Here is a 144,179-nt window from a genome sequence, read left to right as displayed (position 1 = left end):
AGCAGGCTTTCGCTTGGTTTCCCTGACACACCAAGGGTCATTTTGAGACAAATGGGTGTTGAGGATGGACAGAGGGTTTACAAACGCTGTATACTTCTCAATGTGGCTGCTGTGTCTGGAGCTAGTTTGCAACTTGGCTTGTGGTCGCTCCTTGGAGTGGTCATAAGCCACACTTTGATGAACCTGACAACAAATTGCCGTGTTTGTCAAGCCCGATGTGAGCCCAAACTATTCCTGAACCAAATGTCCAAGGTGTGGGCTTCTCTTGTGGGCTCAACAAAAAAAAAATGCGGCAGTGTTGCTGATGCGGGGAGTGTAAACTTCAGTGTTGTAATAAAAACCAGTGGTGTCCGTTCATTATATCCAATATTTCTGCCCTGTGAATAGGGAACACCCATATAGTCACAAAGTTTGTGTTTCTTCATGCAAATTATATGTTGGGTTTAAAACTCAATGAAGCTGCTTTGTTTTAGGGTTGACAGCGGGTCATTTTTCACAAGGGCAGTATACAGAACATTGAAGATGTGTAGTACCGTATTTTGGTACAGTGCCTTTGATCTGCATCTCGGTTGTTGAAACTAAAATAGCAGCAGACCGTGTGTTTGTTTACCTCCTGAGATAACAGGATCAGAAGTGCTTGAGGCTAATGCATCGTCATGCCAATTAGCTGCTGTGTTCTTTAGTCACAGGAGGGTGTGCGATGGTACAATGGTGCAGGGGCTGTGTCGGGGTGCGCTTTTAATGTTCACCAGAGCAACGGAGAAGAAACAAGTGCCCTCAGGAGGGAGCGAAGTGTGTTTCAAGGCAGAAGATCCAGATGTACTTTGGAACGACCCTCACCCTCCAACTTTAGGATAAAGGATGATGTGTGAGGGCCATGCCTGTTGGATGTCAGCGAGTGACTTTTTTGTCCTTTTTACAGGGGGAACTCTTATTCCCCAGGCTGTTACATCCATCCCAGAGAGCCAACATTCCAAAAGCAATTAGCCTTGGTTTCCCATAGGACTCTCTCCATAGGGAGAGCATATGGTTGTTATTTGTTAAGTTCTTAACTTTCAATTGACATCAGTGCTAAAATAAATTACACGTTGTCTGTTTTCTCCAGGTCTAGGGAATTTTTAGGGTAAGTTTTTTTATTTTTTTACCTCCTCTATTTACCAAATATCAGACTCTTATTTTTGCCTGACTGCACAGCTTTAGATTGGAGAGAGTTTGTCTTGATTAGCACAGATGTAAGGGAAACATGAACATGAGAGTATGAGCAGAGATAAGTCATCTTAATTGCCTCGATTTAGTGTTTATCCTGTAACTACTTTCACCAAAACAAGTTAGAATTATGCAGTAAATAAATCTGCCTGCATTTCATTTGCAACACCCCACCACACACACACACAAGCGCACACACAAACACACACACACACACACATATGCATTCCATGATGTGGCAATTTCCAGTCATGGTCAGGGCAGCTTCAAGCAGAGAGTTGTATTCTTCTGTGCTGACCAGCACAGGCTAGTCTTCATAGATACATTCTCAACACATGTCTTCCTTCGGTCTCTCTGAGTTAATGTGCAGACTAAATCCTTCTATGCAATGTTCAGCTGCGACTGTCATATCGGAAAATGGAAACGTAATAGCTTGTGCCATCCTGAGGGTTCACGACAGAATCTAATTTCCAGCTTTTCATACGGAGAGGAGCGTTGCGATAGTGTTTGGAATTTCGGTCCACAAAGATCATGGCACTATCCCAAGGACTTTACTATGCTGTCTCTCTCTCTCTCTCTCTCTCTCTCTCTCTCTCCCTCTCTCTCCCTCTCTATCTCTCTCTCTCTCTCTCTCTCTCTCTCTCTCTCTCTCTCCCCCTCCCCCTCTCTCTCTCTCTCTCTCTCTCTCTCTGTCTCTCTCTCTCTCTCTGTCTCTCTCTGTCTCTGTCTCTCTCTCTCTCTCTCTCTCTCTCTCTCTTGCTCACTCTCGGTTAGTCAGGACCTGCTTTTGTTTCTTAACAGAAGTGAAGGTATTCTCTCTATGTAGACAACACAAGGGACGCAGCAGTGCGTCATCTGGTGTCCTATCACACATCCCTGATGCACAGTGACTGTTTTGCTTTCATATCAGTGGCAGTGACTATTAAGCAGGATGAGACTGAGCTGCGTACTGCACGACGACTCACTGGGGTGCAGAGTCATGAGTTCAACACTCCAATCATTCATATGTTATGTTTACATGTGTTGGGAACATATTTATACCCCATTATGAAGACAAAAACACGCTCTCTGCAATATTGTTGTCATCCGCTGCAGTGGTAGAGTAGGTTGATAATGAGGACAAATGATTCTATGTGGTCACCATTGACCCCTCCAAACAACACAAACAAACTGATTTGCTCTTTCAAAACAGTGTTATGATAGTCCTATGATAGTCCTAAACATTTGACATACTGTTTCTATTATTCCTGTTCAAAAAAGCTTTTGATAAAACAAATCGCATTTCTTTTTTTGCACGTTGGCACTCACAATATAGGCCTGTACACCTAAGAAGTGAGGCTTCCATTATTGTTCATCAAAATTATTTAAATGTGCCAGTGATTATATCTGCAATATTCTGAGAGGTGCCTTTTTTCTGTGACTATAAATTACTGTTTTCCATGCATGCTTTGGATTTGATTAACACGTTTATCTTGGGAACATGCAATTATGAAACCTCCATTAGCTTCCTGTATTGTTATCCCTTATTGAAATGGATTCTCTCCAAACCATTTGTGTGGAAGCACAAGCCTAATTTAATGTGAAACAGAGAAAGGTAACGTGGAAACCTCTAAGGTCTAGAAGACAGGCTAGCAGGCAGGCAAGCGTGCAGGCAGGTACAGTAGGCAGACAGGAAAGTGGGCAGACAGGCCGACAGACCGCCAGCCAAGAAAGTAGGCAGACAGGCAAGCAGAGAAACAGGCAGACAGTCACAGACACAGTCAGAAACAGGCAGACAGTCACCGACACAGACAGTCACAGATTGACAGTCACAGACACAGACAGACACCAAGGCTGCTTGGCAGGCAGCTGAGTTGTCAGTCTGAGATAAAGCTGAACTGACGCCATTTCCAAAATAAATGCCCTCTCCAGATAATTGGTGGCTGAGTCTCCAGATCTTCCCTGCTCCATGTTCTCCCCAAAAAACAAAGCCTCCATTCCAGCAGCCACATTACTGCATAGTCACTGCGCCAGAATCCCCATGGCAACAGACATGTGCAACAGCCTTCCTCCCTCCCTCCCTCCCTCCCTCCCTCCCTCCCTCCCTCCCTCCCTCCCTCCCTCCCTCCCTCCCTCCCTCCCTCCCTCCCTCCCTCCCTCCCTCCCTCCCTCCCTCCCTCCCTCCCTCCCTCCCTCCCTCCCTCCCTCCCTCCCTCCCTGCCTCCCTCCTCCCCCAGTTCTTTCCATCACTGAGAAACTCAATGATGTGAATGGCATTTTCTGCTATGATCCATGAAGGGAACTATGCAGTTAAAAGGAGAAAGAGAGAAAAACTGCTTGCCAACAATCTGCCTATTGAACAATCTGCTGTACTTCAGCCGGTTGCTATGGGAGACTATATGAGAGGACAGTGAGCTAACAGCGGTCGGAGCAGCTAGGTTGAATAGATGAAAAAATATCCCTTTTCTCTGCCTTCCGTGGGGCTGTACCCCACTGCTAATCAATACACTAGAACCTGTATCTGGGGTGAACTATTTCATGATAGGGCGTAATCATGCGCCAGTAGCTGTGTGTCGTCTGCATGGCACTCGACGCTAACTCTCCGCACTCCCCCCCCCCCTCTATCTCTCTGCTATTTCTCTCTGCTATTTCTCGGTGTCAGCCTGATTGTGCTTCATTTGGAACAAATTGGTTCAATGTCATCAAAGCGCATCACAATTCTCAGAATAGGGAGGTATAGAATAAAGTATTCATTAATTATTCAATTGTTTCAGAATTCACAAGGAACATTTAAACTATAAACTGATTTCATGAAAGAGAACATTTTTAACAGCACAAAACCAATTTGACACTCGGAATGCTTCTGTATCGGGGAGCTGGTTGTTTACAGGTGCTGCTCCCTTCACTTTTATTTTCTCTAAAGACTCTCATTCTCATTTCATTTATCCGAAACCCTCTTGTTCACTCTCTTTCTCTTTCACTCCCTTACTTCCTCTCTCTATCCCTTTTCCCTCCCCCCTCTGTCTCTCTCCCCTCTCTCACTCTCTCCCCCTTCTCGCTCCCCCTCCCGCCTTTATCCATCTCACTTTCTCTGCCTCCCTCTTCTGTCAGACTGACCCCTGCTGTAATAATGTTGAGAATTGGGGTTACCGCGAGGAGAAGAAGCCAGGAAAGGCAGTAACCCCTATTTCCATCACCCACAGCACATCATCCACAGCACATCAACCACAGCACGTCACCTACAGCACATCACCTACAGCACATCACCTACAGCACACCATCCACAGCACATCATCCACAGTACATCACCCACACACATCACCTACAGCACACCATCCACAGCACATCACCTACAGCACATCACCTACAGCACACCATCCACAGCACATCACCTACAGCACATCACCTACAGAACATCACCTACAGAACATCATCCACAGCACTTCACCTACAGCACATCACCTACGGCACACCATCCACAGCACATCACCCACACACATCACCTACAGCACATCATCCACAGCACATCACCTACAGCACATCATCCACAGCACATCACCTACAGCACATCATCCACAGCACATCACCTACAGCACATCATCCACGGCACATCACCTACAGCTCATCACCTACAGCACATCATCCACGGCACATCACCTACAGCACATCACCTACAGCACATCATTCACAGCACATCACCTACAGAACATCATCCACAGCACATCATCCACAGTACAAGAGACACACTACTTCTTAGTCTTGGAGAGTTATGCAACCAGATATTAAACTTCAGGATTAGATCTCATTAATGGTGATTAGAGCCTGATTGTGCTGTAGTCCATCCAACATACAGAGACAGTGCAGCTCTGTAATGTGCTGATTACATTATGACAGCATAAACTTGATAATCCAAGTTGATGAGACTGATTCAAAGCTCAGCTAATTAAGCTTGGTGATTTATCAGGTACGTGTGTAACACTGACTCACCGCGTGGTTTAGAAATGTACTGTATGTACTGTATGCACTGACACGCACATTCATTTCAATTCAACATGTAACTGTTAACAGTATGGTAATAGAGACAGTACCCTGGTACCATTGCACTTTCTTAACAACTTGACTACAAGCAGGAATGCTGGTTGTATTTCATAGTAGATTACCCACTAAATAGGCCAGTCAATTATCATTTTCTGTGATTATTTGCTATTAACCCGTGCAATTCATTACACCATGACACACACATGGCAGTTTTCTTACACTGTATGTATTACTGGAAGTGCATCTCATTTGGAAAATTAGCTGTTGATGGTTTTTCTGCATCCACAGTATGGTGCATATTTGTGTCGTTGTGTCACCTGTCACCATCACAGATGTCCCTGAGGGAGTTGAGATGGCCCTGTCATAGCAGAGCGATGTCCGTTTTATCGCTTGTTCTGTTTGATTTAGGACCGTGGGGGGCCAAGTGTCAAAATGACATGGAATCCAAGGTGATAGTGGGGCGGTGCCTGTAACCGTGGTGATTAGCAGCGAAGCTAGATTACTTCAATTAGCGTGTAATCATCTCCGACATTAGAGGTGAACGGCCCTGACGCCCGAGCGATTCTCAAATACCATCACCCACGAGCGCCGCCGCGAATATCAATGACCAGACGATGGTTCAAGTCAACCTTTCTTCCCCTTCAACCCCCTCCCCCCACCCCTGCACCACCACACCAACTTCCTACCCCCCCCTCCCCTCCCAACCCCCGTCACCCCACCCACCCAGTGCCCTCCTTCAGGACAGGAATGTCCTTTAGAGTAAGAAGATCAGAATCCCTTACACGTCACTTACATCACTCCTTCACCATGTGTCATTTGCGAAGTTGTGTCAATGCTGCCCTTCTACAGACACTTCTGGTTCATCAGCAGCAAATGTCAAACTCTTTGACAACATAAAGGTCACTAAAGCGAGGTTTGGTCTCTGAGTGAATAGGCCTCTGAGTGGCAGCTCCCTGGCATTATCAATATGTCCTGAGGATGAGGGAGACAGTTCCGCTGGTTCTGCCCTAGGGGGAAAGAATGAGAAAAAAAAAAAACTTTACTTTTCACCAAAGAATGATACATGGAAATGAAGGGAAATTAAAAAAGAAAAGCTCTCCTCATTTTCAACTGCTCAGACTCACTCAGAGGTCACTGACTCTGGGGAGATGGAGGTCCATACTTAATTTTATTTACTAGTTACTATCGCCCATTAAAGTATTTTCTTCTTCATTTATCGAGACGGCGATGTGTGTTCCCTGCGGCTGTTATTCTCACTCTGTGTGACACGCGCAGACAGACACAAACACGCGCAGACACACACATACACACGCAGACAAATGTGAGACGCAAGCCACACATCTAATTCCACATTGAAGTAAACGCTCCTCAGTGAGGGATACTGGTGAGTCAGTGGGTGTGTACAGCAGGACGTCTATGAACATGTCTGAGGCTCGCTTCTCCACATTACTTACAATTTGGAGCCTGGAGGAACCCTGGGTGCCCCACGAAACTGCATTCGGTGTCCCCTGCGCTCTCTCCATCTCACTAATTGGTCATCTATCCTCATTTTACCCCTCTCTCCTTGGCGTTTGCCAGCTCCGACACTCTCCCTCCCCCTGGGCCAAGTTGTCCACTTTAAACCTGAAGAAGATTAGAACAAAAACGTATCTTGATCAATGCCACAACTTGATAATGGAAAGGTTCTTTACCGCTGGATAAACGGATGACAATTGGAAAGGATTACTGTGCACACCCATCTGGTCCCTTGGGCCTTTAATATTTATTTCCGTTGATGGTAGTTTTTTTTTGTTTACTTCTGTCTAGTATATCTGCAAATAGAGCCAATCACACGTTCATAGAAGTCATCTTCCTTTTGCTACCCAACACAGTATCACAAGTGTTTCTGAACAGACTGTATTGCCGAGGTTTACGACTCCATTTACTGACTTGGTGGTGTTGCCAGGTTTGTTGCTGCTGTACTCCCAAACCACAACAAAGATCTCTGCTCCTTCCTCACTCTTTCTCAGCTCTCTCTCTCTCTCTTTTCTGTTTTCTCCAAGGAGCAAAGTGATTGTTTGTGTAGAAGTATGGCAATGTTTATGTTTCACTGCACACACATGCCTTCTGAGTCATTTAACTACTCTCTTGTTTAACGCTCTTCACCTCTCTTTAGCCTCATGACCTCTTTCTCTCTCTTTCTCCCACTCAATCCTCCTCTCGGTTTCTCTTTCGCCCCCTCTCTTGATCGCTCAGAGTTCCCCTATTCTCTTCAAACTCTCCGTCTCATCCTCTCGCTTCCTTAAACGTGTCAGTCGTGTTTCATTTTAACATCTCGTCTTAATTATTGCAGTGCTGCTCTGTCTGGTCCCCTGCCAGACATTTGGACAATTCAGTGTATTCACCATCCCACTGCCAAGCTCCCAGTCCTACCCTGAAGCTGTGCCTCCCAATTAACCCACTCATATGGCCCTCTGCCACAGGTCTCTCTGTGTGTGTATGTGTGCATAGTTGCGTAGGTCTGGACTGCATGTGTGTGTTTGAGTATGCGTCTTTGTGTGTAATCTCACAAGCCACCTTCACATTATGTAAACGTGCAGCTAATGAAGTCATTAGAACAGAAAAATCTAATTGGAAAATTATACCTGAAAATACATGCCACACAGTAAACACGTTTAATAGGTAAACATTACAAACGTCGCAACATTCTGAACAGTGGGTGTTTGTGCTGCTGGGATTATGAAACGGTCATTATGGAGTCGTTATGTAGAGCGAGAGGTTTCATCCCTCTCTTCTTGGGCTGGGCTGTTTGTGCTTCTCCTCCTCTTCTCCTTCCATCTCCATCTCTCTCTCTCTGTCCTTTCTCTGTTTGTCATCTTGATTGTGGGCTGGGGGGATTATTGTTGAATATTTATTGGTCTTTGTCCCTGCACAACTCTACATTAATCTTCTCTTCTCTAATCCCACCTGCCTTTTATCTTCCCACATAAAGGAGAGCTAATCCCACAATCCCTGTTTATGACACACGCGCCCGTCTCTCCAGCTCTCTGAATGAGGTGCCAGGGCCAAGCTTTGTCAGGTAACCACTCAGGCTGCTTTAGGGTGTAGATATCATATCTGAAATGACCAATTCTTTCAGATACAATGGTAGCATAACAAACCAGATTGCAATCAGGGAGAGACCTTGGCCTTTGAATGCAGTTTCAGTTTGGAAACTCCAAGCTGCTTTCTGGTTTTTCCTTCATTTCATCTTTAAAGAAACGCAGCACAGGTTTTGTGCAGCACAGTGGAGTGGCACTTCCACATAGTACTGTAGTGGTTGCCTACTATATAACTCAATTTGATGGTTTTACATTAATAATGTAAAAGAAAAAAATCCATATGAAGACCCCATTAACCATGCCATCCCTTTTTTCACATCTAACATACGTTTTAATGTCTGTAACATGCTGCCAGTTAGCATAATCACTTCAAAGACATGTATATTTATTCTGGTGAGTAAACAGTGATGATAAATATGGAGTATTTGACGCATAAAAACACAACGTGTATTGTTCCAACTGTGCACCAACTGTACGAGCTGATTACATAACTAGATACCGCCACACACCACAGTGAACTACAGGTATTGTATCTTGGTGTCGACTATTCACAGTGGACTTGCGATAATGTAACTTGATTAACTAATATGTGAAGAGAAGCAGCTGTTTGAGATTAACCTCAAGACCTGCCTTCGCCCCTGTACTAGAATGCACTGTGAGAGCTGGGCAGAGCTCCTGTTTTCTAACTACCTCCCTTCCCCTGACACCTCTTACTCAAGCTCACTGGTAAACACACACACACACACACACAAGCACATGTACAAGCGCACACAAACACACACCCATACACGCAAACGAGTAAACACTGTAGGCTAACACATAAACACACGCACAAGCACATGTGCACACACACCCTCACACACAAACACACTCACGCACCACCCTATGACCTGCAGTACTGTAGCAGTTGTTTCACCTTGCTCGCTGTCTTAATGACTACATCTGAACTTTAATGCCCTCACTCTTACTGTAGGCGGAAGTACTAGACCTTCTGCAAGGCTGGACCTTTGGCTCTGTGTACTGTACCTTGAAATAAAGGCCCAGGAAGAATGAGACCTTTTCCAAGGCCAACTTCTGAGCTCATATGAACCTGAACTTGTCTAAGTGGAGGTGATGTTGTCTATCTCCGTCCTGTACATTCCGGTAATGTTGAAACACCTACTGCACAATCAATAGTTGCCTGACAAGTTTCAAACTCATGTTGACATGGCATGTATGGTTCTCCATCCTTCTAAAACAGCCATTTAATGAAAACCATTTCGATAAAATAAAAATATTACCGTAAAATAAAACCATCACTGTGAAATAAGAGCGTTTGGAGAACATTGTGGAAAAGCAAGTCATTGAAACACCATTTCTCAAAATAAGAATGAAGCCCCTCAAATTGTACATTGAAAGAGAGAAAAAAAATGAACTTGGGATTCATTGTTGAGATGTGGCCGGTGCTGATTGACTGGGTCCTTTATTGGTGACGCCTCAAACACCATCCCTAATGAGCATTAGCACAATCAGTGAGGAGTGGAGGAGAAGGCCAAATAAATATGTTCTAATTAACTCAGAAAGATGTAAATAACAATTGTGTCCGTTTTTTTGCACCTTTTCACTTCATTTCCTCTGTTGAAACGTGCTGATGAATATTAAGTGTGTTTACTGCCTCTGCTTTAACTCTGGATATTTACTGCCATCAGGACACAGCCCAGATTGGGCTGTTCTATTAATTTGACAAACAAAAGCTATTTATCAATGTTTCAGTGAATCTATCAGGCTATTTAACATCGGAGTTGAATAGCAAATAGCTGGGAAAAAGGAAAAGCCAAAATTAACTGAGTCCGAGAGGAATTTTGATAAGCTGCTTATCCACCTGTTTTTTTGTTTAGATGTTTTCCTGTGAAGAAGACAGGACACTTAGCTGTCTATTATAGAACAAATTAACCACTACACATTGGCAAATAAACACATACAAACCAAATGGCTAAGAGTAATACCGAGTTAGACTTTTTCAGCACATGAAGGCTTTGTAAATGTCACTCCAAGAGCAGCAGAATATTTAACATGAAAGTGTTAAGTATGTGGAAGCTTGTTAATTTGGGCAGCTCTACTTGATGAGTGACAGTATTTTTGTTGGTGTTATTGAGGCACACTCACCCACGTAGCACCGTAGATGAGGCAAGCTACCTTTCATGATGGAAAAAACAAGCTGTCACTGAAGCACTTCAAACCTGGGTGCAGATATAGTTTGATGATGCTGAAACTCGGAAAAAAAAAGATTTTATTTTCAACAAAAAAATGAATTACCACAAGATAAACAATACTAAAACCAGCAACTGAAAACACTTTGAAAACAAGTGAAATATAAAAAAATGGAAAGTATAAATATACCTGAAATATGAATGAAAAGTAATACAGTTCAATGTGTTGAGAGTACTGAATGCCTGATAGACAACAATGTGTACATTTTATAACTCAGTGAAAAGGATCATAGACAAAGGTGTTGTTGTCTGTGGTCCATGTGAAGAATCAATGTTTGAGTCCTCATTCTTCTACAACTCAAATGTGAAATGATCCAATTCTCTTCATCCTCACAAAAGGAAACCCCAGCTCAGGTCGTCCACACATCAGCCAATACACTTAGACGCACTGTAGGCCCTATGTTGAAGAAATCTCAAGGCAGAACTAACTAGATGGGTTTGTCAACTGCGTTTCTACTCCCTTTGAGGCTTTCCCCACATGATCTGATTCACGGACTGATACGCTACGTTTCTATACATATGTGAGGTTGTCTCTTGCTGTGGTCAAGAGGTCACACAGCGGGCCAGTGACAATACACATATAGATTGGAGAATGTGCACTTTAACCTGCGGAAAGGGCAACATGCATCGTATAAACGATGAGGGATCACCTGTGTGTTGTTATCCTGTGCCTTAAGTTGTGGAATGTGTACTGTTTAGACATGTTTTGGTGGTTACTACATTTGTACGGTCCAGCTCATGTATGTAATGTCCCTCTGAGAGACATGTTTCTCACTCATGCTAGCCACTCTGCCTGTCGTGGTGACCTGATCCGAGCAGCTCAATTTAATAAACAAAGTCAACTCTTTTTCATTGTGGTGCTTTCTTTGGCCCATCCTCCGACAGAAAATCATCTCACACGGACCCACTATTGTTGTGTCTCGACATGAGAATCTGACTTGACAGCTGGATCTTTCTCCTAAATGCACTGGTGTTAAGTAGTTACGCATCAAGGTATTTCCCAGTGGAGCTGCAGGGCATTTAACCAGCATGTTGATAATGAAGTGTGTTCAGTAATAATCCATGCGGTTACCGAGCTGCAATTAAAACAAAACAGTTAAGGAACATCTTCACTAATGTAATCTATTTGTTTCAATAAACACTGGTTTCTGCCCTTACCAAAATACACATGCAGACAGACACGGGGGTCCAACATTAAACATTTAGGTAAGTCCATTTGTTCATGAACAAAGTTCCTAAAGCACAGCCTAATGTCAAGGAGGGTAATTATTCAAAGTGCCTGTAATAGGGGCCAGTGAGGTCAGTCCAAACCATTAATCTAATTGTGTGCCATTTAAATATCATAAATCATACTGTACCATGTTTACATTACACATCTTTTTGCACTTATCAGAGTGGTAATATCTCCAGGCTGGTCCCTATGATCGTGGCGCTATGAATATTGATGGACTATCTCTCCAGGCACTTCATCTAAAATGAATGAAGAGAAGCCGCAGGCTCGGACAGAGCTGCACAAACACGACGTGCTCATTAAAAGCCAATTGTATTCTAATGTGCACCTGTCTGGGCCAGGGAAGGTAGCCTGGCTGAAAGTGCTCCTGCTATGAGACGGGGTATTAAGTGTGTTATGTGCCCTAGTCTTTTATGTCTCCCATGTCACCATTGCAGCAGTTTTGGGAGAGAGGTTTGAATGGAAACAATTGATTAACCGGTAGCACGCGTGTCGTTACCCTCATGAAGATAAATGCATGTGGACATATTTGTTAAGATGCACACCAAACCTATCAATCATTATCATGGAACATTTCAGTATGGACATATTGTATTTTATTCAATAATACGTTCTGTAGTTTGAAACTGCATTTAGAGAGAGAAAAAAAAGTGTCTTCCTCAAAATAACAAATGCAGCAATTGTTTTTTAAGATATAACTGAGCATTTGACATCACAACCCATCATAATAATCTAAGCATTACTTAGTATTCACTTTAATTTATAATGTATTGGTGTGAAAGGGAAAGTTCATGTAATGCATTGTGATGAGTGTTTGCTGTTCAGTTTTAACCACTTTATGACACCAACTTATAGTGCCAGTATTCTGTTACTTAAACTATTTAATGAAAATGCTAATGTTTCAGTAATTCAAACAGTTAACTGGATGTGGGACACAACATCTTGCACTACCTATCAGCTGAGAGCGAACATGACCACACAGCAGCTGCTTGCTCACCCCTGTGGGTGATAATGTGGGCGTGTGACACGTACCTACTGTTAAACTCTGCAGAGACTCTGCATACTATCCAGACCAAGTGTCCAGAAGGCTCCAGCTACATTTGTATATGGACAAACTGCCACCGGTACAGTAAACACAACTAAATCAATAAATATGTATAAATACTCATTGGAAGGAAACATTTTTGTCTTTCTTCTCTTTTCCTCTGGGTTTGTGAGATGCTGGGCCATTGTTTATCGCAGATATTGTGAGGAAAGAGTGTGTATTCACAGTAAGGGTTTGGAAATTCATGAATACGACTTATCACACGGCAGTTCTATCACACTGCAGTTCTTCTGATTGAATGTCTTGTTAGGTGTTTGCTTGTAAGATTTGAATAATGCAAGCCACATTGGATACTGTCTGCACGGTGGATGTCAATAGTCGTGTTATTTTCAAAAGTCATAAATCTTAGCTATTTCCTAGTTACACTCCTGCATGGATAATGACACCATAAAAGAGATATGGAGGAATATCCATTGTTGGCTATTTACCTTCAGAAAAAAATAGCTGTTGAAGATTATTTGGCAGTGGATGAATGGTAGAGAGAGTAAATCTGATGATTGAGAGGACGAGGACATGTTGGTGCTGTAGTGATTTGTGAAGGCAATCTCTCACTCACATTGAGCTCACCCATGGAGAGAGAATTTTTCAGCCAGACTGTGCCATTCGATGGAAAGTACATTATTTTATAAACAACATTGTTTTATAAACTCCTGTGACAATAGGAACAAGCTACCTCCTACTTCATACTTACTTTGGAGGAAATGAGAACTCAGAGCAGAGGCCTCGTTATGGGAGTAACTGAAAAGGCTCAGACCTTTTGCTTCTCCATCCGTGGCTTGAGAGAAAACCCAAGACCCTTCACTCCGTACTGCATAATGTGCCATGTACAAACATCACCGCCAGAGTGTGACGCTATTACTACCCAGGCATGTTGATGATGCTGAACATACTGCGGAAACCTTACCCTTGCGTTCCGACGCGAACACAAACGTGTTGACTCTACACATTGTCAAAGGTGCTACTTAAGAGACTGTCGAGTCAGTAGACGAACTCTGGCAACTCCCCCATGTCACACTGCAGTTCTGGACAAGCTCTGCTGGATTTCCAGATGCTGAGGTTGTAAATACGGCCCCAGCACATACACACACACACAAACACTCATCTACAATGAATCCAGGGTTCACAGATACTTCTCCTTTTCCCTGCTCTGAATGTCTGCTACAGACAAAGTTTAACCTTTTTAATATGGCACCGCTCCTAACAAACTACAGAGGTAAAGTGAGAGAGTCAGAGAGAGAGACAGGAAGAGAGAGAGAGAGAGCCTGTTCTGCTCTCACATAAGTGTGTTCTACAGGCACAGCAGGAAGAACATGAAATGAAAGTTCCACCTCCGAGTGGTGACATCACATGACTCCAAACATGTCATTAACACGGTCTCACACCTCTCCTGCTCCGGTTGGCCCTGGCCATCAGTCCTGTTTTAGCACAACAACACTCTGAACACTGCCGCACGACAGGTCAAAACCACACCACACGCCTCTGAGTCGGTCTCTGACGGTGTGTTGGCAACCTGAAAGGGTTCAAATAGAGGATCCTTCCACAGACGTGAGGGGAAGTGAAGCAAGGAGGCAGCTGTCTCTCAAGGGGGGCTGTGTCCCCCTGCTGGGGCCTGTTGCTCCCAGACCCTGCACAGATCAATTCAAGTCATTGATTGGATGGTGAGCGTGTGTGCCTGCTCTGCTCACGTGTGTGAGGCGGTCTGACAGGCCAGGTGTGGGCTTCAGACCCAGCAGGCGTTGCATACCCGGGGGAAACCAGAGGGGTGGAACCCTGCTCACGAGATTGACAGACTTTCCAGTTTTAAATTTTAAGAGAAATGGAATTGACAGGATCCTATTAGAAATGGATGAGGACTCCACATACTGTGGTGAGAGATGCCCTACCCTAGTCCCACCTTCAATAAGGAACCATGGCCTCTGGGGGGTCAAGCCTTGATGATCCATAAATAATATATAACAAACAATTGCTGAACAAAACATAAGGTTCATGCTTTTTCCCCTTTTTAAATCATCCTTATCCGTATATTACATCAGGCATACTTGTATACTGTACGCATTCAGTATGGAGTGTGAACATGGTGTCTATACTGAGGGGTTTAAGCAATTCACCTTGTGCATTCACATTCACATGCACATAGTCCTATCAGGAACAAAAATAGTCAGTAAAGTGTGGTGCAGTGTGACTCATTATGCGCTTGACGTTCAAAAAACGTTCCACGCGCAGTAAAGTATGTGTCAAGCATGTTAACTCCAAAATCAATTTATTCTAACTTACAGCACATCAAGCTGTCAGTGTCTGAAGAGGTAACCTTCCTCCTGTTCAACACGGGGGGCCGGAGGTGGGGAGGCGAGGGGCAGGAGGGGGTGGAGGAGGGGGTTGGCGAGGTGGGCTCATCAATTACATATGTGGTGATCACTTTCGGCCCCAATTATTGGATACTCAAACATGGTAATTGTTCTCCCAGGATGCACTGGGAGAGGGCGGCTCGCAGCTCATGGCTCAATAACGTCTGCTCTGTGAGGCGCTCCACTCCGGTGAGCCCCCCGCCATGATGAGGTCATTACTCTTCTACGCTAGCAAGGCTGATGGGCAGTGAGAGGGCGGAATTAACTACATCTCGGCCCGCAAATAAATAAACAAATATCTTTGAGGGTTCGGCATATTACGGAGTAAAAGTCATCTAAAAGAATGAACCAAGGCCAGAATGAATCCATTGCAGTCAGCTATTCTCTGTATGTGCCATAGCCTCTTGATGAAGTCTCACCTCAATGAGTAGGACGCCTTCGAATATAAATTGAGTATTTTCCTCTATTGATCATTAGCCTCCGTGTTAGTAAACTAATGAGTGCAAACAAGGCTTCTCACACCTCTGTCGCCACATCGCACTCACGCCCCTCCAATCCAAAAGATCAGAAAAGTGTTTTGCTGGAGCTGGGAGTGGGGAACTGGGAGTGGGGAGCAGGGAGTGGGGAGTGGGGAGCTGGGAGTGGGGAACTGGGAGTGGGGAGCAGGGAGTGGGGAGTGGGGAGCTGGGAGTGGGGAACTGGGAGTGGGGAGCGGGGAGTGGGGAGTGGGGAGTGGGGAGTGGGGAGCTGGGAGCTGGGAGTGGGGAGCTGGGAGTGGGGAACTGGGAGTGGGGAGCAGGGAGCGGGGAGTGGGGAGTGGGGAGTGGGGAACTGGGAGTGGGGAGCAGGGAGTGGGGAGCAGGGAGTGGGGAGTGGGGAGCTGGGAGTGGGGAGCTGGGAGTGGGGAGTGGGGAGTGGGGAGTGGGGAGTGGGGAACTGGGAGTGGGGAGCAGGGAGTGGGGAGTGGGGAGTGGGGAGTGGGGAACTGGGAGCGGGGAACTGGGAGTGGGGAGCTGGGAGCTGGGAGTGGGGAGCAGGGAGTGGGGAGCTGGGAGTGGGGAGTGGGGAACTGGGAGTGGGGAGCAGGGAGTGGGGAGTGGGGAGTGGGGAGTGGGGAGTGGGGAGTGGGGAGTGGGGAGTGGGGAACTGGGAGTGGGGAGCAGGGAGTGGGGAGTGGGGAGTGGGGAACTGGGAGCGGGGAACTGGGAGTGGGGAGCTGGGAGCTGGGAGTGGGGAGCAGGGAGTGGGGAGCTGGGAGTGGGGAACTGGGAGTGGGGAGCAGGGAGTGGGGAGTGGGGAGTGGGGAGTGGGGAGTGGGGAACTGGGAGTGGGGAGTGGGGAGTGGGGAGTGGGGAGTGGGGAGTGGGGAGTGGGGAGTGGGGAGACGGGAGTGGGGAGCTGGGAGTGGGGAGCGGGGAGTGGGGAGCTGGGAGTGGGGAGTGGGGAGTGGGGAGTGGGGAACTGGGAGTGGGGAGTGGGGAGTGGGGAGTGGGGAGTGGGGAGCAGGGAACTGGGAGTGGGGAGTGGGGAGTGGGGAGTGGGGAGTGGGGAGTGGGGAGCGGGGAGTGGGGAGCTGGGAGTGGGGAGTGGGGAGTGGGGAGTGGGGAGTGGGGAGTGAGGAGTGGGGAGCTGGGAGTGGGGAGTGGGGAGTGGGGAGTGGGGAGTGGGGAGTGGGGAGTGGGGAGTGGGGAGTGGGGAGCTGGGAGTGGGGAGTGGGGAGTGGGGAGTGGGGAGCGGGGAGTGGGGAGTGGGGAGTGAGGAGTGGGGAGTGGGGAGCTGGGAGTGGGGAGTGGGGAGTGGGGAGTGGGGAGCGGGGAGTGGGGAGCGGGGAGCGGGGAGCTGGGAGTGGGGAGTGGGGAGTGGGGAGTGGGGAGTGGGGAGTGGGGAGTGGGGAGTGGGGAACTGGGAGTGGGGAGTGGGGAGTGGGGAGTGGGGAGCAGGGAGTGGGGAGCTGGGAGTGGGGAGTGGGGAGTGGGGAGTGGGGAGTGGGGAACTGGGAGTGGGGAGTGGGGAGTGGGGAGTGGGGAGTGGGGAGTGGGGAACTGGGAGTGGGGAGTGGGGAGTGGGGAGTGGGGAGTGGGGAGTGGGGAGCAGGGAGTGGGGAGCTGGGAGTGGGGAGCAGGGAGTGGGGAGCTGGGAGTGGGGAGTGGGGAGTGGGGAGTGGGGAGTGGGGAGTGGGGAGTGGGGAACTGGGAGTGGGGAGTGGGGAGTGGGGAGTGGGGAGTGGGGAGTGGGGAGTGGGGAGCAGGGAACTGGGAGTGGGGAGCAGGGAGTGGGGAGTGGGGAGTGGGGAGTGGGGAGTGGGGAGTGGGGAGCGGGGAGTGGGGAGCGGGGAGTGGGGAGCGGGGAGCGGGGAGCTGGGAGTGGGGAGTGGGGAGTGGGGAGTGGGGAGTGGGGAACTGGGAGTGGGGAGTGGGGAGTGGGGAGCGGGGAGTGGGGAGCTGGGAGTGGGGAGTGGGGAGTGGGGAGTGGGGAGTGGGGAACTGGGAGTGGGGAGTGGGGAGTGGGGAGTGGGGAGTGGGGAGTGGGGAGTGAGGAGTGGGGAGCTGGGAGTGGGGAGTGGGGAGTGGGGAGTGGGGAGCGGGGAGTGGGGAGTGGGGAGTGGGGAGTGGGGAGTGGGGAGTGGGGAGCAGGGAACTGGGAGTGGGGAGCGGGGAGCGGGGAGTGGGGAGTGGGGAGTGGGGAGCAGGGAGCTGGGAGTGGGGAGTGGGGAGTGGGGAGTGGGGAGTGGGGAGCGGGGAGCGGGGAGCTGGGAGTGGGGAGTGGGGAGTGGGGAGTGGGGAGCTGGGAGTGGGGAGTGGGGAGTGGGGAGTGGGGAGTGGGGAGCGGGGAGCGGGGAGCGGGGAGCGGGGAGCGGGGAGCGGGGAGCTGGGAGTGGGGAGTGGGGAGTGGGGAGCTGGGAGTGGGGAGTGGGGAGTGGGGAGTGGGGAGTGGGGAGTGGGGAGTGGGGAGTGGGGAGCTGGGAGTGGGGAGTGGGGAGTGGGGAGCGGGGAGTGGGGAGTGGGGAGTGGGGAGTGAGGAGTGGGGAGTGGGGAGTGGGGAGCTGGGAGTGGGGAGTGGGGAGTGGGGAGTGGGGAGTGGGGAGTGGGGAGCGGGGAGTGGGGAGCGGGGAGCGGGGAGCGGGGAGCTGGGAGTGGGGAGTGGGGAGTGGGGAGTGGGGAGTGGGGAGTGGGGAACTGGGAGTGGGGAGTGGGGAGTGGGGAGTGGGGAGCAGGGAGCGGGGAGCTGGGAGTGGGGAGTGGGGAGTGGGGAGTGGGGAGTGGGGAGTGGGGAGTGGGGAACTGGGAGTGGGGAGTGGGGAGTGGGGAGTGGGGAGTGGGGAGTGGGGAGTGAGGAGTGGGGAGCTGGGAGTGGGGAGTGGGGAGTGGGGAGTGGGGAGCGGGGAGTGGGGAGTGGGGAGTGGGGAGTGGGGAGTGGGGAGTGGGGAGCAGGGAACTGGGAGTGGGGAGCGGGGAGCGGGGAGTGGGGAGTGGGGAGTGGGGAGCGGGGAGCTGGGAGTGGGGAGTGGGGAGTGGGGAGTGGGGAGTGGGGAGTGGGGAGCGGGGAGCGGGGAGCTGGGAGTGGGGAGTGGGGAGTGGGGAGTGGGGAGCTGGGAGTGGGGAGTGGGGAGTGGGGAGTGGGGAGCGGGGAGCGGGGAGCGGGGAGCGGGGAGCGGGGAGCGGGGAGCGGGGAGCGGGGAGCGGGGAGCGGGGAGCTGGGAGTGGGGAGTGGGGAGTGGGGAGTGGGGAGCTGGGAGTGGGGAGTGGGGAGTGGGGAGTGGGGAGTGGGGAGTGGGGAGCTGGGAGTGGGGAGTGGGGAGTGGGGAGTGAGGAGTCAGGAATGGGGAGTGGGGAGTGGGGAGCAGGCGGCTGCCACCTTGCTGTTACAGCCTCACCTTGGGTGCTTAGATTGGACTGTGAAATTGGACAAGAGAAATGGTCCTTCTTATGGATGTTTACAACAACTTGAATGAAGTAATGTATTTCTTATGGTCTAGAGATCTACACACTCAAACGCACACAGTGGACAAGACTTGGAGCATGACACGACACACGCTCACTCAGTGAGAGATACAATCCTGCCCAAACAGCCCAACCAACATGAAGTGCCCCCAGTCAAAAGTAGAAGCAGGTCTTTTCAGGCCCCTGCCCAAGAAACTGATTTGCCGATCTGCCTTACCGCACTGTTTAACAGCCTGAATAGCCTCACTTGGTGATGGATTTGTTGCCTATTTGGTGAAATACAACTGGCCGTCGTGGTAGTAGAGTAAATATTTGTATTGTCATCCCTATTAAACAAACAATGATGATATCTACAGGGTTAATTACATGCTTTGAGGTATTTAATTGGAGTCCTTGAACACTTCAACTAGATCCAGCAACTGAAGTAGCAATTGCCCTACTTTTTGATCACATAGCTAATACAATGTCTTGGTTTCCCACGTAGTCAACAAAATATGTTGTCCCTTTCAACAAAACTAAAGACAGGACTGAATATGCAGTGAGTAAGATAGAACTCAATGTCATTCTAGCAAGGCTGTGTTTACCTTTACAGACACGTGTTAAGGTCAATAACGGACTCATGAATATAGCTCACAGCAATTTATTAATTGGTTTTCTTGACTTTGTCACTGGATGTGGGTCATTCTGTATTAACCTCTTCCACAGGGCAGCTCTAAGGGGTTAAAAAGGGGAGATGGGAATCTTCCTGTAATAGACTGGGGGCGAACCTGACAGCATGTAGAGAAGGTGCTTAGCCTTCCGTGTGTCAACATACGGCAAGTCTCAGTGGACCGTGAGGAAATTGAAGATAGCGATCTCTCTCTCTCACCTACTGTAAATCATGAGTCAATCTGTGTCGGAGACAGGGGAATTGTTTGAGGTTACACAAGGAACATTTCAAATACCAAATGACTATCTTGTGTGCTGGAATGTAATCTACTTGTTTTAGAAGCAAACTATTAATATGGCAAGAAGACTTAATTTGACACAGTATCACACAGGATACATTATACAGTGAATTCAATCACAAAGAACAGTGATGTCTTGGTTCAAATTGGTTCCAGTTGACCTAAATATGAATTAATACTACACCAGTGTGGTTACTTTATTGCAGCTATGCCTCCGATGAAGGTTTTTTATGACTAACTTCTAAAAATGCAACTATGAATCATCCTTTATGTCATCCTAACACAATGCTGCTATTGCTTCTGACTGTCTTAGAGCAGTGTCATGGTCCGTGAAATGTGGATGCAAGAGATGTTCCACATCCTGGGACCATCAGGGTGCTCAGTTCAAAGCAAACTCAAACAAAAGCTGCTCTATTAATAATGTTTACTGGTGACTAGAAAGTTAAAACTCCAATTGTATGATGAGAGACAACTATTATCCGGGTAGAGTAAGAGCATAAATAGAAGTTGTCATCTCCAGTGACAGAAGAAAGTCTTAAAATGGACGTGGAATGACTTGCAGCAGACAGTATAATTTCAGTCAATCAGCTTTCGTCTGAGGAAGTGGCAGGAAAGAGTCAACTGCACAGAGGAAATGAAAAACATAAATGACTCGAGTGAACAATCACAAACCGGAGCTAATGGGGTGGGCGATGTTTAGATTGTTAGATTTGAGAACTTTAGATTGAGGAAGTGGAACTGAGGGCTCATGAGCACAGCAGGAGAATCAAAATTATTTCCTGGTTAATCCAACAATATGAACTTCAACACAACTTTATGTTTGTAGCTTTTTATACATTTTACTGCCACGATATGAACGCTTTGTCAGAAGCATGCTTAAAATGGATGGATTGACTTAAATCAACTTATCTTGGAAACAAGATGAATGCGTCAATGCAGTGGCTTGAAAAGACAATCACAGGAAATACCCAACAGAGTTTTGACGATGTGAAGAAAAAGAGACACAGCGACAGAATCCTGGAGGAAAACACTGCCAGAGAAAACAGGATTCCAACTGACTGAACTGGGTGCATTTGTCCTTTACACCTCTCTGCCTACTGTTGCCTACCTTCCCTTTACCACGGTTAACTGGAGAACTTTCTGTTTGTGACTTGTTCCTTGGCTTGTGTAGAAAACAGTAACAGGGCAATAAAGAGTCCTTGTGTGACACACTGCTGGGGGACATTGATTTTCCGACTTTACTTACCTCTTGACTGCATAAAAGCTTTCTCGTGTATCACATAGAGACAGCAGAGACATAGCTAGCCTAATATTCATAATTTACGGTAGAACGCTGCTGTACAGTGAAAAAAACTTTCTGGACTCACACTAAGGGAAATTGAGATTTTGATGAAAAGTAATGGAACAATATAAGATGCATGGTAGAAGAAGGGGCTCTAAAATGTGACAGGTTCATGTGAGGAGGCCATACATGGGCTCTCGACCACCCACCCTCTAAAAATCAGCATTCTCATTATACAGCACAGTGGAGCTCAGCTTCGTTCAGCCACACTTGGCAGAGTCCTTCTGGTTGCATTTACTGAATCACTTGGCAAAATGGGCTAGCAGATCCCAGTGGTACTGAGGTGCTGGGGGTGACTGGGGGAGGGATGGAAAACCCAATTTACAGTACACTGGAGCTCCTGTAACTTGGTTTCAGTTTGACCATCCGCACACTGATCATGGCTCAGTGACTCAGGATAGAAATACTGGTAGAAATGCTCATCCCATTCTATTTTATTTGAGAAGATTTGGGAAGACAAAACGCTTTTCCAGTCAAGGTTGGCATTCGTGTGAATGCACATTCCTATCCAGCATTATGATGTTACCTTACAGCACAATTGTTTGCATATGAGCTTCAACACAGTTGATTGTGTTCAAACTTAAATGAATAATTTCAACCCTCGCCCCAACTACCGTGTACAACTTATTGGCCATATCAGCTCCTATATTCATTCAGCAAACAGAGAAACGCAGATGACGTGATAACATATTGAAATACAGGTAGAAGTCTCACATTTATATGTTTAGGAAACTCACTAAAAAAACAGCACTGTTTTTCATCTTAACTATAACTAATACGTATCATTGTGGGGTAGTCGTTTCTCTTTGTCCAATCTTCAAGCTGGTACTCGGCACACGTGTACACACATCAGCACTGGAGGTTTGTTGTTGTAGGTGGTACTTCAGACAGCCTAGGGGACAAAGCTACAGAGAGGTTGTTGGTTTGAATCCCACATCTGACGGGGATAAATGGCCGCCTCCTGGAGTTATCTAATAGCTGTGTGGTAGTCCATCTCAAGTGTCAGTCACTACTTGCATTCATAGAATGGTACGCACCCTTCAGCGAGGTGGGGTGACTTATTAACCCTATGACATGACTATGTGGATGACCATGTAATGCGTCAAGTCATCAGATGTGTGCTTCATGCTGTCTGAACACTGTGTGAAAAATAAATGGATCAAATTAAACAATTTCATCGATCACTCCCCGGTGGTTGAACCTACCTCGAGGACAACATTTAGTTTCCTCAAAGTCGTTTCAAGTCGGTAATAAAGAGCCACAGCACAACAAAACAAATCAGAGGAGCAGAGCAGCACAAATTATAGATGCAGATTGAAAATAACAAGCGTTCACAGCTCAGAAATTGTGTCATCATTGCAGGTGTTTGGCATTTGAAAGGGGAATACTATAGGGTGCCAGCAAATAATTGGTTTGAAACATAAGTGTACCGGTACATCTAGAATGTCTGTCTGTCTGTCTGTTTTTCCTGTCTGTCTGTCTGTCTGTCTGTCCTTATCATCTAATACTGTGGAGTGATTTCCCTGGCTCTGCTCTGTATTTACCAGTCCCTGAGTCCCCGGTCTGAGTGCTCTGGGCTTGTCAGACATGCTTTCAAAGTGACGCATATATAAACCATGATGCTTAGCTACAGCACACTGCCGGGATGTCCATCCACCCATGCTCTCATTTATTTCCAGAAAAACGTTTTTCTTCTTTCTCTTCTCCATGCTTTGCATAATCAAAAAGTTGGCCTTCTCTCTCCTGTTAAAAGAACTTCCAGACGCCCCTACCTCCATCTAAAAGGGTTCATGACTGTGAAAGAGAGGCCAAGGGACTAAGGGACCAAATGTCCTGAGCCCAGGCATGCTTTTTTGAGAGGAAGGGAGGTTACTCTTATATTTCTGGGCAATTTAATCAGTAATGGTGCCCTTTTCATCTATTCAAGAATAGAACACTTTGAAACATTGAGGTCAGATCTGTTCAGTGGGGTGCAGCTGGTTTTTACTACCTCACTGTGTTATCGATAACTGTTGATTCAACTGCAGCCCTTCTGTGTTTCAGGCCAGCTGTGTCCCAATCATGTCTTACCACACAACAGCAGCACCTGAGTGGTACAGCACTGTAAAATGACCACAAATACAGTCAATCGTAGCTTCCTACATTGATACATTACCTGTTTCCTTTGGGAGCCCCTGGGAGCCCTTGCTAGCCATCCATCTACCGTCCACTGGAAATACTCATAGTACAGGGCCGACAGCTGCTGTAGTTGTGATGATGTTGCATAAACCATAAAACGTGCGCCATATTTCCTGTACAGCTGATGATATTCATTTCTGGGAACTCTTTAATATTGATAATACATAAACAAACGGGAGACGCTCCGGGATGGGACTCTGGCACAGTGACGAACTGTTACATCACCCAGGACGTCGTCATGATGTGATTCGATGAGAAAGATACGATCAAGAGAAAGGCTCACTGAACCGATGTGATCCCAGTGGCTCGGGGCATCTGTGCTCATCTCCAAACCTTCTGGTGGTACCTCCCCCCCAAAAAATGAAAGGAAGTGTTTAGCTCCCAAATCTTTAATGTAGCAGTGACACTGAGGAGATGTTACAGAACTGATGTCCTGCAGCCTGTAGCCACAACATGTTCACGTGGATTCATATTACTCACCGTTCCTGCATTGGTTTGGCACGGGAAATGCAGACCCTATATTCACACACTTCACAAAAAAGGTTTTTACAGATACAGAAAAGCTATTCATTACCTTTGACAGGAACAACCATGTTTTTAATACTTAATATGCTGTATACATCCTATATTGGTTGCAACAGCTAAAGGTTAATGGGGTTTGAGTTAATAGGTCAGCGATGCATCTCTTAGTGGTTAGGCCTTGGCTAGTGTATCTGACTCCAGGATGAGCAGATTTCATGGTTAGTAGAAGAAAATGATTGAATATTTTTTGACCTGGGTCACATGGATTAGATTTACTGACTTGTTATTGCCAATCTGCTGATGTTTTTTCTGCAGCACAGAATGTAAGTGAAACGGCATGCAAAAAGCATTAAACCTAAAACGCATTGTGCTGTTGTGAAATGGATTCCTGCAGTTAATATATTTCTCAATAGCGAGCAAAGTATGCTACAGGTAGTGTGCTTTATTACTAATAATTGACTGTGAGCCGGCCACCCACCCTCTAAAAATCAGCATTCAGCTTCAAGTGTTTTTCCATCTACCGAACAAGCACTCCAGCTTAATCATCCTGACTCGGCTTGCATGTCATGGAGACGCAATCTCTTTTTTTAGGCACCAGGGTTCCAGAGCGAAGGCCTACCAGTGAGACGTGAGTGCCAGCCAGCATGGGAGGAGGATCACGGCTCTGTCTGTGCATTGCTTAAGCCCGCTGGCAAATTGTTTGATTTAATGAGTTTGGTATTCACTGAGAAGGACTCACCTGTCGTGTGGAGCTGTCGAAGTCTGTTCTAAAAGGGGAGTCTGTGCACGCACCTAGTGCCACCCTCATACCCGGGAAGTCTCACAGGCTCTGAAGGTCTCTCTACCCACTTTGATCTCTCTCTCTCTTTCCTCCCTTCACTTCTCCCCTTCCCAGACTCCTCTCTCAGTCGTCCTCTCCTGTTGATGATTGATGATTTGCGCGCTAACATATTTCTCTTGCATGTCACCAGGATGAAAAGAGAGACCCCTGTGGAGAGACTTCCGTGGCCGACATTCCTGATTGTCAAGAACAAGGTGGTCCAGCTTGCTGTATGAGTGCTTTGGCACTGCTCAAGATGTTGGAGCAGAGCCTGCTGCTCTGTTGCCTTTTAGAACTGGTACTGCTTGACCTTTCATGGGAATCTGTTCTGTTTATTTGCTGCCGGTAGGTAAATATATTGAATAGTTCGCAAGGCCCTCCTCCTCAAGGTTAAAGCAGATCTTGTGGATGTCTTGTTTTTGCCTGGTGGATTTGTTTTTCAAGAAAACTCCTGGGTCTTGAATCTGCCTCATTCTTAGTTTTTCGATATAGGTATATTGATATATATGTTGTAGTCCAAAACCCTGTTGGTTTCTCAACTGAAATAGTCAGTCTCACTGTCATTTTTGACAATTTTTGCACATTCACAAACTCTCAGTGTATAACTGTATTAAACTAATCCTGCTTAGTGTCGTGTGTGCACAGCCTGGAGTGATGAAGTTAGGGTCAATAAGTTTGTCTTTTAGTGCTGATCAACAAAACTGTATTAGCTACATCAAGACTCCGCTGCCTCAGTCAATGAGGCACTTGACTAAATCGGACATTTGTGGCTTTTATTGAGTTAGGTCAACTGGACAAATACAACATGTTGGGGCGAGCCAGCTTGATTTGAACGTGCTCTTGACACCTGCCTGGAGGACTTGACAGATCTCCCTCTGAGTCTGAAGAGACTTCACTCTAACCTGCAGAAGGAGCTCACATCCAACTACATGAGCAACAAACATTCCCTTTTCTCATCAGCTTGGCTGTGCCTCATTCTTAGACTACTACTGTAAAACAAGAAAAAATCCCAGATGCTATTTACCCCAACTTTCTATGAAGAACGTTTTTGTGCTACATTACATTACATTTTATATCATTTATATTTGATGTTTTGTTCATTTAGCAAATGTTTTTTTATTCAAAGTGATGTAGAAAGTGTATAAAGTACAGGATATCAGAGCAGAGGCTAATTCTACTGTGTTTCGGTGGTCAGAGTCAAAGTACGGCCGGTTTTTAGTAACCACATCACAAAGTAACCACAGCTAACAGACAAGGTTAAGAAAAAAAAGAATACTATAGCGCAGAGGTCTTCAACCCTGGTCCTCAGGGACCCCCTGCCCTACATGTTTTAGATGTTTCCCTTCTCCAACACACCTGATTCAAATGAATGGTCATTAACAGGCTTCTGCATAACTAGATAACCACCCATTGATTTGAATCAGGTGTGTTGGAGCAGGGAAACATCTAAAACGTGCAGGACAGGGGGTCCCTGAGGACCAGGGTTGAAGACCTCTGCTATAGCGTATTAACCAGTGGCGGTTCTAGGCTAATTTTACTGGGAGGCCAAATGGGGGGCCAGTGTTTAATCAGATGGGCACAGTAAAAACGGAATCAAATGATATTTAAACATTAAATACTTTAATTTTGCTTTACATTAAAATCATACAAAATGCTCTGGCTCTCCCTCTTCCAGCTCCTCAACTTTCTCAATACCTTGATATGTTTCTCTAACATTTTTATTTACTGGGGCAAAAAAGGCTGCAATGTCCCTTCCTCGGTTCATGATGACTACTAGAAGAAGAAAAACGTGTAAAAAACAAACAAAAAAATTACAAAAAAAATCGACAAAAAAACTTTTTTTGTTTTGTTTTATCAGCTCAGGGGGGCCACAGGGGGGGCCAGGGACATTTTTACAGAGGCACTGACCCCTGTATGCCCCCGTGTAGAAACACCCCTGGTATTCACCTCATAGTGATTCATAAAATATGAACCGTTAAAGTGTTTTCTGAGAGAGCATGTTTACATTTACATTTAATCATTTAGCAGACGCTCTTACCCAGAGCGACTTACAGTAAGTACAGGGACATTCCCCCCGAGACAAGTAGGGTGAAGTGCTTTGCCCAAGGACACAAAGTCATGTGGTACAGCCGGGAATCGAACTGGCGACCTTCTGATTACTAGCTCGACTCCCTCACCGTTCAGCCACCTGACTCCCAACATCACACATCTGCCTCAGTGCATGTTGTGTCTCATCTCAACATTGTATCTTCAGCTATGGAAACCCAACATGGGCTAGGTGATGTGATATTTTGAAATGGATTATGTCTTACATTTAGCCTAACTTCAGAAAATGAAGTGCATTTCCTAATAATGCAAGAGACCTCCACACCGTAAACACCTCATAGTAAATAAAAATGGATCCTCTTCCCCCCCTCCCCCCCTCCCCCACTATCCACGTCAGCATCTCATTTCCTTCCTTTCTCTCGTGGTCAAACTCACCATGTCACTGTAAAGCATGTTTCCTCTGCCTTCAAACAGAATGCTGTATTTGGTTCCTTCTGCAGAGCTGTGTACAGTATACCTTGTTGTGTGCATTCGAACCAGGAGGGTGGGGATCTGGTCCTGGATAAGGAAACTGCACTGAGGCAGATGTGTGATCTGTTGTGAACTGATATGACTCGCATGGTTAGAGGACACGTCTGCTGAATAGTATTCAATTATTTAGTATGAGATGCCGTATTAAACAATTGAAAACTAATATTTAACATTCCTTTTCCCCTCTATTTTAATGGAGAGGGCAGATCTTTGAAATTCTATGAATAAATGATTAATTGGAATGAGGTTGGATTTGACATTACAGGCAAATTACAGCAAAATTGTCTTGTAAACATTTTTCCTGTTACTGTAAGTCTAAGAAAATATTATTTTCCTCCCTGTGGACACAAAGACAAAAACATTGCCTGCTCAATACACAGAGGAATACCAACACCACCTCCCTCTCTTTTCTCTCAACCCCCTGTTCTCTCTCTCTCTCCCTCTCGCTTTATTCCACTCTCTCTCACTGCTCTCCCTCTCTCTCTACCCCAAATATCTCTCTCCCTTTCTCTTTGCCTGTCTCACTCTCTCCATTTCCTCTCTTTCCCCCTTCGTGTCTGGCTCTCGCTCTCTATTTTTCTCTCTCTCTACATCTTGCCCTCCCTCCCTCCCTCCTCTCCTCCATCTTCATCTCCCTCCCTCCCTAGTTCCACGTTGCACCAGCCTCCTCTAACTCACTGCAGCAGTTGTAATTCTTACATCACCCCCTCTCGTCATTTTTGGAGGTCGACAGAAAACATTGAAGAGGCACTTACCCTCACATAAACATGCCGGTATTAGAACCCATAGATATAGTCTGAGGTATTTTCATGTCAGCAAACAACTGTGGCAGCTCACTGGGATACTACATGATCACAGGAAGATAGGAGAGAGCTTTTTTCAACACATCAGTGGGTTTGTAAAGGCTTGAATTCACCTTGAATTTTCTCCCATCCCTCACTTGATGACTGCTCAGTGATCTGGGGTGTGCGCATCAACCATCCTGACGGATGTTTCTGAGATGGAGCTTTGTGTGTATAGAATAAGTAATACCACCATGCCCCCCACACTATTCCTCCCCATATAGATTTTTCCTCAATGCAGTAGACCTACACCGATTTGCAGCAAGCAAGATGGCGGAGTCCATGACATAGGCACATACATTTTGAGGGGTTCATATAAACATAATTTCCCAGAATCCTTAGCACACTGGAAGTGCCATCTGCCAAAAACTGACATTCAATCAGACTGCCTGGTCAAGCCCACAGAGAAACTGAGTGAGATAGATTGTAAAAAAACAGACTTTCAGCCCAGACACTACAGTACATTGTTGTATGCTCAAATAATGTCTTTGAAAAACAGAAAGTCAACCATACTGCATCCATTTCAATCACATCGTGTTAAAACCCAAATTCGCATCAAACCTGAACTCCAACAACCTTGAATAATTACCACACATGCAAAATGGGAGAAACTAGAGTTGGGTTTGGTTGTTTGTCGCAGAGCTTTTTACAGACTTCAGCTGCTAAGCTTTCCTATTTCCTGTCTAATTAGTCTGTCTCCTCTGAGCTAGTGTACTGCTCACAGTCAGTCTCACCTGCACTCCCAGAAACTCCACCCATTAGCGTCCCAAAAACCTGACAGACACACAAAGAATGGACCTTGTGTCATTTGCAACTAAAAAACAGCTACAGGAGATCGTAATGATTTCAGAGACGAGGGACGGAACTTGGTCTTGAACTTACAACTCAGGTAGTTACCAAGGAAACAGGTGAAATCATGACGATATGGGAATCAAGCCTTTAACAGTGTCAAATTAATATCAGATAAGGATTGTCGGACATAAATCACCAAGCAATAAAATAATGAGTTTGCAAAGAAACATACTTTGACTGAGCTACACTGAGCCATTGGCTTTCTACTCGTCGTTTCATCTGGTTTGATGTTGGATAAGACGATGAACTTACGGTACAGCAGAGGAAGGGACAAAAGCAAGTTTGATATCAGAGACAAAATCAAGGAAGAAAGTTGAAAGGACTGTTTTTGCTTGTGTGTTGGGCTTTTCTCTCTGAGTTGTTTTGAAGCTGATCCTTCTGTGGTCTAAGGCCTTTGTTTTGCCAAAGAAGCCCAGTGCTCCTCTGTTCCAGCACTTTCCCTCTGTGATCAGGGTCCCTTGGCTTGAGGCAGCACTTACTGTAAAACCATGCATCTCAATCTATAACTAAGTAATCAAAGGTTTGAATAGTATTTGCAAAAAATAATATAGACCGGAGATAGTGTTCCTTTGTCAATACCTTGTTTAGAAAATGTCCATGAAAAGAAAAAAGGCATTTTTCCTCACACCATGTTATCCCATATGTGTTGACAGTTGACACAATGCAGTGACTTACAGTAAAATGGGTCTTTTTACCCTTTTACAGTAACACTATTAAAACAAATCTTGCAACCAGATTCTTAATATGACAGCCTGTTTTTGTTCATGCAAATAATTAATATCATTTTCTGCTGTGTGTTCACAGTGCCATGCGAGGTCAGACTGTGGTTATTAACAATGCATCTTCTCGGTGATAATGGGGTTACAGTGAGTTAATAGATGCTGAATGACAGGAAACATTATGTTGACAAGACTCTCTTGCTCATATGATCTCACTCACACACTCTCTATCTCATTAGATCCAGGGAAGCGCCAGTTTGGGAAATCCCATAAACGAAGCACTCTCAGAGGACAGAGCAGAGTTCCTATTTTACGAGGGAGTCAGTAATCCTATAAACTCTGCATTTGAATTTCTTTATGGGGCTCAGTATTGTGCTGGATCTTACAGGCTTAGGAGCTGCCAAACAGGGACAAATTACAAATCATTGACAAAACCAAAGGGCTCTGATTATTGATCTGGAAGAAAATCAAAGAGATGCAGCGCCTTCTAAGGGTCCTGCCGGTCCCACTGCACGGGGATGTGCCCACACACACACACACACACACACACACGCACACTTACACACTGACACGCTTACACAGACACACACACACAACCAGCTGCACTACTGTCCTGTATCTCAGGTAATCAATAGATAGTCTTTTCATCAAGGTATTTCAAGGCGAACACCATATTGTTTACTTACCTCCACTCCGTGAAACAGGAACACTTGAAGATACTCTTATATCTGTGTAACTGCATTAGAACAGCACCACGGTCACAAACACTCATTGGTTTTGACAGTGTTGTTTCATTGTGTGGCAGTGCAGTACACAGGTCTGGTGGCTGAATTGTATTGGAATTGAGTGTTTTATGCTACATGGCCCTGTAACTTTCTTGCGCTGAGCTCTGAGGGAAGTGTGTCTCAGTTCAGTATAAGTGTTTCTCCCTGCTTATAACCAATGGCTTGTTTACCCCAGCAAACCAGCCTGGTCCTGGAGCCCTCGCTGAAGAACCCGAGGGTGGCCGTGGCTGTGGACATTGGCCTGTGGCTACTGGTGAAGTGAAGCATGTGAGTTATGGCTTCTGGTGGGGCCAAGTGTCAGTGAAATATTGACACTGATTGGACCAGCATACACGTGCATGCCGGAAGGTCTGAATCTCAGATTGGAGGGGCATTCCTAAGGGATTAGCCCTCACTGATTTAGTGGTGTTTCCTGATTTAGAATTTACAGAGAGAAAAAGAAAGACAGAGAGTGACAGAGAGAGAGAACGAGAGGGAAAGAGAGGGAATTGGACTTCCAAATTCCTATTAAAGTATTGAGTATGAGACTAAAAAGCTAAATGGCTCCATAAAAATGATCTAATTAGAATTTTATATTTGTCTTTGATGGGATTCTGTCTTTTCAAATATGCACACTGAGCGGTGAGCGTATGAATACGTTTCTAACGATGTCTAAATTGATATGCGCCATTGTTTCAGCTGGAGAGGGCTTCCTTTGGGTAGTTCAGTGTGTTCCCATCAGCTCAGAGCACACAATAGGACGGACTACAAGAGCCTGAGAAACCCTCACCATTCCACTCCTGGGCCTGTGGGAAAGTACCTCACGGATCGAAAACCAATCTGCCGATGATTGTGCGCCGCGCTTTGGCACAGTGGTTAAAAAGACGAGCTTATAACCAAGGACTTTTGGCTCTAATGTCTGTCTCACAATGAACTGTAATAGTCAAATATACAAGACGAATAGTTCAATTACAGGCCAGAGTACTGTCTCCCTGCAGTGTGTAGCCAGCTTGCAGGGAGGGGAGGAAGGCTGGGGGCTGTTTGCTGAGCTGCTGTAGAGCGAGGCCGCTCCTTACAACGGTGGAGTTGAGCTCATGTGGGAGGTGAGAGACCCACCATGACAGATTCCATGGAGACAGAGAAACAAAGAGAACTGCTCTGGGCTTCACGCCGCGTACCACAGTATTTTATACTTGGACAGTTGTTTACTGCAGGGGAACCCTGGATCCATCAAGCTACCTTGTAATTGCTCTCCCTCATTAAATATTAAGCCATGTGCCATGTGCCACTCCTATGCAAAAAGCCCGACTCCATACAATGTTGGATACGTCCTAGGACGCGAAATAAAAAATGGCTTGTGCTGTCAGCATGAGTTAAGTTGGGAATGGGTCTCTCTGTCAGTTTTTCTGTGCACGTATGATCATATTCGTATACATGGTTCTTGTGTTGCATAATATGTCTGCATTATGCTTTAAAGTGGAATTCACATTCTGGATCACAGAAGGCTACGTTTTCAGGCAAAGTCAAAGTTTTTCAAGGACAGCCATTGTTCTAAATGGTATTATTACACAGCATTGTTAAATACCAAATTTTGGTCCATTATGGAATTCAAAGGTCTGTTATTTCTAAATAGCAGACTACTGCTATGAATAACAGGCCGTTGCTTTTCAGTTCTGAATCTATTCTAGGCAGAACCATTTTTTATAAACACATTTCAAAGCTTTTTTAATCAATAGAATAATTTTAAAATCAATATTTTTTTGTCAAATTATAGATTTTCATTGAAGTAGCTGTGTAATAAGTAGAATGATGCACAGCAGACCTATCATTATGGCTAAATAAAACCCCTTCAGGTTGATTCAAGAGCTCTTTGGTTTTCGTCAGGGTCCTGCATCACCCTGTCGGGGTTTATTTTACAAGCATGACAGTCTGTCAGTACATTATCCCTTCCACAAACTTGTGGTGAACCAAAGGTAAATATTCACATGCTGCGATTCCAGTTATGAAATAGATGATTTGGCATTTTACCTCCCAGCGTAACAATATTCATGAACCATCTCCAACCCAAATAGGCAGACACATGTATCATTGATAGTTCACCTGTTTAACACTTGGTTAATCAACCCTTTCCTGCCAAGCTCTGTGGTGACCTAGCTTCCTGAGGGACTTGGGGATCACATGACATGTTCTGAGACTTCAAGGCTTCACCTGGTGAGCCCACTCAGCAGGTGGGCAGACAGACACAATGCCAGGGCAGCATCCGCCTGTCATTTCAGCTGTCAGCACTGCTCTTCTCTGATGTCCGTAACCTCTCTGTGCACGTGGCTGTGCGCGTGTCAACGTGTTGGTTTTGTGGTGACCCGAAATGGGCAGAAAGGTTGCGTACCTGCAGCACTGTGGACCAGATCAGACACAGCTGCGTAAATATTGAGCGAGGGGGCAAACCCAACCGGGAGCCATCCGCCAACCTCTGGATCAGAGCTCCACCAGCCAGCCTCGGTTGTTTGTTTGATTGGTATCTCCCAGCCTCGCTGCCTGGGTCTGTCATATCAACATGTTTGACTGGTACACACCTCCGTCTTACATCCAACCTGACTGGCTTTTCATTTTTCTTTCTGTTTTTCTTTCTTCTTCTCTCCCGCCAACCCTTTTTTTTTCTTTTTTTCTCACTCTGCCTCTCATTCCACACACCCGCCCTGATATCTTTCTCTCACTCTCTCTCTCTCTGATATTATTTCCATTTAAGCCTGTGACCTGATATGAGCTGAGGAAATCACAGCCTGTCTGAAGTACGCACGCGTGTGAAACGTCGTGTCTGGAATCCCAACTCAGGCACTTCTGCTGTTCCCAGGCCAAACAGACAACAGCAGCATTTCATGAAGAAACAGCAAAGGGCTGGTGTTTATCCCAATTCAATCCATTTTAGAACCATGACTGCCAGCTTGTGGATTGGCCACAGAGTTTTACTTGACCCTTCAGCGGAGTGGTCTGGGGATGTTCCCAACCCAAAACATTATCACTGTCTCCTTTAAACAAACCCTGTAAATCCAGATTTTAAGCTGTGCTTTTTCATGGATGAATGTTGCGTTTCTTCCAAACCCCATAGCAAAAAATAAATAAATAAAAATATAATAAATATAAATATAATTTTATATATATATATATATATATATATATATTAAAACAAGCTACGTGTTTCTTTTAACCCTCAGCCTGTCAAATGATCATGTCCATCCTCAGAAGACTGTCTATCCTCCAGGGCTGGGTTGTCATAGCAGCATCTGAAGTCATATTTGAAGAGTGGTAGAGAAGAAAGATCTGGAGGCTGATGTAGCCTGATGCTTTGCATAGCAATATTACATAGATAGACAGGTAGCCAGAAAAAATAACAAGCTTGTGTTACAGAGATTTTTGAAGATCCTATCGGGGTTTGTGAAGACCTTGGCTTTAACGTTTGTGCGCCTGATATTCATGAGAAGACTCCCCTGTTGTTAACAAGGTGGTGTTTGCAGCCCACCACTGATGATGTAAGTCAGGGTTTAGATATAACAACACAAAGATAACGCATCCTCTCTCAACACCGGCGTATTTCAGTTCTGCATGACAGGTAAGTAGCTCATCTATAAGAGAAATCAATCATTTCATCAAACGGAGGTTTACTGTACATCTAGCTGGTTTCCAGTATTGTGAGAAGAGTCGAATTCTTGAAGATGAGGGGGTTCTGTCTCTAGTGGGCAGTATAATACCCATGTCCTTGACAGAGATTGAGGCTTGATGGAATATTTATCACTTCTTATTCGTCTTTGCCTGTGGTAAAGTGTGAGGAGAGACACTCCACATTCCTAATAACCCGTGGAGCGACTCTGCAGGTTCAATGCAAACTCAGGAGATGATTCAAAGGCACCGAAGGTCAAAGCTCATTTTGACAGACGGAGATAGGCCGTGAGCTGAGAAGTTATATAGCTCTGCAATATTCTGCAGACTCGGTTTTGACAGACAGCTTCCTTGACTGAGTATAGGATGGGAAAAGAGTTGGTTGCACTGAGGGTTGTGTCGTCGTCACCTATTGCTTTAAATACTGATCAGGGTTAGGGTCACATGATACATGGGCCAGTTTTCACGGCCCTTGATTGTTCAGTGTAAGTGTGCCATTCTTGTATTTGTGTCTCTGTCATTTATATTTCAAAGTACACTCTTTCTGTTCAATCACAACATCAGTTTACATCGTTGCTACATAAAAACAGCAGTAAACTGGAAGAAATCTTGTTATGGAAATACATTTAATTTCCAAACTTTCATTTTCCTTCTGTACATTTCCTGTTTTCAAGCTAACACTGAGAAAGGACTTCCTGTTTATCTGCGGGTATATATGATACGTTGCCAATGCAGTAATTTATGCTACAGATGTTTGCTGCAGAGCCTGCCTTCACCGGGGAGTCGTGATTAATTTATTTGTGTTTGGATAAGAGCACGTATCCCAGCCCTATTAATATTGCTCTTTTGCAGAATAAGATCATATCTTGGCAAATTGAATATTCACCCTTTTAATAAGTCAAAGCTCCTGCCTCTAGATCCACACAGAGAGAGAAGAAAATTCATTAGGATATTAGCCACAGGTTGTAAATCTTTATTGTTAAGCGTACAATTTGTCTTTTTCTTTTTTTGGAGATGCTCAGAGCTTCGACAGTCTGTGGGGTATTATAGGGATATATGGAAAGGGCTATAAAAAGCTGGTTTAGCACATCAATTCACAGCTGACTACAGCAGAGAGTGGAGGAGGGTCAGCATAACCTGGTCACACAGCAGGGGCAGCAAGGTTGACTAAGTACACACTGTAGTGACCACAGCCTTCCAAAGTCTGTTTCTGCACTCAAGCCATGTCAAGTTATCACACAACTCACATTTGCACTACACACCAGATTTAGCGTGGAAACTCCAATAACGCAATCAGTGAGTCCGACAAAATGACTGTGTTCCAGGTGTAAATGTCCCTGTGCCTTCCCATGTGTTGGTCATAACAACACACGAGACAAACCCTGTTGAGCAGCCGGGGAGTAGAAAGGCCGTCGACTCTCCAACAAACAGTTCAATTATTCATATGCAAACAGCCACTGTGAGCAGCAAAGCAAAGGCTCAAATATGGAAGCTGTCACCTTGGTGTCCCGCATTAACTTCAGTGAGTGCGGCTGTCACAGCGAGGCCTGAACTCTGACAGGAAACGGCCTTTCCCGTCTCTTTTCCAGGCACATCAGGCCAGGTTAGGAGCAGCCGTGTCTCCCACTCACCCAGGATGGCCTCTCGTTGGAACATGTCGGCTGTCAGCTCCATTTGGTCGTCTGCTTGCAGAGTATAATCTGTGCTGCTGTCTTGTCTTTGTTTATATGTTTGCTTGTTTGTTTGTTTGTCAGGGTGTGTGTGTGTGTGTGTGTGTGTGTGTGTGTGGAGGGGGGGGTAACACCGGCATTCGACCGTAAAGACCAATTTTCCCATCCTCGGATTCTCCACAGACAACAGACAACAACAGTGTTTGTTTTCGTGAGCTGACCACTCCCCCCTCATCCACAACAAGCCTTTGCATGAGGCTAAGAGCATTGCGCTGCAGATCAGGCGAACGTTTTATAAATCACATGGGAACACTTAGCGTGACGCACTTCAAGAGTTCGGACACGCTAGCCTGACAGTAGCATGCACTGCTGACCAACACGTTTGGCCTACATCCTGGTTCTATACTGAGAGAGATCTTGTGACAAATGGCCCCTCATTGACCAGGTATGCTCTTTCTGTGCTTGGACTGCATGTTGTGAACATAAAAGAGGGCTTCAGTATGAGAAATTGATTTTTGGTTTTATGCGACTTATATTGTGCACAGAGTGCACTCAAGCGCACAGTACATTTGTACACAGAGGTACATTTGCCACTACTAGTCCAGATGGATGCATTTGAAGTAGATGAACTTCCTCCTGGCGCTGTTCTGAGGCCTACAGGTAGTTTCTTCGTGACGTGGAAGTGTGAGCCAGACTCCAGAGTCAGGTGTTCCTGGGTGGGACCTATCAGAGCATAGTAACAAGACGACCACAGGAACTCCTGACAGGAGACTCTCTTGATCTGGAAAATTAAAAGCAAGAGATTCTCTTGATATGGATAAATAAAAGCAAAAGATTATCTTGATACGGACAATTAAAAAGGGCACTCTTGCAGTTTGGACAGTTACAACATCTAAGGTGTCAGGCTGGGCATGTTGCTGTTAAGAGGACATTGGTGATACAGAGATAACAGCCCTCACTAAGGTTTAGACAAATACATTTGGGGGTCCACAATCTCACAAATTAATGTGGATCATAACAGTGAAATTAGAGACAAATCCTTTGTTATATTAGGTAGATGATGCTGTGGGATCAACTGAGAGAACACATTAATTGCTTTAGTCTGGTGAGTGTCTCTGAATAGAAGCAGCTGATGTACAAAACAATCAGTGTCTCTTTTCTTACATTAAAAAAATACACAGAAAATCAAATATATAATACAGACAAAAGTTAATGAGTCAGACTGTTCTTTTTCCATGTTGTTCAACAGAAGATGACCCCTAAACGGGTTTGAAGAGTTTCTCTCAAAGTCAAAGTCTGAGTTTGATTTGAGTTCAATTAAACGCCCCATAAAACACTTTGATTTAGAAATGTTTTTCAATCATTATAATTTCAACCTTGTGCTTTTGCACAACTGCAAACATATAAAACATGAAACTATGGTCCAGGCTCGGTTTGAAAATCCATGCTTACAAATCAATCGAAAGCTATAAAGTATATTTATGGTTTGTATACCCTCCCATCATGAAATACAGTAAGAAATCTCTTTTATCTCGCCTGTGGCCTCTCCACATTGGCCAGGGCTTCAGTACAGTACATATATTTCCATGCCCCTGGAATATATACAATAGGATAAGATTCTTATGTGGGGTTTTTTGTGGCAGTCAATATGGAAATGTTCTATTTGTGACTTTAACCTCCAGGTGAGACTGTGACATCACGGTGGCCTCGCAGGCATCGTCATGACATCACTGTGGCCTAGCAGGCATCGTCATGACATCACTGTAGCCTAGCAGGCATCGTCATGACATCACTGTGGCCTAGCAGGCATCGTCGTCATTGAAAACAGCAGATTCAGGGACAGATTACCCAAATGCTGCTGTGGGATAACAGGTCTCCTTCATTTGTAAACCGTGTCAGTATGAATAATGCAAGACATGATTCACACTTTACAGTAGAGTGTGACTAACTGTATCTGCCTGACCCAGTCAGAAACTCCCAAGTGTGTATCACAAACCAGAACACAAACCAACTCAATATTTGAACAAACTTGCAGAAATTTGAAAAGCTCCCAAAAATCTATTTCAGGGCACCTTTTTTTATAGGCGGATCCAGTAGAAGCACACCTGGATTATACAGTAATCCTAACATTTACCAAAATAATCATTTAGGTTGTTTCTGAGAATTGAAGAACAACAGGTTATGCAGTACATTGTGTTTTCTAACTTGTCTCCAGGTATACGCCAGCAGCGATGAGGAGCAGTGTTGCGAAGACAAGGTCAGAGGTCACAATCATTGTGTACATCACTACACAAACCCTCTTGGCTCTCTCACACGCAAAGTTTTTCACAGTAACACAATGGCAAGGAAAAATAAAAAGGTAAAACAGAAGTAGAAGAAAGAAAAACTGGACTTTATTCACCTTGATTAAATCTGCAAATAGATTAATCTAATTCAGAAATGTCCTGAATCTCATTAGCATAACAACAAAAAAGTTTCTCTTTTTAGTCCTTTTAAAATCATATAAAACTTCTAATTACATTAGCACCTGTAATAAATGTCAGCCAAGTGGATGTATCTATAATTGCTGTACCTAAAATGCCTTGACCATACACATGGCTGAAATGTAATAAAGGTGCAAATGTAATTAGATTACCATCACCACTTGCTTTATTTCTCCACCACAAGCTTGTTACTCTACTGTTAAATCAGTCCGACCAGTCAGTTCCATCATACCTCTGGTATTGAGGCACTTTGGAGATGTGATGAGTTGTATGTCATGTGTTCCATTTCTTACTAAGTCTTTGTGACAGAATCCTGATGACAAAGACTTGAACAAAACATATTTTAGAGAAATGACCCAACAGAAAAAAGAAATGTTTCTGAAATGCTGCGTTCGATCGCTGAAATGCAGCCTGGTTTATATGCCCTTCTGATAAGCCGTCTCTGTGTTATTCCGTCTAACAGCATGACAGTCTGTCAAAATACAAAATGCAGATCATTCTGCCATGTACCCATATAAGCTCATAAACTTGACACAAAGCGACGGAGAAAATATGGATGCAGTTCAAGGACGTATCCAGGTTCATCTAACTATATTGCCCTCTGTCCTGCATATAATCTGTCCCATTAGTGTGGTAATATGGTTGAAGAGTGTACAGTCATGGGTTTTTAACTCTGTCTCGCTCTGTGCCTGCCCCCCCCTTCTCTCTCCAACACCCTCTCCCCCTCCACACATTGAGCTGCCATCACTGCATGACCATGCCCTTGAGCTCAATATGTTGAAGCGTTTTCACAACAAGGTCTTCAAACTGCAGTAGTCCGTGCTAGGCAGAACACAGTAGAAAGAGTTTGTCAGTTGGCATGACCTGGTCGGATCTAGCCAGATGCTTGGGTCTTCAGCCTAAACATACACACTTCATCGCCATCCGCAACATTATATCTCCTGAAACTAAACAGATGTTTCATGTACAGTGTAAGAAAAATAATTTATCCTTGGCCACAGAACTTGCCCCAACGCAGGCCTGATAATAACTGACCCTTCGTCATTAGGATTGATGGCCCCAATTTATTATTAATGATTCGTAAAATGAGATCCAGTAGGCTCCCATTTCAAATACATTTTGTGGGGGGTGACAGCCAGTTCTGCTGATTCCTTCTGAAAGCCTTTCACTCTTCCTTAATCTCAAACACAGCCCAAACACCCCTGGTTCAACTTCCTGGTTTAACTTCCTGGTTGTGGCTTCTGGTTTAGTTTCCTGGTTGTAAAAAAGAATAGATCAGCTACAGGGTGAAGAGTACTGCTGTAAGGATGCAGTAGATCTCAAGGTTCTAGAAGGTACAGGTACCGGCTCAGACAGTGTAGATGTATAATCCTGACAGCTTTTTTGGGTGATCCACTTTCTACACTGTTAGATTTAGTGTGTGCTCTCTTTGGGATTTAGACAATAACATTTTATTTATTTTTTAACTGGAGAATGCTGTGAAGTGATTGTGATGTTGATGGAGAAGGCAGGTCACTCTCTCTTGGCTGAGTGTATTGAATTGTTCAAGTACGTGGACAAACTGGAATATTGTACATGCTTGGCAGTATACCTAAATGTCTGACTGGCCTGCAGCTCCCTCTGATTAAACAAGCACAGTTCTACTCGCCTATTGTAATTCTAAGAGACAATCAAATTGATTTAAACGGACAGCATATAAATTGCCTGGAGAGCTTATAATAAATTATTTCATGAACTCCAAAAGTAGCATACAAAATACGTACCAGCATTTTTCTTTTCTTTCTTTTCATGCCCCTTCTCTTCTGAAGAAATGAGCGCCTCTTTCATATGAATCTGATTGTATCTGATGTATCTGAACACGCAGCTCATAAGAATCCCAAAGGACACATGAGCAAATGTACATCGACCCCCAGAAAGATTCACCCACACGCGACTCGGCAGGTTGCACGTCTACATCCTGTTCCGGGGGCCAGCTGGTCAGAGGTCTGACTGAAGACACTGTCAGAAACAAGGCAGACGTGTGTCAGGGTCCTCTCTTCCAACGACACAACTGGAACAACCTGATGGGTAAAGAACTGAAACCTGTAACTCAGTGGCCCACTATCCACAATCCCTCTGGGTGGTCGCAATGATTTGCATGAGATATGAATACAGAACATGCTCTCGGTACAGCTTCTAAAAGAGACTTGAAACACATACTGTACGCTGTCATTTAATTATCTCCTATTATCCACTTGTTCCAAAAATTTGAATAATATGCAATGCAAATTACCGTTTGAGAAAGATTTCTTTTGAAGGGATACCTTTTATGCCGTTTTTTCATCCGTTGAGAGAGGTGCAACTGATTAACTTTGTGGAGATGTTCATTGTGATGCAAAACAGTGATACGTTCTCTGTTTGAAGCAGTTTATAATTAACAGGAGAGCTAGTGACCTCGCTTTGCCTCCCCTGTCAACATGCTGCACACTGACATATCATTTTGTGGTTTTGAATCCCATTGTTTGTATTTTTTTATGGTTCCATCATGGTCACAAGGGCCAAATATGTTGATATAATTAAGGTATTTGAAGTTTGTTAGAGAACTACTTCCTTAATTATACTGAAGAGTGTCAGTTTGCAGTAAGCATCAGAATTATTTTAGACTTGAATAACACAGAATGTGTTAATGTCTTCAGTATTCAAGGCTCATAAGACCTAAATTGAATCTCTGAGAAGCATTCCTGTTGATATAATTCATTTTTATTGAGTTACATTTCTGCATTTGAGATTTATTATTTGTTCATGGGGTCATTAATCTATCAAGCTTGTTTTATTTTATGTAGTATCTCAAAGTGCTACCAAGGCAGAGGAATTACAAAGGGGACCTGTAAAAGTACAATGGCATACTAACATGGTCTATATAAAGTACTGTCAAGTTCTCAACAAGTACCAGAAGTAGCTGATGGATTAAGACCCTGTGTACAGCGGATCTTCTAATAAGAAGTCGGTTGGAACTTCAGAGAGTTGTAGTATTGGCTATACAAGTCTCCGCAGCCATCTTGTTTTTTATACGGCTTGGAGTGAAATTGATTGCTATATAAACATGTTTTAATGAGCTTGATGATCACTAAAATTCAAAGAGTGTAATTGATTGAACACCACAACAAAATCACACTCTTGAAGACGTACTGCCGATAAACTGAAGAGGGAAAAAAATGGTTTCAACTGAAGCCAAGAATTTACCCAATTGGTGTGTGTCACTTATTAATTATGGATGGGGTCGTTTTTCAACTGGAGATGAATAGAAACCAGATAAAAAGGCAGATAGGATGATCAATCTACCTCTGTCTGTGGTGCCAGTCTGATGTTATGGAGACCTATAGCCAGATTTATTGGTGAAGGGATTTTTCCAACCCACATTAGAGCAGAACTAGGTCATCAGCACTTAGACAGGCTGGTTCTCCTCTCTGCCAGCTTCATTACCCATCACTCCTCAGTGGCCGCATGGCCCCCTAAAAATGTTGAGAAATAAAAAAGGTTAGCTGCTGCATATTCATGTCCCCAGCTCAGCTCACCTGTAATGATGGTCTTGGAAGTTAGAGCACGTCCAGGCTGGGGGCCAGAGCTGGATCGATTTGCCTCTCCAGCTATCTCCACACTACAGAAATCACATTCCAAATTTTAGGGAATGGGTCGTGCCTGACTGGAATTTACGATGGTCTAGAGACACTGGCTGAGGAGATCGTGAGAGCAGGAAAGCAAAAACAGAAATATATATACATTTTTTTAATTGGGGAGGGGGGTTGGCTGGGGTTTTTGAAAAAAGAAAAAAAAATAGATTAAATTGAACACGAGCCAGAGCGATTTCTTGTCAATGGAATACAGAGCGCTGTATTTATGCTCTCCTATATTCACAAGCCTAAAGACAGGGGGCCCATGGGGAATTGGATTGTGTGGTAATGGTGACATATTGTAAAGCATAGTGCTTCCTTTTAGAGGACAAAACCACTGGATGGAACTGATATAGGGTGATGGATCAGGTACTGTACAGAGACTATTTTCCTTCCTCCATTACCATTGTCTGTACACTCGCACACACATACACACACATGCAAGCAAACACGCAAACACACATGTTGACACAAACACTCCCATTTACAATACAGACATTACCCCCAAGCAGGCATGTACACACAGTCACACACAGCCTACTGTACACATGTGGGCACACACGTGCAGGCATGCACAAATTCACACCCACCCACTCACACACAGACACACACAGCAACAGAACTGATGGTGCAATCCTGGGACTGTGATTGAAGGATAAGGATGGAATAAACAACAAGCTAAACATTATGTATGTATCTTCTGCAATCTCCCAAGAACCCCTTTCGAGCAAGCTTTCTAGTAATGACCACTCCATGGGTCCGCAGTACAGTACTTCAAAGGTGTTTTGAATCTTGGCTTTGATTTTCCATGTACTGCTTCCCTTGTTGGGCCTGTTCATGTGCATTCTAAATCAGCACCTAACCCACATTTGATGTTTGAACTTTTGGACCGAGCACTACTGATGCACATTCTCATGCACTGGGGAGACTTGCATAATGAAGATGTCGCTTTTTCAGTACAGGCAATGATCAGGGGACTCTGAGATGGCAAGGTGAAGACTATGTTATGTGGACGACATGTTCTCAGGATGACGAGTGCCCCGAAATAAATACAAAACATTGCTGGCTCATCAAAATCAAATGTCCCTGCGATGGAATGGAATTGCCTCCTTCTGAAAGTTTCGACATGATCATTTCCTTGCAATGTACTGTGAACCTGACCGCCATAGCAGCAATGCTGATGAGTGTTGGAAGGTGGAGAACACACCAACAAACCAACTATATGGAAATGCTTTCTCTCTGGCGAGAAGGTGTCAAGTTGCCCAACTACTGCAGGTGTCTCCCTTCTGGCATGTCTGAAACAAATCACAACATGCTTTGCATATCAACAAAGACGAGAGACTTAGAGTCAAAATAGTTGGTAGCTCAGAGGCATACTCAACATAACAAGTTCCAGCTGACAGCTTGCATTCCTAATAAATTTTTCCCAAACTTTTTTTTTTTTTTTACCTTCATTTCTATGCCAGAAGTTGTACTGTCTTTTATTATCTTTTGTTGTTCTGGAAAGTGAATGAGAACACAATGTCAATCTTGTGTTGGTTAAAAAAGAAAATAAACAAAAACTATTTAAACTTTCAAATGAACATTGTTGAGACGTGAGACATCTAGGATGCATCTTGACAGATTGGCTGCTCTTCCGGAGGATCTGTGAAGCTGTGGGCGATTCCCCCTCTTCGACAGCAACATTAGGTCAGACTGGAGCTTCACTCCTGACAGAGGATAATGATAACTGGAGATACAGGACAACAAGTCACCAAGCAGGTCAATTGACCAGATAGATGGTGGCGATTGAAGATACAGGAGGAGATGGGCCAAATTGGTTTGTGACGGGCCAGCTGAAAGCTGCAGTGAAAGACTGCATTTGAAATGCACTGATTCCGACTGTAAAATAGAACTAGATAAGAGTTGAGATAGCAGCTTTCCATTACTGCTGGAGGAGCTTATGTTTTGGCTCCTTGCGTGACAAAAAAAACAAAAAAAAACAATGTGTGTTTGTCATCGACTGTAATCATAGATATCGACCCCCACCAACACTGGGAACCTAGATGTACAGTACAGTGCACGCTGCACTCTGGCTTGATAACATGACATGATAGAGCTTCTTATTAAAACCCTTCAAGCAACAAAGGCTTGAGTCTTTTTTTTCTTCTTCTACTTCAGTCTGGTAGCCATCGCAAGTTAATAACATGTTGGGGATTACTTCTAAACGGTGTAGTGATTTATAATACACTCCCGTCCTGGCGCTCACCGAGGAGCGGCCCTTGTCTGACCTGGGAAGCTCAGAGGGAGCTTTGGATGACGAACGGGACATGAGAGAACATAGTAATTAGCGGCTCAAATGTCACCGCCATGGTGAAGCTACCGATTTTGGCATTCAGCAATCTCCTCCTCCAACTGTGCCCGTAACTAGGCCACTGCAGGAGCGGCTGGGACTTCGGTAGCTCCTGTATCGCCGTGGCTCTGTTTCGTGTTGTGGGAAAAGGATGGACACAAATGTGAGTGGAGCATCTGCAAGTCCATGGGGTCCATGCGAGGCCCGAGGATCTTCCCTAGAGGCCGGCAGCCTCCCTTCGCCCCCCCTCCGCTCCAGCCTCTCGAGGGGCTCCTGTCCTCCCGCTGGCTCGTCTGGGCCTCCAGGGACGCCCCGTCTGCTGCTGTGGGAAAACTTCCGCCTCGACAACGAATCTGTAATGAAATCGGTGTTCTGCTCCCACCGCCCATCCGCAATCAGGGCTAGGGAGAGGCCACCATGTGCCTATTACCAAAGATTAGATGGCATTAAGTAATCACTCCGCATCCGTGAAGCGGTCAGGCCACGCTTTGCGCTCCAGTGTAACCCCCCCCAACCCTCTTTCCCTCTCTCTCTTCTCTCTCTTTGGTAGCATCGGTTTGAACAAGAGATCAAACAGTGAGATGCTGGCTGGCAACTCAGAGCAAAGCTCCACTGGACAGACTCTACTCAGGTTCCCGCAAACAACTCTCCTGATTAGAGTCTCTGGAGCTCTAGTGAGATAACGCTTGTGTGGATGAGCTATGGTAACTGACACTGCAGAGGTGGAACTGGGAGTGGGGAGTCGAGGGGTGTGGGGTGGTTGAGAAGGGGGGGTGAGGGGGGGGGGAACACTATGCCCGGTGAGCATGTAATGTTGTTGTCAAGGCCATAGACACTCACCGCTGAGCGCAGGGGAGATGAAGGTTGATGCATTTCCTCACTACCCCACCCCCCCACCCCCCGCCCCTCCACCCCCACCCTGCTCAACCAGATTCCAAACCCTTTTTAAGGAGATTACGTCTCCATATCCCATCCCCGCCGCCGCTCTCACCGCGCCCCATGCTACCTTCATCTCGCATCCACTCCCGCCCTAAAGCAGTGTTTATCTGGAAAATGTGTCACAAAGGTTGCGATGTCACAGTCAATATGTCACAGCAAGCTATTCAGGTCTGGTTATTGAATCCTGGAGAGCTGTCTCTCTCCACCTCGGGCAGGCGGGCTGACCAGGTTATAGAGACGCTACATTGCCAGGAACTGCAGAAGAAAAAGAAAGAAAACACAAACCTTTTTGTGCCCCCGGTATATTGCGAGGGATGTAAGTGGACTCTTGCATGCTCGGCTGGTTCTGGTGCGGGCAGGACTGGTGCGTGTCAGGACCCGGACATGGCCCAACGTATCTGCTACATTCACCAAGCAACTAGATGTGACGGGAGAAGTCATCAAATCACATTCTGTAAGATCAGTTGGGGTTTTTTTTCCTTCCACCAACCCCCCCCCCCCCCCCCCCCCACACCCTCTTTCTTCTCGGTCTGCACAACACAATCAGATCTGCGCTACATTTAAACTGATATGATTTCTCTGCAGCCTAATCCTTGTTATGGGCTCGTTGAGCTGAGATGGAGGAACGTGAGCTGGAGTAAAGAACTCAAGCAGACACGGGGGGTTGTCTGATGGAGCCCTCAGAGGGCCCCGCAACGTTTACTGATGGAGCTCCACAACATAACATCGTTATGGGTTGTGGATGAGGACTAACCATTTCATTCATTTGTCCACAGTAAATACAGCCGTTGTGAGAACCAAATTGCTGTCGTTTATCTGCCAGGTCCGCTGCTAGGATCTCCTCATCCTTGTTGTTGGCTGTCATTTCATCTCGATTTCAAAAGACTTATCCACGTGTGCGTGTGCAGTACATTCCCGCTCTTTGAATCCACTTGTTCAGCCATCTCAATCACAGTCAAACACAGTGTCACCTTCTTGCTTCACTCGTAAGTTTTGAAAAGGTAGAAGTGAGGGCTGCCACACAGCAGAATCAGAGTGATTCCTTCCTCAGGACAGTGGCTGTCCGCTGGCAAGCATCACCAGAACCAGGAGCTCCATGCCACCCTGGAGTGAGTGAGGCTTGTCAGAGCTGATGAAAGACCTGGAAGACCTTCTGGGACTGCATACAGTCATTTATCTTGTTGAGACCCTTCGAGTTCACAAAGGACTTTTTCTCTCTCAAATGCCGCAGGAGTCCGCTCTCTGAGCTGAGATGAACCGTATCAATAGAGCCCCCCCCCCCACACACACACACACACATCGAGTGCCCCTCCTTTCCCCACCACCCCCTTAATTTCATGAGCACCGCGGGACTAGATTGCAGAGAGACTCTTTGAAGCATGAAGCGCAGGCTGAATAGTGGGTCAGCAAACAATCCCAGACCAGTCTGACACAGTGGTTTAGTTTCATATTGGTCCACACCCACTGCCCACCTATTTGAAACCAGAGATAATCGAAAACATTGGAGTGAAGCTATGTTTGTGCTGCTCCCAGCCAATCCTGTCACCACCACTGCCCTCACAACTACTCTCTGGAAGCTTCCTTGGCCCAACCTCTCTCCCAGCCTTCCACTCCCAGTTGAAATCGAATTCCTGTATATCTCTATAGAGACAGACCTTTAAATCGAAAAGCCACGTCGCTTGAAGAAATAAACAAGGTCTGTGGCGAACGTGCCTCCGCATGCTATGCCCCAACTTGTGAGGTCAAAGGGCGCCAGGTGCTTTTATGGGTCTGGAAGGATGCAGATGTGGTAAATGACCCATGCTGTATGCTCATACACGGATGTTTAATTGACCCTTGTGATTGTCATCATGGCAGTTGGTATTCAAATGCGCCCTCCAAAAGAATATGATTATGCTTAATCTTGACCTATAACCCTAATACAATAAAAGACCAGACAGAGAGATAGAGAGATAGAGAGAGAGAGAGAGAGAGAGAGAGAGAGAGAGAGAGAGAGAGAGAGAGAGAGAGAGAGAGAGAGAGAGAGAGAGAGAGAGAGAGAGAGAGAGAGAGAGAGAGAGAGAGAGAGAGAGAGAGAGAGAGAGAGAGAGAGAGAGAGAAAGACAGGGAGCCTCTCTCTAAGTTTCATATAATGCTCACTGATAGAGTCATTGTGTTGTGATTGCAGGGTCCAATACTCTACCTGCCCCTAGCTCTGAGACAGAAGAAAAGGCCGTTCAACATTCTCGGCAGGATTTCTGCAGAGAAGTGAGCATGCATGAGCAGACATGCAATAGTAACATTTGGCTGCTCAATTAATTTTAAAGGTTTTTACACTATTAAGCACAATTTATCCAGCGGCTATTACAACCCCCCCCCTGCTCTCCAGTGCATTTCTCTTTTTGTTGCCCTTGCAGAATTGCTCCTGTTTAATCACATGCATTACTGTACGGATGGAAAATGTCAAGTTGTTTGTTTAGTTTTCTTGCTTGCAACACTAACTTTCCTCTCCTGAGGTGAAGGAAGACGCTGACTGAACCTCATCTGATGGGACTTTGATAACTATGAACAGGTGTTCTTCCTGCCACATAAAATTCAAAAAATATATTTTTACCTCAATTTAGCTGCGACGAGCAGCAATAGCTCACTCTGTCGGTTGGTTGGTTGGTCGGTCCACAAAAACTGCAGGCACACATATACACTTGGTCAAAGCTACTGCAAATCCGCTATTCTTTTTTGAAACGCACATGTCTAAACTGAAGAATCTTAACTTCAGCAGAGTAGATTCAATTTCAAGTGATTCTATACGAGAACGTGTGATTAACGAGGCAGCCTGGTCAGGGATCGTCTCTGAGGTTATTTACAGAAAGCAGTGGATGACGACAAACAAATAGCCTGTAGTGTCCCAAGAGAGCAGAAGAACAGTATGAACTTTTCCACTTGCACAGAGAAGAAGTCAACAAATCTGAAATTTCATCTTGGACTTAATCTGTTCACTCTGCCTGGGGGCTTGGTGTCCATCCCCCGGGGAGCCCGGCACTCCACTTCCCCTCCCAGTAGACCAGCAGAGAAGAAATGTGCAGCAGAATGGAAATCTCAACATTCCACCCTCCCAGATTGCTGCATTTACAGTACAGTGGATATGAAGTGCATCCAAGCATTTATAATGAGAGAAAGAAAGCCAGGCGGGCAGCATTTGCAGGAGAAACCACAAAGGAAACTAATGCTCTTACAATGGTCAGGAAGCAGCTTTTTCTTGTCATTTATGCTTGCTTGTGTAGGTAATCACTAGGAGATATGAAGGCTTGATCTTGTGACTTTTTGCTGGAGAGCTGCAGGTGGCTAGTGGGGAGAGACAGACGGCCGAGAGACAGAATACTGTTCTGGGCTTGTTGTGTTCCAATACGTCCCCCAGATGCAGGGAGACTGGCACTAATAACCCTGCAGAACTCCCAGGTACTTGAGGAACCCCAATTCACTGACAACATTTACAGCCTGCCAGACAGAGAGAGAGAGACAGAGAGAGAGAGAGAGAGAGAGAGAGAGAGAGAGAGAAGAGAGGAGATGAAAGAGAGAGATGGTAAAAGAGCGAGAGAGGAAAGAGAATGTGGGAGAGTGAGCATTTCGTTTCATAAAACAATTATCAAAGACAGCCGTGGTGACACGCCTGGTAGGGCTGATTGCTTCCCCAGTGCTAGCAACAGAGACTTTTTCAGAAAGAGTTCGCTCTGCAGATGAATCCATGATTTATAGATGAAAGAGGTTCCAAAACCGTGCGAACGGTGAACAGATGAGACCAGCTAGCTACTGACTCTGAGGTCAGAGGCAAGCACACAACAAAACCTCTGCAAGACCACAACCGAGGGGGCCAGGTGTAGCTCTAGTTACACAGACACATCCCCGCACCCATTCTCTCTCCACTTCTTTCCTCTTAAATAACTGGCTATTACATGGACCATGCCCGCTGACACTTGGGACACTCAAAACGTTTTAAACTGTCCAATGCCTCGTCTTTATTTGAGAGAGCCAATAAAGAGCTTTGTTCTTTGAGGACCACTGAGCTCTGTTTTACTGGCTCAACGGGAACTGCTCACGGTCAGCTCGCCGCTTCCAACACATTCTTGCTCGCAAAATCCATTGTTCTTTTTCAAGAGGATGCTGTGAAACTACCCTGGCCTATGTGAGACTGGTGTTCATGCTAGCCAGCGTTGTATGTGGGAGCTGGCCTGGGAGAGTGCATTAACCTCTGACGGTCTGCCAAATACAGCAGCAATTTCACACCTGGGCACACAAAAACATGACCATTCATTCTTGCTGGTGACAGGAAAACCTCCGTTTAAATCTACCATCTTGTATGAGGCCAATGTTTCTCATCACTCACTCTTGCGTTTACCATTTACAGAGTGACGGAATCTTCAGCACAACTTTAACTCAATTATTTTCCCAGAAATGACTTCTAACAAGAAAGAGGCATACAGACAGTAATTAAGCGCAAATTGCCTAGCAACCATGTTTTTACAAGCTGTGGTCTTTATGTGATTCTTTTGAACTACATTGAATTGCATTTCTATTTATCCAACATCATGAATTGAGACACGCTCACATTCCCATTGTGGAGGTGTTAAACGTGTATCTAGGCATCTGCGACAGAGTGCAAGCCTTTTTTCTGTAAACCTGAGTTGAAGTGAGACTTCAACAACCTTCTGTTGTTTGCATGAAGTTCCTCGAAGAACTCTGGTAACAAAAAGCTCAATCTGTTGTTTTTGTCACGGATCTCCACCCTGGAGTAATATCATCCAACCACATATTCCAGATTAAAGGGCACGCGTCAAGTCATTTTGGAATAAAAAGACTAAAGACACGTCATCATCTGTTTAGCGTCTGGAAGCTCTGTGGCTGCTGCTCCTGATTCTGCCGTCACCCTGGAGGTCAGAGGTCACATGATTCCTGTGTGGACACACAAGTACTGCACAGACATATCAAGAATCCCAACAGTGTGCAGTGTGTCTGATCATAAGGAAAGGACAGTTAAACCTGCATGTCTTTCCACTGTATCCAATGAAAGGACTAACAAATATACATACTAACGTAACAGGTAACTAACTTATTTGCTAACTAACACAATGACTTATGAACATTACAGGACGTGAGTTTCAGGGGCATGAGCCAACATGAGTCAGTTATAGGAACAATGTGGATGGGGTTATTAACAGTCAACCACAGTGATCATTATACCGTGGTAGGTTGAAAAACGATTTAGTTAATGTACAGTCAAATATTTGTAGATATATATATATTTTTTTTGGGGGGGGGGGGTACCTAAAATAAGGTCACAGGAAAGGAAGATAAGATAAAATAAATGCCTGTGAAGTAGCTAAGACATCAGTGACCTCAGTGCACAGTGAGTGTGTCAGGACTGAAGATTTCAGGTCCATTGATGTGTGCTCCCAAGTGAGCAGAGCCGAAGTGACGTTTGTGAGCGAAAAAGCGCCAATTAAGGAAGACGCCACACTCAGCGGGAAGTCGTGCCGTTATTTCTTTGAAACTCGCCGAAACTCTGACAAAGGGTGTGATCCAAACCTTGCCTTAGGCTAGGACAAAAAATACGTGTGTATATGTGTGTGTGTGGCCTACTTTTGCCTCAAGTCAATGTGGCCGTCTTAGGTGTCAACAGCTAGTTCAACCAAGAAACTCAAACACAAGCCTTTTTCTCTCAGTATCAATCAGCAAACCATAAACAACGAATCTCTTATAATAAGAAAAGGTTGGGTTTTGATGACACATTTTTTGCTCAAAGCAGAGTTCCTTAAACCAGAGTTCACTGATGAAGTCAGCATTTACTTTCACCAGAAGTTTCTGTTGCTGAAAGTTCCCTGTGTTTAAGCCTTAAATTAGCATTACACAGAGGAGAATTTCAAGGCACAGCTCTAGAAAAGGAGGTGACTGCAGGATTTAACTGAACCGTGAGGTAGGTACAGACTGCATTATTTCTTCACACAGTGAGTTTGAAAGGATAAATAAAACCGGAAAAAAGCCCAGTTATTTTTGTTAGTGCTCTTACAAAAAAAGAGGTCTAAGCCATCGCTAAGACACGGTTGCCATGGTGCCGAACATTTTGAGAGTCCACGCATGTGAGTGTGACTCAGCACTATCAATGTACAAATGAGCTCCAGTGAATAAACGCTAAGAGGATGTGAAAATAAAGCATTGTTTATGCAGCTGCTGCTTCAGAGGAGTAGGTAGCCTGCATCTCTACGCCGTTTCTGTATCCCAACATTGTTCAGTCAGGGGGCGGGTGGGTGGGGGGGCGGTGTACAGAGCAAGGGGTGGGGGGCAGCTTTCATGCTTGCTTATAAATACAGATGAGAGAACGAGTGCTTAAATCTGCAGAGGAGTGGAAGACACCTTCCAGATAATACGCAGACAGGTCTGTGTTCTGAGCTCTGAATATGCAGTGATTTTGTTCGCGGCCCCTCTGTATATTTAGAGTCGATTAAACAGTGGCTCTGTGACGCAATGTCTCCAGAAACAGTTGAAAGACCAGACCCTGCTCGACTCTTCTGACGTCGCCGGGTTGAGTCAAGTATTTCTCACCGTCAGTGACTAGTCTGGCCTGATAACAATGACGGATGACTTGCACAAAGACAATCGGACGCACCACATTCACTTTTTCACATTGTCTTTGATATTTCGATGATTTTTCTCTTTCTTGAAGATCCCATGTCACTCCCGTACAGGATGAAGATGGATGTTCTAGTTGGTTCTTCTCGGTGACTGCCTGTTTCATCCCAGAGAACGACACCCACACTGAACACAGGGTTCCTGACATGAAGCAGAGTCTGGTCTCTCCTCAGTGATACCCGAGCAGCTAATTGCTTCACCTGCAGATCGTGTGATGTGACACTTCTTCAACCCTGGTGTTTGCGAGTGTTCCACCTAACAGCTAGCCTGTGATGGTGACATATGGAACATGCATGAACTCGTTGAGCTAAAGCCTAGGGGTTTGCTCATAGACACAGCTGAGGTTGTGTGGTCACAAGTAGTCAGGGTTCTCTCCACACCATCCCACCAGAGCGAACGCTGAACCACCTCTTGTCTCCCATTTCTCCAGAGCATCACATGGCTAGCTGACCAGTCCATCCAGTGACACTTTTGCCGGGCAAACCTAACTATTACAAGTCACACTCGTAGCGCGGTGGTATCCACAGAAGGTTTCTCCCATGTTCTCTCCATGCAGGAAAAAACATCTCAATCGATGGGTTGAGTAATGCTGCCTCTGCGCTGTTGCAGATGTCTCCCATCACTTCCTGCCAGCAGCACGCCCAGCATCTCTGTCTGCAGACTCCTGGGAGGGCCCAGCCGTGAGGGGCCCGGGGCCGCTGGCATGGAGCGCAGCTGCCCCCCTGAGCAACCGGAGAGGGCAGAGCCGGAGGCATGACGGAGCATAGCTAGGGACAACACAGAGCCAAGCTGCTAATTGGCCAGTTGTGGTCTTACATCCAGTCAACTCATGGTCTAACTCCCTAATTAAATGTAGGTTGCTACTATCCACCGCGGGCATCAGAAAACTGAATGAAAGTGGATATGGAAATGATGAGTTTATCCACAGAGGGACTCATTTACAAAGTGCTTGTGGAGCCACCGAACACCAGTGTGTTTTACTAACGTCCATACAGAGAAGTTACAGCTAGTGTCCTATAGAACCAGTACATTGAGAGGAAAGTTCCAGTCGAATTCCAGGCGGCTAGGATGTTGAGTCCTTGCATACAGCACAGCTGTGTAGTCAGGGTTCAAATTACGGGGGGGATTGGGGGATTTTTACCCCCATAATTAACACTTTGACACCCCCCCCCCCCCCCCCGAAGTTGACAACCCGGTTGTCATTTTATACTTGCATTTTATGCTCTCTGTGTGTAACATTTATATTCTCAAGCACAACACAGTTTTCACTACAATTTACCCAAACGGTTTCCACAGGACAATGTTATTTCCCTAGGAGCGTGGAACAGGTTTTTTTTGTTTTGTTGCAAAGGCATAGAGATTGGTGCCACTGTTAAACATAAAAACACTATCATTGCCATCCATGGTCTGCAGAGAGTTGAAAATGTGCTGATGCTTCAAATGTGCAGGTTGTTTGTGATGATGAAAAAGAAAATGTGGTAAGACATTCTAACAAGGAGCTGTGGAGGACCAATTATTTGCTGAACAGATGCTGTGTTCTTATTTTGGGGTACAGTTGTCATGTCAACCAACAAAATTCAAAAGCTCTCATCCATTCTCCCCTTCAGACAGGCACTAGCCAAGGTAGCTGTCTACAAGCTATTAACAAGCTTCAAGTATGTATGAGAGTATCCTTGCAACTATTATGCACTGTTCCCTCTCTGTCTACCCCTTTATTGGCCTGCCCCTCTCTGTGAGACAGGACCAGAGCTGACAACAGGAACAATAACGAGGACAAAGGGGCCTTGCATGTCTCGATTTATAAAACTGATCTGATGCTAGTCCGAGTGAGGAAGTTGGAAAAATGTTTGACCGTGCAGTGCAGAAAGTGGAGCCGTTGGCCACAATTTCTTGCAGGTCAATTAGCCAATCATTCCCACTGGCTGTGGGGCGGCCAGTCCAGACCCACATCCATTAGGATCTGTGTGGTCGGATGGCCCGTGGGGCTGGCGAGGGAGCACACTCAGTTCAAGCGGTCAAACTGTATGACCATGACTGACCGCAATGGGAAGGACCTGGTTTCACCACCAAAAGAAAACCCACATCCACCAGGAGTCAATACAATCCAAGAGAATCTAAGGCATGTACACTGTAATGCAAACCCCCCTGCTGCTGTAAGTACACTATGGACTGTAGCTCACGTGGAAAAAAAGGGCTTTCATCCGCTACTGTGTTCCTTCTTGGTATTCAGGAGGTCTGAATGCATTTAACAATGCTTTCACATGCAGGGTCTACAACGACAGCGTGTTTACCTTTAACACCATGTGCATAGGGCCTCAGCTGGCCATGCAGCATTCTTATTCAAGCGTTTATGTAAAACAGGAGATGTATATCGAGCCTCTTTTGAGATGCGGTGCCTGAGGCCCTAACTCCTTCACTTTGACGGGAGGAGACAGTGCCACAGTACGCTTAGCCACCAGCTCCTTGCTTGCTACAAAGTCAAAAAGAAGAAGAAAAAAACAAAAATCCCTACTGCCACTAGCATGGATACTTCATTTTGTTACACATGTATTACTCTGCACTAGGTGCCAGTCTGGACAGATTTCATAGGGCCATCAAACATTATCCACACAGATGTTTGAATGTTCCTCCGAAGTGTTTAAGGGTTGATATATGCTATTGTAAAAGCTGGCTGACAGAGAGTGCATTGTCAGCATTCTGGGGGGCTGTGGGTGTAGGAGACGGGGGGCGGCTGGGATAAAGTCAAGCCATGACAAGATAAGGAATATTGAATTACACACTTCCACCAATAATTGCATCTGGAATTATTAATTGTCGTCTGCATTTCTAGGGATAATAATGCAGTCTTGATTGATGAATTAATCGCTTCTCAAACACTTCTTCGACTTCCGTTTTTTTGCTCTCAGATTTTTCATTTAATGAGAATAGTTGGATGTTCAAGCATTAAATGACAATTTCCCTGCCTAAATCTCCTGAAAGTTGATCATGTTTGACTGTGGTTGAATCCCTACAGCAATTTCACACTGAGCGAAATTTAATATTTGCTCAAAACGCAAGATCACTCACAGGACACATAATTATGTGTCCTAATTTCATGTTGACAAAACGTTACATTGATTGATTTCATCTGCAGAGACATCTGCACTGTCAGAAAAGGGAAGGTAGGACAAACAAGGTTGAATCCAAGCCAGTCTCGGACCCGCTTCTGTGTGAAGGTACTCTGCTGGAGAGGGGTGTGTGCGCGCATGCACGTCACTGCTGAGCGTTTGCGCTGAGACGGCGCGACAAGTGCACTCAGCCCTGTGAAGAATTAAAGGGTACCCTTTCCCTCTAGATCCCTATTGAACTGTCGTCCACATTATAAACCCTTCAAGGAGCCCGTAGCCAGCGTGATGAGGAGGACTCACACGGTCCGGAGGCTGGGAACACACCTCTTTCTGACACGCCGCCCACGCCCTCCATCAAACACACCCTATCAAACACACCCTTATTCACAGCCCTGGGGAAGGAAGGGTCGTATTAATGAAGGGGATCAATACTGACATTTCCCGTTAGGGGTTTTTCCCCCAGCAAGGTAAAGCCTTAATAAGCTGACATTCCAGACATTCCTGGATTTGTCCAGATGTAGGAGAATGGGGGGTGGGGGGGGTCACACGCCAAGCACAGCTGTGACGCAACGTTGGGCTCAAGGTACCATGACCACGGAGGAATTATTTAACATCCCTTTTAATTAAGTCGGCCTACACAACAGCTCATTACAACTAAAGGTTGATTAACTCAGCGTATTTCCTGCTCCGTATAGTTCATCTGATTTTATGCTTCTGTTGTGTGTGTCCATTTAATCTCCACCCCACACCCCGACACGCACATAAACACCCCGACACACATACCCAACACACACACACACACACCCCAACACACACACACACATTTCCCACAACAGCTTTCACTGGTGTACATACATTAACACAGAGATGACAGCCATAATATGGAAACTGACACCAGAATAACAATGTCACTTGTCATTGGAACGCAGCAGCCTAAATCATCTCGGTGAGCGAGACCAAATAAAAGGAGTCTTGGCCTTTTGGATGTAGCCATTCTTCCTCTGAAGGGCAATCCTGTCCTCCACTGTATTACGTAATTAACTTCTTACACGCTTGGCATTCTACTCATTAAAAATGGAAATATACACAACTTGTAAAATTCCCCACCTGAGAATTGCTTGGGACACCTTGGGGTGAATAACGGCTGCTAGGTATTGCATTCAGATGCGTGCTGCCAGACTGACACTTTTACAGGTGATGGAGAACGACCCCTCTGTAAGCGAGAAACACAGAGTAAACAATCTGACAGTCAGACAGGCAGTTGTGGAGTGGAGTTTTCTGAGCTCTGGCAGACTGTAGAGGCCAAGTCCTCTCAATATTCTCAAAGTTCACTTTGACTCCGAAATATTCTCAGGAAGCTTCTCACGGGTTTGGCAGAATTAAAAATCGTGAAAATGGGTGTATCAAGCAGATGTTGAGGAACAATGAATAAATCAACAAAAGATTAATCATTTGTTTCGGGGACACTTTAAACTCTCCCCTTCGGTCTCTATCCAAAATGATTCCCTTTTAAGATGAAAAAATCGCTTGGCATGCAGGCATGATCCTGGCAGAACCTCCCTGATCTCGCAGGTTGCCTTGACAGAGAGAGGGAGCGGCCTAATTGGCATGCAGAAGAGGAGGTTTGGCCGGCTGTATGCCCTCTGTCCCCCCGCCTGGCGCAGCATCCCAGGGCCTGGGAGGTGCTGCCTGCTGCTCTGGCCCCGCCCCCACAACACAGCATCCCCCACATGAACACGCCTCACCACCCCTGGGGGGTTCCATGGCGTCTTCTTCTCCCAAGCGGATGTGGCCTACTTGCTGTTTCCTGTTTCTGATCTTCCCTTTCCTGTGACCTAACTCCTTCCTCCTGTGTCCAGATGTTTCCTTACTGGGACTGTACTTCCTGAAGCCTACTGTACCTCCTGCTGTTTTCTGTCTCCTACTTCCGGCCCTCTTGTCTCTTACCTCCTACATCATAACCCCCCCCCCCGAACAAACACATGCTCTCCTGTGGAGCTGACTCTCGCCCTAATGAGCCACAAATCACTGAGTGCATTTGAAAATCATCACCAGCCTTACCTATAAAGAACACCAATAAAAATGAGCAGGTCTTCGATTAAAGTGTTTAAAGCCCATATGTAGAGTGGGACTGTAGAGTACATTAAGTGATTGTAGTGCGTTTCCATTGACATTATGCTATGAAGAGAGAGAGGGGAGAAATGCACACACTCCCACACACACTGCTAATGTACGCTGAACTAAGGAAGCCCTGGTTTCTCAGCTAAATAACTGTGTATTATTTTGTTGGGTCCAGTGTTTGTCTGGAAACCATTCTTTTGTTCAAACTCACACAGCAATTATATGTCTGAGGTCCAAAAGGCCATTTCCAATTTGTAGTCTGGACAGCGCACCACTTTAATGTTTTTTTTTTCTTCTACTTCAGGCCACGGGTAGTCCCTGATGTGCTCTGTTCAAAGCTTTTGCTGTAATACTGTAATTGTTCAATAAAAAACTGAATTTATTTAAAACATTTATTCGATAATAAATAATTTGTGTAAAAAACACAAATTGACAGTGGCATCCTCATAACACCTAAGCTCAAGTAGTGAAGCATGCAATACTAACCCCCCCCCCCCCCCCCCGCATCCCCCAATCCTTTCCAACCATGCCAATGTCAACCCCCTACACTTTGAAACCACTTCTTCAGTGGCTGTGTCGTCTTCTCATCTTCCCAGGATCTCCTGTGCAGTGTCCTGGAGTGGACCTGCCATACCTGGGGGAAACTCAACATCAATGAATAATGAACAAGTGTCATGTGGAATGTCTACAAGGCGTGCGCTGTGTAGGCCAGCCTGCTAACACAGACTCAGACATGGAGAAGACATTCCCGCAGTCTCCAAACGCACCAGAAAACAAATATGTCTGCCCTCTTGATGAATTCGGCATCTGGCAGAGTGATCTAATTGTAAAAGCAGGATGAACACTTGGAGTCATCCTGCCCTAAAAGAGGAAGCCGTGTGAATCAGACAGTCCCCCAGGATCTTTGGGAAGGAAATTGGTTTAAAGATGAGACACAGTCATGGGTACCAATAGGCTGCCCATCCCAAACCTTTCTATTTCCCTTGAATTTTCGTCCATTTTCGACACTATCTTTCCCACTCCCCATCCGTCTGTATCCTTCGCCGCACCCTGACTCTCTCCAACGTTCTCTGTATCTCTCTCGTCAACTCTCCACTCGTCAATGTCCACCAACATCTTTCACAAGACTTAATTATAAAGTATTTTTGTTCAGCAATATTCTTCCCTTTTCCCTCCTGTAGGTTATTAGCTATGCTAGTCCTCTGAGCAGGAAGCCAGATCCTTGAATCCGATGGTAACTGATGACTTGAGAAGATATAAATCACACTTGAAATGCAGCCCTGAGATGTAGGGCATTAAAATACAGTACCAGCTAAAGTGGCGACCCAGAATACATATGAGATGATTGGTAGTCAGCAGTCCTGCGTGACACTGCAAGATTACCTTACTCAAAAGGTGTCTGACTGAATGTTTAATATCTGGGGCTGTTTAAATAGCTGTCAAGATGTATTTCAAGTCAAACACGTGCGAGTGGCTCTAAAGGACTCTTAACAAAGTGGGTAAAGAATACTTAATATGCATTAACGGCGCCTCTCCTTAGCAGTCGGAGCTGATGGAAGAAGAGGGCTGGCGGGTTATACAGAGCATGTCCACAGACAGACAGCTGACGAGCTGATCGAACACGGCCCGGTCAGGAAACTGGATTTAAGCGCTCGCAAATAATCCCCAGTCCTTGACCGAAGACAATGACATGCCACGATGAGGAACTTGATAGTTGCAAATCACTCCTGGGGGAAAGTCAATTAAAGAGGCAGCTAAAAAGCATTTTAGATGTAATTACATCACACAAATCGTCCGGGACAAGCACACATGTTCGCTGCGGCTATTTATTTGCCGTACAACGGCAACAGCCTAAGCCTGACAGAATTGTCTGAGCGTCTATTGTTAAAAGAGGTTAACATAATTACCAGAGTATGTGGCACTCTGCTGATTCCATTATGTTGTACTGCCTTTTTTGTGATTCCTTGAGAGCTGATTATAAAAAGTGACTTTAAATAGGCCTATAGAGCTGGTGCTTTTTTGTTGTTGAAGCAAGCAGCGTTTCAATGGATTACACCATCCTCAACTGTTTTCATGCTTGCTCCACCACAGGGGAGGCCGGTCAGGCTGACATCATTCACATTAGTTAAGGCTGGTTTTAGGTTATAGATTTGATGTAGGCTAACTGGTCTTGCAAGCCTCAGCATCCAAAATTTAAGTTAGGAAATGGTCTTGAGAGAGGGGGTCTAACGTGTGTGGGAGATGGGGTGATGCATTGGGTAGATTGCTTGGTCGACCGTTTACACACGCTCTGCTCTGGTTGAAAGAGAATGAATTAGAGAGAATGTAGCTGATGACTCAAATACCCTGACATATTTATCTTAAAAACTCGCGATTTTCCTTCAGCGGGTTGTTTTTACTGAATATTACTATTTCATTTCCATGATGTCACAACAAAAGGCTTGTGGGGAGGGAAAACATTTCAAACCAGGTCGTTAAAACCCTTCATTTCATTTCACATGGAGTTTAATCAGAAAGCTGGGCTACAATCGATGCTGAGAGGTTTTGCTGGTGTGGGTTGGGCTGACTGGTTGGATGGCTGGCTGAACCTGGGTCTACGAGTAGGACTGTAGCTGACTGGATCATTTTCCCAACGTCCCTGGCCAGTGCTAAAGGAAGGCTTGGGATAACACGCCTAGCCTGGCGAGTGACAGGCTCTCGGCAGTAAAGGATTGGCCGTGAGAGTCAGCAGTCACTATAAAAGGCTCTGTTCGACAGGGCCTCCTGATCTGGGGCAACAGGGGGGGGGGGGGAAGTTTAAGTTTACGAGATAACCGTTGGGAAGATTGAAAGCTCAATACCACATCACGAATTACAGTTCGACGAAAAAAAGCAAAGTGAAGTTTCCCGAGGGAAAATACTTCCATTAAACATGATATGTGGTTTACCGTGATACTATAAACCTGACACCGCAAGCACAATATACAATTCCGTAACTTACAACTGCTCCACTTGAGCTGATGGCCTTCAGGTAGTTAAAATGTTGCTCCAAAAGGTCCATGTTTCTCCAATGCTGTAGTCTTAGTGGCTTTATGTTGAGCATAACTGCACAGTTTATCTGTGCTCGAAGAGTTTGTTGTTATTCAGGAGTAGTTCAGTGATCATGTGTTCATGATTTGACAAGTAGGCTACTGGGAAATATTCATTCCGTTTGAATTTTGCCGTTTCTATATCGACCCCTGGTGATTACGCTGAATGAATATTGATACGACTGACGGAAGAGAGATGACATTTTATTGTGTAAATACTGGCTGTTTCTGTAAATAAAGAATCTGAACAGACAGACATTTACAGACTTAGCAATCTCACCTCTTTTGGTTCAATCTTTGTACATCTAAAAACATCATTTCATCCCCTATCAATCGCCCCCTTTAAACTAGCTTGGCGATGCAAATAAGACAGCTTCACTGGCGTCATTGCATGGAGTGATGGATATTAAAACCCCAGACACATGACAAACCCGTTCCCTCGCTTCACTATCTATTCATGCATCCCTCAGTCGAAACCCCGGAGTCTTCAGATGCTGTATAATGCTATGGACATTGTGTTAAGAACTGCCCTATTTGGCATGACTGCACTCACTCATTCATTCACTCACTCCATCTTTCCCCCCCTTTAAAGAGAAAACAGATTGGTGGGGTCCCTCTTATGTCTGTGTGGTCTCATTCAATGGGCCTTTCAACCTGTCATCATATTTAGCATATTTATACTCCTACCACTGAGCCAAAGCTATCAGTCAGAGATGTCACCTTCTACACCAGTCAGCTTGTCACTCCGGAAACCTGCTTTTATTGCCAATCCTTTCACACCTGGTTGAAGACCAATACTTCAGAATCCGTTCTATCCTTCCCTCTATGCCCCCCTCTCTCTATCTCTCTCTCTCTCTGCTTATATGTTTGGCCGGACAGCCGGGACTGCCCCAACACCTTCCAGCACGGAAAAACATAATGGGAATCTTCAGGGGGAAACAAAACTTCCCTTATTGATTAAAGTGTCATACACAACCACTTTGATTGATCACAATTCATTCAATCATGTCGTGCCAACCCAATATGGGGTGAGACACAGACATGGAAGACTGAAATAGCAGCAGGGGGCGTTGGCTGTGAAGTTCAGCTACTATAACGGGATGAAGTCCGGTGTGGCCATTGCATCATAACTTCCAACATTTCTCGGAAGATGTCTCTTTCTCTTCCGCTGTAAAGAGATCTAGATAACGATGAACACTCCTTGGTTTGGGGGTTTCAGAGAACAGCCCATACTGTACCCGCAGTCTGAGTCACGGAGCACAGGTCCCAACAGGGCTCTTGTGCTATCAAGTCTGCCTCCATCTCCAGCTCCCACATGGGGCAGACGCAGGTTCGGAAGGGAGGCCAGCAGGAGACGGAGCCACATGTCTGAGCACGAGGGACAGAGTAGAAGAAAGTGTGTGAGAGTTCAACAACTCATGGGGGGAACAAGTGAGAAGTAATACCCTAGTGGCCATTCACACAGAACAAAGACACAGGCACATTCTACTGCATACTGCATGGAGGTGGAGACGAGGAACTCAAGCCTTATTTCTTAGGGAGAACTAGTTAATCGCACGAAACCTATTGATGAATAAGTGTTGTCTGGGACATTGGTAGACAGCGGACACATTTCCCACCGTGCAGAACCGCACTAAAGTAACACCTATGAGATTGACTGAGATGATACTGAGAGCCTTGAGGCTTGTTAAATTCATACCTCTTACTTTGGTGACAATGTAGTGCTGGAAAGACTCAAATCACATTATCCTGAAGGTGAGGGTTGCAGGAACAAGACTGAAATGGAGAAAACTTATTATACTTATGCTTACAATATTCTCAGAGATGGTACAAGAAAATGACAAGAGGCAATTCAGTATCCATCTCATTTATTTAACATGAAATAAAGCAGGTACATGAATATGTAAAATAGTGTGCAGTACAGTTTCCAATAACAGAGTTAAAGAACGTCCACAGCAATATCGTGTTAACACTTTGGATGCAAACTCATCCTCACAGCAAAGGAGATTTAAATCATGAGAAATGTCTCTTTCCCACTCCACCCACTCCAACTTGAGCCTAAAACACAAAAAGAAAAGAGCTTGAAAAAAAAAAAAGAAAAAGAAGAAAATATATTTTGAGGAGAAAACCTTACATGACCCACTTTTGTTATTCTGTTTAGATGTCAATCTAGCAGGGAGAGACGGTCATTCAGTCTACAGTGGCTGTGCTTCAAAGGACCAATGCATCCCTATGAGGGGAAGGCTATGGCTAGACCATTTGCTGCCCTTTCCAAGCTCAGACGCCCTGAGAACACTTTCTTCTACGACTAAAAGAAAGTAATCCTAGTGCTTCACCAACAGCGTTTTTTTTGGTGTGTGCATGACGTGAGATCACGATGGCTGTTTGTGTGTCTGGAGCTGGAGGTTTAGCCCGTCGGTTCAGGGAGGAGTTGTACACGCTCTGGTCCAAGCTAGAGGAGAATGCTTTTCTCCATCCCAACAATCCCTAAGCTGCAGAGATACAAGCAAAATTGATTAAACAATTTGGATGCCTGCTTAGAGGGTGGGGTTGATTACCCCCGCTGACAGTCAGTGCCGCCTCCAAACGGCTGTGGAGAGATGTGGCCTGGCTTGGTCGACTCTATTCACCTTTCCTCCACTCTCACTAGGAGCCAACAGGGACCAGGAGCGAGGAAGGGGTTAACGGCTCATTTAAGAGTCTCGTTGACTGTGTGTGAGGCAGAGTGTGACCGTGTGTGTGTGCGTGTGTGTGTAGTAGGAGTGAGTGTATGTGTGTAGGATGGCACCCCCCAGGCCAGTCATGTGTATTGAAACAGAAGGCAGGGAACTCTTTTCCATTAGGTCTGGTTTGCTGAACTCCGAGCACACAAAACAGAGGATCTGGACTAAAACCTGGCTCGTGTTTTTAATATCGCTGGGGATTAATCGTAACATTTACATTCTCCAAATGTCAGGGAGATACTACAATAATAGTTACTGTACTGAAAGCAGTGGTGCAAGGAAAAAAATATTCGGTGACATTAGCACAAAGTGGTATAACAAACTAAAACTGAACTGGTTTAGGCGCAGGGAGTACACACATGGAAAAAATATTTACTTTGGTTTCACAGAGCTAGACTGAAACCCCTCCAGGGAAAGCGCAACACTTCCCAAATGAACTAGAATGATTGCTCGAGGAAAAGTTAGGCAGTTGAGAGTTTGCATAGTCAACATCAGCACAACTACAAATTACTAGTTTTGGCCGTATTATATACGACACAGTGAGATACCACGGAAACCCTCCCATGCAATTATAAAATATGTTAGAAAGAATATAAAACACAGGAAATCAAATCAACATGGAAGGTTCTGAGGATTAGATCTTGCGGCATATCTATGAAAGCTTTCCTCTCCTCGCATGAACATTCTGGAAACCCCCCAAAAAGAGAGATGAAGAAATATAATAAATGCCCTTTGTCCAGTTGCTTTCCTCTAATTGCGTTTTTCCGCCCCCAAGAGAAAAACCTTGGGTTTGAGACGGAGGCATATCAGAACGCATTTGTTTGAATTAAAATGAGATTCCCAGCAAGGGCCAAAGTGTCGATACATTAAAAAGCCCTGAAAAAAAGCAACTGCACATCAAACACACAGGTCGACCGGGCAACGTGGGAGGAATGCTTTAAAACAACCTTCCTTTCGCATCCATAACCCCTTCCCCGTTGTTTCTGACAGGACGAAAAAGCTCAATCTACAAATTCACAGAGTTAGCTACAGAGTACACCAGCTCCTAAACCGTTCCCCTTCCGACGCCTGGCGTCTCTCTAGATGCTATCCATGGCCTTGAACTCGCTCAGGGCCTGCACGGGGTTCACGTGCTTCTTCTGGGACGACCTCTTGACCTTGTTGGCCTGGTCGTCCTGCTTCTCCCGCTTGACCAGCGGCTTCTTCTCAGGGGCCTTCATCCTCCAGGAGATGGCGGGCATGTTGAGGGACTGCATCCCCAGGGACTTCTGGTACTTGGTGGAGGCCACGTAGGAGGCCTTGACGGTGGACACCACCGTGTTCATCAGGTTCTTGGCCGCCTGGATCAGGGACATGGCGCTGTCCACCTGAGGAAGGGGGGGGGCACACGGGACGAGTTACACGCCAGCTCACGCACCCACGCCACATCGCCAGGACCTTCCCGTGACTCCAGCTACAGCAGCGTGTGTGTGTGTGTCCTCGTCATGTCTCCAGCTGTGGGCAGTGTGTGTGTGTGTGTCATCACGTTGAAGGCCAGCCCAGTGTGTGAAACTCCCGTCTCTCCTCCAAGCTAAAGTGATCCGTCAAGCCCCCCCACCCCCCTCCCCCTATAGTTGATTCTATGAAGAAGGGCAGAGAGACACCGTGTTTGGAGAGGAGAGAATTAATGACCTCCGCACGAGGTGAGGTATGAGAAATAGCGGGGGTGATATTTGAGGATGTGGAAAAGGTCGGCCTTAATTTCATTTCTGAAGCTTAATAGCCTTTGTACTGGCCTGTCTTAACACTCGCTGGTGGTGTTAGCACCTCACACTTCTATTTTGGGCAGACAGGTAGTGGAAGACCCATTACCCGGGTCCACACCAAAGACACCAATTTGAAACTGAAACAGTTGGTTGTTACCAAAAGCTACCAAAAGGAAGTGTCAGTAAATTGTCTTATTACCAGCAGTCAGAACTATATTTAGCCAATATTAGTCCTTTCTAGAACAGGGTTATTACCTGTGTTTCGACCTGGTTTACCAGACATCTAAAAACAAATTAGTCTCTACATTTATAAATTAACTGAAAATACATTTACATAAATTAGGAAAATCTGTTAATGTGGGGTGGATACCCCCCCCTGCAATATCCAATAGACTAAAACAGGGGAAATTAAAGTAGGGCTGCCTTTAAAAGGGGATATATAAAACTTAAGTGCAGTACAAATTCAATGGAGCTGCTTTTATTTTGTGGAGGAGTATGTGAATGAAACAAGGAGGACATGGATTTTCTCTCATGACTCACCCGGAACATTTGTTCATTCTAGTTTGAACCGGATTCTCACATCCTGAAGACATCTTGGGGGCAGTTTCACACAGTGTAAAATCTTCCCCTACTTCTAGTCCGTCTATGTCATGTAATGGCTCTTTGTTAAAGGTTGTCCGCAGACACTCATTAGCGTGGCTGCTAAATTCATCTGTCAACTGAGGGAAGGCAGCTGACACCTGTGTGTGTGTGTGTGTGTGTGTGTGTGTGTGTGTGTGCGCGCGCGCATGTGTGTCAGGGCGGTGGGACAGGCTTACCCCAGAGACGACCAGCTCTCCCCCCAGGTTCTGCACCTCGGCCTTCACCTTGCTGCAGATGTTGAGCTGGTGGCAGTAGAGGGCGATACGCTGCAGGTAGGCCAGCAGGTCCTGCTTACAGGCCGAGTCTGGGCACTGGGGAGGGAAAGAGGGAGAGGGAGAGAGGGGAGGGAGAGAAAGAGGGGGATGGAGAGAGGGGGAGGTTAGCACTTCTGGATAGGAACTTTAAACTATCAATTTAAAATAGCTGGGTATTAACTTGGGGATTGGATAGTGACTAGACTCAGTAGGCATACAGATTTGATGCAGTCTTTGTCTTGCTTCACATTACAAAATAACTGTTCTATATATATATACACGGCACCAGGCATTATTCAGCGTTCCTCATCTACATTTTCAATCCATAGACGCACAACAGAGCTACTCTTCACCTTGGTCACATCACATCCAACTGAATATGAATTCCCCAGCAGCACTGGGGTGTTGTAAGCACTCCTGTGCTAAGTCCTGCTGAGTCAGAGACCCAGTGCCAGGTGAGCACGGGACGCCCACGGCAGGAACCCCTCAGACGCTGCGTGCGTAAGCCACACCCACGCCGACCCCGGATGGAGAGCAACCAATCGCAGCGCAGCGACCACGCAGGACTCGAACGCAGAGGCCGAGCGCTGCCACAGCCGCTGCCGCCGTGGACGCCTCCAGCCTCTGAGGGCCTCCCACAGTCCACGACACCCCCTCACATCAACAAGTCAACACTTAGAGTGACAACATGACCCTGTTCAGAAAACAGGCTGAGATCACAAGGTTTTTTAAATGTACGTTTGTATTTTCTTTTTGAATATATGATTAAATGAACGCTTTCTCTTTGGACAGACAGCATTCTGCTAGAGTTGTTCACGTTAAAACATAAGAAACACTTATCTTTCCGCCGCTTTAAACAATAAGCAAAGTGCAAAAGCGAACATAAACTGCTCAGGGCTGGAAAAACACAGTAGAATGTTTCCATATACATAATTAACTCTGGAAGGCAGCAAACGGTAGATAGGATTTTCATTTTAGAAGTCCGTTTCATTTTCTCCAACGCATTTGCATAACTTCCGTTTCAGACGAAAGTGCTAAATAGAACGCAGGACTCATTTGGAAGCAAGCCACTCGACGGTATCGATATAGAAAACGTACCCGGGTCAGCGAGACGGTGGCACTTGGAGAGGAGCGCCATCGACACTCTCTAAACTTCCTGCATACTTGATTACGGCAAAGAGCAAACTTGAAAGGGATGCGCTCTGCCGATCCCTCGGACACGGGCGCGACTCAAGGAGCAGAGCCGCCCTCTCCCAGCTCCTTACGCTGGCTGTAATTAGGGCCTGCGGAGGAACAGCGCTTCCACTAACTCAGCTGGTTTGCTAAACAAGCCCCCTGCCAGTGAAGTAATTACATGTGCTGGTTCTACTGCTGATCAGGTAAGGGAGAAGGATGTCAACACATTGACGGACCTCGGGAGTCTCGGGTTAGACTCTAATCAGGCTCTAATGGTCTGGTCTGACGGCCTGGACACACCCTCTGAGCCAGGCCTCATTACAACACCAGAGACCCTTACAGTCAGCGGGCCACATGGAACAAACAGCACTAATAATGCCTGCCAGCTTCTCTCCTCACCTCAGCAGAGCACGTGCTGCCTGTATTGTAAAGACAATGGCTGAAACACGTCTTGATGTTAACAGTCATTCCTATAGAGACAATTGAAAGTCTTTGAAATATGTAGTACTTGAAACTGTTCAAACGTTCACGTTACTCTTTCAAGGTGTCTTTTCAGGAACGGCACACTCGGACGCGTGAACTTCCAAGTTCAATTTGCTATTTGGAAAAGCACAAATAACTGATGCTGGTGCTGTGTGTTTCGTTGTGTGTGTACGAAGACCGTGGTATTTGCAGGCGAGGGACTCTGACCGTCTGGTTCCTATGGAGATAGTTAGTTATACATGCGGGTGAGAGGTGAGAGGAGGCTAATGGCACCCAATCATTTAATTGCAGAGATATCTGGGCTGTGTGCTGAGAACCCGCACTTCAACTGTGAGGATCAGGCCAGGTCAGGCCAGAGAAACTACAGGCTGATAGAGGAAGGAAGGAGAAGAGAGACAGACGGGGGGGGGGGGGGGGGGGGCACATGTGTATTAGAGACAAAGAGAGAGAGACGGGGGGCGGGGTATCTGTGAATGTGCTTGTGTGTGTGTGTGTGTCAGAGAGAAAGTGAGACAGAGAAGAATAGAGAGAGGTTGATAAAGCAATGAAGAAGTATCCGTAGCCTGACAATGAGGATAAACAAGTAGGATACAAGTGAGCCACTGGAGAGCTAATCATTCTGGAACAATGATAGGGCAATTATTTATTGTTTTGAACAACAAAAGATTTTGCCTCTTTTTGAATTCCCCAGAGGGAAGCTGAGCTTAACTTGGTCCTGTTCTGTGGTGCATGCACGTTGGTGTGACTGCAGGGTAATATGAAGTCCTCCCTGCACAGAGGGATGAGGGAGGGGGGGGGGGGGGGAGGAGGGGTATGTGGACACTTGAAACAGGGCTTGAAGTTATGATGCTTCTAATCCTGCTGGCACATCAATGTTCCCCTGGTGTTTTGTCTGGGCCGCTTGGCCAAACACACACACACACACACACAAATACTCTCTCCCACCCTCTCTGCGCTCAATCATACCAGGCAAACAGACAGGACTGTGGAGACACTCCAGTTGAATGCAGATACTGGCAGACACTAACCTACTACACACACACACACACACACACACATAGACTAATGTCAACTAGAACACAAACACACAGCATCTACCAGGCTGTCCCTTCCTACTGTACATAGTGTTGGTTTAGGACTTTCACTTGAGGTGATTAATAAAAACAAACTAAATGATAGGAATGACTGGCTTCCTCTCCTGTTCCATGCAGAGGGTGCAGAAAGGGCAGTGACGACATGGGACTCAGAGGACTGGGAAGGAGGGCGGGCACCTGGGGCTGTGTGTGGGGGGCAGGGGTGCGGACGAGCAGGGGATCAGGTTAAACTAGGGAGATGATAGACAGACCAAGGCCAATCAGAGAGAAGAGAGGCATGGAAAATGAAAGAGGCGGAGGACAGCACAGCAGAGAGGGGGGGAGTAAGGAGGAGGGGAGGGAGAGAGAGAGAGGGGGAGGGAGGGGAGGAGAGTGTGGGAGAGAGAGGGTGGGAGTGGAGGAGAATCTTGAACAGAGAGAAGGGGAGAGAGAGAGAGGGCGGGAGGGAGTGGAGGAGTCTTGAAAGGAGAGAAGGGGATAGGAGAGGCTTTGGCTGACGGAGGCGAGGGGAGGGGGGAGGAGAGACGGGAGGGGGGGAGGGAGATAGGAGAGGGCGTGAGCTTGTGCAGCAGTAGCTGTGCCGAGGCTGGATGCAGCAGGCATGCTAATGAGGGCTCCGGGAGGGCTGGAGACGGGCGAGGACAGGCTGTGAAAGCATCACTTGTGCTCGCGCTGGGCTCTGCTGGCTTCACCCTGCAGGAAACCCTGCACGCCTGCCCGGCTCCCCTTCTGACATGTGAAGACTTGCGCTGCCGAGGTATTCGACGAGACCTCGGCGGCTCTCGCAGAGGTTTGCATTCCCGAGCCGCGCGCAAACCAAGGGGAGACACTGCCAATGTTAATGTAATCCACTGGCGTCGGACACAGTTTCAGCAGCTCTGTGGGGTTCTGCATCTGTCTAGAAGTTAAGCCTTAGTGAGTTACTTGTTAAGGCCACAGGCTTCTGTATTTCTCGACACTGATGGGGTTCGTTGGCGAGGTCAGAGCCAGAGAGCAATCTGGACGTGGCCGACTACCTCAGCGTGACATGATGTCAGATCAGTCTGGTGACTGATCCATCTCTGAGCCTTGAAACCAAACCATTAAGTCAACCAAAACACATTAGGACCTTTCAACGATTCCTCTCACCCTGGCGCTCGGAGCGTAAAATGATCCGACAATTTCGCACAGAAAGGAAGTTTCTTTATCTCAATAGTAATTTTGCCCAGACCCTGAGACCCCTCTAATGGGGACTCGTGTCATTAGGGTCCATCATCGACCTGTCTCTTTCCCTGAGAGGTAGCACTTCTGGTGTCCCTCAGACCTGGCAGTATAGCCCAGGAGTCTGAGCACCTGCCTGCATGGCTGGTTATTAAATGGGGCTGGATGTTCACCTTGCATGGTCAGCTACTGCTGGGATATGACAGGAGGCTATAAAGGAGAAGTCGTTTGGAGTGAGGAAGACAGAAGGAGGAAGATGGAGGGGAGCGAGTGAGAGGGACGTACCGCAGAGAGAAAGAGAGATGGACAGGAGAAGACAGACGAGGAAGAAAAAAAAAAGAGAACGAAAAGAGTACTCTCGCACTTATCTTCCAGATCATTCCATGTCAAATGGATAAAGGGTGAACACTTCAGTCGCGAAAAAGGCAGCGGGCGATGAAATGGAAGGTGGGATGAGACGAGAGGGCCGGGGTGGTGTCTCATTACCTCACCGTCATCAGGTGAGGGGAGCCGCGACGCGCGGCCGACTCCTAAAGCCCTCACAAAGTCTCCGCCACGACGGCTCACTGGGCCTCGTGGATTTGTTGAGATGTTAACTTTTCAGCTAGACAGCGGGGGAGCCCACGCGGGAGCTGCTCCTATGAAGAATCTCAAAGGTCACACCGCAGCGAAACATATACTGTATACTAGCATCTGTGAGCTGCTAGCACAGGGGGAAGGGGTGGGGGGGGGGGGGGAACAAGGAAACGGGAGAGCAGAATTGTTGGGAGTGACGCACACTGAAGGCAGAGGCCGGACCAAAGGTACATTTCATATAGCGGCGGCATAATGATGTAGATGATCTTGTGAATGATGAGAGGTCAGGTCACGCTAGTGGAAATGCCATGTTGCTCCTCTGAATCCCATTTCACACGGCGGTGGACAGCACAGCGGAGGACGGTATTGTCCAGGCTCGCCGGGCAGGTGAGGTGAGGGGAAGGGAGGGTTAGAGGACGCTGAGGGGGTGTGCTACTGCCGTGGAGGAAACCACACCTCCCAGCCGTGACCTTTGAGGACACACCGCCCAGAGGAAATGACCATTCCGAATATGTACTGAAACGGCAGCCTCCTAATGCACAGTGGCTGCCTGGTGCTGCTGCTGGGGCTGGTGTGTGGGCCGGGCGGCTGATGGAAGGGATCTTTTCTGTGTGTGTTTTGCTGTGTACCGCCCACCGCCTGTGAGGAGAGAGAGAGCTGATCCTCCATCTTCAGATCTGAGGGGGACTGGAGTGGGTCTGAATGCCTCCCAGAACCCCCCCCCCCGCCCCGCCCCCGCTAGCGGGAGAGACACAGATTAGGCTGATGTATGGAAAGTGGTGGTCGCTGCTTTTTGATGTAAAAGGCCAGCCAGCTGTGAAGTTTGGAGCCACTGAACCAAGGCCTAATGCTCCATTACGGCAAATTGATATAACATCCTAATTGGGCCCCAATATGACACACTTCGAAATATTCTGCCGAGCAACAGGAGGTAGAAAAAAAAAGAGAAACAAGCTGTAGCTTTATCCAACACCGACAATGGCGGCCGTTCCCTGTAGAACCCAATCATCATTAACGCAGCCACAACAGGGGAGGGGAAATATGTCTTTCTCTTCCAAAGTGAATTGGCTGTAAGAGACTGGTAGTATATGCCGTGGCCTCATGAATCATTCCGTATCTTAATTTACTAACACACCGGTCTGCACCTCTCCCGTCGTTAAAAAGACATGCTCGTATCACTGCCCAAACGCGCTTCCTTCAGACCACCTGGAAGCCTTCCAGCGCAGGGCGGTGCGGGGGTTTCACGGGGAGACGGCGCAACCCTGAAAAGCAGAGGCCAGTCAGCAAGTTTGGCCCTGTGACTTTACGGCTCTGACATAAAACACATCTGCTGGGAACAGACTCTCAGGCAGTGCCGTGTGAGTGTCAGGGAGCAGGGGGGAGATGATGAACTGGGTGTGCCCTGAGAGACAGAGGGAGAGGGGAGGGAGAGAGACAGACAGAGCGAGAGGAGGGAGAGACAGAGAGAGAGAGAGAGAGACAGAGACGGGAGGGAGAGAGACAGAGATGGGAGGGAGAGAGACAGAGATGGGAGGGAGAGAGACAGAGATGGGAGGGAGAGAGACAGACAGACAGAGAGGAGGGAGAGAGAGACATCGAGAGAGAGAGAGACAGAGACGGGAGGGAGAGAGACAGACAGAGCGAGAGGAGGGAGAGAGACAGACAGAGAGATCCTGAACACACAATCTACCAGGCAGCTTTATCTGCCCATCGCACCTCTGAACCGGGGCGGGGTGGGTGGGGGGGGGGGGGGGTGTCATGAGGCACAAGGAGAGGCGTGACTGAGACGCATGGCAAGGTTAAGGTCGACCCCGATAACGACACCCTTGATGGATGATCTGGGCTGTTGGGCTGGGCAGGAGGGAGGGAGGGGGGGCACCTGCCCTGGGCTGTGATCTGCATGTCTTCCGACCAGGGTCGAACATGCAGACTGAACCAAGAGCTGAGATCAGTTTTTAATTTAAATTCTTTAAGGGCCCCTGCATTCTGAATGAGCATGGTTTTTACGGTTAGGATGAGAGCCAAGTCACAGGAGATTCCCTGATGGGAGATACTTCTAATGAACTTTATGGGCCTGGTGGTATTTTCTGTGTGTGGTTAATGCGCTTCATAGTTAATGTGCTTTATATTAGATTCCATCCGTCTCGCCCGGATCCCGTATCGGGGGGGCTGGCTAAATATAAAACCATCAGGGGCCATGATGATCAATCAAGTCCTATTTGAAACCGTCTGATGAAAGCCCCCCCCCCCCCCCCGTCTCCCCCTCTCTCTCCCGGCCTGTTTCTAAAATGATGCTCCAGATTTGTGTGGGCTAATTCAATCACGGTGACACTCGGGGACGTTAATGTGACAGGGAAGCAGACAGACACCGGCTGTCTGAGCCGACGCCCTGCGAGGGGGGGGGGCTCGTAGCTGCTCCGAGTTGAACGACAGGCTGTTTAACGCGTCAGCATGGAGCCCCCTGGCACTCAAAACACTTGTTCGGAAATGGTGGGCAACTCGAGGAGAGGAGGAGGTGAACTGTCCAAATGAAACATTGAGAAGTTGAGGGGGTTGAACTTTGGGAGTGGCGCTGTGCTGACGAGGCAGTGCTGCTGCAGGGGAACATCTCGGACGGCTCCAGAGCTGCAGTTCAAGAGAGCGCCTCTCCAACGAGCCCAATCAGACACAAACACCGCATGTTGAGGCTCTTCTCCTCCGCATGTCTACCAAACTGCTGCGTGGGGGTCGCTGAGCACAACATCACCAAACCACCTCCAGAAAACAACAACTATGAAACTGATATGAAGGATCCAGTGGATAATCTCCCCCTTGTGATGTTTCCCCCGCCAGCCCTCCCCCCCTCCCCCGTGCCTCTGGGCGAGGTGCCATGCACTCAGACGGCCCTCTGCCAACTCAGCCTCCCCGCACTGACCTGCTACACAACTGAAAAATGTTAATAACTTTTGCTATTGGAATAAGCATAACGGCATGTTTTACAAACAATAGCTGTGCGGCGCTAAATGAATGGCTCCTAAAAGCGCCCCCCAAAGAGGTCGGCTGGCTCGTCGGCGGCTGGGGGAGGGGGGGGGGGGGCTCAGGATAATGCTGAAGCTCGGGCAGGCTGAGAACAACTGACCCTTGAACTGCTGAGCTGAGAATTTGTGGGCTCTCTCAGTGATTTTGCTCCTCCACCGCAGTCGCTAATTTACGGCCCTGTCTGCCATAAAGCGTCCAGAGGCAGAGCCGGGTTTAGACTGTGACCGGAGCCAGGGCCCATGGATCAACATAAATCTACACTGATTGAATGCAAATTGGAAAAGTACACTATGTATGTCGGTATACATCATGGGGATAAAGCTCATATGCCGAACACACACACAGCACATGGCCCATTCTCTAAATATGCAAGGCTTATTGTGTGCGTGCAGGCGTGTAAGCGCGTGTGTGCGCGCAAGCAGGCTGTGGGGAATTTATAGCCCGCACGGTGAGTCACACATTTACATTATCAATCTCAATTACATAGCATTATTTGTTTTCCACCCAACTCTGATGGAGTTCTCATCATGTGGCTTGCAGGGGGCTCATCAATTGGTAATAAACTGCACTGCAGCCCTTTGTGCAGCTCTGACCCAAATCCTGCAGCTTATCCCGAGCATTTGAAACTTGAATGCGGCTCTGTTACACCCATTTGACAGGCTCTATACCCCTCCTCGGCCCTGGCTTCCACCTGCACACCTCCACCAGAGCACCAGCCAGAGGACGCTCGTCCACGGCGCGTCTCTGCACTGGCGAGCAGGAGAGCGGAAGAGGAGGAGGCTGCTCTGCCCGGCTGGGACCATCTGTCTGGAAATGAAGACGCCATCCAGCCGGACCCTGCAGGCCGCGGGGCGTGGCGCTGCTCCCCGCGGCCCTCCTGATGAACACGCTTCCCCTTAATGAGCAGCCCGGTATAGACCCTCCCCCTCCCTCGCAGCCCCGCTGGGAGAAATTCCGGGTGAGTATGTCTGTATGGCGGTCTGCACTCAGGATGTGTGTGTGTGAGTGTGTGTGTATGTATGGTGATCCTCATTTAGGATGCATGCATGTCTGGTGGTGTGTATGTTCAGTGGTCTGCACACAGGATGCGGGACGCACGGTGGTTGTGCTCTGATGAGGGCCTACTGGCCTCCCCGGACCCTCAGGCATCTCCTGCTCCGCCAGCAGGTAAAGCAAAGATGGGGGAGTCTAAATATAAACCAGCCGCGTAAATAAATTAAGGAAGCCGCCACCTGGTAATTACCCTGCTAATTAAAGTCAAATCACTCTTAATGGATTCAGCTCTCTGGAGTGGCTTCCCTTCCCCTTTTCACATGCGCGCCCCCCCCCCCCCCCCCCCCCCCCCCCCCTCGGTCTTCCCTTCCCCCTCTTCTACGTTCCTCCACCTCCCCCCCCCCCCCAATCTCACCTAGTGCCCCCTATCTTGTACCGCCATCAGGAGCATGCTTAATAGGTTTTGGGTGAGCCTGACTGAGGGGGCTGTGGCGGAGAGAGAGAGACAGAGAGACAGAGAGAGAGACAGAGAGAGAGAGAGAGAGACAGAGACAGAGAGAGAGAGAGAGAGAGAGAGAGAGAGAGAGAGAGAGAGAGAGAGACAGAGAGAGAGGTGGTGGCGAGACGGGGCTCAGGTCTGGGACGAGAGGGACAGCTGGATAGGATCACAGGCTGGGGGGGGGGCCCTTAGTCCTGGCAAACCCAGCTCCTCCAACAGCCAAAGTGCTTCATTTATTTATACTTTGAGTGCTTCAAACCCCCCAAATCCCTTCATAGAGCGCTGGTGTAGACACGCACAGAGGACACGGAAATATGCAGTCTAGGACAGCAACGCATAGGTCTCCACTAACTCAACAAACACGCATGTGCACATATGAAAGGCAGGCAGACATGGCTATAGTACACACACCTGCATGTTCTTGGGGGGAGGGAGGGAGATCATCGTGTTCATCAATGGAGCAGGTTCAAAAGCAGCGGGGGGGAAAACACGGATGGTATTGCGATGTCTGCTCAGTGATGGACGTGGCTGTCACACACAGAGGATCTGAGGGCAGCTTCAATAACATATCAAGCGTGTTGGTCTGCTGCAGGCCGGCTGCTCATTATGCTACATTATGAGGCAGAGATCTGCTCTGAAGGTTCGCTGCTTCCAGAACACCGAGGCCTAATTAAAAGTTGTGCCTCGGCAGTAAATGGGATAAAGGCCAATTACTATGCATTCTCTCCTTAGATCCCTGACATGAACAAATACAAAATAAACAAACAATTTAAGACGGGAGAAAAAAAAAAAAAAGTGTGTGTGACAAGAACCAATTTTGTCACAAAGGATTAATATTCCATATTACTCCCCCCCCCCCCCCCCGCCTCCAACATAAGTTATACAATAACAACTCTGTCATTCGGTTGCTGATTACTAAGGTGTCATGTTTTGCTCCTTGAACGCCTATCCATCAGATGGCGCAGGGAAGCATTCACACGATATAGAACGAGTGCAGCTCTTGAAAAGGACAAATGTTGTAATGCCACGCACAAACTAAGCCAGGGACCGATGTTTCCTACAGTACAACAAAGCCTCTACGTGAGACCGAGATCAAAAAGACATCTCTTGAACGAGTCAAAATATCTGAGGCCAAACGGCAAGCTGCGGGGTCGTTCTTCCTGGCGTGTTGTGACTGGAGGGAGAGCGTCAGCATCTGCTTCCCTGACCCCGGCCCATGAGCAGGCTCTTCACTTGGGGGAGCGCGTGTCAGCCTCCATCAGACAGCTGTGAGGAGGCCTTTCCGTCATGTTCAACCCCCTACGATAATGCAACCACAACCCGTATCTATATTGCAGCAGTGGAAGTGGAGAGAATGTGTCGGAGGTCTAACATGTAAGGGGGGAGTCCCTCGGGAGCCTTCCAGTGGGATAGGCATCATCACTGAAATATGAGCCCATGGATAATTGAGGATGTTTTTATATACCGGGGAGGGGGGGGGGGGTTATTCCATGTCTGGGATAGGAGATACGGTGGAAGGTAGAGGGCTGATTGGTGGGAAGGAGGGATGAGAGGGGGGGGGGGGGATGAGAGAAGAGGGTGGTGTGGGTGTCAGACTTACTTGGTCGGCGATGGTGCGGCCCAGCTTGTCCATCCGGGATCCCGCCTCGGCGATCTTCTTGGCGGCGCTGATGACATCCGACGTGTTCTTCAGCGGGCCTTTCCCCCTGTGGGCAGACGGGGAAGCATCACTCAGCGCTCCCCACACACGCTCCCGCCTCATCCAACATGCAGCGGCTGGAGCCGGCCCGTGTAAAGGGCCTGATGGCTGCGGGAGATGTTTTTACACACGGACACGGGTGGTATGGACGGAGGCGTGTGTGTGTGATATATAGGCTCGGCCGAGGTCAAGGCGCTGAGAGCAGCTGTGTTGTAACACACGCGCACACGCACACATGACTGAACCCTCATTCTCGCTCTTGCAAACGCGCACGCACACCACGCAGGGCTTTTATAGCCCACTCTATCTCAGGGTTATAGCCTTCCATTTGGAGGCCATGATCGGCACGGTAACCTTCACCGTGCCGTCTCCCCTCCCAGCTGAGTCCACACACTCCGTGGCCCATCGCTGTGCGAGCATGTCCGCCCCGCCGCACCAGCCCTGCCCTGCCCACCCCAACCTGCCAGCCCTGTCCACCCCGCCCTGTCAGCCCTGTCCCCCCCATCCCGCCCAGCCAGCCCTGTCCTCTCCACAGGCTGGATGCCGTGGCCATGGCCAGGCAGAAGCGAGGGCTGCACGTGTGCCGTCTGGCCCGATCCAGATGGCCCGACGGCACCACAGATTCCACCCACTCCTTCACTGTCTCGTCAGCTTCCGGGCCGGAGGACGAGAGGAGGGGGGGGGGGTTCACGTGGGGAGGGCAGAGTCCAGCCCCGAATCCCGCCCCCTAACATAGCTCCGCCCAACCCTAAACACGTCTCCCTCCAGTCTAGGCTCGGCGGCCCTCTGCCAATTGCGTGTCCCCACTAGGGGCCGAGAGACACAGTTGGCAAGTGGCACAACCTGGATTCAAAGCTGCTCTCTCCAGGCTAAAAACTGAACCCGTCCAACCCACAACAGATGGAATTCTGTGTTCCCCCCCCCCCCCTTTCTCTCTCCCTTCCTCTCCCCTCCCCTTCATCTCCCTCCCTTCCTCTGGCCTGCCATCCCTCGTCCTCCCCTTCATCTCTCTCCCTCTGTCTACCTTCCTCTCCCCTCCCCTTCATCTCCCTCCACCGTCCCCTCCCTTCCGTCTCTCTGGGCAGCTCTGGAGTGTGCTGAAGCGAGGCAGGGTCTGGGTGGATGTGGCCATGCGTCGCGCTACAGATGGAGTTCCTCTGGGGACGGCCAGGCCCTGAGAGGAGAGGCTGGGGGCATTGTGTGGATGCTAATGCTATTCCAAAACACATTTGAAAAAGAAAGGAAACCAATAACAGCCGCCTGAAACGAACAGCGCCTGCCGTGCTTTCACGCGGCCGACACGGCCATTGTGGGAGGGAGATGGAGGAGGGGCCAAACGCTCTTGCTAACACCACTTTTACGAGACGCCGCGCCTCTTGTTATGGAATGGTCCCGCGCCAGGCTACACGGAGCCAACAATGAGCTGTGTTCCCCCCCCCCCCCCCCCCGCCGTCATCTGAGCAGGGCCCTGCACGGTGACAAGGTGACTGCTGTGCTGTGGGGACGAAGGGAGCCCTGGGCTCACCCACGGTGGGGAAGGCGGGGGGGGGGGGGGACGGAGACGGAGGACGTGGAGGGGGGCTGTCAGGGCCCCGCTGACGGGTGGCCAGCCCCAGATGGGAGAGGCGAGCGGCGGGGGCCCGGGAGAGAGAGGGCCACACAGACAGGAGGGCTCCAGAATGTGTCACACACGTCCACAGCCACGCATGCTTTATTCATGAGGGCCACACGCCGGCAGACATAGGGGGAGTGGGTGGCAGCACGGCTTCCTGCAGATAACAGGAGGACGGCCCGGATCAATGTACCCCGGCGATGGGAGAGAGCACTCACTGAACTGCCCTCATACCTTCCAGGGGCTGGTGCTGCCATGGAGGTGGAGCTCTTGACACACACACACACACACACACACACACACACACACACACACGCACGATAGAGCCTTGTGTTGCTCTGTGCAAAATGTGCATATTCATGAATACAAATGAATTTGGACTAATTGCTTGCCTTTTCTATGCAGCTTTACAATATCCATATGACATCATTGGTAGTTAGAATGAAAGGGGGGGAAGAGGCCTTAACGTCAGAAAGGTAAGAGACAGCCCAGAGTCAAATGTCAACACAATATGCAAGGGGCGTTACATTAAAATACATATATAGACAGTTGATATTCATTTTTAATCTAAATACATGCATGTCTATTTTACGGTGGAAGGATTCAAGGTTCATTTGCCTCGCGCCCGCTTCATTTGCATGTATTTGCATGACATTAACTGGTGGCAACAACATGGGTCTAGAGGAAAGCAGCTTTGCTCCCTCTCTCCCCCTTTCCCCCTCTCCCCCTCTCTCCCTCCCTCTCTCTCTCTCTCCTTCAGGGGAAGATGGATCCAACCTGAGCCTGCAAAACTCAGTGGACATCAGAAGTTGGCTCAGTGGGTGTCTCGGGACGCCGACCTCCAGGGTGGCCCGGGCAACGAGGTACCTGCGCTGGGTGGGGGCGGTGGTGGTGGTGGGGGAGTGTAACAGGAGATCTGGGCTTGTGGAGACAGATGATGATTTAATGGGAGCGTTTGCCATGATCTGTGTGAGCCAGGGCTCCGCGTGAGACGCACTCGGGGTCATTCACTTCAGAGCGTACAGACAGAAGAGAAGGAAACGCACAAACACACATGATGAGCCAGGACAGGGCGAAGCGCTCGCGTGCATGCATGCAGCCGACAGACAGACGATTCACACGCATACAAACAGACTACTTAGTGTACACACACACACCAGATGGCACGGCTTCTTCTGTGGTGTGCCAGTGAGCTAGGGCTGTGTCACATGGAAACGAGGCAAGGTTTTTGGGACATGTTTGGCCAACAGTGAAAATGGGGAATGACCTTTCTGCCTGTTAATGAGGCCCCCCCTTCCCTCCAACAGGCTTTTAGACAGAGTTTGTGTGTGTGTGTGTGTGTGTGTGTGCGCATCCATATCAGCAGGGAGTAGCAGATAGAGTGAGTAAACAGAAAAGGGGAGAGGACAGCCCAGGAGGGAGCCAGATAGAAAGAGGGAAAGAGGGAGGGTAAGCGAAAGAGGAGTGTGTATAAATTGACATTCTAATGGACAATACTGGGGCCAGAGTATAGGAGGGGGGGGCAGCCACCAATGGAGCAACCCTACTCACACAGCCAGCCCATTTATAAACACCCCCCTACACACACACACACACACACACACACACACACACACACACACACACACACACACACACACACACACACACACACACACACACACACACACACACACACACACACACACACACACACACACACACACACACACACACACACACACACACACACACACACACACACACACACACACGGGTGGGGGGAGTGGGGAGACCTCCAGTGCTGCTCCAGGACAATGAAGAGCACTGGTGCACTGGCATGGCCGTCACACAGAGCTGGTGAGTAGCTGCAGATGTGGGTCAACACTGGGCTTGTTGGCCCGTCATGTGACACGTACACGTGCGCTGTCTGGCCGCGAGTCGGGCTGCCGTGTTTTGGCGGTGAGCTCACCTGGTGAAGTCTGTCATCTCCATCATGATCATGCACATCTGCTTGGCCAGCACGATGATGTCATTGCCGCTGTCGTCCCACTTGGACACCTCGGCGTCCAGCTTGCTCTTCTCCTCCTGGAAGCAGGCCACCTGCTCGGCGATCAGGGCCTTCTGCTCCTGGGGGAGCTGGGCCATGATGGCCTGTGGTGCAGGGAGGGAGGGAGGGAGGACAACAGATAAATACCTGCACCTGTATTGGGTTAGTATCGGGGTCCCTTGTTATGCTGTTATCTGTAGCCCTCTCTCTGCTCCTGAAGAAGCCAAGCTGTGAGAGCCTCATCTACAGTGACAGTCAGAGTGGAGAGTGTTTGGTACAGTGACAGTCAGAGTGGAGAGTGTTTGGTACAGTGACAGTCAGAGTGTAGAGTGTTTGGTACAGTGACAGTCAGTGTGTAGAGTGTTTGGTACAGTGACAGTCAGAGTGGAGAGTGTTTGGTACAGTGACAGTCAGAGTGGAGAGTGTTTGGTACAGTGACAGTCAGAGTGGAGAGTGTTTGGTACAGTGACAGTCTGCACAGAGCAGTGCAGCATTCCAGGCATCCCATGCAGCTAGCTGACTTCAGAGTGATGCTCTGAGAGCAGAAGAGAGACTCCTAGGCAACAACAGCAGCGGCAAGGGAGGCACGTCTCATTTCATTTCCACTTTTGATTAACCAACCCTAATTAACAGGTTAATGACCAGTTATGTAAAGTAGCGATATATGAAAGACCGCCCAAAAATTAATAAAAAAAAAAAGATCATTTAAGTGTGAAAAAAAAAAAAGTTAAGCCAATGGCTGTAATTCCACAAAACTATTAAATTTCAACCAATTAACCGTTAAGTAGAACCGGTTCAAATTAATTTGGCTGGTTACCCTATTAACAGTAAAGTATCAATATCCCAGGCGGCAGCTCGCTCACTTCCCTGGTCAGAGGAGAAACGCACACAGATCACTGGCGCTGGCTGCTCCCTGATTGGCTGTCGCTAAGTGGAGGCTGAGAGTTCATTACGGGTTTAATTTCCTGCAGTGAAGGCTGGGATCACGACCTCCACTGTTTAGTGCTGAGCCACACTCGACATGATACCCAGCGCATGGACCCAGCTCTAGACCATGGGTGGCGGGCTGGCCACCTGGAGGACTGTGCCCCCCCCCCCCCGCCTTGCCCCCCCCCCGCCCGCGCTAGGCTTTCTGTGCACCACGGGCCGTTATGAAAGATCGATACGAGGAGCTTTGATTGTGCAGAGCTTAATATGGCTCTTCTGCGTGTTCATCACACGGATTCATTCATCCTGGGATCCTGCCCGAGCAGGCGTCGGAGCTGGCAGCCAACAGGGGGCAAAGGTCACGTCCAGCCCGTTCTCTGAGTGTGGGAGAGCGAGGGCTGGAGCCAGAATGTACAAATCAGCAGTGGTAAATAAAGACACTTTGGTCTGTAAAGAATACATATAAAATCATCTCCCCCAGGGAATCAATAAATAAAACATCGAATAAAAATAAAACCGCAACAAGGCATCCTAAAGCACACCCCGAGGAGGGCCCATTAAAGGAGGGATTTAAACACCAGGCGTTAAAACAAGCGGAGTTGCTCTTCAAGCAAACCATTCCCCGTTCCCGTCTCCCTTGTTTCAAAAATGACCCCGAATCAATTTCAGACGACGTGACGAGGAATGGAGGTGTTAAACCTATGATTAGGCCGTGGCTGACTCACTCGTTGTGAAACGTAAGTATTTAACAATGGCACTAATGAGACGGAGCCCCCGGAGGAGTCAGAGGTCACTGCAGCCTGAAGCTTTTACGGAATGGGGAGCAACACAAAGGAATGACACATCACTGTTGTGTGTCCCTGTTTTAACTTTTTAACAGCACAAAAGTGGTTTTTGTTTTGTTGTTGTTTTTTTTCCCCCTTCCCCTCCTTGTGCCAACGCCAACAAAGGAAACCTCAATTAGCCGGCAGCTAGGACTGTCAACTGATCCACAATTACACAGCCTCAATGCCAAGTGTGTTTTTTTGTGGGTTAACAATAGAACGCTCAAGCTGTCTCCAAATTGACAAATGTTCCAGAATGTTGGAAGCACTCTCCAGAAGTGACACATCCACTTTGGGTGTGGAACGTCCAGGCTGGAGACAAGGCTTTATAGGAAGCTAGAGAAGAGGCTGTGTTTCTAGGACTAGGGGAGACAGAGAAGAGGACCCCAATATGACAAGTTGGAGACCACATTAGTCTGAGTGTTCTGTTGATGAGAGGCACTGCAGAATCCTAATGTTCTGTGGCAGAGACACCTAATTGTGTCCTAATTTCCCCCAGCATGGGTAATGTAAAGGGTGGTGTGTGTGTGTGTGTGTGTGTGTGTGTGGAGGGGGGGTAAGGGGTGGGGTTCTTGATGCACTTACACTATTCTTAAAGGAGCCCTTTCACAACACAAGTGCGTGCATCAATTGGACTCCAGAAACACTTGGGTTGTAGCAGGATTAGGCTACAATGGGAGCCAAGTGATCACATTTCCTAACGTGCTACAACAGAGAACTAAATGAATTCACTGGAGTTGAATTAATAAGTCAGACTGAATAAGACAAGCTTATGAAGCTTAGGAATAAATGTTAAACAGCTTACTACCAAGTACTAATCTGAACATTGGCCTTTCAAGAAAATAATCCCCTGCATGTCACACAACCAAAATCCCAGATTAAAAACTTCATTTGGAGAGAGCCTTTTTCTTTAGATTCATACCGTTTTGATTCATCTTAACCGTATATAGACCTTTTGACTGGAGAGGGTCATCTGTGTGTGTGTGTGTGTGCACGTGAGAGCTGGCTGCCCAGAGGGGCGTGGCCTCCAGGGGAGGGGGGAGGAGGTGTGGAGGCAGGAGGAGGGCTCACCCTGGCGCTCTGGCCGGCAATAAGCTGGTCATCCTCCGTCTGCGTGCTGGTCTTGCTGCGGATGTCAAAGTCCTCCGTCTCAAAGTCAGAGTCGTCCAGCTCCTCTGGGGTCTGGAGGAGAAGAGAGCAGGAGGAAGACGAGGGGCAGTTGGGAAGAGAGGGAAGGAGGACAGGTAGAGAGAGAGACAGAGAGAGAGAGAGACAGAGAGAGAGAGAGAGAGAGAAAGGAAGGCCGAAGAGGGGGAGAGAGAAAGAGAAAGAGAGAGAAAGAAAGAGGGAGAGAGCAAGAGGGAGAAAGAAAGAGAGAGAAAAAAAAAACATGTTGGTGTAAGAGCTGTTTGAGCACAGTTAAATAACCAGCCTGCTTATGATCTATGACAAATGCCTCGACGCTGCCAGCTATGGCAGCATCAGATAAATGTCTTCTTCCCCCGCAGCCTGGTATGGGAAACTGTAAATGAATTTGTAAATCAAGTGTAATGTGCTGCCTGTGCATTTTGAGAGGGAAAATGGAGCCATGAGCTAGTATGGAGCATATTGGGAGTAAAACGCTTCAATCAGAGCTCCATCTGTCACTGGGATCCGTGAAGAGGACGGTGGAGGAATTAGTGGTCTTCTAGCCCCCCCCCCCCCCCCATAAAAAAAAACTACGCCCTGCTCAAATTCAGCACATGCTAAAGGTTATAGAGGACAAAACTCTCTCTATTACCTTTAGCTTGTGCTTCATGTGAAGTTCACAGGGTGCGCTTGAAGCAAAGTACAACACTGACAGACGTGGGGTGGGAACGCGCGAGGGGGTGCTGCCGGTAAGAGAGATGTGGGCGGAGAGATAACGCAGCATTATCGGTGCCTGGGCCTCAGCTTGGGCTTATCCAACTGTCTCCATACCTTCTTTCAGTAATGGGTTTTGAGACCTCTTCTTCTAAATATAGCTGATAGGTCTGCAACACGACCCCCCCCCCCCCCCCCCATCCCACTTGGAGTGCAGAGGTGCTTGTTCGCGGGGGAACAGAAGGAAGTGTGAGTGTGTGCGATCCAGATGGCTGGGAGTCACTCTGCTGCTGTGTGGAGGCCGACAGGACTGCTCAGTGGTGCGGGGATATCTGTGCCCTGGGAAGCCAGATAACCCACCGCCACGGAGGATGTGGGACAAGGGAGGATCGCAAACACTATCCCCCGAAGGGAGGGGGGGCCTCCCTTGGGACGCTCCAGAGGGGCGGTAGGCACCGGCTGGCTGGCTGTCAGAATCCAGGGCCCCCCGGGCCCTCCCCCCCCCCCCTCATCTTAACATGCGTTTGAGGTTCCTGCTGCTGAAGTCCAGGTCAGGGTCACCCAGAGTGAGAGCGGGGCTAACAAACCCAGCCCAACAATCTGCCCAGTAAAGACAAGGAATTCTTCTCCCGGCAGTTTGTATCAGCTTGCTGGAAATGGCCCAACTACTAAGCTACATGTCCCTTCTCCTGGGGCTCTACAGAGCACTGGGCGACTGGCGTGCAGGTACAGAGCTGCCCTGCCAAGCCTCTCTGTACTGCTGGTCCAGTAGCTGCTGCGTGACTGAGTCCCAGTCACTGTGGGCCTGTTTGGGAGGCATCTCGACCATGGAGGTCTCTGTGGCTGGGAGAGGGGCCTGCCTGCCTCCCTGCCTGCCTCCCTGCCTGCCTGTCACACACCCAGAGGACGCTCGACAAGGGCTGCCAGCGCTCCACTTACAGAGGTTAAAGACTCTGTCCATCTTAAGTAGCCCCGACCCCACACTTGTCTGTTCCGATTGAAGAGTTACCCACTGTGGGGACGGGTCTTCGGTGCGAGTGTGTGTGTGTGTGTGTGTGTGTGTGTGAACGCGAGGGCAAATGGGTGTGTCGACATGTGTGAGGGGTGTGGGTGTGTCTGTGTAGACATGCCCTCTGGAGCAGCCGTTTCGCAGGGCTTTTAGCACAGTGGATGTGCAGGCTTTCATGTTCTGTCAGGGACGGGGAGGCAGGACATGGCCGCGTCGGAGAAGCAGCCCGGCCACCCAGGAGCAGCAGAGAGCAGCCGGGGCTCCGCCGTGGACAGGCAGGATCAAAAGACGGAGCAACGGACACGCAGGCTCCCCAGGGAGGGAGAGCCTTAGCCTGGGGCCCGCAGGTTACTCGTCTTTCACAGGTGCGCGATCAAGTCCTGGATGACTCATCTAACTGTGGGATGTGGACCTATAGTGGCCCTAATCCTTCCTGTGGGGTACTCACTCTGAAACCTGCAGCTGATACTTGTCACCGGTGTGTGTGTGTGTGTAAACCTTTGCGATTATGGTAAAATAGCAGCCATTTGTATTGATCTCCAGCTCTCAGTCGATGGAAGGCTGGACCAGCGATAGATTCATAAGTAGCTTCTCATCAATCCAGAGCGTGCACATGTACACAAACGTGCACACACACACACACATGCATGCAGCTACACACAGGGACCAGGTAGGGTCTAGCTTTCCCTGCAGGCCCAGTGTTAACGACTTAATCAATCTGGATAACAAGAGTGGAGAGGGGCAGAGGGGAAATTGAATATAGTGCTCCTGCTCTCACTCCAACTAAAGAATGCTAATTAAACCCCCCATCTTAAATCAATTACTTATTATAATGCAAATACCGCATAAGGGTCCCCCTTCTAATTTGGTGTTTGTCTAACTCGGAGGAACTTTATTAATGAGAGCCCCAGTAAGGCTTGAAGGAGCTGTTCTCTATGCACAATGTGTTGTCAGCGCTAATAGTCGTAAGACAATGGATTCTAAGAGGTGAAGAGGGATGGGATATGGCTGAACAAACAAACTGAGGACAGACTGCGGTTTGAGGATGACGGAACGCGAGGGGCGTCTAAACTGAATTACCTACTCGGCTTGCGTCTTCGATACAGTGTAAATGAGACTGTCTTTAATGAGGATATAACCTTCTTCCCTGGTGGGAACTGTGAGGCATTTCAGCGCTATCTGTTTCTCATCACCAATGGAACGTGCACATTTGCTGCTTATTGTCAGTCAATTAGCCAGTGGTCCAATGGCAGGGAACCGCCATCTGTTCCTGATATAGGTTTGCTCAGGCAAACACCACTAACCCACAGAACAATGAGGGGCTTCGACTGCACTATAAAAGGGAAATCTGGTTAATTAGGTCGGCACTTGCCTGAGACAAGTTCATCATTAGCACACAGAGAAATGAAGGCATGCAGGGTCAGTGAGTAGCAGCCACATGGAACTGGGTTTGAAATAAGTCAAATTGGAAACCGTGGAGAAATCAGTTCTCTCCCTCTCTCTCTGTGTGGGGGCGGTTCCTTTATCGCGGTCAAACGGTTTGCGTTTAGCCAGGCGAACGCTGAAGTCGGCCAATCCATAAAGCGCCATAAAGCGCCAAACATGGAGTGTGTGTCTCAGAGAGCCACTGGTGAGCGTCATCAAAAGGTAAGCAACACTGAAGGGAAAGCTCAGCATGCATACCAAGTCCACACATGAAAGTGAGGCATTATTTACCCCTGACAGCTCTGGACCGTGTCCACAGCCAGGAAACGAGGAGAGGAGAGGAGATGTTAGCGGCTTTTCTGTCCTAGTTTGACTTCCGAGTGGGGTGGGCGTGAGGCGAGGGGAGGGGGGGGGGGGGGGCGAGACAGTTGCTGAGATTTAGCGAGGTAGCATAACACAACATGGGCTATACACTACCGTGGCTATCTGCAGCCTCTGATACAGGGATGGCTGATTTAGTGAGAGGGTGTGGGGAGTAGGGGAGGGGGGGGGGGAGAGAGAGAGAGAAAGTTGCGGGCCTACGGCGGAGAGGAGTTGGACAGCCATAAACAGCGCGGCGTGTGGACTCACCCGGATCATCAGGACGGCCTTGCGGATGTCGCGCACGCCGTCGTACACCAGACGCGACGCGTCGATGAACTCGTTCTCGTCCACCGGCAGGGTGGGGTTGGCGCTCAGGGCCTCCACCGCAGCCTCCACCTGCTCCGTGAAACGGGGCATGACTGCAAGGAGCCAGGGGGTCGGGAGGGAGGGGCAGAGAGGGAGAAAAACAGACAGAAAGGGGAGGGGAGGGAGAGGAGGGAAGGAGGACAGAATGCACATCAGTTCCACAGCCAGAGCAGGATTAGCCAGCGGTGCCGTTAACATCCTCAAAGAACATTTTGCAGAGGCCTTTGTTCCACGACACCGGGCTGAGAGAACCGCAAATAGAAGTGGAGACACAGCTAGAGGTAAGCATGCAGGCTGGGAGACCACACAGCAGCGCCGGCTTCCTCACATGGAGACGAGATAACAGCCAACGGGCGTCTCCTCCAGCGAGGCGAGGGTGGGCAGGGGGGACGGAAATAGGAGGCAAAACATCTGCGACGTGCATCCGAGAACAGCACGGGGCCGCCGTCTCATCTCGTCTCATTGTGCAGGTTTGAGGACTTGGCCGACACAATACGCAACCGCTGTGCGGCAACGGGCAAACGCACAAACAAACACACACACACACACCAACCCCCCACCGTGCAGCGCCGGTAAACCCCCTGAGCTCCAGCAGATGTGAGAGTGCAAGGAGCAGTGGTGGCCCAGTTCCCCTCTCTAATCCTCACGTGCCGCGGCTCCTCCAAGGCCGAGGCCCTTTGCCGCCCGTCTGATGCTTCTAAACAGACAGCCCTCCCCGAGAGGCAGCGCCTTTGGAATTAATAGCGATACCCACCCCGACGGAAATGGCAATGGGACACGTTTTCTCCTCCGAAAAAACCCGTCACGCAAAGCCTGAATCGCCTCACAACTGACAAGACTGGTCTTCTTGAAACGTTAATGACGGCAAGTGTGGCAATTACGAAAAATGCTTTTATGGTAGGAATACGCTTTGTGCTGTGGGTCCACTTAGAGGCACCAAACAATCGTTGAGGTGTTAAAGGTAAGAGCCCTGGGCAGGGGAGGGAGCCGGTGGAGGGATTCAAAGAAACATGATCCCTACGTTCAGAGAGAGGGAGGTTGGTTGATTTAAAAACATCCACAGTAAGGGGGTGGGGGAGTGGGGCACAATCTATAGCAACCCCCCTCCAGAACGTGTCACCATGCGCATGGCCTCTCTCCATGACGTCATGGCCCCTCCCCCGGGCGCAGAGACACATTAACACCCCGGCTCATCCACTATGCAGTCATCTGGGACTGGCAGGGGGCAGGGTGGAGGATGGAGGGGCGAACACAAGTGGTCAAAAGGCAGACTTTCTGCGTCAGCGACAGGGTTTAAGGCGAAGCCTGTGGGCTTTAGGAGCCAAATGAGGTTTCAGAGTAGTTCAAGAGAGTAGCATTTTGCAGTCACGACAGGCCTTCCTTTGATTTATTTATCTTTCTTTTCTTCAAACTGCCTCTCCATTTAGTGTGCTCAAAGACGTTTAAATGAGGACTCTTGAAGTGGAACCAAATGATGGTCTCTTACACCAGATACTTGTGTCCCAGTGCAAAGCGTAGGCAGTTTGACACTGAACTGGAACTAAACAGGAGGGCGGGCACCAGTCCGGGAGCACCTCTACACTTCAACTCGACGCCGGAGGAGTTCACCCGCAAAGCCAAGCGCCCCCCCATCTCCACGCGAGAGCGCCAGACATGGTCCACTCGGAGCCTGCGCCGTACCCGTGTTGGTGAGCAGCTTGGTGGCTTCCAGCACTTTCTCGGTGTACACCCCGGGCTCGTAGTTGTCCATCTCCGAGGTGACCACGTGCACCACGCGGGCGGCGCGTCCTCGGATGGCGCCGGCCGTGCGGTCCAGCCCGTCCACGTCCTTCTCCTGCAGGGCGATCACGCACTTGTTCACATCCTCCAGGATGTGGTTCTCTGGAGGGGAGGGGGAGGGGGGGGTGAAGAAAAGACAAATGGCCACCCATCAATCAAACTGAAATGGTAAAGCGGTGCTCTCTAAAAATAACCACCCCCCCCCCCTCCCCAAAATAACAAACAAACAGACATTCATCACAAACTCCTTTGCGTCAGCCGCGGCCTGTATGCCTGGCTGAGGCAGAGGTTATGGCAGCGTGGGGGCGACTCTCCCAGGGAGGAAGGTAACCCGCCGAACACAGCTGGTTTCAGGAACATTAACAGTATGCCTGGCCAGCAGAAAAAAAAGACGTGATCCTTTACTTTTTTTTCCCCTTCTGGACGAGAACAAATGCATTTGGGGTATTTTTCCTCGGTGACCTACACATTTAATAAACAAGGACGGGGGCTGTGTGTGTGTGTGTGTGTGTGTGTGTGTGTGTGTGTGTGTGTGAGACACTGTTGTCGAGAACGGTGAGCTAAGTCGGGAAATCCTCCTCCGTCACGGCGTGCTGGCATTGTCCCTGGCTTAGCACGGGTAATAGGAAGCACAAGGGCAGGCGCCGAGAGAGGGCTGGAGACAAACGCTCAAGACGGCTTATTAACGGCGAGCCTGTAAAAATGCAAATGGCCGCCGCCGCCGTGCCCGAGCTCTGTCCTTGGGCGGAGGTGAGAGGAGTCACTCCTGCTTCATGCTTAATGAGAACTCTTTAAGGCCACGCCTGGCGAGGTCATTTGCTCGTCTTTACATGCGTGACAGGATGTCAATGTTTTTGGTCCGGGGGCAGGGCTGTCGGCTCAGGGCTTTTGTCTCTGACGCCGCGGGTCTTGTCAGGGGAGAATAACACTGCGAGCAAGACGAAGCTCCCCTCTCCATCCTCCCCACAACCACGTTAAGAGGCTAAGAGGCACAACTATTTATCTAAGCAGGGTCTAGCAGCACCAGACAGTCTTCTAATTACGGCTGGCCCAGCAACCAGGCAGGGTGCTGCGGAGTCGGCGTCGTGCAGGAGAACAAATGGGACTAGAACCGTGAAAAGACAAAACAAAGATGAGGATCGGCGCTCACCAGAGACGCAGAGGAAGTCGTCGATGGAGGTGATGTCGTCCACGGCGTCGGTGAGCACGCGCACCTGCTTCTCCCACTGCTCCTTGAACAGGTCCATGTTGTCCTGCGCCACCTTGCTGTTGGGCTTGGCGGCCAGGGCCAGCGCCGCGTTGATCACCTGCGAGCACACCTCGCGCATCAATTAAGGAGCCATTGCAAACCCTGCGCTCAGTCACCAACGTTGGCAGAGGTTGATTGCGTGACACCCCTGTTCACACACACAAGTGTGATTGATTGTTGGGCATCCTCTTTCATAAAGAGGAATGTAGAAGACATGAAACAGTCTGCTTTGTGTTTTTGTGAGGGGGAGGGGCACATGTGTGGAGATCAAAGCCAGGGCTGAATGAGAGTCGCTGGGTTCCATTATTAAAAGGGGCACAGCAGTGTGGGTAGCAGGAGCAGGCGGGGAGCAGGCTGCCAGGGCCGTGGGTGATATGGGGAAGATCTGGCTAGGAAACAGGCTAGCGCGGACTTCTGTTCAAGCCTACTGAAATCAGTGGATAGGCAGCGTAACCATAAATATGCATACGACAGGATTGCTAATAATTGATGCGTGAGCACCGCTTGTCCTCTAAAGGCGTGGGATTGAGGCTGTGTAGGGAGGGGAGCTGGGGGGGGGGGCTGCCAGGAATGCGGAGGTACAGGCTCTGCGACGAGAGGTCTGGCCAGGGTTGGAGGGTTGGCAAGGCTACGGGGCCGGGGATTGGAGGGAGGAGAGTTGGCTGAGGCTGAATGCAGGATGCAGCATGGGGGGTGACAGAGAGAGATAGAGAGGGGGGGGGGGGGGGGGTGAGGAGTTGGGGGTGAGGGAGAGTTGAGGAGGAGAAGCAGAAGGTGGAGAGGAGAGGAGCATGGGGGATGGGTACAAAGGTGTGGGTGAGGAGGCCGGGTGGAGGCGAGTGTGTGGGGGCTGAGCAGAGAGGCCGGTACCTGAGGGCACAGGGCCTCCAGCTGGGAAGCAGCCATGCGGACCAGCTTCACACCCTCCTCGTTGTTGGAGATGGAGCATGCCAGGTTGGCCACCTAAAGAGAAAGACACACATCGTAAAACAACAATGCTCAGGCACTACTGACAAGGCGCATGGGAGTGTGTGTGTGTGTGTGGGGGGGGGGGGGGCTGACACAGGCAGGCTTCACAGGAAGACCCATTCAGAGAAGACAGTCAGGGACAACAGCACTGCCAGTCTGCTACAGAGCAGACAGCTTCCCTTGTCGACAAGAAGCAGAGCTGCTTGCCAACACTATCAAGCACAGTGGAACACAGAGCACACCTCCTTGGATTGATTCAGAAAGCTGCTGAAACTGTATGAAGGAACGCTGGGGAGGCAGAGAGAGGCAGGGAGGAGAGGGGAAACAAATGCTGGGTGTCTCAAAAAAAAAAATATATATATATATAATATTTTTTTTTACAAGAATAGTTAATTTCTCCAACTCCATTGGCAGTGACCGTTGAGGGGAGAGGATGGGCTCAGTGACTAAATCACCGGGCTGCCACAGTGGCATTACCCCCCCAGAGTCACAGGCAAATATTCCTGACACTCTCAAAAAGCCAGCCGCCTGGTGAAAGCAAGGAGTGCTGAGCTAAGCAAGTGTTGCTCCCCCCCTGCCAGCGTTTATAGTTTGAGAGTAAATTTAGTTGTATTGACCAACAAATCAACCTCCCCCCCCCCCTCACTTGCAATTTCAAACCCATTTTTTTTTGCATTTTCTGGGAGGAGGAAGAAACATTATGAAAATACTTATGGTCACCAAATTTAGATCATAGAATTTAAACATTGCCATTTGTTGAACAGGAGGTGTTGGCTTCACAATATGCTGGGCTATGGGGCTAGTATACCAAAACAGGACTGTGTGAGGAGTGCCTCACTGCCTTTAGTATTTGAAAAACACAGTCCAGTTTGACCCTACCCCCCTCCCCCCTAAAATGACTTTCACATACCTCAAAGTGAGGTGAAACTGCCTATCCAAAGAAAAAGCGGAAAATGAGCCTAAAGTGTGGAGTTTAACTGAGCGAGGACCAGAGCACTGGTAGTGAACGCACCACTGACTACAGGAGTGGCTGAGAGGCTCTAAAGGATTCCCCCCCTCCTCCTCCTCCCCCCTCCATCTCTCCCCCCTCCTTCCCTCCCTCCCTCTCGTGGACCGCTCAACATGCATGCTCGTCTTTGGAGACTGCTGCTGAAACATTCAAGTCCTGCATGTGTACACTCCTGGGCGCTCATGACAGGCACTTAGGCCTGAGAGCTGGTAGGACATTGATGTAAACATATCGAACCGGCCGGGAGCCGTGCAAACATACAAATACAAAGACAAGCCTCTGGAAGCAGACTCCCAGTGACCACAGAGAGACAAAGCATCGACGTGGAGCATGCCTGCCTGACCACAACATAGAAATGGATCCGATCCCTTAATGGAGCACGTGTGGGGCAGCAGGACTCGGCAGTGGGGGCCGAGGAACACGACTGGGGGGGGGAAAGGCCACGCACGGCCCAACGCTCCACACCTGACGAAAACCCTGCCCGGGAGGAGACTGATGGCATTCCATTTGCCATGCGGTCGATCGCACCAGTCACTCAGGGTGTCAGAGAGAATGGGCGAGAGTCAGAAGGAGAGAGACAAAGAGAGAGACAAAGAGAGAGAGAGAGGGGGGGGGAAAAAAAGTAGTGTTCGGGCGACTGATTCAGTGTAAAATCTATCAAAATGCATCCGTTTAAATTTACACATGGTTGGTAATGGACCAGGTGCATCAGTGGTTATTGCAAAGGAAATCAATTCCTTCCATAAGTTTGTTCCTGACATGTCACTTATAATTGAAACAAGCATAGCTTTTATGTAAGTAAATTACAGAACCATTTAATGGACCAGGTCCTAACAGCTTTGGAATTGTATTAATTCTATTTCGCTAAACATTTCAGTTGATATATTCCATTACTCTAAATTCACTCCACTAGATTGAACACATTTGTTCAGGGAAGGAACTACCCCAGTGGGAAGCCATATGTACTGAGTTATTAGTCACAAAATCACAGGTTATCTGGCCTGTACCTAAATATCCAATGCCCTGAAATGGGACGATCGATTTGTAAATACCGTCAATTTTGTGTACATAACTCATCGATAATGAGTGTGGGTGGGGTGCAATATCAATAGAGCTAGAGGTAGAGAATGTAACCTAGTTAAGACATCCAAGATGCACTCCAGTCAAACCATGGCCTGGGCTGTTAACGGCCGGCACGCCCCAAAACGAAGCGAGCCCAGGCAGAGGAGGAGCAGTGACCACTACCATGCTGACGTCATGCGTGCCACTGGTCGCCATGCTACTGGTCGCCATGCCACTGGTTGCCATGCCACTGGTCGGGTGGCTCCACTTACGTGTTGCTCCCTGCCTGGTCTTTGGAAGGGAAGTGCGTTCACCCCCCCCCATCCTGCACACACTCGTTCACAGTGTCACGCGTGTGCAGTCGGAGAGAGGGGCGTGACCGCCATCGCTCAACCCAGTGTGTGCTCGACCGCGGCGGTAGACACGGACCACCTCGTTACACGCTACAGATGATTTGTTTCCTGGGGATACGCTGGCTCGATGGTCATCGCCGGATGGGGCGCTTTTCTTGGTTCAGAGTTGTTGTCAGATAGAGGCTCCTGTAGACCAACCCTAGCCCCCCCCCACCACCACAAACAGACACAGTAGAGTCAGGACAGACTGTCGGGTCATGGGAGGATGACTGCTTGCACTGAACATTGTAGCTCTTTGCGAATATCAACACAGGCTTGAAACTGCTGGCTGGCACAGTTCTCTCCTGAGACTGGGGTGTGTGTGGGGGGGGGGGGGGGGGGGAAAGAGACAAACAGTGCCTATCAAATCTAAATCCACTGCATCCTGACTCTTAACTCTACTCCCTCTGTCGTGTCTAATCAAGGTAAATAGCTACCATTTGTCAGGAGAAGAGTGTATGAATTGGATGCGCAGCAACATTTACAAACACTGAAGCAGCTGCGGCATATGTCCCTCTCCCTGGCTGTTCCCCTCCCTCGCCCTGTCTCTCTCCTCTCGCCCTGTCTCTCTCCCTGTCTCTCTCCTCTCGGTCTGTCCCCCCCCTGTCTGTACCCCCCCCCCCCCCCTCTCTCTCTGTCTGTGCCTGCATTGCTCCATTTCTATGCTGCACATGGCTTCTCCCTCTTTCTGTTAAAACCTCCACCTCCCCTGAGCGGCCTGGAACCTTTAAGAACATGGCCTTGAGGCAGCAACACTGTGCAAGCCCACTCTATTTTTATTCAGCTTCTAAAATGATGCATTTCACTGCTATAAAAGACTGAGCAGAGCCAGCGATGGAGCGAGAGAGAGAGAGAGACAGATAGAGGGAGAGAGACACAGACAGACAGACAGACAGACAGACAGAGGGAGAGAGAGAGACAGACAGACAGACGGAAAGAGAGAGACAGACACAGACAGATAGACAGACAGAGGGAGGATCAGTAGAAGAGCCTATCAAATAGATGTTTCTGTGGGGTGAACGTACACTGGCATGTTGTCTCCACAGAAGGTTGGCAGCTCCTCTCAGAGAGCTCAGACAGCAACAGAAAATGTTAACAAATCAGTAGAATGTGTAGGATCCCCTGTGCTGAATTGAAATAGGTCCAAACCATGAAGTGGAACTGCATTGTAATGGCTACTTCACATAAGTAATCCCAAAAGGATGTACCGTGATTTGGGGGGGAATGTAGTCTTAACAAAAGAACCAAAGGAATTGGCAATTTTCCTAACACGACTTAGAAAAAAGAAAAATATGTTATGCCTCTCTATCAAGGCATTGGACTTGGCTTGAATTCCATCCTCTTTGCCCTGGGTGATTCATTGTGTAGCAAGTGGAACTGCCCCCCCCCCCCACCCACCCACTCCCTGACCCCCTGTGTCACTACACTGACTTTAATTCTCACATTCTGAATATGGACACATGACTGACATGTGAACAGATTATCTATGTGTGTGTGGGTGTGTGTGTGTGTGTTTCCTGCTCCCGGCCAAAAGCCTTGGTTGGATTGCTTGATAGGTGAGAGCATGATGGGCAGAAATTCTAGCAGGCTCTTTAGCATAGGTGTGATTTCCATCGACATGCTTAGCTGGTCGATGTGTCAGTTCCATGGCTTATGCCTTTCTGGTCATTGCAGACCTGAACAGAGCCTATGGCTGAGAGGCTGAGCTGGAAACTTTGCTGTGGGAATATCCAATTGGGACGGCACTTGCTTGGTTTCAATGGCTGCTGATGCATTTGACTGTGTAATGCTTAGCCTCATTACAAAAGCTTCAAGAGGTGGAGACCCCCCCCTCCTGTAGAGGTGGAGACCCTCCCCTCCTGTAGAGGTGGAGACCCTCCCCTCCTGTAGAGGTGGAGACCCTCCCCTCCTGTAGAGGTGGAGACCCTCCCCTCCTGTAGAGGTGGAGACCCTCCCCTCCTGTACAGATGGATTCCTATGCATTGCACACTGGCCCGGGCCACTGGGTTCATGTTGTGGATGTCAGGTGCAGATCGATACGCTCCAGCCTCCACACACCCTCACGGGGCTGTCCTCCCCCTGGCCTGCACACCGAGCGGGAAATGGGAGACCGTAACCATGGTGGCGGCCGCCGCCGTGCCAGTTAGGGGTAAAACACGCAGACGTTAATGAGATTACATTGGTTGAAAATCTGATTAAATGATAAAAGCATTAGCCGGTTTCTCGTGAAACTACATCCGGGGTAGTTGGGCAAAACATCTGGATCATATCCCAACTCTAATCTCACTAAGCTCACACCTAACTACACATGGTTTCCCACTTTATCCCAATTTGTACTGTGTGTGTGTGTGTGTGTGTGTGTGTGTGTGTGTGTGTGTGTGTGTGTGTGTGTGTGTGTGTGAGAAATGAAATGGTGTGATGCAGTCCCCAATGTTTTCAAATCCACAGTAACAAGGATTTCATATCTATCCAGATTATCTAAATATCCGTCCCATTGTTGCTTTCCCTACGCACATTACCAGTGCGTCAATCCTGATAAATCCCAATACCCAGGCTTCCATTTTCCTCCCCTCGCTGTAACACCCTTCCATATTCACTCTAATCCAGCATGGGCTTTATGGAGCAGATGTTGGGTTACAGTGTGTCATTTTCCACTTCCAACTCCCTCTGTCCCCCCTCCCTCCATCTCTGTGTGGTGTCAGAGCTGATCAGACAGGTCAGCCAAGCGTCAGGGGAGGCCTGTTGTGTCATCCTCTTATTCCAGTACAGGCACCCTGGCCCCGAGGAGACACCCTAGGCCCCCCCCCCCCCCCCCCCCCCCCGCCCCGCCTGCTGTGATGCACCATCGGGTTCCCTGTGCTCCCCCTCCCCCTCCTCCACCCACTAACCCACGCAGCGACACTAGGGGCCAGCCGCTTGTGTGTGTGTGTGTGGGGGGGGGGGGGGCGGTCACTTCCAAATGTCAACGCGTGACGCTCTGGCAGGGCCACTCAGGGGAAGGACTGGAGGAGTGCTAATGAGGACAGCTAATGTTTCTGTCAGTTTGTCACTGCCCTACGACTCCCTCTCCTCCCTCCCACCCCTTCCATCTCTCTCTCGGCGCTCCTCTGTCGGTTTTGCCGGTCCCCCCATTTCTGTCTTTCTCTCCATTTATCCGTTTCTCTCTCATCTTCTGTGTCCTTCCCTGTTCATCGGTGTCCCTCTGCCCGTCTCCCTCTCCCTCTCCGCAAGAGTTAAAAGCCCCAGCCATTCCACATGAGAGGCTCCTCTATTAAGGACATGAAAATGGCCAGAGAAAGACAGGGAGAGAAAAGAGCGAGAGAGACGGTGTAGGGGAGACAGACTGAGGGAGGTTTGGAGGGAGGAGATATAAAAATAAATAAAAGGACATTCGTCTGTCGGAATATCATTCTGGGGAACACAAGACAGGCGTGAGTAGCTACTATTGTGTACCCTGTCAATAAGATATAGGCTATCCGACTGTTGAGACAATGAATACATTTCCCCCGAGGCGGCACTTAACCTTGGGCATGGCCAAGTTTAGCTCCTCTGTCTGGGTTTCAATTCTGATTCACAGCTGTGACCATCCATACAAATGCTGTGTTTGTCTGCCGACGGTAAACTCTTCCATTTTCAGAAGGCTGCTATTAGGCTTGAGCCTGCTGACTTAGTCACTGTCATGGAGGTGTGTGTGTGTGCGTGTGTGCCAGAGAGGGTGAGGAAATACAGCTAAGTCATGCCCTGACACACAGTCTCAGTATACCATGACAAATAGCAGAGGTGATTTATGCTTTCATAAACGCAATAGAATCTAAGCTTGTTTGTTTTGTTTTTTTTACAGACCTTTGGTCCTCTGATGCACAACATCGCAGTCTTGAGAAGGTGTGTGTATGTGTGTGTGTGGGGGTTGAGCCGGGGATAGCCTGTATGTTGATGCCCGACCCTAACCTGGACATGAAGGGCTTCTCAGTGCCAGCGGGGCGCTGGTGAGGGGGGGAGGGGGGCCTACCTCGATGAGCTTGTTGGCGTGCTCGCGGAACACCTGGGCGTACTCCTTCACCTCCTTCTCGTTGCCGTTCTTGGCGGCTTCGATCAGCACCAGCAGAGGAACGTTGGTCTCCAGGAACGAGTCGGAGACGTGGTCCATCACAGCCTTGCGCAGCTGTGCCGAGGAGCGCAAACGCATCGTTAAAGGCAAACGTTCCCATAAGCATACAACACCATTCTCTCTCTCTCACATACACACACACACCACTTTATGGGACTGTTTGGAGAACAGACAGACTGTATGCGTTTCACATAGAGTAACACATGCACAGCTGGACAGTTATATTAGCTGTACGACAGGACAACATAAAAAGCCTCTTTGGCGCTGCGAGCGAAACAAAATATTTTTTACATTAATGGCCCGGTACATAAAAATCAATGGGGGGTTATGTGCTCGATGATATTAACCTTTACCCTGCCGCGAGATGGAGGGAGAGGGAGGCTGGGGGGGGGGGGGGGGGGGCGCAGGGGGTAAAGAGGAGTAAAACAAACCTGTCGACGCAGATCTCTGGTCTTCTTCGTCATCCTGTCGATGGCTGTGTTCAGGGCATCGCTCCTGTCCTTCCTGCCCGCCTGAAACCCAGACAAGGAAGAGGGATTAGAGGCTGGAGCCTTGCCTCCTAATTCCCACTCCACCACGAAAGACAGCTCAAAGTCACATGGGGAGGGGGACGGACGGGTGGCTGGCTGGCTGGCTGGCTGGCTGATGTATATGGACCAACATCTTTGTCCAAACCCATTACACACTGAAAACAAACGACACCGTTGGCCATCCAATATAAGCCAACAAGACAGAAAGCTTTTACATCAGCTATGATAACGAACAGACGGGGTAGGTGAAGAGGCCGACAGATAGAGATGGACAGATTGAAATGAAGGAAACAATAAAGAGTGGCAGCTGTGGAACGGTGACAGAAGAGTCCCAACGTCTCATTCAATCCATCGATTCCCTTTGGACGGCATCTCTGCCTTGCCTCCGCTAACGTGAGGGTTATGTGACAGAGTCAATTCGAGCCACCGTAATGCCACTTGCTTTGCTCCCCTCCCCCCCGGGGCCTGCCCAGTCATGCATGAAGTACCGGGAGGGCAAACCAAGGGTTGGATGCCCTGCATGGAGGGCATCAACAGTTAATGATGTGCAGCAGCACTGAGGCTTTTCCCCACCGGTCATACGGCTAAGCAGCAGAACCACTGGACACGCGCGCTAACGCCAGGCTGATGGGGAAGAGCACAGTCACATGGGTCCCACAGCATCTGCACACACACATCTTGGAAGGAAGCAAAGCCGGGGAGAGAGTGAGGAACCGGACAGTCAGAGTGAGTGAAAGAGAGAGGTGGAAAAAGGGAGAGAGAGAGGGTTGGGGGGAGGGGGGGCTCAGGCCTCAGGCAGAGCTGTCACCATGTCACTGGCAGTAGTACTCTGACAGCCAATGAAACATGTCCCCCACCCAGCCCTCCCCCCGCTCCACCAGGGGGTCCACTGTTGGAGGCAAGGGAGCTCCCGTCGGTACTAATCCGCTGATTTTGTGCCGGTTGGTCGCAGAAACTCGTTGCGCTGTGGCTATGCGCTTTGGCCTGCACTTCTCTCGCCCCCTCACTCTCTCACCCTCCATCCTATTTCCTTCATGCCTATCTGTCACGTCCTCCCAGCCCCGGATCACGAGTGCTGCTCCTTAGGTGCTGCAGCTTCCTGTGACAGGGGTGGTGTCTCTCTCCAGCCTCTTTGCTAAAGGAAGTCCCTCGCTTCCCCTGTCCCCGCCTCTGTCCTCTCTTTCTCTCCCCCAGGACGGATTTGGGCATTTCACTTTTCCACCAGCAGAATAGTCCCTGGGATTGTGGGGATTTCAACTAAATGAAAACAAAGTGTCCTCTGCGGGCCAGATGATGGTGCAGCTCTTTGATATTGATTCCACTGCCGGCTAGTTTGCTTAATTGGAGACACAATCAGAGCTCTGGGATATTCCTCCTCTCTGTGACGGCCTTTGGTGATTCTGATCAGGACGAGCTGTAGCACGAGCTAACTCCAGGGAGTGTACATCATATCGACTGAGACACAAAGCCCACCCCCCCCCCTCTCACACTCTGTGGAGACATCCCATTGGGGATGCAGTCCACCACGCAAACAGAAGGATGACATGAACACACATGAGTCAGGTGACCCAGAAATTCGCAGCTATGACTACAAACAACATGTGTGTTTCAAAGAGTGAAGTGCAAAGCACCGTTGCCTGAGTTGTTGCACGTTTGAACATGTTGGCGTAGTCAAAGGCAATTAGCATGGAGTAACCATTCTGTTCCTGAAAAAATAACCCCTGGCCTGCACCACTATGCATGTTGCTCCTTATTCAAGAAGGTGCTTTGACAAGACAAAGCATGAGACACATCAAAGGCCGGTGCAAGGGGAAAGAGTTGAATATGCATGTACTCGTTCATGTCATAATGTAAGGAGGTCATCAGTGCAACCCAGCACTAAAACAAAATGGATGACAAAGGGGTGGCAGTGGGGAGATGGTGGGCCCCTCCCACTGCAATCACAACAAATCAAGTTCAAGTATCATGCAGAAGGTCATGAACCCCATTGGGCTAACAGGTGCCATTGAAAACAAACCACCAGAAAGCAATCCCCCCACCCCCCACCACTTAGAGGAGTCCAATAGGTGGAAGGGGGAGTTGGGGGAGGGTAAGGGATAGGAGCACTAGGGACACATAAAACCCATGATATTTGTTTTTATACTGATTTCTTCTGGTGCTCTGGAATTGGTCGGTCTGAATACCCCTCATAAAATCTCGCTTTAAGGGTTGACAGCTTACTGGATTCTAGTGAAAGTGTGTGTGTGTGTGTGTGTGTGTCTGTACTGGGGTAGGAGGGGGTGGGGGGAGGGGGGTCGGAGGGGAGCGACACAGTGGGGTGTGAATAAAGGGGCAATAGATAAAGAAGCTTCAGTGAGAGGATCTCGAGGGGGAGTGAAATGGAGGGAGGGGGGGGGAAGAGAGAGAGCGAGAGAGAGAGAGAGAGAGAGAGAGAGAGAGAGAGAGAGGAGAACCAAGACGTCATTCTTGACGTGGCACCCTTCAAGATGCTGGACTGCTCAAAACATGAATGGAGGCAGTCTGCAGTCTGAGACAACGAATCAAAAATCCACTTCTCTGCGACGTGCTCTCAAAAAGAAAGAAAACGGCTGCTAATTGTCAAATTGGTTGGATGACATTTTGATGACTTCAATCTCATCTTTAACCTCACATTACCAAGCTCGGAATTTGCCTCAGTCTATTACACATTCAAAGTCATTCAAATTGAATTCAGGAGCAGCTGGTCATACATCACATGCCTGTGCTCAAAAATTAAAAGCTCTGCTCTCGGGACACGTGTGAATTATGTATCACACTCAAACATGCCTACTTCAGCTACAAAAAAAAAATGGGGCTTTGCAGTACATTTCTGCTCTTTCTTCAACCCCTCCTCTCACCTCTCCTCGTCCACAGCCTCATAAACTGCCTATTTGTTTATTAATTGTATTTAATGTGACTAGTCTGTATGTATAAGGCAGACACAAAGACAACATGCAGGCGAGGTTCAGATTTACAGCCCTGGTTAATTTCAACAGTGAGCTGCCGCAACACGTTGGAGATATCAATATTCTGATGGTGACGAGCCAGTAGGAGAGAGAAAAAAAAAAGATGTGGGTAGGAGGGGGGGGGGGAGAGAGGGAGGAGGCTTGCGAGCAAGTGTGCAAAGGCAGAGAGACTGAGGGAGCAGGAGAGAGAGAGAGAGAGAGAGAGAGAGAGAGAGAGAGAGAGAGAGAGAGAGAGAGAGAGAGAGAGAGAGAGAGAGAGAGAGAGAGAGAGAGCGAGAGCGAGAGAGAGCGAGAGCGAGCGAGAGAGAGCGAGAGAGAGCGAGCGAGAGAGAGCGAGAGCGAGAGAGAGCGAGCGAGCAAGGTGGAGCGAGGGAGCGAGCGAGCGCGCGCGCAAGAGAGAGAGAAACAGCACAGATGATCGACGCCAGGCTGCCACCACTCTGTAGTGGTGAGTGGCTGCAACAAAAGCACAGAATAACATCCCGAGCCCTCTCCTCCGCTTTTCCCCTCTTCCTCTGCGTCTGTGCTCGCAGGAGAGAGCTCCGTGCACTGCGCTAGCGAGGCTGTGTGCCGAGGCAGAGCTGGCGACGGGCGCAGGGTCTCGAGCTGCCATCAACAAGTTAGGGTTGGAGGACCCCCCAGTCATGGAAGGGGACCGCTTGATCTTCAATTAACCAATTGAGCTGACATCATTGCAGAGGAAGGGAAGCGGGGGACCCAGTGAGGAGTGGGGGGGTTGTGTTAGCCACGGTCTCTCCGGATGCAAAATTTTACGTCAAGTAAAAAAAAAAAAAAATCAAAGGATTCCCAGGAAGAGGAGAGGAAAAGAAATGCGTTCCCTAAATCTGGAATTTGGAAGGAGAAAAAAAGAGGACTAATAAGAAACAGCAACATCCCGGGACATGGAATTTTTGATTATATTTCAATTGGGTGGGCTCAGCATTGCTTTATTTCAGAAGAGCCTAATTCCTTTTGTGTTCACTCAAAAGGGTTTTTTCCCTTTGGATTTCTGTTCCATCTGGCTGCTCCAAGGGTCTGTGGAAAAGGACAGTTGAATGCAGCCACCGATGTGCACAAAAGAATGGGTAAGTTAGCTTCTCAATCAGGCGGGTCTGGACTTGAATAGAAAGGAGAATAAGAGTCAGAATGAGTCGGGCTGTCTAATAGTTATTTAAGCCCTATTTATTTACTTCTAACACCGTATTTGCTTTCTCTGTTTCCCTGTTGGTGAGTTGAAATGACAGACGTGATCTCAAGCAGGATATGTTGCTCAACAGGGGCATTTGAGAAGTATCATTTCAGACACATATTTGAAACGTTGAGAAAGTATATACAAATAAATCATTGAGTCGAAAATTGCATGCAAATTAGTAGTTTGAATGAGGTTAGGAGCTTGCCGATCTTTGACAAATCAAATCCAATTACGGCATGTCAGGGAAACGGAAGAAAAATAATCTGACCATGAACGATCAAGGAGGGTGGAAAAAGTCTACTATATCACCAGTTAAATGCACACACGCTTGATTCTCAAGTGACCTTGCTGTTTAGAAAACAAATCTGCCCACAGTCACCAACACTCTTCATAATCATTACACAACTGATGTGCTGTAGACATGTACAATTCTAGAAGACCGGCAAGAAGAATGAATAAGAGAGAGAGAGATACACAGAGAGAGAGAGAGAGAGAGATACACAGAGAGAGAGAGAGAGAGAGAGAGATACACAGAGAGAGAGAGAGAGAGAGATACACAGAGAGAGAGAGAGAGAGAGAGAGATACACAGAGAGAGAGAGAGAGAGAGAGAGAGAGAGAGAGAGAGAGAGAGAGAGAGAGAGAGAGAGAGAGAGAGAGAGAGAGAGAGAGAGAGAGAGAGAGAGAGAGAGAGAGAGAGAGAGAGAGAGAGAGAGAGAGAGAGAATGAGAGAGCAAAGAAAAGAAAAAAACCACGAAAGAAAAAAAAAAAACTGCGCACTCGGGAAAGAAAAAAAACGTATTACCACAAAGCATTCACATCAGCATTAAGTGTTCTACAGAGATTAGCTTTCCCTCCTCTCGGTTTATTTTCTTATCTTTGAATCCATCCAGGTTTCCATTCAAGGTGGCCATTGGTGGGACCTACACCAGCGGCCCTGTGTCTGTGTGTGATCAGCATGCTGCTGTGCCTGCCACCCCCTGCGTCGTGCACAACCTGCCCTCAGAAATGCCGCTGTGAGGACCTGCAGTTCTACTGTGACACCCAGGGGCTTCAGGCGCCCCCAGATGGCGTGGACAAGGGGGCCCTTGGGCTGTCACTGCGCCACAACAGCATCACCGAGCTAAGCCCCGACCAATTCTATGGCTTCAGCCAGCTAACCTGGCTCCATTTGGACCACAACCAGATCACAACGGTTCAGGAGGATGCCTTCCAGGGGCTGTATAAACTTAAGGACCTCAACCTGAGCTCCAACCGCATCACCAAGCTGCCCAACACAACCTTCATCCACCTCATCAACCTCCAGATCCTGGATCTGTCTTTCAACCAGATGACAGCGCTGGAGCCAGAGCTGTTCCACGGGCTGAGGAAGCTCCAGATCCTGCACCTGCGCTCCAACTCTCTGCGCACCACCCCTGTCCGGGCGTTTTGGGACTGCCGCAGCCTGGAGTACCTGGGCCTCAGCAACAACCGGCTCCGGAGCCTGGCCCGGAACGGCTTTGCTGGGCTCATCAAGCTCAGAGAGCTCCACTTGGAACACAACCAGCTGACCAAGATCAACTTGGCCCATTTCCCACGACTGGTTGCCCTCCAGTTCCTCTATCTGCAGTGGAACAAGATCAGCAACCTAACGTGTGGCATGGATTGGACCTGGACCACCCTGGAAAAGCTGGACCTCACAGGCAACGAGATTCGGGTCCTGACGCCTGATGTTTTCGAAACGCTGCCGAACCTTAAGATCCTGCTGCTGGATAACAACAAACTAAGCAGCCTGGATCCCCTGGTCATGGATATGTGGCAGTCACTGAGCACCATCGGGCTGTCCAGCAACCTTTGGGAATGTACCAAAAGGATCTGCTCCCTGGCCACTTGGCTCAGCACCTTCAAGGGAAGATGGGAACATTCCATTCTGTGCCACAATCCTGAGTACGCCCAGGGTGAGGAGATACTGGATGCCGTGTATGGATTCCAACTTTGTCAGAATTTTTCGGCGCCAGTTGTTCAGACTGTTAGTACAGCCACGGACGCCACCACAACCCCAGAGGTCACCAGCTCCCTGTTTGGAATTATGCAGCAGACCCCAACAGACTTCTATGCAGAGGATTTGGGGAGCTTTACTATTGTGACCACCATGACCACAACTACTCAAACTCCACGCGCTGCCCTGGCGACCACAACAGTGGAAGGGGCACCGGTCACGGACGACTTCATGGAGACGGACAATACCATTCTCACTCAGAGGGTCATCATTGGAACTATGGCCCTGCTGTTTTCCTTCTTTCTCATCATATTCGTTGTGTACATCTCACGGAAGTGCTGCCCCCCCACCCTGCGCCGGATACGCCACTGCTCGGCCATCCAGAACCGCCGGCAGATGAGGACCCAGCCAAGGCAGCCAATGGCGGATCTGGCCACGCAGGTGCCCTACAATGAGTACGAACCCAGTCACGAGGAAGGGGCACTGGTCATCATCAACGGCTATGGGCAGTGCAAATGTCAGCAGCTGCCTTATAAAGAGTGTGAAGTATGAACTCCTATTTATTCCTGCAGCTTATGGTTTGCCATTTGACCATTTCAGATGATACAGGGTTTGCTTTTTTGCTTTTTTCCAGTTTATATAAATAGCATAATTTCTACGAGATAGCTTTGAAAATCTATGGGAGTTTTTGAACGCTGAGATGACTAGTAGAGGATTTGACAGTTAAGAGATGATGTAGAGATATTCACAAATTTATTTTTCTATGAATGCAAGGTTGTTCATATGAAGCTAGGGCAATCATTCCTAACAGAAAACGGTAAACTGAGATTTGTTTCCACATTAGTAGTCACTATATTCAGCGACACAGAGTAAATTGACAGCCAAAATGTTGATAAAAGTAAAAAGTAAACTATTGAATAATGGTGAAATTAATTAGTAAGTATTGTGTCTTGGAAGGAGAAAGAAGACTGTAGATCACTTACAATCATCACTTTGGACAAATAAATAAACTGGTTGTAAAAACGGTTGACATTTGTTTTGGGATTACCTATGAATTTGAATTGGTCCTCAACCTAAAATCGAATATTTCAACATCACTCAGCTGCTAAGTATGTAAAAAGTGACCATTTCCTCCACTGATGCTGGCAAGGTCTGTCAAATCTTGTCAGTGAATGCCAACGATAGGCTCCTCGTTTCCAGGTTTAATTTGATTCAGTAGCCCATCACCTCCCATTAAAACTAAAAGCTTAGCACTGTTTGTGGAAAGGTTAATGTCCAATATGCTGCAGCACTCGCTTAGTTAAAAATGTCTGGATGTCTCGTTCAGCTACGACTTCAAGTGTGAATTTATCAAACCCCTTATGTGCATACACTTACTCACCATCATTATGCATATCAAAGGCGCAAGATGACCTCCAGATGGTCTATTTTCAACTCTCAAATACCATCGACACTGTGACTGTGTAGTATTCTTAACAACTTAACCTGCTTTATCATCATTTATGGATTCACAAAACTATATGCCAGGGGCCAACACACACACACACACACACACACACAAGCCAAGGTAAGAGATTCCTGGATATGAGAACGTGACAAGTGCAGGGGGAGTAATGAACAACTTATACGCCTTTGCAGACACTGTTTCATACTGAAAATAAATCTTTCCCAGGAGTCCAGTGGGGGAGCAGCCTCGATGCAGCATAGACTCTAATCAGGTCTGACAGGCTCAAGATTGAACCAATTAAGGCCAAGCAAAAATAATCTAATATTCTGTCACCCACACCAGTGATCCAGCAAGATTTAGCTCGCACGGCCACTCAAAAACAAGAGCGGATAGAAACATCCTTTACTCCCAACAAGAGCATGCATCTCTATGTCAGGATCCTATCTGATGTGACATCTGAATGACAATGTCTCTTTCAAGCAGAAAGGAAGGGGAACGCCACAAGAAATTTCAATAGTAACCTAGCAAAGAGCAGGCAAGTTAAACTGTGGAGAATGTCCCCTGAGAGCGAATGCGGCTCCTGTGATAAGCAAACAGCGAGGCTGGGTCAGGACACATTGGTATGCAGCAGGGAGAGGATGTGCATTAGCATCCGACTAAAGCTGCCGCCGCTGCAGCTACGCAGCTCTTTGTGCTCAGTTTGGGGGTGGGGGGCAGGGAGAGGGAGTGAGAGAGTGAGAGAGAAGAGAGAGAGAAGAGTGAGAGAAGAGAGAGAGAAGATGGAGAGAAAGAAGGGGAAAGGGGGGAAATGATAGGACGGAGTGGAGCAAATGGGGTAAAAATATCTTACCTAAGCCAATGGGCATTCTTTCAGGACAGATAATGGTATTCCGTGGAACCAAATATAAGCAACAAGGAAAGAAACAGGAATGACAAATACTGACGACTTCAATTACAGTGAGTTCAACCTCAACTTAGTATTAGCACTGAATTACTGATACCCTGATCCAAATAACAATACCCTAGAGCCCGAACACAATAATTCAATGGACTATTTGACATTTTATATTTTCTTTTTCTGGATTTGGCCGACATCGACAAGGCTAAAGACCCTTTTAAGTTGTTTATAAATCTTAAAGATGCTTTTGAATGAACAGTGCTTGGGAGAGGGATATGGTTGCCAGAATCTACTTGATCGGTTAGAATGCAAGCTAAATGGAGATGCTCCCTAAAGGGTGCAATGAAGCGCCATCTGTGAGGAGCAGGTTAAAACCTTACTAAACCTTACTATGGTGGAGATCTAGAATCTAATTGTAGGTCTACTCATGGCATCATGTTGTCATCCTAGTTGCAAACCCATCAGGTGTTGGAGTGATTTACATACTAATTTCAGATTTTGAAGCAGGCCCTTCTAGATCTTTTCTAAAAGGCTTTACATATAGAGACAGCAGGAGAGAGAGATGGGAAAGCAGGGAAAGAAAGAGAGTGAGGTGAAGACATGCAGGACATGGCCAGGGACAGAATCAAACCCAGGTCCCGTGTTAAGGCCTTAGTCTCAGTGGTGCGAGCCACTTCTAGAGCAATTCTCGTTTCTGAGAGCTGATGTAGCAGATATTTACTGAGAGTTCAGGCTGAGTCATGGAAAATCATGAACGTGTTTCAAAGTTAGACAGACAGTTTTATAATAATTGGTATGGTTTAAAATCATGTGAAAGAAGTTTCAATGTTCCAAGATTCCAAAGCCATGTATCTCTACTTTGATGTCTCTGTATTGTTTATGGCTAAGCGCTGCTTTTACTCTTGCCTTTCCAAACTGTCTTGCATGTTCAAAAAAAAAAGTAAAAAAAAGTAAAAAAAAACTTAAAAAAGGTCATTCGGAGATGGATTGAGTTGTACCTACTGTGGGTGCTCAGCAGACACAAGGGATCAGCCTTTTTGTGCAAGTAATAGCTAAGGGCAGGTAAAGGAGTGAATACATTTTTTTTTTAAGAAGTGTTGTTAAATGACATCTCACTGTTGAAGATGCAGCTTGTTAAAAGTGATTGAAAATCCACAATTTGTAGTAATATTCATCCATTTGCACTTGGGCTCTTTGTCAACTGTTTTTGGGTTCCTCTTGTCATATTCTATTGCCCTGCTCCCCACTCTGCCTCAGTACCATCTGAACTCACCCCCACACCCCCTTCCTTAAAACCTCTTTGTGCAAACTGAATGCTTTTCTCCTCCCTATTCCTTTTGTATTGTAATATGTAAATTTTCATATATGTATAGTGGGTAAGATGTGGCAAACTGAAAAGATCTTTTTTTCCTTAAAACATATATTTTTAAATAAAAATGGTTACAATTTATCCATGGTTCTGATTTTCCACTGAATGTTGGTTAACTTGATATTTGTATACCCAAGGGAGATCATATATACCTTTTTCTTAATATAGTTGCACTTTCCAAGTGTGTACCAAGCTGCATAAAATATGGCGTTGTTGAAGTATTAAGAGATTAACTTGTGATTAAAAACAAATTAATGCTTATTCCACACAACCACATATGTTCATACGAATGTTATCATCCTTTACATCGAGACTTGGACTGAGATGATTCATTGGGGTTTGGAACCTTTGTTGTTACATGCCGAAAACAAGCTTCAACCATTAGACTAAAAGGGAAACCTGGGGAAAATGTTGTTTTTACAGGGTTACAGAATTGGCTAGGAAGTGGCTCCAAACCACCTCAAAATTCATTGAGGTCAGAATTATACATTTAGAAGTCCCCACAGAGATGGTAGACTTAGTCATTAATATGTTCATTTATTCAAATTCACCTTATCTAACCATCCCTTCACCAAATGTGACCTAGAAGAGATCATTACTGTTATACCACAACTTTGGTTCCAATCTGCATTTTTCATTTCATACATTGTTCAGCAGTGACATTATGGGAAAGGGGAGGGCTTATCAGAACATTTTCCAAGAGTAAATGCTTTGATATCATTCCAGCTTCAGCACTTCATGGCCTTCTAAACCAAGATTACATGCTGCCTGAATAACTCCCATCAAATGATGGGACATTTGTAAGAGCGGCCTCAGGCCCTAGAGGTTCAACGGTGCTGTTGGAACCATGATAAACACACAATGATTGACACTGGTTGAAAATGATTATCTAAACCACTGAGTCATGATTTAAATAAAACAGAAATGTGAAGAGTTACCTCCCAGTTTTGCTGTAGGCATTCATGTTCTATTTTTTGAGTGTTCTGGAACTAATAAGACCTTTCAGAATGTGCACATCCCGTTGTGCCCGCATTCCAATGCAGGACACAAACATTCCACTAAGTGCAAAAGCCGGGGTAGATGTTAGGAGGTTGTTGAAGCAATACACAGCCAAAAAAACACAGCTGCTAGCAAATACTTCAACTTACAATCTCGACAGTGAACATCCATAAACCATGGTGAACAATCTGTGTTCAATGTGGCATCTCATATCACTGACAAGGACAAAAGCTTTGACAATCCCATTTCTTCAGATGAAGGGGAAATTTGACTCTAGAGAAATTACACTACTCAGTGACTTGGAGCCACAAAATTCATTCAATGCTTTTTGAATTAGGGTTTTTACTTTTTTTTTTTTACCCAGAAGTCTCTTTGTAAGTCTAACCTGGGTGTCACTGCAGTGCACCTGACATTAACAGCGTAATACCACACAAGTAAAAGGGGAGTGAGTAATTGCTTGACTGTTGCTGCATTGGACATGGTCAGTGGTGACCTAAAGTAAGCAAAAACAGATGCCCTGCCTGTGGGGATGCTCTCAAGGGAGGAAAATGAAGAAGAAAAGAATGCGGCTAAAAACTGCAATATTTATGGAGAAATGTCTGCTTTCAGACCAACTGTTTCCTGTAGACCCACTCAATCACTCCGACCAAAGCTTTTCAACGTAAACGTTTGTTTTTAATTTGGTTGGCGTCCTCATGTCAGTGAGTGTCCTTTCCAAGCTAAACAAAAACGAGACACGGCTGTGGCTTTAGTGAGTTCAGAGGTGATAAGATTGATCTTTATCTTTCAATTGCTTTTTTTTCTTTTCTTCTCTGGACTGTCATAAACAATCTTTCCAATTAAGAGCCAGGGTCATGTCCACTAAAAGGGCTGCAGAGGCACTTACATGAGCAGTGGCAGCGTTACTTCCGGGATGAAAAGTAGAGACTTTTATGCTTACTCACTCTGTTCCCAATGTTAATTAAGTTCTTTTGTCAACGCAAGAAGATGAAAGGTTATTTTTCGTGTTGTTTTGGTGAGCCTTTGATAAGTGGCCTGAGGCTTGTGCTGAGGGACATGGGAATGAAGGACCCAGATTATCCCCAAGTGCTCCTGCAATATCAGCTGTATTAAAGGCAGTGGCTGTGCCTTTCATTAGCCTGCATAGGGTAGCCATCCTTCACTCTCACTGATCAAAGACTTGGATGAAAAGATGATGGTGAGGGTAGCGACAACTCAAAACGCAAGAGATTGAAAAAAAGGAGATATTGAAGTGAAGCTACCCACCAGCTAGAATATCACCTATTAGTTTATTTGGTACTAAATAACACATCAATACATTTGCCAAGCACCCGTTTTCCAATGTGTAACTACAAAATGAAAAAGAAACACTAAAATCACTTGTTGCTGTGTTCTCATTCCATCAAGAGTAGTGAAATTGGTAGAAAATTATCCTTATTTCAAAAGTCGAGTACAGTAGACGCAGAAAAAATATTTTGTTGATTCTGATCTTTATGGACCCATAAAAGTATGTCTGTGACCAATCTGTGAATCTATGAGATCTAGAATGTCTTTTCCAGGCATCACTTTCCCAAAGTTGAGTCACTCATGGGTACATATTAAACTCCCACTGAAGGGAGACCATGACTCTACAAGAGCTTTCGTAACGGAATGATATGCCGTACTGTCCCGTCTGTCTCCTGTTGCCAAGGAAACAGTATTCAGGCCAATCCAGAATCATGTTCACTTGCCATTACGGTTGTGTCTGAAAAATCTGTTCATTGTCATTACTGCTATGGCCAAGCCTATGTTTAAATGTGCTTTCCTATTTATGTTGGCCAATCTTCTACCTAGATGCATAACTCCACAGGGGATCAATATGAGATATCAAGATTTCTTCAAGAAGACGCTCTCAGCCAATTCAATCCATTAGCAGAGGAAAGGTTCTCAATACTTGTCCTCCATTAAAAATATTTCTATTCTCCCCCTCCTTGTGTTATAATTAAAACTCTGACTTTGAGAAGCTATTAAATCTGCTCACTGTGTAATAGCATCAATCCTATGAGTGTTGCAGAATGATTATCAATTCTTAACAAATATTCTTTAGTGTTTTAAGGGTTTCTGTGCTGTGAATACACTGATGTGGGTGTTGTTTAGTAAGAGGCAAAACCCAGTTCAATTATGATAACAGACACTTATTCAGGGGTAAACATCAGCAACTGTTGACGAATGTCCACTCCTGCCCTGTAACCAATGAAGCAAGATTGTCTTAATGCTAACCAATGATGGCACACACTGGATGTGATCTATAGCAACATTTCCATATGGGGCGTATAATGTCTTAAAGATAAATACAGCCCGACCGTTACAACCCAGCCACCAGCATGCATCACAGTTGGAAGGGAAACCCAATTAAAAAGGTTAACCTCCAGACAGACATGTTTCAGGAGAAGCGAGGATTTTCTGAAGGCAATTTATTTGGACCCATCATAAGCAACAAGGCGGAGGCGAACAGAGCATGTGATAAATCTGAGGGGCTCCACGGCTGCCCACCTGTAACATGTCTATTTGAATTGCTCTGTTTTTTGTGATCAGGCAAATGGGAGGCAAGACAGGCCAATAAAGCAGCAGTCTGTAGCCAGGCAGGGAATGCACTGAACTGATGAGTCTCACTTTGGGTCCCGACCATCCGACAGGGTTCAAGGACTCAAGGGCCAAGCATGCCTCGGGTATTCATTATGAGCCCTCCAATAAATCTCGAAAATGCTTACTAGGAAGGACATATTGATCTGGGCACTCATCAGCAAATACCTCCCTAATGTATTTACTGCCTAACACATTTAAAGCCATTTTTCACTGGGTCATTGGTGGATCCAAAAAGCACAGCACCTTGGGATGGGCCAGAGAAAGATCAATTAGGGAGACCCTGGACAACAGGGAAACAATACCGATGACCGCGGTGTCTGTTCCTGTAGGGGACAAATGCCCCGGTGATGCCACCTTGTGTTTGATGTTAGAGCCATGAAGCGTGTCTCCTCTTTTCTAATATGTTTTATAAGGACACAAAGAAAGTCAATCGCCGTGCAGATCCGTTGCAAGTTCAGAGCAACCTTGAGAAATTTGCATACGGACAACGATGATGCAGCAATGAAAGGGATCTTAATGGAAAGCTGCCCATGCAATGACACCGAGGCAACCCAATTTTCAGAAAAAAAAACACTTCTGCTTTTTAGTGTAGTCTCAGACAAAGCATCTTAACAAAATTCCTAAAACTGCCCTAATGATATTTCATGTAAACACTAGCCTACTACTACTGCCCGGTGTGTGTGTGTGTATGGGGGTTTGCTTTGCATAACACATCACAGTTACTAACAGAACACCTGTGAAGGACGAGTGTCTCCAAATATCACGCTGGCTACAAAAACAAAGTCATGGTCCATCATCTATTTACCGGTCTCCAACGGAGAGTGTGAGAGAAGGAGAGTGTGCCAGGTTTGGCAGGGAGCATCCATCTTTCACGCGGCAATCCGTCGCCAGTGTCAATTCCACACCAGCAGCTTGGGAACCGCTGAGCACTTAATAAACAATGGATAATATTTGTCTCCGTCTCCCTAACCTGAAGTGTAGCGAGAAACAGGCATGTTGCGAGGACACTCCAGGCACACAACAAGTTGGGAGGGTCTGGGCATAATTGAAGAGCCTGAGCCTGGCATTCCAGGGCTAGAAAAAAGAATCAATCTCATAATCGGGGAGGTGACAAATGACTTCTTTGATTTATTAAGCATGTTAACTGAAAATCTACATCAGCTCCCAGGCATATCCATTACCTGGGGACAGAGCCATAGTTACCTTGGCAGGGAACCTATAAGTCATATTCAGTAACCATAGACACAACCTCATAGGCCTGCTTACATACGACCCTTTGACCTACTCCATCAAATGGGGATGAGGGTTATCAGATGTTGCCATGACACCAATCAAAAGTGACTTGATTAAAAAATGTCTCTAACTAGAGTGAGACATTATGTACGTGAATAGGCTGTGAATCTATCAAGACATGGCCCTTTGCTCCACAGCACATTACAATTCTAACCATGCCCTTCGCTGCAAAAAAGGATTCAGGTACAACCTCTTCTCATCTCAAATTCTGGAGCTGGTGTTCTTCAAGTTGGGTGTCATCCAACTGCATTGGCACCACCCGAATTGCTCCTATGCCAATCATAGCACTATGCATGGTGAAGTAGAAAATTGCACCATTTGTTTTGACATTTCTGCAAACCACTTCCTTCCACACAATTTGATCTGTAAAATAACCCCACTCGTGTCCCCTACTTTCTACGTACTACATCAAGGAAATGACTCCAGAACAGAAATAAGCCTGACACTGACAGCCGACCACCCCTAACTTGAAGGGACTGACAAAATGGAAGGCCAATTTCAATAATTCTGTGGTTTGAGTGACAATCGACAGTGACGGTCAGTCAATCAGAAAAGGGGATGAATTGCTGTACAGAACAGAGCCGAGTGCATCTGAACAAAGATCAAGAACTTTTAACGATACCTGATAGACTGGTGCATTCTGGAGAATGCCTGCATTCACAGCCATGGGACAAGCCCTTTGTGTACTGAATCTTCGCATCCCTATCACATTAAACTGTTTCAATAAGAAACCAAGACCTGAGTGTGGGAGCAGTGTCAATATTAAAAAGCCAAAGACAAAGTTGTGGAAGCTTTCAAATAGGTCTGGGGGAGAGTTCAATTGTTGGTAGTGGATGTGCAGGCTGTGATGACCTTGCGCTAAAGTAAGAGACCAAAGGCAAATGTGGTGTGGGTGTATAATCTAGATCTCCTTAGCCACATTTAAGTGCTACTTTGTAAACCAGCATGGCTGAAGGAGACATGAACTGTGTTAACGAGGTACCTTAAAGAAAAAAACCAACAGACCAGAGAATTTCTGGGCGTCGACCTGCAGGATCTGGTAAGGTAAGCGCCACTCAATCAGCAATAGAGACGCATGAACAGACCATTAATTTTTTATGTGCCATTTACAAAACAATCCTATGGAGGCAACACTGTTAAACGTCCAATAAAACACAAGGTAAAAGAAGCTCTTTTGGTTCCTTAGAACGAGAAAGAGAATTAAACAGTGTTGTGCTTCCACAACACTTCCTGTCTGAGGTTAATAGCCAAGGCCAATCCAAGTCCCTTCTTGACGAGATGTTACTGATATAACGGCCCAAGGCCTGTCTGCTTTGAGGCCATTTCAATTCCTTCCACAAGCTCCATGGTGCTCTTCCTCCATTTCCCCATGGCCGAGCCGACCCAAAGTTAAACATGATGTGATTGTGAACGTAAAGATCATATTTAATACTGTGACGGTCCCCAATGAGCTTAGTGTCTGTAAACACACTGCAAAGTCACAGTGTGCCTTGTGCTGGAAACCAATGTTGGCCACAAACGTTGTGATAAACGGCAGCCAACACCATTAAACATGAAAGTTAGATTTACCAGCCTTTAGTGAGAAACGTATATGACCTTGTATAATATTTCCTTGGTTCCCCGCCATATACTTTCAAAGCATGAAATTAGATTCCAAAAAGGCTTGTCACCCTTAGATTGTACTTGGTGCCCCAGACCCAATCAATGCTATCTTGTTTTAATTATATTTGCTCACCTAGATCAAAGATGGATCAATGAAGCCAGAGTAGCATCTAAAGCTCCAGCAGGCTATTGATTTCTGTTTACAAAATTTTCAAAGGCTTTCTGTAAGGGAGTCGTGTAATGTGGACTTGTACTCAGCCTTTGTTTCATGACTTGGCCAATACATTCATCTGTAGATCTGAGTTGTTCCTTGAAGACAACATTTCATTTCAGGACACAGCTATCAATTTAGTCTTATTCTCCTCCTACACACACACACACACACGGGGGGGGGGGAGCTAAGCCAGTGTAGTCAAAACTGAATGTTAGCCCACCAAATATAGCCATGTTCCTTTGGATTCCATTACGTATTTAAATTAAACCCAACAAAATATTTAATACAAACCAAACACTTACCCCCAAAGCTAAACAGAATGATTTTAATTTCCTTAAACTTAATTCTTTACATCAATTCGGGCATGACTGTGCAATTCAACAACAAAAAAACATGGCAAAATTGCTAAATGAATTAGGTCATACATTACTGTGTCTGGAGCATAATACAAAAGCAGAACAAAAGAGAATATTTACTCACAAGGCTGAGTGCCGGCCCTGACGTTTTAATGAGGGAGGCCCATGCACTGGCAAGAAACAAGTATAAACCAACCAGATAAATCACTTCAATTCAGGAGCCCTGGTGTATTTTGTGACAGGACCCAGCGCCATTCGTGTTCCATTTTAACTAATTGAAATATTTGTTTTGGGGGTTCAGAAGCAATTAATCTTGGCCTAACCTCATTCATCCGTTAGGAGCCGATTTATTCCTTTCCTCTGGATATTTATTAAATGCAATTACATGATGTTTCAGGAGGAGCATTATGTAAATTCCCTAGGCCATCTTTCCAAGATCAGGAGAATTTCCCATAGCCTAATGATCTGCTGAGCGCATCTTATCCTGTCACTTGTGCATGCAGTTGGATCAGTCACTATGGCCATGTTCACAATGCAGCTGAAGGGGCCCCTGACATCCGGAAATTCTGGATGAATTTGGCTTCAGTAAAGACATTCACGTCACGATGCCACCACTCCTGGCTCTGTCCACACACACACACCTTTGACTTGATTAACCAGCCACTCCTTGTAAAAAATGTGGTTCTCCTCCCCATCTTCTGCCACCTGCTCACACAGTCGCTGGATTCCACAGAACATAACTTTATAAAAAAATGCTTGAAAACATACTTCACTGACCTCCATGTTCAACAGGTGTGAGAGCGTCCTGCATGTGAAGTGTTTGTTCTTCTGCGCACGCGGGGAAGTTCAAAACCGCGACCAGTTCACACTAGAATCTGAATTGCAACGTGAACAGCCCGGTAAAAAAAAAATGTGATCTGATAAATACATCGGAATTGAACATGAAGGCTCGCAGTGTGAACGTATTCTTCCTAGTGTTGCTTACAAAAATATTTTCGATGAGCTGGATCCGCACCCAAGTGAAAGGACCTGGGACTCGAGTGAAACAATTGGTTTTAATGCGATAGCTGTTATACGAGTAGCTTTCAGGGGTTATTTTGAGACCCTCCCGCGCAACGTACCGATAATGAAATTACAAGCCCATCCAGATCCCAGTGTTTTACTGTCATCTGTGCATCCCTGTAGGTCAAGCAATCTGGATTGGAGTGCTGAAAGAACAATTCAGCCCCGAATGCAATCTGATGCTCCACATAGTAAGTATGTGCTAAACACATTTAGCCTTCACAGGTCCAAAAAGCCATTCCTGTTCCAATCGGCTACCGTCCTTGAGGGGAGAAATCCGACATTATTTGGGGGATAAATAAAGGCTATTTACTTATGAAGTACTTTCATTGCTGTGTATTTGCGTAATGCCATTATTACGGGTATAGCCATTGTTCCTCCCCTCCTTCATGTCCCGTTATTCCCCTCCTGTTGAGCTTGAAGCAATTTCCTGTTTGTCAAGGTCAGGGACATGTACAAACCACACCCATCTGTGGAACATAAAGGAACTGTGTGTCTGCTATGAACCAGGCTTAGATGTGGCCAGTCTCACAGCGAGGTCTTCACGCCGACATTCATCACAGATCAATTCACAAATACCCATCTCACCTTGGGAGCCAATGCAATTCTCCTGCCAAAAACACCCTGGTACAAAAATGACCAGACTACAGAATTAGAGCCTGAATTCTGACATTCTTGGTGAAACTACATTTCAAGGCGTGACATTAATTAAAAGAACCAGTGGTAGGGTGGCAAATGAACTCCTAGCAGGGTAGAGCAGATACTACAGATGTAGCTGGGCCAGTGACCAGGCTGATAGGACATGGCAATTATCGTAGACATGGGCTTAAGAAAACCATGACAGAAACACGACAGACTGCAGCGCGTTAACCTGAACAAAAACATGTTCAAGCACCAACTCAGCGAGTACAGCCGGCATCAATTGGAGAAGCAATGAGCCAAAAAGGAAAACAAAGCTAAAAAATCTATTCACCTCGCATCAAGAGACCGGAGGTGACATTTGCACTGGGGCGCTGGCAACAAGCGATCCGCCACGCTCTGGAAAAAGTGAATTACTCCCCAAATGAATATAAAGTTACTTTCATTTTGGTCCAATCGATGCGAGAACTCTGCCATCTTTCTTGATATAACCTTTTGTCAAAGATGCACTTAATGTCTCACTCCAGGCCTGTGTGTGCCAACTGGGTAGCAGTTACTGACCTTCAGTCATTTCAAGTCAGCTTAAAAAAGAAAGAGAGAAGCAACACACTGACAAATTATCTGAGGATCTTACCATCCAACCTTTCGAAAACGATTCCGTCCAGGCCAATGGAACCATTTAAGAAAGAAAATGCTGGGATTCTTCCAAATAATCTTTAAAATAGCCCTTCTATAATGATCTAGCAACCTAATTCGAAATGGTTAATGGTCATAAGTAGCTGGACATCACGCAGTCAATGTGTTAAGGCAACGCAGTCAACTCCATTACAATCAGACAACCCAGCAGACTGTTGTTCCACTCCTAAGAGCCGTCTCAAGGACATTCTCCTTTATCATCTCTTTCACACTACCACCACTTACACCTTCCTGTTCTCATGTCTGATACAAGCCAATATAATGTACTCTCAGTGGGGCTGGGCGAAGTGTCAGTGGATGTTCCATTGACACACAGGATATAGAGGTTGGAAACGGGTTCACACTGGACAGCGGCAGGTTACAAACGCACCAGCAGTGAATCATTATAGGGCTGTGTGTGACGGCATTCACAGGCAAACAATAATATATCGTCCCCAATGGATATCCTGAGATCTTGTCATCTTTCGTCTGAACAAATGAAAGTTCGGGGATGCCGGGAGGATATTGAACGGCTGTGGATGTGTAGCTTACAACACTGAAAAGAGCAAATAATTCATTCTCCAGATCAGGCTTTGGATAAAAAAGAACCTCTTTTGGCTGCAGTGGAAGAGATCTTGGATGTTGACTGGCATCCTTGTACACAATGTTGAACTGCTGATGGGTGCTGCAGCCCAAACACCTCCCGACAGTCAACCGATACAAGTGATTGTAGTGGGGGAAGGAGGAAGGGGGAGAACGCCCTTCTGCTCCAAGCACAAAAGACATGCTCTTGCATGATGAGAAAACTGTTTTGTACCATTTTGTGAAGGGCAGTACGGCTTAACGCCATTCAGGCAAGATATTCTTAAGAGATGTTCAGGTACCAGAGAGTTCATTACGCTTGGTGAATAAAAAATGACACCCAAAATATCCTTCAAGTGAATGGGAAATTACATTTTTAAACACGCTTTCATATATCAAAAGGGTTCAATGGGCCCTAATAGGAAATGCCAGTCACTCAGAGAACGCTAGCTTCAGGACCGGCGCGGCAACACCATTCAGACACCTGCGGTACGGAAGACACCGTCTCGTACGTCAACAAAACAAATGGCTGGGATCTCTTCCCTGTTCCCCGCTCTTTAGCTGGGAGCATTCCTCCTCTCTGCCTGGCAGCAGTCCTGCTCCCCAAGACGGGGGCGCAGCAGAGCGACAGCCCATAAATCTCAGCAGTGCTGCGCGGCGACCCTTTCCAACCACGCATATCATCAGCCACTCAGTAAATTTCAATAAGGTCAGACCCAGAGACAATAACTACCAAGAGCTCCCAAATGCCACACAGGAAGCAGTACTGACAGAGTGTGAAAGTTTGTCATCCGTTCGATAAATAACCCCCCCCCCCCCCCGACCTCTCTGGGTTAGTTTGTTCGTTTGGAATGAGGGTGTCCCTGCGGTGCCCCCCTCAGTTGAGGATACCATCACTGGTATCATCAGGTCGATCAGTTTCTTGCAAATATATATTTAGTTATTTGTTTGTTATACCATTTGTGGATTCTATTTTAGTAAAGCTAGTTGACATGAAATGAACTCCAGTCTCGAACTTGCCCTCCGAGATAAAGTTGGAGAAAGACAACAAGATAAATTCAGAGGGGAGGAGAGGGGGTGGACTAATGAGAAAGCTGAGCTCCCACACCACATCTGCTCCTGCATGCACACAAGGGAAGTTCAAGAAAAGAAAGAAGAAAAAAAAACCTTGGGCGCCAGGACAAACACAAAGTCTGTTTGGCTGCAGGGCAAGTTGCATACTCCATTAATCAGCATAGAAGCCAGGCCTGTGTGACATGACATATTTGTGCCTCACACTATGCCACGCCAAAAGAGACAAATACCATGGAACACGTCACCTTCAAATATTGATGCGCAGAGGCATACATGTGAACCGCAACACGCGAGGAACTCACAGAACTCACCGGAGACAAACACGACGCAGCTAATCAAACACACCAAAGTCCCCCGCCATCTATATTGTATCCGTTTGCTCCTCTTTAGTAGGCCGGGGGTGGAGACGGCGGAGGAGCCCAGACAGGCGCTGCTGTTATTAATGACCCAAGTTCGGCAGACGAAACATTCCTTTCCTGTATAATTACAGCGGCAGAGGTGGCCGTAGCTCATCTACCTGCCACCAGAGCCAATCAAAAAGGCAAGACTTCAACAGCAAGAGATCAAGGAGCAGGTCTGGGAAAAGCCGTGTGACAGCTCCGTTAGTGACAGCGCCGTGTTTTATAGGGGGCTGTAAATACACAGAGAGCCAGGGGGACATTCAATCTTTTCCTTGATACATTGTGTGTGGTGTAATTTGTTTTAATCATGCATACAGATGAGATTACAACTAGACAAATTGAACCGTTTTCACTTTTGTTTCACGTTGTCTCCTTTGAAACTACTACCACTGAACAAAATCGGGGGGGAGGGACGATGGAATTTAATTTTGAAAATAATATACTATATATTTTTTTTTCCATGACCATGATATGACCTTTGAAATAATCTCCCCCTTGGAAGTAGGTGATCCAATTCAGCTTTTGTCAAATGGCCGAAGTCAACTGAATCAGACACCCATCTGTGTTACTGGATTGGCTGTGTGGAAGGGACACCTGTCAGTTACAATAGAAATCTAGTACCTCAGTCTTGGATTATAGCAAGGGATGTAACCAGATGATACTTCCAGGTAGGAAGAGAGATTGATACACATACACACACGTATTATGTGTATACACACACACACGTATTGTGTGTATACACACACACACACACAATATAAAAATGTGCTTCCGGTGAGAAATGATTACGTGTGCAGGGAGAATCAGGCTTGAAACGAGACGTGTGCGTCAGTCACTGCAGACGCCCAAGGCAAAACAGAGAGGAGAGCGAGGGACCCTGGAGAAGAAAAATAGAGACAGGGCTAGAGAGGGAGCGCGGAGATGGTGTGTGTGAGTGAGTGAGTGAGTGAGTGAGTGAGTGAGTGAGTGAGTGAGTGAGAGAGAGAGAGAGAGAGCTGTCAAAGCAGCTAGTAAAGAAGGAGAGAGCAGTGTGGGAGATGGCTGACTTGGAGACATGAAGGAGAGAGAGAGAGAGAGAGGCTTGTGAACAGATGCCAAAGCTGAGGAAGAGAGGGAGGAGCTAAGGGACACTCAGTCCCTGTCTTCATCAAGTTGGGAGAGAGTTACACTGAGCAGATGCGCTCGCTCAAACCAGATCTCAAGGCTCATGTATGATTTTTAGTTGAAGGCATTTAAATGTCAGTGGTTGAAAACGTCTGAGTCTCTCAGCGTCAGCGCGTCACTGTGCACACACATCCCGCAGACAGGGGTGATCTGAACTGCATTATTAATCTAATGTGGCAGAGGTGGTCCGCCTCAACATGCCTGTGCCATGCGAAGCTGTCACGGCAACGCAGAATAATTAAGGTCACGCTTTCTGCAACAGTGTTGCGGCTGAATGCCCACCCTTGACACCGGCTGAGAGGACTGTGTTAAGTCTTATTTGATTACCGTCTTAAAACTCAACAGCACCAATCCCTAAGAGCTTAAGGATCTAGCCTATACTTATTCAGGAAGAAAACGACCTCCTCCACAGATAACATTATTACATGCCTACGCAGCTATAGACAAATGTGTTAGTCAGGTGTTAGCCAAACCAGGCACAGTACAGTCATAACCACACAATTAAACTAAAATGTCACGTCAAAAGAAATAGGCACTGCCACCACTCAGCAGCCCCCAGGAGAGCGGTGGCAGCTGCCGTCACCAGTCCTCAGTGAAGCTCTGCAGTCCAGCCACCGAGAGAACAGATAAGACAATCAGCGCTGCTGCCACATAGACAAACTAGTCCCATTCATCTAGCGCCCGGTGGACGTTAACCTCGGAGCGTGCGGTAAAGGGCTGGGATCGGAGGAGGTTAAAGTCTCTTCCTGGCAGCAGTTAGGTTCCGTGTTGGAGCTGCTGTCTCCGGTCACACTGAGGAAGGGGAGGCTCCTGGGCAGGACGCAGCCGAGATTCCTACCTCTGGTGAAGCACACAACAAACAGACCCAGACCAAAGTCGGTCGGGATTGTTGTTGACCCACACCTGCACTGTCCGTGACCTGTAGCCGGGAGGGACACTGGGGAGGGAAAGCATTCTCACAAAGCAAATGTCTTTCGTAGGAAAACTGAAATGACTGCGTTTGGACAAAGCCGAACTTAAGGGCCACCTGTGATTCTCCAAGGAATGGTGGAATGGCATTGGTTTAGCCGGGATGAAAGGAATACATAGAAATGGAGAAAAGAAAGTGGGAAGCAGAAGGGGAAAAGCTGGTTAAGAAAAGAATGAGTTTAGGAATCAGTCCAACATCCTCAGCTGTGACTAGAGTCCCATATGCTGGAATGGCAACATGTCTCTCCAGCAAGTCTGGGCTGGAATTAAGTCATTTCTCCCCTCCAATCAACACTTCCCATCAACCCCCAAACTGAGCGTAAACCTGGATAACAGGGATCAACGCGTGGCAACAGATGTAGCCCAACAGCGTTTTTTTTTTTGTTTTGTTTTCTCATACACAGACCTGACAGGATATCGAGGCTGAATGAGCTGTGATACTAACGCTACATTAGCAGGAGGCCAGGGTGAGCTGTGATACTAACACTACTTCAGCTGCGGGTTAGGGGTGGCATGGAGTGTGTTTCGCCTGTCAGGCATCAGTATCTGAGGAGCACTTCAAAAGACAGTTGACCGCCGGTTAAAGTCATCATGTGAAAGCAGACCAGCCCTCTGCACACCATGAAGACACACACACACATATCTGTTTGGATACTAAGGCAACGGTGGCGCCGGCGGCGAGCGGCAAACACACACAGATAATGTCCTGCGTCCGTTTCCTTCATCTGATCGGCTGAGCAGCCAAACCCCTGTCATGTCCGCTCACCGTCGCCGTGGTGACGGGCCCGCGCGTCCGTCACAAATCCTGCGTTTGCCTGACGAGCTACACAGGCCCGGTGCGGGGGGCCAAGTCAAGTAGAAAACGCGATCTGATGCGGCCCAGAGTCAATGCTTGGATGACTCGGACCTTAAAATGAACTGGCAGCACTGTGGGTGCACTGTGAGGGCGAACCAGGACGTCTGGGTTAGAGCCAGGGCTGGACTGAGATGGGAGGGCCTGACAGACAGAAGTCTTCATATCACTCATCCAGTCACAACAGAGGAGCAGTGCCTCTGTGCCCAGGTCACTCCATAGTGCCTGCCAGGCCGTGTTCCACACGTCTCCTGGGTGATGAATCATTTCAGACAGATAATAAACTATGTGATGGTTACATATGGGGGGTTTCAAATGGTCAATATGCGATACGCTTTTCCAACACTTTTTTCAAATGGAGGCGGCGCGTGTTCCATTTCCAGATGCCTCCCCAAAGAGAAGCACCTTCCAGTCGTTGGAAAGTGACCCATCCATCTGCCTTCATCGAAGCAGAAGGTACTTGGGGGGGCTTGAATGAGGCGGTCTTCTCTCACGGCACAGCACCATGCATCTCTTGAATGGCACTTCCATGACAGTGGCACTGGGATGCGGGATGATGACAGTGAGCTTGGCAACCGGAGCCAGCGCTCTGGAGCCACGCCAGGCGCTAAACAGTCCCCAGCAGCAACCATGGAAACCAACCTGGCAAAACCCGGGGATGAGATAGTTGCCTTTTGCATTTGGAGATGAGGGGTGGGGCTAGGGGGGGGGGGGGGGGGGGTTGACGTGACATGAGCGCAGAAGCTACCATGCGTGTCCGAGACGTAGGCATGATGCCGCTGGCGTTTGGAGCCACCCAGCACCATTTGTGACACGTCACGTGCCGGGCCGGGGGGGGCTCTACAAGTTCAGGATGTTGAAACCCCACATAAGGAGGACGAGGCAGCTGAGGGAAAGCGTAAAGGGGAGGGGGAAATAAGTTTTAAGTGCAGTGATGGTAAGAAATAAGGCTTTGCCGCAGCGATAAAATTTCTCTGGCTGGCTGGCGCTCTCATTGTCTGGCATCAAACGAACAAAGCAATTCCAGAGTTAAAATGAGAGGGAGGAGGATGGAGGGGTGGTTAAAACACAGATGTCACAGACAGACAGACAGACAGAGAGTAAGAGAGGAGAGAGAAAGCGATTGAGAAATGAAGCGAGGAGAGACTGGAGGTAAGCATAATTACACAGACGAATACAGACACAGACATGACAGGGAGGACACAAAGGCAGACGGAACAGAGAGACAGATGGGAGGAGAGGAGAGGAGAGGAGAGGAGAGGAGAGGAGAGGAGAGGAGAGGAGAGGAGAGGAGAGGAGAGGAGAGGAGAGGAGAGGAGAGGAGAGGAGAGAGATGGAACAGTGTGAGGGCGACAGACAGGCAGAGAACGAGAGGCAGACAGAGAGACAAAAAGCGGGAGAGAGCATGTAGACAGTGCGGCACGCACAGAAAGAGAAAAGCAGGCAGAAAGAGAGCGAGCGAGCGAGAGAGCGAGAGAGAGGGAGAGAGCGAGCGAGAGAGCCTCTCCCGTATCAGGACACTGACGGTGCCAAGGTACACTGCTCGTCCATGTACACCAGCCCCTGCCTCTGACAACAGGCTGTGCTTTACTGGCAAGCCTCCCTGGGGGAGACGGTGGCAGGCAGACATTCTAACTTCTCATTATGGAAATACCCAGAGAGGTACTGGATACATTGCCTTTCACGCCCTCTGACAGCTTAAATGATTCCAACGGCTTATTTAAAAGGATTAGCTGGGATTTCTACAGTGATTACATGTGCACTTGAGCCGGTAGAAAACAAATCAATTCTGATCAGGTAAAAGAACTGAACAAGCACTTTCCCTGCAGTCAACTTTTGCTTGCAAACCTGACTCACAAAGACTTGTGAGTCATGTATACATCACTGTCACATATGACCACTCTCGTAATTAAATACACTGACAATTCTTTGTGACCCAATAAAGCATATAAACCTGAACTTCATTAGAAACACACTTGGGACCAGCAGCAAACTGTGGAGCTTGTGGATGTTCCAATTTTACACAGAATCAAATTCTCACCCGTACTTCAACGCCCAATCCTTAAGCCCTGGGGATTTTGCCTCGTCCTCCTTCCTTAACTGAGAGCTATTATTCCCAGCTCCACAAGGGCTTGGGTCTTAGCCAGTTCAAAATATCTCCACAAAGCACATTTACAGGAAACAATGTGCTTCTTTTCCTTGCTACAACCATGGTAACATAATGGAGATTGATTGTACAGAACACTCTACACTTGTATATATTTTTTTAGAATAATGGTGCCCGTTTAGTGATTAATAGATTTTTCTGCGGCCAATTATAGGGATGCTAACAAAGTCATGTTCTTTAATTGCTTGATAAATGCAACTACAAATCTGTGCGTGAAATAAAGGATGCCCCTGCTAACTCTGAAGCCATGGGGATCGGCTTGAGAAAAGGTGTGTGTGTGTGTGTGTGTGTTTGTGCGCGCACATGTACGCATGTCAGAAGGGACAGTGGTGTGTGATGTGTATACAATTGGGGAAATAAAGCTTCACCCTCGCCACAGGACAGTCTCACCACAGGCAGCAGGTGGCTACTCTGTTGACATCACAAGCTGTGGCAGAAGAGTGGGCATGGTGAGTGTGTGTGTGCGCGTGTGTGTGTTTGGTGGGGGGGGGGGGGGGAGGACACAAGGGATGGGATGGCACTGAGGTATAACACTGCATAAAGGGGAGAGGGGGGGGAAAGGATAGGGAGACACAGGGAGAGACGTGAAGGCAGGGTGAGGCGCGCAAGCCTCCTAACCCCCTGCGGAGCATAAAGAACGGGGAGGAGAGAGGAAAGGCTGTGAGAGATGAGGCACCCCCATTACCCCATATGGAGAGGGGGAGCTGAGTGTGTGTGTGTGTGTGTGTGTGTGTGTGTGTGTGTGTGTGTGTGTGGGTGGAGGAGAAAAGGGGGAAGTTAGGGGGGAAAAAAATGGAATAGTGTGGGTAATGAGGCACTCGCAAGAGAGGTTTAAAAAAAGCAAAGAAAAAAAGAAGAGAGGTGGAGGGGAGAGAAAGGGAGTGATGAAAGAGTCTTACATTGCCCATGTACTCTGACAGCAGGTCCTGCAGTGCCTGGCGGACAGAGTTGCACTCGGCTACGATGCGCTCGCGGCGGTCGTCGCGCGTGCAGGACGAGTCGGCCATGAGGGCGGCGCCGCTGATGATGCTCTCCAGGCGCTCCTCCAGAGACGGGCGGAACCGCTCCTCGCTGAACGCCAGGGGGTCCACGATGATTTGTTTCTGAAAGGGGAGGAGGCGGGGGAGAGAAGATGAGGGGAGGGTTAGACAGCAGATTGAGACACAGGCCAAATCCTAGCACACCCCCCTTCTCTCGCTTTCTCTCTCTCTCATCTCCCACTCCTTCTACAGGTCTCTTTCCCTCTCCCTCTCTATTTGCTTCTCCCGCTCCTCCTTTCTTTCAGCCGAGACGTCTGGCAGGAGAGGAGGAGGTGATTTGACAAGACTATGACAGGCCGCCTGTTAAACCCATGGGGAGTAGGCTTGACGGCTAAACTGTCTTTATTTTCCAAGCCGGCGAGGCCGTGCACACGATAGAAAAAGGTTGTAGTTTCAGGCTCAGGAACATGTTGTGGTGGAAAGCCAGACTGGTAACAAGCTGAAATGGATTTGACAAAACAACAAAGCTGTGGATCCAACCTTCATCTCCCGGGCACAATCAATGATGGAGAAGCCTGGAAATGAGATGGATTTTTACATCCCTGAAGGGAGAAATGGCTTGTGTCTATCCGGGCCTGCCATTAGTTAGCCTGTGATGTTGTTCTGAAAGGGACGTTTAAAACATGGAGGGGCAGAAAAAGGAAACTGAAAGGAAACTCTTAGGCCTACAATTTGCGTACGTGTAACACAGGGTTACGGAAGGAGGCATTTATCCGTATTGTGGACGCGTGTCCATTTTCATTCTCTGGGTAAGATGAACTCACAGCAAATGAATGAAAGATGAAAGCAGTGGTCTGTGGGTACTGCACGCACGGACGAGACTCATTTCAGGCCGCAGATGAGTCTATGAATAGATAATGCAGCGTTGTGGAGGCATTAGTTTCTACTCGGCAGCCAATCACCTGTCATGAGAGCTCCTGAGAGCTCCTAAACCACGGGCCACAGAAGCATACTCTCCTTCTCTCATCCGGCAGATATGATAGAAAACGTGTTTGTGTCAGACTTCAAGGGGGCAGAGCAGCTTCAAGGTATATGTGTGTGTGTGGGGACAGGGGGCTTGTTGACATGCGGGTGCAGTGTTGTAGGCAGGTACAGCATCGTGATAATGCTCAGAGCGGAAAGAGAAATACTCGAGCAATCTTCACCTTCAAAAAGAATCATTCTGAGATGCTATATCTGCTCTAAGATATTCAAAAATGTTGTCCCTAGCATTCTGAGTTGATTAAGACCATAGCACAACCACAGCCATCATCCACCTACACCCCCCCCCCTCCCCACACACACACACACACACCTCCCACCACCTACAGTTCTGTCTCGTCTGACCTCCTCCGCTTGCGTGTCATAGTGCCATGGCAACAGGCCTCTCTGTGTGTGTGTGTGGGTGACTCACTCCTTAGAGTTGCCTCGCGCTTTTAATCAAGCAGCGGGAAGGAACTGGTCTAGAAGAAATGTGAAAACATTTGAAAGGAACGCGTGGTTCAGCCCCCCCAAAAAAGAAAACTTGTCTTTGTGGTCACCTGGAAACGATTGCAACGTCAGATTGAAGGCGCTGTGTGATGATCCTGATCAATCTCTCATACGTCCTTCCTGTTCCCTCATCCAATGCCTGCCTGCCTCCCTCCGACTCCCTCTCTCTCTCCCTCCACGTGCCATCTGGCTGGCTGGAGAGACACGCCTCTGCGTTTCGATGAATCCTCGCTCTCTCCAAAGCCGGCAGAGGCTGACTAAAGCTCCGCGGTGTCTCGGCACTCAGACGGAGCGAGCGGCGATCAATCAGAGGACGGGTTCAGGACCCTGTGTGCCGTAACGTCCTACAGTCTGAGGAGCACGCCCGTCTTTACTGCCAAGATTAACTTCCACTGCTCTGACAAACACAGAAACGGCTCCGAATGCAGTGGCTACAAATAGACGTCCAATGTGACATCGTAGCATGGCCTTTCAATTTTCTTTAGATGCAATGCAGCACGACAGGAAAAAAAAAAAAAAAAAAAGACATGAAAACATGAGCAGAGAGATGGAAGGAGAGGAGACGGACATAAAGGCCGACCCTGAAACGGTGAACCATTCATGACTGTTCCTGAATATGCAGGACAGCTGTCATACTGACAGCAAAGTGTGGGGCCATGCTGCATCCCTCTGGCACCCAAAAGGGAAAAAGCTTCCTCTTTGCGACGAAACAACATGCATACGCGTGCAGAGGCAGGTGGACGAGCAACCGGATGAGCAAGCCAAACGGCTTATTCAAATGAAGAGATTGTTCCCAAACACCGAGCTCCAGAGCTCCCCCAGCCCACTAAACAAGTGCTAATATGACGACATTGCTTTCCACCAGCCTCGCCACTTGAGCTAAGAGACCCAGCGTGCTCTGTTCCTGTGTAAGTGGTCTTCCAGCGGGGGCCCAGGGGGCTGCTGGGGCTTGAGTGATGGCCCGAAGGTGTACAGTTTGAAACGCAGGGAAAAAGAGACGCTGATTACTTCATCGATGGAGCGAACACGGCCGGCATCGAAGGACAGTGATAAACGGCTAAAAGAGAAGTTCTTTGTCCCCGATTCATCAGGATAATTGTGTGGGGAACGACCGATGGGAGTGATGGTTGATGACGTGGGGACTCCGAACCAGCCGCACCTACAGCGGCCGTGACTAACTCGTTTATTCAGCGTTCCCTCATCCTAAAAAACCTGTAATGGATTCCCGGGCGGCGATGAGAACGCCATTGACGAACCTCTCTGACACGACAGATGTGTGTTCTCACTATCTGACTGAACTTTCCCTCAGTCCCTCTGGGCTGTTCCTCCTCTGGCTCCAATCCGGAGAGCACAGAGAGACAGGAGGAGGAACATGAGTGGGACACTAAACTAAAAACGGAATTAGCACAATAATATGAAGCATGCTAAATGAATTGGGCCTGCACTTAAGTTCAAGTAGGCTTTTGAGCGAGGGAGGCAGTGCTGCCAACACTGGAGAGCCAGATCCTTCATTAGAGACACAGATAGAAGCAATTACACTGTGTAGCTAGAAAGAAAAAAATATGACTTCTCGCCTTACTCAAACAACACCGCAACAGCTTTCTACAGTAGAAGAGAGCTCTTAACATGATCTAGCTCTGTCTGGAAGGTGCACGTGCAGCTGCAAACCCAAGTCATTACCCCAGCGTGCTTCTACACATCACCCATGTACTTTATTTTGTTCCCAATTAAAAAGACCATTAGCTGGAATGTAAAGGTCCCATACGTCGTGTCCATGCACACGGATCTTACAAAGACCACCAAGGACTAATTGGAGAGTGCTAATTAGGGTTGTTAAAGATTAAGTGGAATCTGGTTAATCTCTCCAGGTCTTCTCTCATAATTAAGTAATGATTGTGAAGATCAATGATGTAAAAAAACTAAACAACAACAAAAAGATCTATGTCTTGATCCATGTTTTCCAGACTGCAAGACGGGAACCTGTAAATCGGGTCCATGTTCTTCACTGGCTGGACCTCCTCAGTTCCAAACGCTCGGTTTTCTAAAAGACCATGCCAGGTCATCTATGGGTTTACAATGAGGGCAAGCCTTCTCTGGGTCACAGCAGTAAAAAGAACAATCTGGGATTTGCAATCCAAACCTGAGATCCTATCTATCGGACTATGTGCACAGCATCTGCTTCTTGTGCCCAAAGGAATTAATCTGATTCAATCCTGGATTACAGGGCATCTTGGATCGTGTTCAATCAAACGGCAGATAACATGTCAACGGCTTTTCAGATTTAGAAACATATTTTCAAAAGTAATAGTGCCTGGTGGGTTGGAAGGGGATGGAGAGGGAGGGAGAGACACAGAGGCTAAAAACTGACACCATATTTTCTTTTGGGGCTAGAGTACTCCTAGTCTCACACGTCAATCTTGAACAAACATTGGTTCACAGCAATGCCCCCGAGACAGGATATCATGCGTATGCTCACATCTTGCCTCTAGGGGCACCATGGCAACAACACCTCGGTAATCACTCCCTCTCACCATGATAGAACTGTAGGAAACAGTCGCAGGTCTTTAAATGGAGCAGTAGTGATGATAAAGGCAGCATTGAAGCCCTGATTCAATCAGACAGATGGATCAAGGCACTGGGCTTCATGACAAGGTCTGTATGTCAATATTTGAACAAGACGGAACTTGGGAGTGGAATTATTCTAGTGTTGGGTTTTAAAGTCTTATGAAATCATAACTAATGTGTCAGGCCTGAGTGTGGAACAAATGTATAAAACACGCTGCAGTCAGATCGAGCAGATATGGACAAACGAGAGCCGCTACGCTCACAAAACAACCCCACGCCCTCCACACTCACGTCAAAGTTGTTGAGGGCATAGGCCAGCTCCCCTCCCCCCGCGGGGTGGTTGAGGGCAGCGTCGTCGCTGGCCGTGGCCTGGGCGGCGTTGGAGATGCCCGACACGGCATGCTGCAGCTGCTTGTAGATGAGGTCCCGGTTGGCCTTGTAGGCCGCCACGTCGGGGTGCTGCAGGCAGGCGCGGGAGGCCGTGTACAGCATGGGGACGTTCCTCTGCAGCACGCCGCGGGCCGCAGCCATCTGGTCCTTGTGGTGGACGTCCTTCAGCTCCTGACATGGGGGCGAGGGAGGGGAGAGTGAGAGGACGGACGGACAGGGGGGGGGGGGAATAGGGGTTACCAAGAGGGTTAAATGAACAAAGGGAATAAGGCAGAATGACAAAAAGGGGGGACACCACAAAAGGGGGTGTAGAAATGAGAGAATGAGATGGAGTTGTAGGGAGGGGGAGGCAGACGGAACCCAGGGAGGATGAATAGGAGGTGCATGACACTTCCTGGTCAGGGCTGTCATGTTATGGCCTCGTGAAAACACTTTAGTGTGACAGAGCTTGCTCGGAATGACCCAGATTTCTGTCCCCTGCAGTAATACAGCACACAATCATAATCAGGCCAGTAGAATAGAGCCTGTGCAGTTTAATGCATAGCCCTTCAGGTCCCTGCCTTGCATTCTTATTGCCTTTTCATAGGAAGGCTTGGAGCCAGGAGTCATCTGTGAGAGCAGACAAATGGCTTGAAAAGTCTGTCTGCATAAATGGGCAACACGAGGCTGATGATGCAGATATACTGGAGAGAGGGCTCCAGTTTATTCTTATTGCTACTCAAGACTTAACAGGGGGATTGTGATGTCCAAAACCAACATTAGACTAAAATGTAAAGGGTAGAACTCACCCTGCTTTACATCCCTTATAATTAGCATTGGTCCCTTTTATTTTATGTCATTAATCTGGGCAGAGAAGAGGGCCTTATCCTATTACTCAGTTATGTCACCTGGAAAATTCATCATGAAATGCACTCCACTGTTGACTACAGCTAACATGATACAGAAAAACCAGACGCCCAGTTTTCATCTCAAGGTAATGGGTTTTGTCACCCATGCTGCATCCAGCCTGTGCACGCCCTCCCCGCCCCCCTGCTGGTAATAAGGAGATTGTTCATGCTCATATGCATCTAATCTTCTCCCAGGAGCACGAGGCACTCTCTCACCCGCTCGCTCTCGCTCCTCCGGTAGGTGTAAAGTGCAATTCTCTCTGATGCACGGCAAGTAAGCCCCATGATAACATCTATCCGAATGGAGGCTTGCTTACAATTCTCTCACATTTTCCAACTCCTCCAAAATGACTGCCCCCGCCCTCCCTGCTCCTCCTCGTCGTCCTCCTCCTCCTCCTCCTCCTCTCTCTCTCCTCCTCCACCCGTCCCCTCGCTCCAGGCAGACTGCACTGTACCTGCTGTCTCTTGGCAGCCATGATGTTGAGTTTGTCCACCTCTGGTTTCAGGGCCTTGTACTGGATCCCCAGGTCCTGCTCGGTTCCCGCATTGCGGACCTTGACGAGGTTCTCCTCCACCTGGACAAGGGGAGGAACGGAATAGATTGTGTTCGGCGGAAGGTTGGCAGGGATCAAGCTATTCTTCACAGCCAGAGAAAATTGCCTGTGTAAGGCAAAGAAAATGTCACACAGCCCCCCCCCCCCCCCCCACCCCACCCCACATCAACATTCAGAAGCACTGGCAGCTGAAACATGCCACAGTGAGCGACGGAGGACTGAGGAGATCATATCTCCATCTGATCATGCTAGCGGTGGCTCGGGAACAGGCAAACAGGATGAGGATCTGGATTCAAATGTTGAAATATTACATTGATATTTAGTCATTTAGCAGACACTCCATCCAGACACTTATCCAGAGCAACTTACAAAAAGTACAGAAGTCTCCCCGAGGCAAGTAGGGTGAAGTGCCTTTCCCAAGGACACAACGTAATTTGCCTGGTGGGGGATCGAACCGGCAACTTTCTGATTAATAGCCTGATTCCATAACCGCTCAGCCATCTTACCCATAAGTCAGTAAGAACATACCTAGACAATAGAATAGCCTCATTCTTTACAACGAAACACTTTCTTCCGTCTGACCGCTTGGTGAAAACTCTACTCCCGTGGTGCGTTTACAATAAATGGCTTGTTCTTTCATTGAGCTCCCAACAACTGTAGATTTATTCACAAGTACCACATATGGTTTCCTGCTTAACAATGCATCAAACGGGGTAGGCCCACACAGTAAATAATTCAATAGCCTTAAAAGTTTCTAGCCAAGGGATGGATTGCCTATACTTGAACCGAAGACTAGAACGCCAGTACAGGAAGCAGTATTCAAAAACACTTTGTTACATTTTATTTGTTTTAAGTGGATTCTTAGAATATGCAGGGATAGTTAACTTCCCACACGTTTGTTAAGTTGCACCCAAGATTTGGTTCTCTTTCCCTAGATGGTGAAGCTGATGATGTGCCTCACCTCCATATTAACTGGCTAAGCTAGCTAACACTCAGACGATACTTTTCCCTTTCCTGCTAAGTAGGAGAGGGAGGGGTCTCCTCAGCTAAACAAGGACAAGGAAGAAATAACACTTATGTAGGTTCATAACCCATTCACAAAACACCTCTGAGAGTTGATATGAAAGATTCAACAAGATTAGCAATGCAAGGTCCACAGTCTACAGCTACTCAACTGAGGCCGAGCTAGCCGCGAGCTTCTCTCAAGCAACTGGACGTCAGCCAGCGACTGTAGGTACCCTGTGGCATCCGTGTTCCTGTCAGAGGGCCAGGGAACGGCAGGCGGCTGAGATAATGAAGTGGACAACTATAAACGGCACTGTGATAAGATGCGATGGTGGCAAAAGTGAAATGGCTCCCTGTTAAGAGCTGGACTGAAACCACTTGAAAATATGTGGATAGCAGGGCGGGGACTATACCACACATATTTGTGGATGTTTTCAAACCGCAAACACTGACTTGCTGGGAGTAGTTCTGGTTATTTTAAATTCAAAGTCTGTCCTGTTGCTTGTTGCAGATGGTTTCTAACAGTTTAAGGAAATGACTCATTCTGTGTCAGCTTTGTTGGGCTGATGACCTCATCCGTCTCTCAATGTGTGATTGCATCACAACATCCTCACAAAGATAAGGATAAGAACTACCCTGAACAGGACATGACAAGGTGATCTTGGTTTAGGTTGCATTTTCACAATGACTGAAACAAAAACTGTAATATCCTAGGTACAGCTACAGGGGAAAAAAAAGTAACAACAGCATGAACTAGTACTTACATTCAATCTTTCTAGCTAAACAACATTCTTGTTTCCCATCAGTAAATTCTGCAACAACACTGAATGGCAGGCCAAGAAATATTCTATAATCTTTAGAATGCTGAAGGTCAGAAGATTATAGAATGATCTTCTGACCTTCGGCATTTTAACACAAAATGTGTTCCAAGTTTACAAATTCTGAGGCTGAAAACAGTACCATATGTTTACATCAATACAGCGAGGAGCAAGTGATTTTGAATTTTGACCCCAGAACCATCCAGAGGGCCCCAAGGCCCGTGACAACCCCTCCCTTAATCCCACAACCTGCCTCGTCAAAACCCGTGCCTTCCATTTCTAAGGAGATTGAGAATTCAAACCGGCCTCTAAGACATTCATGAAAGAATTGAGCTAGATGTCCGGCTCACCAGTTTGAGCTGCAGGAGCAGCTTGTAGACATCCGACATGTCGGCCAGGACCAGCAGGTGAGTGACAGCGGAGAGCAGGGCTCGGGCCGCACGCACCATGTTGCCCCTCTTCACCGAGGAGCACGGATCCTCTGCAAACTCCCCAGACGCCTGCTTCATGGACTCACCTGGCAGGGGAGGGAGAGGGGGGGGGGGAAGAGAGAGACGAGACACGTCAGCTTGAATTGGCGCCGTTCTTCCAAGACAAAACAATCACCTGCTAAAAGGCCAGAGTTATGATAATCATCATTGTGGAGGATGCTGAGACTCGGGTAGTTAGCAATGAGCTGGGTCATCATAACATCAGGGTTATGCGTTTCAAGCTGTGCCTTGATATGCACTGAACCACATTATTTGTAATTGATTCCCTTTGGACTCAAATGCAGACTTAACGACCCCCAGTATTCAAACTGAGAACTCGACATGGAGAATTTCCCATGTTCAAGAATTAGCCTGGATGATCCCTGCTTGGGAAAAATGAGTCAAATGGCACGGAAAAAAGCCAGCCAGCGGAGCAGAGACGTGGCAGCAGGTGTTGTACTCAGCAGTTACAGCCGGACCTGATGAGGGGAAACTGGAGTGGAATCAGGGCCTCTCTGAGTGCAGCAGTGCGTACCATTTCAATCAGACTATAGGGTATGGCATGTGTAGACCAGGTTGCAAGACGATCCTGGTGTAGGAGGCAGCAGCAAACCTGCCATTACCCACTCCTCCTTCCTCCTTCCCTGCTGATTCTCCAGTTTGGGTGTACCCTGGTTCTCCACTGAATGTAAAGGGGGGGGGGGCTTTAGGCCTAAATAGACAGTGTCCTTCCACCCTCCCATCTAAAAACACCATGAATAATTCCCAATGACATCCCTGCTCTCGTGGGAAGTGTCAGCACGCAAGCACAGGCTAGCCAGGCTGCAGTTGATTTGTCTGACTCTGAACTCAGAACTGCATTGAGAGAGAAAATTGTGTCTTTTTCTTTATCTCCATATTCCTGCTCTTCTGGCCGGGGCTACTTTGAGCTCACTGCTACAACTGATAGCAAATGCCTGAGAGCTCCCAGGGCTGGATGCAAGCTACAAGTTAATTGCATTAGAAAGGCTTCATTTGAAAGGAGTAAGGAAAGAGGGCCGGTCTGACGCATTTACCTCGCCTGGGCAGGGTTGGTCAGTGTGTGCGACACATTCATTTCTCTTCGCACTTCATCCGCACACAAAACGGCAGACGCGCACACACCCACATCCTTAAAAGGAGGTCAAATCCATGACAAAGGCTCTCTGTATGATTGTCCAGCACCACACTGTGTCCCACATAGGCCTTCACAGATGACTGAGCACACAAATGAGGTTTCCAGACCTAACACTACGGCGTAGACGCCAGACATCCACACTGTTTTTGTTAACAATCAACCCAACTTATCTAGGCTATTTGTGTAACATGTGAATTAGCCTTTCTGCCAACAAGCTACACTTAACAAGCCATCAGCCTACAGCCATCACCCACACTTCAACTCCAAACAGGAAACAAGGCCAGTAAGTAATCTTCACACTGGACAGTTGAGTTGAGTTTAAGAGCTGGGTCGAGACCTCCACGCCCTGGCTCCTCCTATAAACAAGGCTTCAGATTCCCTGCAGGCCTGTGAAGTCAGTAATGCCCTCCCGTAACCGACACTTGATGTTGGTCTAATGTCTTGGAGAGATTGAAAATGTCAGATGTCGGATGTGTGAAACATTTCATCCCTAGCATCAACTTAGAAATGAGCAGGGGGGGTGGGGGGGGTCAAGGGCCAAGGTTTATTCTTTTACACATTTGTTTAGAAAAATTTTGAGAAGCGGTTTACCCCCCAACCATTCAGCCTTTTTTGCCATCCAACATCTCTGCAGGAGCAAAGCCAGCCTGAGTTGCAACTCAGAATCACGTCTGCAGCCGTGGACGCTGTTCCGGGAGCAAATTCAGACGATGGCGAACGTTCAATAGGTGGGTGTTGATCAAACGCAGCACGCTCACCATTTCAATCCATACATACAACATGAGGCATTCTGACTATCTTTACCTCCCACATCGGGGGGAGAAAAGTAGTTACTGGGAATAAGACCTCTTGCAGATCTACCATGTCGTCTTCCCCCTGGTGGGCCAGATCAATAAGGCCCTTCTTGGGGGGGGGGGGGGGGGCAGATACAGATCACAGCTCCTTTAATAAAGTCTCATCCATCTCTGCTGGACTCACGCTCACCTGCAGCTCGGCAAGCGCATGATGAAATGATTCAAATGTAAAACGCACAATGAGCCACAAGAAGCCGGATGATGGAGGGAGCAAGGACGAGGGGCCAGGGGGTTGGTGCTGGGGGTGGGAGGGGGGAAGGAGAGAGAGAGAGCCAGAGAGAGAAATCTTTAGAGAAAACCTGGCCAACAATACAGAAATAGTCTAGTGCGTGATGCTTCAATCAGAGGCATGACTGCAGAATAAATGTAATGTTCTGACAGCTACCATGGCTGAGATGTTGACTTGAGGAAGAAGACGAATCCTTTCAAGAGAGAAAACAGAACTGGGAGAGAGAATTCTCAGTTTTTGGTTGTTTTTTTGTTGTTTTTTTACACTCTTTAACATGCAGCCTGTTGTATGCAGCCATGGCCCTCCCAAAACGATTATATCTGCCTTTCTTCCTTGCCCATTTAAACAGCTGGTAAGCCACAGCTGGCTGGAAAATGCCTTTTGAATCCGAGGGAGGGTTTAGCCCCACTCAATGGCAGCATTATCAGTCTGGGCACGCTCGGCCGAGCAGCGTGGCATAACTGACAGCCCGGCCGAGGCACCAGCTAACAACAGTCTCTGAATTCCTGCCCAATGACAGCATACCACAGCTTCTGACATTCCCGGGCACTGAGAACACTGCTGGCCCTCTCCCGACACACCCGTCCTACAACACCCCCCCCCCTCCCCCCCCCCCCCCTCCCCCTAAACTGAACCCCCAACACATGCGGGGGATGACAGCGAGGCTGGGAGTCAGGGTAAGAACTGAAGACACAAGACAGTGACAGAGATATCACTTCAGCAAGTGATAACAACCAGTCTCCAGTCAAGGCTCCTCAAGCTTGCAGGTCGATCTGTGTGGCAAATGTCACCCTGATATCAGGAGCGCAGAGGAGGTGAAGGACTCATGGTGAGGGGGCGGGACGGGGGACGGGAGGGGTGGGGGAGCGTAGAGCAGAAGAGCTACTGTCAAAAGACAAATGGAGATTTCATTTGATGGTGATTTGATGGCAGATTCCAGGCTAAGAGGTGTGGACAAATGTAGATTTCATTTGATGGTGATTTGATGGCAGATTCCAGGCTAAGAGCTGTGGGAGGCATGAAATTCAATTTGACATGGAGTACGTGTCATGTGAATCTCACCAGGCAGGTGGATATCGCCATTTAAATACGTCAGAGATCTTTAATGACATCTGCACAGTGTGTACTCCTCCCACTACCACGCTTCATACAGGAGTCATGGTCTCCATTGTAATTTCCTTGGCAACAGCAGGAAATAGAAACATATTGATGGCGAAGCAGAAGGGCAAAGAATAGCGACAAGCTGTTTGCAAACAGGTGTGAAATTCTCACTTTAGCCAAAGAAGAAGCAAGCAATATACCTAAGATTAGCAACCCGACAGACAGAACTCCATGCAAATCCACTTCACCACCCCCCCCCCCCCCCAAAAAAAAAAAAAAAAGATCAGCTAATCTGTGGAACTGCTATCCCTGCATGTTTACCTACGGGGCAACAAACTCAGGAATAATGGAGGTAGACGCATGCACGCTATTTGAATAAAATGGGTAAAGAAGACATTCCCAAGCAGAGAGTCTCATTCGGCATGCATCAAGATCAACAGGCTTTTAAAAAATTCATAGCAAAACAAGTCATTGAGAAATGAGGAGCAGAACAACTTGACAGGGTTAAACCTCTCTATTAACCTGTCTTCTCTCACTTTCCTCCCAGGGGAAAACGCTGAGAAAAGGACTCAGTGAGGAGTAATGAGATTTAACAACTCAACTAAAAAGATTGTGGTTGGTAAGGCACAGCACCAGATGCCTTTGGGCGGCCCTATACCGACTATAGCACCACGTGTTCCATCATGGAAGCACGATGCAGTTGCTGGCTCTTGGGAAGCATGCAAGACACAAATAACACGAGATATCTACAAAATATAAACATCCTTGAAGTCTCGACTTGGAGAACAAACAACAAGGCCGACTTATCGAAGCCAAAAGCCATTTCCTTTAACTAGGAGAGGTCTAGACTAGCTCTGCCCCACATCATCTAATAATTTCAATTGTGAAGTTGGGGACTGCCCAGACAGCTGTGGTTGGAGTAAAGACATTGACTGGCGTCAAAAAAATCAAAATAAATGATTACCATTAACATTTTAAAAGCAACCCTCCCCCACACACACTCTCTACAAGCCTGAACGTAGCCTGACCTTGCTTACGGACATCCTCCACAGCAGCGGTCAGCTCTTCTTTCAGGAACTGGCTCTCTTTGGCAATCTTCTCTCCTTTATCCAGAAAGTTCATTGTGGCCGTCTCTACCGACGCAGCCAGGACATGGGCCTTCTTGGAGCGTCCTTTCTTCTTGTTGGATGGGCCTTTGTTGCTCGAATTCACCAAGGTTGTGACCTACAGCACAACACAGGAGTTAGCAGAGAGACGTGTTTACTGTTTTTTTTCCCAGAATAAAGCTGAACTTGGAAGCTCAGGACGCTGACACTTACAGATCACTCATCTCGTATGTTGGTGATATTCATCCACTGATGACTGTTACTAAATATATAGCGCTATACAAAATAGTCGAGGCTCTGCTTGTTACCTGGGTGACCAGGGGCTCCAGCAGCCTCTCCACTGCCAGAGTACGGATCTCCAGGCTCTTGGGGTCCCATTTAAAGTTGATGTTGGCAGTGTTAATGGTCGTCATGTTCACACAGAGTCTGGGGACAAGACAGATTTGTCCAATTAAACAAATAGATGCTTGGACCTCAGCTCATTCTTTTATTTAGCTATTGTGCATGCATTTATACACACTTATTTATGAAATGCATGATGCAAGTGAGGAATTTCAATGCAATGTGCTAACTAAAAGTTTAACTTCTGAGTATTAGTTTGGCCAAGCACCAACCCAAAGTTTTTAACCATGTTTCTCTGACCAGAATACAGATTTTTATATAAATATTCAGATCTGTATAGACAAGGTTCTCTCCATCACTATGATTGACAACCATAAGCGGAGCACAGTAACTTTGTGGCCAAATTTCGATTTTCCTTTTCAGGCAGTGACTGCAGCTTTATTGATTAGCCATCAAGCATAGAGAGGCAGGGATAATCAGCAGGCCCCGAGGCCCAAGCTAAGCGGCTAGACTGAAAAGTTGGTAATCTCAGCTGTGGAGAGGTGAGACGTTCAGTAGTTTGTTTAACAGAAACCCAAGCCAAACCCCTGAAATGCGTGAAGGCCTAATATTAGTTTAGTTTGCCTGGACCCTGCCGTATTGCCTACATCAGATTACTCGCTCGATAAAAGGCAGGTCAAATCCTTTAGAATGGAATAAATCGGATGGCACACCGGTTTAGATTTAATATATAGCTAAAGGATTGCAGCGCGCAAGAAGACGTATTTGCCCCCTCGTATGATACACAACCTACAACGAATGCTACTGTAACCTACATACTTTAAAAAAAAGTTTACAAACAAATAACAAACAACAAACTAAATAATTTTACCAACGTGCATGGGGCAGTGTGGTTAGCTGTCGGACGTTAGACTACCGTTGCCACGTTGTATTTCACAAGTGTAACGTTAAAATATGATGGCCAAAAGGCAACGTTGGCGTAATGTGTGGTTACTACGAATAAGACATTTTTCCCACTGGTTTAGCTGTTCCGCTGTTGATTTGGTCAGGCCGTGTGACGACGTGCAACCACCTGATTCAGTCAACAACAAAATTCAAAGTCAAATGTCGTCACTCATACACTTCCTTACTTCTGAAACAACTAGTGCGGCTAGCTAGCTACCTATCTTGCTGTAAATGCCTTCAGATTGTAATGAAATCATATTAACGTGGATTATAACTTAAATAAAAGATAGCTGGTCCAACATCACTAGCTAGCTATGTAGCTAGAACTAGCTATCCATCCCACAGCTAGCTAGTTAGCAGCTAAGAAGTTAGTGCTAGCTTTAGCTAGCTGCGTTGTACGGTCGTTAGCAAGACAAGTGGCCCAGTTGAGTAGTTAGCAAGATGAGAGATGTTGACAAACAAATGTGTCCGTCACATTTCTTACGGCTCCAAAGATTAAATTGTATTCATGAACATTGATAGTTATTACTAAATTAACGTAGCTAATTAAACAAACTTACCAAAAAGCAGTCCACCTGAAAACTTCCTGAAAAAACGCCTCAAAATGGTGGAATGGAATCGTGAATTCCTGCTATGGCTCCTAGTAAAGTTTTTCTTGTTCTCAACAAGGGGCACTCCTTCGGCTTCGGGAGTAGTCCAAGTTCAAATAGTTTGTAAAGTTGGTTATGAGTCAGAGTAAGAGGCCAGTGAATAAAGATAAACCTCTGCGAAAGTCTACGAAGCCTGAAAGTTTCTGTAAAGAAGGTTTCGATGTTTCCCTTTGGATTTAACAATGGAGTAGACGGAGGGGGGTCAGCTGGGTGGTTTCCTGGACTAGTAGGAGGGCAGGCTAGTACGGGCAGGGCAGTGCAACGCAATCTACAAATGATCAGGTGTGATGGGCGTGGTGCTGGGAGAACAGAAACTGTGACCTTAAATGGACTTTGTTAATAAATGCAGATTTTCACTCGTGAATCATTTCATTTATCTTCCAAAGGGGTTTATTGTATACTATAATGCTATACACAGGAAGAGAGCAAAACTTAATTGTGTTGTTGTTTCCCTAGGTTGACAAAATAAATAGCATATGATGGGAACAATGCTATAGGTACATTGTCATTTGTTGTGTTTGCTTGTCTGCTAAATAGCCAACTGCACTGTAGATTGTTCTCTGTGAAGGAAAACTATTGTGTTGGGTAGGGAACAAAAAGTTGCAGCTGCACAGCCTACCATGTCAAATAACTGAATACCGATGTGAAATTTGTTGAGGTAAGTGTTTTTGTTTGAGATTATTTAAGTAGAGAAGCCATAAAAAAATGTATTTTAGGGACCAGATGCATTAAAGATGAACACGCACACATTAAAGCTATCGCAAAAAGATGACAGCGCAGAAGAATCACAGTAAATCTGTCTTCCCCTTCAATTTTGCAACAACACTGTCTCCGTTTTACAGCATCATATGGCGTTGCCTCATTCTTTCATTTCAAACACATAAAAACCAGAAAGGTAATTGACAGTTGCAATTAAGCTCCATGTGAGTGCATCATTTTAGCTGGTTAGCATCCCTGTGTTCTGTTAAATAAACCTGTCTATTGGAAATTCCTGAGCTCATCCACTGCAGAAAAAATGCTAATAAATAATTACATTTGACAAAGCAGCGCAAGCCAAAGGGCCGTAACACCAATTACATATGGGAAGGAAATTGCTATAAGAAACCAGAGAGACAATCATCTGGACACAGGGCTGGTGGGCCAAGGAGAACATTAGCTAACAACAATGGCTTCTTGTTCTGCAGGCAAGTGAAAAAACATACAGTTCCATTAGTTGGCGAGAGTAGGTGTTAATTAAGAATCTCCAGCAGCTCATTACAAATTACAACCCCAAATAGATTGTGCTTACAAAACCATATGCAGTTTCTTCTTAATTTAGGCCGCAGAGTATGATTATGTGCTGGAAAAGGGTTCCTGAAAGAGTTGCATGTGCATGAGTAATTTGAAAAAATATTTGTTCTCCCAGAAGGGCTCTCTACTCTTACTAGACCTAGTTATAGTATATAAACCACTACACATATATGGTTGCAGAATGATAACTTTGACCTAAAAAGCTCTAATGACTCTTGATATGATGACGTTATCTCAATGGTAATATTTATTCTGAAAGCCAGAGAATTTGAGCTGTGTCACACTCAGGTTGTTTGAAGCTTACATTTAATTGTAACTGATAACAGAGTTTGGGCTCGTAAAATGTTGTTCAGCTTGGATTTGTAATTCCAAATGGGGCGATTTTGTAGAAATCGATTAGATGTTGTGGAATTGTGGCTTTGAAGGATAAATGCTCATCCAAGTAACAGCTTGTTAAGAGGATAGGTTCATGGATCCTTGAGAACACACAGATCAAAATGTATAGATTCCAATGGACAGCTTCTTCTCCCCCATTCCATGTTTTACTTCAATAATAAAAGGTAACGCTAAACTATAATAATCTGTAATTAATTAGAAGCCCCAGTATGTACACTATGGCTACTCTATGTTTTACTGTGATGTTATCATCGCTAGGCCAATCCGCAAATGGTATTAGTCCGGAACGTTCATTTTCGATATCCAAGGGGGTGCTATCAACAGGCGCAGACCAGAATACCTCCAAAAATGTGTCAATGGTGGCCCTCTGTACAGTCATCATATTAAACTCACCCCATATCAGATGAACTATTGTGATTGGCCCGCCACTTGTCATGCTGGAGGAAAATCTGAGCCTAAAATGTTTGCCAGAACAAATAAATCATGATCTTGCAGATTGGTTTGGTTACCAAGCTATATTGATTACATAAATAGAATAACAATGAACCACAAATTGTTCCTCAGTATTATAGGAAACTCACTTGTTGTCCGCCACACCCACCTGAGTCATTCCTGCAGCAGTCCAGAGTTCTGTGATGTCATCACCTGCAGGCCCCCCTCACTGTGGCAAAATCATTTGCATCACTACGGCAACACACTGGTTGCATATGCAGAGTGATTAGTTATGAACATGGTTTTATTTGTGTGTCAGTCGCCCACGGCAACACCTGAGGGTCATAACTGAATGAAACCTGTTCCAAACCTATTCACAACCCACCAGTCACCACCATCACTTTAATCAGCACATTACAGAGAATATCAAAATACATGCTATACTACTCATGCAGTTACTTAAGTTAAATCTTTCCTATATTAGTTAATATGTGAAAAAATATCTCCATGTTTGTTATACAGTGGAAGTAATGTAGTAAATCTATCCTTTGGTACGGTACGTGTCAGGAACCCGGTTGTCATGGTATCTGCTCTGTCTTCAGAGCACTGGTGATGATTTGATTGCAGAGCAGCTCACCGTTGAGTCTTTCTGGAAACCACTTGTTAGCAGTTTGCTGAGCTCCATCTGCTGGCTCAAAGCACAGTCTGCTTTCTACGCCACCGGCTCACAGTACCGACACTGTAGCAAGCACAGTATAGCTGCTAGGGGACAGACAGTAAAGGAAGGTCTAAGTTGGGCTTTTTTTTGTTGGATCTCTTCTAAAAAAAAGTCAATTCACCAATCTTCACATCGTGTTTCTTTACATCAGCAGGAGCCCCTCTTGAATGCGGAGGAGTTTGACCGTTTGACCAATCGGATTGGCTGTAAAACACTCGACAAAATAGACTTTCCGCAGCAACCACGGGCGCTGAAATGAGTGTGTTTTGCTTATCTACAGTCTTTTTTTGTGACATCACTCCTTCTTTGAGTCTTGTGTCCCTGATGGAAATGTTCCATGTGTTGAACATGTTTTTTCATGATCAATAGCTATCGACAGCAACCAGTGCAAACACCTTCCTAAGCCTGCTGTCCACCTGCAACAAACATCATTTCATACCCAGCCAATCAGAGGAAACACATATTTGTTCCCCTGTATGCACTTCACAAGGGATCTAGGTAGAGACAGGCAGGTTAAGTACACGAGGATGGCCCTGAACAAATATGAACACTAACACCTCTCCGTACTGTGACGCACCATGGGACATTTAAACACCACTGAGCACCCAGCATGCTAGTCGCTCACTTCCTCCTCTCCATTCCACTCCTCTCCCTGCCCAACCAGCCTCTTGTTGAGCTCACTAAGGGTATGTATACAGTATACAGTGCACCAGTCTTCCTCACTCAGACACCTTCTTCATTTTGTTGGCATAAGCTTCTTATAGGTAGAATGACACAGAGTAAGAAGAGAAGAGAAACATACGTGAAGGGATGAGTGGAACACACACAAACATGTTAGGGTGTCTACCAGAGAAATGTGCCTGGTTTTGTCCCATCTTCCCAGGGTAGGCAGGAGCAATGGGCAGCCATGTCAGCTGTGCCCACGGGCCAAGTCCAAGTATTCACCCATGTCCTGACCATGAGGAGGAGTGAACTGATTTATATTGGGGTTCTTTGTGGGGAAAACCCATCTGAGCATGGGGAGAGCATTCAGACTCAACACAGAAAGGCCCTGGTGATAGTTTGATGAGGGGCTTAGTAGTGCCTTGCTGTCGACTCATGTCCTTCTTTTTCCAGGGCGGAGGTCATTAATGTGTCATTGTCCTGTTCTTTCTCAGTGTCAGGTGTTTTATTTTCATCAGTCCGCTCAGCTGTCGGTCAGC

At 47.4% G+C, this 144,179-nt stretch overlaps 2 protein-coding genes across 2 annotated transcripts; one reads left to right on the top strand and one right to left on the bottom strand.

The window, feature by feature from the left end:
* Window positions 1-62,272: 62,272 nt before the first annotated feature.
* On the bottom strand, window positions 62,273-140,366 carry ctnna1 (catenin (cadherin-associated protein), alpha 1). The gene is made up of 18 exons (XM_084695377.1): window positions 140,052-140,366; window positions 138,513-138,630; window positions 138,127-138,322; window positions 133,639-133,805; window positions 131,367-131,486; window positions 129,926-130,195; window positions 125,459-125,662; window positions 97,920-98,000; window positions 97,390-97,542; window positions 90,819-90,911; window positions 89,850-90,006; window positions 88,601-88,801; window positions 86,822-86,973; window positions 82,987-83,097; window positions 80,087-80,268; window positions 76,425-76,530; window positions 65,708-65,842; window positions 62,273-64,511 (listed from the first exon to the last, which is right to left on the bottom strand). The coding sequence occupies exons 2-18, from the start codon at window positions 138,615-138,617 to the stop codon at window positions 64,224-64,226; spliced, it is 2,721 nt and encodes a 906-aa protein (XP_084551503.1). The 5' UTR covers window positions 138,618-138,630; window positions 140,052-140,366; the 3' UTR covers window positions 62,273-64,223.
* Window positions 98,865-105,041, top strand: lrrtm2 (leucine rich repeat transmembrane neuronal 2). The gene is made up of 2 exons (XM_084697667.1): window positions 98,865-98,934; window positions 103,086-105,041. The coding sequence occupies exons 1-2, from the start codon at window positions 98,865-98,867 to the stop codon at window positions 104,720-104,722; spliced, it is 1,707 nt and encodes a 568-aa protein (XP_084553793.1). The 3' UTR covers window positions 104,723-105,041.
* Window positions 140,367-144,179: the final 3,813 nt, after the last annotated feature.

The sequence above is a fragment of the Hypomesus nipponensis genome, chromosome 1 (assembly GCF_054491055.1).
Source record: "Hypomesus nipponensis isolate SF chromosome 1, ASM5449105v1, whole genome shotgun sequence".
NCBI classification, from domain to species: Eukaryota; Metazoa; Chordata; class Actinopteri; order Osmeriformes; family Osmeridae; genus Hypomesus; species Hypomesus nipponensis.
The sequence above is the reverse complement of the archived record's forward strand: the minus strand, read 5'-3'. Positions and strand labels throughout refer to the sequence as shown.

Coding starts and splice junctions, on each gene's coding strand:
- lrrtm2 (XM_084697667.1), top strand. CDS start 98,865: ATGTCCCCCACCCAGCCCTCCCCCCGCTCCACCAGGGGGTCCACTGTT. Junction 98,935..103,085: donor AGGCAAGGGAGCTCCCGTCG/GTACTAATCCGC, acceptor GAATCCATCCAG/GTTTCCATTCAAGGTGGCCA.
- ctnna1 (XM_084695377.1), bottom strand. CDS start 138,617: ATGACGACCATTAACACTGCCAACATCAACTTTAAATGGGACCCCAAG. Junction 88,802..89,849: donor CGACTTCCTCTGCGTCTCTG/GTGAGCGCCGAT, acceptor CCTCCCCTCCAG/AGAACCACATCCTGGAGGAT. Junction 86,974..88,600: donor CAAGCTGCTCACCAACACGG/GTACGGCGCAGG, acceptor GGCTCCTTGCAG/TCATGCCCCGTTTCACGGAG.